Raw genomic sequence first — 138,609 nt, forward strand, 5'->3', positions numbered from 1 at the left:
CCATGGCAAGTTCTAATTCATAGCTGACAGTCCCCTGGACTGAGCAATTACAGCTCCTTCCAGGGGAAGGGGTTCCATGTTGGCTCCACTTCACTGCCAGGGATACAACCACCAGCCCAGCCTTGTGGGAGCTGCCAGGTGCTCATCTAGTGACACTGCAGCCTTTCTGAGTGCTGGTGACACCATCTCGTGTTCCCTCTGAGGAGAGCAGTCCTGTGAAGTACATGGGCCTGGCAGCTTCTGGGCTGAGGTCCTGGAGATTTCCTACCTGTTTCTTGTTATTCACACTGACCCAAAAGGAAAGGCATGGTGGCTGTCAGCTGCAAAGCACCTGGCAAAATTAGTGGTTTGGATTTTGGTGGGGGCTTTTTTTGGTTTAGTTGGTTTTTTTTTTTATTTGGGCTGGGTTTTTTTGAGTGAAGTTTTCTGCTTGTTTTTTTATTCTTTGGAATGGAACAGCTGTGTGTTGTGCTCCCATCTCTGCTCTCCAGGATGGGCATCAGTGAGTGCAGGGGCTGCTCACTGTCTGCTGCTGCTGAGCACCCTCTCACCAGAGACATCATCCAGCTTTTTGAGTTGCTACTTAGCACCATGAAAGCCCTTATCAGGAAATGAGTGTTTTCTTCAGGCTAAGACTGTAGTCTTGCAAAACAGATGTTTGGGGATTTTGTTTGTTTGTTTGTTTGTTGCTTGGGGATTTGCCTGGTAGCATTCCCTGTGCATGAGGAGTTGTTTTCATGGGAGCATTGGGGGGCCCTGCTGCAGCCCTGCCCTGCCCTGCAGCAGCCCCTCACCCCAGTGCCTAGAGGCCATGGATGTGACTTCCTTTCAGTCTCCTGCTCCTGCAGGCATCCTGCTTGCTCTGGCCATCCTGAAATTGTTCCTACCACCCACAGACACACATCCTCTGCATGCCTGCCCTGTGTCCATGCCTATGTGCAGCAGCTCTTGTCAGGCATCAGAAGCCAAGTAGAGGTACCCCCTTTTTCCCTGTCACAGAATGAGGTGGGCAGGCACTGTGTGCCACTGCAGAACCCTTCTGCTCTGCAGTGGAGAAGTTCTCCAGAGCCATCCTGGCATTTTGTGTGTCTCTGTAGTGAGAGGTGCCTGGTGTGGAGACAGAGGTAACTGCTCAGGGGTCACAAGGGCTGCCTGCTGTGGGAGGGACAGAACCACTGGTGTTTTTCAGGTAAAGCCTTCAGCTCACCCATCTCTCTCAAGCTATTTCTTCACATGGAAAATCCCACAAGTCAGCTTCCTGCTGTCTGTGCTGCATCCTGGTGCCTGTGTGGTCCTTCAGCAAGGCTTCACTTTCACTGGAAAAAATAATAATTTTATTATAAACTATAGACAGCTCAGCAGTAGCTTCCTGTTTCTCAGGGAGAAGCACAGCAGCATGTTGTCTTTTGGAGCAGCTTAAAATTTGGAATAGAAATCTTGTCTGAGTTGTCAGGTTCAGCCTTTGTGCCTTTCCAGCCCCAGGGTGTGATGTGCAGCCCTTGGCATCAATCAGCCTTGCCCCCACAGAGCTGGTGATGTCCTGGGTGGAGCTGCCTCTTCTGGCTAACAGGGAGTGCTGTCAAATGCTCCATCCATGCTTGCACTTCCTTATGCCTAATTAGCCCCTGCTGGAAATCCAGGAGCTTCTGCAGTGAGTGCTTGTCCTCCAAGGGTGAGCCCTAGCTCTGAGCTTTCATTTTCTTTTCATGTCCTTTGCACTTTGTTTTATTTCTTAAGCAAAAGGTTATTCATCTTACAGCGGTGAGCATCTCTGTGTTCAATGACTCCCAAGTTCTCAGCAGTATTAATCTACAACAGATTTTCTCATGTTTAATTTCTCATCCTAGTTACTGTCCAATGGAAACAGCAATTTTGTCTCTACAGACCTCAAGCAAAATACAGTGAGTGGCAGACAGTGATGCTCTTGTGCAAAATTTGTGAGGTACCCTGGACAGAAAGGATGGGGCAGGACAGAAATGCTAGCATCAAGGGGGAAAGCTGAGCTGTGTAAAGGGAAAGGGCTCCAAATGCAAGAGGAATGAATTAGAAGAACTCTTGTTTGGATCACAGCCCGTTAGACTTGCCACCTTTAATCTCTGATCTTCATATTCCACTCTTAAAAACTGAGATAATGCCTCCCAAATCCCACAAGTGTACAGGGCTCTCATTATCGCATTATTTATGAAGCACTATAAGAGCTCTAAATAGGATGTGATGTAGAAGTGTTGGGAAGAAGAGGAAGGAAACCTGTCTGACAGCACAATGGCTGCGAGCGAGGTTGTCTTAAGTCCTCGATGAAATCTCTCTTGATAAAGCTCCAGCCAGTCCCAGGGCAGCCACACTAAATTCCCTCTTCTTGAAAAGAATCTAAAGCTTGCTGTGCCAAAACACAAAACATTTCCTTTTGCAGGGTGGCAATAAGGTTGCTTTTGTAGCAATGTAGAAGCACATTTTAAAATGACTTTTAAAAAACTCATGTGGCACTGCTTGGGTGGGGGGCAACACCAAAACATGAGCTCAATCTTTAGTGCTGCAGGATCAGCAAGGTCACACAAAATGGAAGTTACCGTGGATGGGAGGCAGGCTCCTGTTTAGACAGCTGTGGATGTAACACCATAACACTGCAGATTGAGATAAATGCAACATAATTGCCAGTTGCTCAATCAGTGTATTGCAACATGCTGAAGCAACCATGGGCAGTGCTGTGGCATGGGAAGCTGCTTCCTCCCCATGGCCAGCCAGCCTGCGTGTGCCCACCTGGAACAGCAGGACGAGGTAAAAACCTTCCCCTTAGTACAATTCCCAATGGCTCTGCTCGGTTCACAGCAAGGAGGGATGGGAAAGGAGGTGCCACGTTGGGTGAGGAATGCCAAGAGAGAGCTCCTGTGCCACCTGCAGTGCACGAGGGGGTGTTTGAGCCTTTGCACCAGAGTGTGGGGTGCTTTCCTGTGACACCCCTGTGCTGCCCCTTGTGCTCCTCAGATCAACTGAGGCTTCTCAGGCAGGACTGACAGGGGCCAAACCCACTCATGGACTCCCCAGGAGGCAGTTTCAGCCACTGGATCACTGCAGGCAGCTCTTGTTCCTGCCTGACAGTGCATCCATGCAAATTGTGATACCCATCCATTAGAACCCAGGGGGTATAGTACTTCTAGACTGTAGTGGTTAAATAAAACAACCAAAGATGTGGAAATAATTTTCAGCATGTTCTGGATGTGTGAAGCTGTCACAGGTATCCACAGTGTAAAAATAGAAATTCAAGTCCTAGGATCTGTACTGTAGCATCCCTTGAAAATGTCATCAAAAACAAATCAAAAGAAGGCAGCTTTGTCTAGACGCTTGTTTCCTAACACCAAATGCCAGGAGTTACTGCGCCTGTACCTTTCTGGAGACTTTCTGGCTGGGGAATGTTCTCTTTGCAGAGGAAATCCTTTTAACTTTCAGCAGTTCAAGACTCTAATTGGGTGAAATAATAGCTTGGCACTCCCCCAAGCAATATGATTTTTATCTTTTTTTGTTGTCTGCAAAAGCCTGACTTGTCCAATCCTATGAGTCACGGAGGGAATGTGGATGTCAGACTGCCCTTGTATGCAGGGATGGGCAGCTGGTGAGGCTGGCATGGGGTCCTGGGTCAGTGACCAGTGGGGATCTGAAACATCTACAGAACTGCCCCCCTCTGGCCTCACCTGGGCTGAGGATGTGGTGTTGATGATGTGCACGTTTCTAGGCATCTTCATTCTCATTGAGTTATTCAGAGGGGGTTTTTTGTTGGCTACTGCTCTGGTTTCTCCAGGTGACTCACAATAATTATGGATTCATGCTTTTTCTTTGCCAAACACTAACTATTCATTAGCTTCAGCTAGCATGTTTAGATGTTTTCAGCTGAGACTTAGATTTTGATGGTTTATTTAGCCCAGAAATAAGCCTGATAGAATAAACACTGGAGCTTTGAACCTCTCAGGCTTTTGTTTCTGTGGATTAAACAAACTGAGGTACTTAGCACAAGTCTCTTCGTTGTTCTGGAAAAAGAAATGACCTTGAGCCTCGGGGCACAAAGCAGCAGCTGTGGCTTTCACTGCAAGTACCCTGCCATTCCCTGGGGTCCCTGAGGCTGTGCAACTGCCCACGGTGCCCTGGCACAGCTCTGGACCCTCTGGCCCAGTCCTGTTGCTCCTGTGCTCCAGGTCCAGTGCGTGCCAGGAACCACAGCTCAGCCACTTGTGAGGACAAGGTGCTGGTTGAACTTGGAGATGCATCAAGCCAAAAAGCGCAGCAGGAAGCTGTGAGGATTATCTTGGGCCTTATCTTGGGCCTTATCTTAGGTCTTGTCTCGGGTCTTGTCTGGCTCACAGAGTTTATCACCAGTCAGTTGAATTCCAACAGGACTGAGCCGGTCCCAAGCCCACAGCTCCTCCCTGTGCTCCCAGCAGGGCTCCTGTGGGGCTGCAGGTGCTGGTTTTAGCCTCCACACTGCAGAGAACCAAAACCACATGTTGTGCAGTGCCGTTTCCCACCTCAACATGTAAAACTCAGCTGCCCCTGTCCTCCCTGCCCTCACACCATCCTCACTGTCCAGCTGGAGATTCCATCCTCCTGTTGTTGTGGACAGGAGCAATGGAGAAAGGGCCATAAGATGGCAAACCAGGAAATTATGCCTGAATAAAATACCTGTGGGACAGCTGGATGCAAAAGGCTGGGCTGCACAGGACTAGCTTGAGCTAAACTGCAACTAGGATTTCCCCTTGAATCCTTGCCTTGCTTAAAGCAAGATGTTCAAGCAGTAAAACCTTCATGTATAAGAAGAGGTGGGCCTCCATGGCCCCTCTGTGAAGGTCCATGTTCTCTTTGTACATCCACAGGACAGACTGAATGCAGGGGCTCACCTGTGGATGCAATAGGAGGAATCTGGAAAAACAGCCAGGCATCCCAAGCAAGCAAACATGACATGAATGCCTGAGTGCTGTGCTTGGTTTGTGAGCAGCAGGGGCTGCTGGGCTGGCTCTGCTGTTCTCGCTCACCTGTCACCTCTGCTGTGGGAGCAGCATTTGATCATCCTCCTCCAAACTGTGCCAACAAATGCTCCTGCTGCCACTGAAATACTTACCAGGTGAGTAGCCCCACAACTTGTCTCCTAGGTAGCTTTTGTCACTGTGAGAAAGCAGCCCCTGCTGCAGGTGCCCTCACAGCCAGTGTCCCAGCTGCTGGTTCAGGACAGTTTGCAGGCAACATGGGGTGTGGGTGGACTGTACCACCTCCTGCCAAGGTCCCTGGCACCCTGCCCCAGCACTGGCTGCAATGGGAGGTGCAAAACACAAAAATGAGTGGGGTGAGGGGGATTCTTACTGCAGGACACGATTTGTGCTGTGCAAGTTTGTCTCAGTCTTACTGTGCCCTTCACTTTGTCTCCTGCCGTGCTGCTTCCCTTGGGGCATTTTTTTCCTTCTCCTTTTGCCATCTTTAGAGCTTGTTTTCCTTCCTGCATCTGCAAGGCTGCCTGTAACAAAGGTCTGGCAGACAATCTTATCTTGAAGCACAAGCAGTCCTGCTCCTTTCACTAGGGTAAGTGCCTGCTCAAGCACTTGGCTGGAACCCCACAGGCAGCCCTGCCTCGGGCACTGCCAGCTCTGGCCCCTGGCAGGGGCATGGACAGGCAGAGAGCAGGAGAGGGGCAGCTGCAGGAGCTGGGCCCGAACAGGCACTCACAGGGTGGCTCTGCAAGTGCTGTTTCTGAAGTGGAATGCTATTAATTAGGTGGGTAGGAGAAATGACTGAGTCTGTTTTTTCCACCTTGGCTCATTCACTTGATTTGAAAGGCCTTTTATTTTTTGTATTTATTTTTGTTTCCTCCCCTGAGTTTGCGGGTTTAATATTTTGGTGATCAAAATAGATCTGCTCTGGAGCATCTGTGGGAAAGTGCCTCACACTTATTTTGGGAGAGAAGGCAGAGGAAGGCAGAATTGAGAAGTGTCATTGCTCATGCCTTAAAGCAGGTATTCCTGATAACTAGTGCACCTGAAACTATGAAAGAAAGTGCAGATACAAATAGCAACAAAATTAATTAAAGAAAAGGAGCCGTTCCTTTTGCCTGACCTCACCTTGCAAACCAGGAAATCCTTCCTCTTATATAGAAACAGGAAGACTGTGTTGTCCTGGCCAGGGGAGTCTGCAAGTCTCAGGTAATTTGTTTTGTTCATGTTGTTGGGGCAGGATGGTGAAGTCAATGGAGCTACAAGTGAAAGTCTTCATTCTCCAAAGGTTTGTAAAAGCTTATTATCTCTTGAAACATCAGGAGAAAACTGAGTTGCTGGGTGCAGCATTTCATCTGGATCCAACTCTTACTGTGGCCAGTGGTGACCTTTCTGTTTGCTTTCAAAGGCACTGGTAAATGGCCTCAGTCTCACAGGCAAATGCTCAAGACACTTGTTCTGGAGTGAGGGTCAGAGCCTTTTTCAGGAACCAGGCATCTGTTCTATCAGACTGTTCACCTTTTGTTTCCAAAGTCCAACTGATGTGCATCATTTTGCCAATAAAAGAGGCTGAGAAGACCACTTTTATCAAATGCTGTGCCTAAAGCACGACTTGTAAATATTCCTTTATACTAAATATCTTCCGATATGCTTTGCTGAGATTTATTTTTCCCCTGTTGCTGCCTCCAGCCCTTTCTGAGTGGCATTTCCAGGAGACTCCTGGTGACTTCCAGCCACAGGCAGTGAGAGCAGGCACATCTCCTGCCGATCCTGGTGCAGGTTTTGCACAAGGCTTGATTGGATGCCAGTGGTGGTGGATGATCCTCCAACGCCCCGTGGTGCTGCCCTGAGTCACAAGTGCAGGTGCTGTGGGCCCTGGAGCCTGTGACAAAGTAACAACACAGCCCAAGTGTACCTGTGCCATCTGAAAGTACAATCTAAAAGTAACTCCAGGCATTAAGAAACAAGACTTGTTGTGTCCCACACTGTACCATCAACTAAAAAAAAAAAGACAGGGGTTTTTCAGGTAGCAGCCTCTGGGGTTTGGCTGACTCCTGGTGTACACATTTGTAGGGCCAGTTTATTTTCCTTTGTTTTAGCAGAATGTGTAGAAACTTAGGTTGATAATAGCTGAAATGCTGATTTATTCACATGAGTCTCCAAGCTGTCAGAAATCCCAGCTAGCATGAGAGTTGAGTAAATCACTGGAGCCCACAACTCTGACAGCTGAACAACTGCCTTTTGCTGAGGTCAAAGAAGCAAAAAAGAGCTTCAAGTGCATTTTTAACCTAAAAAAAAAAAAGGTCTGGATGTAGAATAACAGAATCTGTGCTTTCTCTGATTTCTCAATCAAATTTGCTCAACATGCAACTTAAACATCTGGGCTTCCTTCGGCTGTCAGCTGTTGATTGCCATCCCCTCATGTGTGCATTTTTAACCTAAAAAAAAAAAAAAAAGTCTGGATGTAGAATAACAGAATCTGTGCTTTCTCTGATTTCTCAGTCAAATTTGCTCAACATGCAACTTAAACATCTGGGCTTCCTTCGGCTGTCAGCTGTTGATTGCCATCCCCTCATGCTGCTCTGACCTTCAGAAATTGCTGCAATGAACTGTTCTGCCTATCCATAGTCAAGTTTCATGCCTGCAAAAGATGCAGGCCTTTCTTCTCTATTTTTAATTCACATCTCTTGTTTCTGGTCCCTGTGCTGTCACCTCAATGGCAGAAACCACAGGAAATGCTGCCCTGTGAGGGTAAGTCCCTTGAAACAGCAAGTCCTGCCCTCATCTTCCCCTAATTAATGAATTCAGATGGAGAGAGACAGGGGCCCACAGTGACCCTTGTGGGAGCCTTTATCAGCCACCCCTGCTCTCTGCTAGGGAAGGGTTTGGGCCAGCTTCATACAAGTTTTTGGTTAGACTGTCCTGCCAAGCAAAAAAATGTGTCCTTACTGTGAAAAGTAGTGCTCTGGTGTTGGATCTGACACAGCTGTGCTGTTGCATCATACAGACACATCATCAGTGCCCTTCAGCTGGGCTCTGTGAATCATCACAAGATGATGCCTACAGGAAAGAGAAGCCAGCTTGGTGATGTCTTCTTCTGGCAGCTACTTCTCTAAATGGACCACAAAGTCTGTGTGCTCTCTCAGGTGCCATTTGTACAGGGAGGACACTTTTGCTTGTCTCTCAAAGACCACAGTTAAAAATGGTTTTATGCTTTATGCAAAGGTGGATTTTTCCCATGAACATTCTTATGAAAGCAAACAAAAAATCCAACATTCTTCCTGGGAGCAACCCCCTTTTCCTAAGCCACTCTCCTGATGTGAGGGGGACAACCACGAGGCAAGCCCTGCTGTGCCCACAGGGCCACGTGTGCCACTGTCCCTATGAAGGCACCCAAGGAAGAGGGTGGCAGAGACTTGAAGGCTGCTCCTGTGTGGAGGGACACGCTTCCCATGCACCTGTGGGCTGGAGGAGACTGTCTGGCTCTGCATCTACCCACTGCACACACTGCCCATCTTTGGTCTTTTTCCACTTACTTGGGGATTAGTCATGCCAGGGCTTCGATGTTGCAACTTTGATGGTGTAATCCTGCCATGTCTTTGGTAACTCAGTGTCTTCTTGAACAAGATGGCAAAGTTTAATGTCTGATATGAAAAGCAAAAACATCTATAAAGGTGAGTATTAAAGTCCTTTATAATGAATTAATATATCATAAAAAATGAGAATAGAAATAGTGCAGAGGGGATTTTCTTTTTTGATCTGTCATTGCAGACCACTTTCAACTGTGAATTTCTTCATAAACATTTAATATTCATTACACAATTCCATTTTGACATGAAATCTTCAGGGATGCATACTTCAAATGCAGCAAAACCCGCATTTCTAAAAGAAAGTTAAACTCTTCCTGGTCCTTGTACTTACTTTAGTCTTTCCAGATTTGTGTGATCTTTTCACAGCAGTTGAGATGCTGCAGAGACCCTGGTTTGCTTTGGCTGGTGATCCAGCAGAACTGGGATGTCACACTGGCAGTGGCCCACTGAAGTCCCAGGGGATGGGATGCTGGACGGAGCCTGTGGGGACTGTGGTCCTTGCAATTTGTGACAAACATCACAGGCAATGAGCTGCCCCTGTCCTACCCCCCATTGTAGTCACCCCATGAGAAAAGCACGTCGGGGTGAGGAGCGGGTGTCTGGCTCCAAGCACACTGCAAGGGCTCCTGCAAACCTGTGCTCAGGCCCATCCCCATCAAACAAGGTGCAGTTCCGCTTCTGAGGTGGCTCAGTTTGGCCTCTTTAGATTCATGCATAAAAAGCACAGCTAAAACTAAACATCACCTTTACTCAAGCTGCACAGGCTACAAAAAATACAGAATGCCTGCTCTGGTTTGTTTTGTGTGGATCACATCCTCCTCTCAGTGAGTTTCTGTCAAACATATCAAACACAGTTTGGGGGATTTCCCTTCAGTCTTCACAGCATCCTTCTTTTCTCACCCTCTGGGGTCATCCTGCTGCTGTTGCACTATGGAAACATAAGAGTTTTGACCAAGTATTTGTGAAATTCCCTGCACCACAACAAACCTTGAGCTTTGGCAGAGCCTGGACTGATGCTCTGGGCAGGGGAGACCCGAGGGGTATGCAGGAGCACCAAGCCAGCCCAAGGCCTGCTGGGAGGAAGGCGAGAGTCCTGCCAAGCTGAGAGATGCTTTTGAAGGCTGCAGCTTCATCTGATATGATTTCATAAAGCTAACATTTAAGGGTCAGATAATGAGATATGCTGCTTCAGACATTGCATACACAAGCCCAGCCCACTGCTGAGACAAAAGTGGCTTTAAGCCCCATCTATCCGTCTATCTGATCTGTTTGCCTTTTGCCAGCTGGCATGAAATGTTCTTTTATCTAAAACTATTTCCAGCTATTTCTTCTCTCAAAATCTCCAAAGTGTTTGCATGATTTGAAAGAACTATTTCCAGGTTTTTTGGCTGCACAGCATTCAAGCTTCAGATTTTACGGCAGGTATTTGAGCACATTCCCTTGCTTTTGTAAGGGCTTTTACAGCAGGTCACCTGTCATGGGAAGGGTGTGTCTCCTGCTCCAAATATTCACTTTCTCGTGTTATTTTTGATACCTCCTTAGCAATTGCAGGTTGGCAGCATATTACTCCTGGTAAGCCAAGTCCAAAGAATGAGCAGGGCAGTTTCATGTGTGTGATGATCTCCATCTGGAATGGGGAGAGGTTCTGGGAGGTGAGAGGTGTCTTATTGTGGCTCCATCTCTTTGGGACTTACTGGGCTCTGGGATTTGCAGATGCCCCATTTGAAACTACACAGAGTCCTCCAGGTGTGAAACCCAGAGCTGCTGCTGAGTACTGCTCAGGGAATGGGATAGGGAGAATCCTTTTGCTGCACTTGTGAGCCTGCCACTGAGACATCAGTATTTTTTTTCCCAGATCAGCTATTTTTAAAAGACATTTTTATTGCTGTTCAGCACATGGTGGGCAGTGATGATTGCTACGTTTCCTTATGGCAGTACCCAGGCTACTGTGTGTTCAGCTTTTCAGGAGTAGCTTTGATAGGTCCAAGTGGGAGGAACTGTGATGTGGATTGTACCTGACTTGTTTCAGGGAGCTTGAATAACATGTACTTGTCTTCATACCAAACAGCTCCCTAGGTAGCAGCCACATAAGGGAGCAAATCCTGAAGATTGGCCTGTCCCTCACGGTGATGCTGGATGGCAGGATAAAGCAAAGGATTTCAGCTACCTGCTGGAGAAGTGTTTGATGGCAGTCAAAGCTATTGCCTGCTATGTATTTCCAGGCAGCATAAAAAGGAAATATTTGTTTTGTTGTGCCTTTTTTGTTTGTTTGGTTTTGGGTTTTTTTTTTTGTTTTTTTTTTTTTTTTTTTTTTTTTTTTGGTTTTTTTTTTTTTTTTTTTTTCCTAACACCATCAACTGTGGCCAAATCACAGGGTCTCGAGGGAGCATTCTTGGATGAAAAAATTACTTCAGGATTTGGCCTAACATAACTTTAAGATAAAAACTTTTATGTAATCGCTAATTCACAGTCGCAGTTGCTTTGGCTTCTCTCATTATCATTCCTAAGTTATTCTTTTCATGCTGGGAGTTGGATTTTCCTGGCACTGCGTCTGTTTTCAGCAATGTATACACCACAATTGCTGACAACTAGGAGTTGGATCCCATGTTCCTCGACCCTGGCTGTAGCTTGTTTTTTCTGGCACCACTTTAAAGTCTCCCATCTGCACTTGTCTCCTGATGACCAGTGGCGGTCCTTCAGCTGTGTGAGAAGTGCCTGATGTTATCCTGTTGTTCTCGCACTCCTCCAGACCCGATTCTCGGCTGGGCTGTGAGCACAGCCCTGGCCTGTTCCTAGATAGAGCCTTATCAGGCCAGCCATGGCAGTGCTCCCATCCCCTTCCAGCCCTCCCCTGTATTACTGGAAGGTCTGTTAGCTCCGTGCATTTTAGCGCAGCAGAAATGCTGCTCTGCTGCTTCTCTGGTTTTCCAGCCCTCTTTGCTTCTCTGTAGAAATGTCGCCCTGCCTCTATTGAATCTAGACTCTGTAGGAGATCACCTCTGCACCCTTCAGTTGCTGAGAGCCAGAAGGAGAGCTGTGTACTGGGGTCTCTACTTGCCTCTCATCTCCACTGGGCTGTTTTTGTTCAAGCCTGGTGCTGGTTGCTCTGGATCCAGCTTACTCATGAGATGCCGCTGCTCCTCTTAGCAGTATTTTGAATGAGTACAGCTGTTCTATGCTTGAATTCCTCCTCCCCTGGCTTCCCAGGAGTATGACTTTTTAAGGGATGTGTGCTGTTTGGTAACAAGCAGGTGCCCTTGCTCAGCTAGGAGGCTTACTTCTCTGGGCTTACTCTGTAGTTTGATGTGGGCACGGTGTACTTGACAGATTAACAGTGTGTTCATTCCTCCTCCACTGCTTGTCTGGGTTTGTTTATTTCTGTTATTCCTGTTATATTCAGTTTCATTTGTTATTTTTGGCTTTGTTTTCCAGGCCTCTCTCCTTTACTTACGTTCGCTCAGGTTAAAGGAATTCTTTTTTGTGCTTTCTTAGTATTTTGAGGGAAAACTGATGTGTGTTTCGTGCTTTTTAATCGTGCCTCAGCAGACAGGGCAGGCAGGAGCTTGCACATACTTGTTCCTTCCCTGTCCTCATTCAGATGTCAACTGACTTTGATCTTCCTCTACCTCCCAGCATGTGTTGCAGCTTTACTAGGCACTCAGGGTTTCCATTACCTCCACCCCACAGCTGACATGATGTAGCAGTTTTCAGCCATCCCTCTTTTTGCTGTCATCCACTGGCCACCGCCAGGAAAGCGTTACCCCAGGCTGGGAAATGACTGGGAATGACTGTGTGCTGGAGCCCAGCTCCCACCGGCAGCAGCGCTGGTGGTTAGGCACGTAGGCCTCCCTCAGTCAGGAGGGCAGCAGTGTCCCAGCCTGGCTGCATTTCATGGAAAGCCATTTTTCAGCTGATTTCCTTTCCTGCCTGCCAGTGCCCCACTGGTTTCCATGGTATTCGTGGTTGTGTAGGGGTGGCAATTTCAGTATCCTGGCAGTCTTCCAGGCTGCCTCTCCATAAAACCCTGTATGGTTTCAAACGTGTATGTATATATATAAGGTTTTTTCTTATTTTCCCTTCATCCCACAGAGCTGCTGTGTGCTTTTAAGCAGTTAATCTATTCCATCCTTCGCTTATCTCACAGGCACAGTGTGAGGTTGTGCCCGTTCTTGCTGGCAAGTTGCTTTGAGGTTCCTCTGATGAAAGGTTTGCTGTAAAGGCAAAAAGTGATCAGAGCCATGTTATCGCTCTCACTTCCAGGGGCTCATACAGAACATCCTACTGAAAGAATAACATAGTCCCAATGACCACGAGCTGATTCTTGGAGCTGAACTTAAATGGGCTGGCATCGCCATCACTTCCATCCTGTCACATAAAGGCTCCCTCCACGTCTTCACCCACTTCTGAGAGCTGCTGTGGGTGTGAGCTCCCAGCTCAGCCAACACCTGCAACAGCAGTGCAGAAAAAAATCATAAAATCTTCCTTGTTACAGAGGAGATTCTGTCAATCCTGTTTTGTTTAAAAAACAAAACCAAAACAATCCAGGGCTTTGCTCTAAGCAATATTTGGAGTGAGCACACATCTGGTCTCAGCTTCACGCAGGCTTTCATAATGGTCTCTAGCCATAATAGTCTCATTTTTTGGAAGCGAGTCATTGCTGCTCTTCGGGTTGAATGAACTCTGATCAGGCGTGGACCTCAATGCGTCAGGGTGAAAAAACACCTCATGTCTGGGCTGTGGGAGGCTGGAGGGGTTGGAGAGAGGGGGTGCCGTGCTTGGATACGCACAGAATGGCCTCTGTTACACATAACTTGGAAGAGTGATTAAATGGAGACCTTCTTGGCTAAAGATGGCAGGGCTGTGATTTGTGATTTTGGCTGCTGTGGGCTCCGTTTCATCCGATAGGATACATCTGGCAAAACAGGGGAGTACCAGATTGAAGGCCCTCTTTGTTGAGATAGGCTTAATGGCCCTGAGTTGAAGGAAGATGGTCCTTGGTCTGCTGAAGGGAAAGGAGCTGTAAACTGCAACATGTATTAACTATTTCTATCTGTAGAAACCACAGGAAGAGATAATCCAGTAGTAACAGCTGCCCCTGGAATTATTTGTGCACATGTTTGGCTCCAAAGCTTTTTACCCAGCTGGCTGGAGGTCACAGTGAGTACAGATAAGTATTTGCCAAACGCTAAGGAGAAGACAGGACAAGGTCAGAAGCTCTTCTGGTAGCAAGGCAGAGTATGTTTAGCAAATGCTGCTATCTCCTGAATTGGGGTGAGAGATTTCATCAACAAAATACGCAGGGGAGCTCTGAATACGAGTGGAGGGCAGGAAGAATATGCTTTACAGCTTTTGGTTAAGCCAAGAGAAACTTGAGACTTGTTGTTTCCTTCTGAGTCGAGGACTATCTGCCAGCCAGTCCCAGGGACCTACTCCTGCAGATGAGCACTGTGAAACTTCCAAGCTAGTGTCCCTGTCAGTGTGGCTCATAGTAGAGATCTGAGTTCTGTTAAATCAAAATGCATTTTCATTTAAATCTGTATGCAAACATAAACTCTCTCCTGTAACATTTTCTCTCCTCCTTTCACTCTTCAGATCCTCTCCCTCCTGCCTACAACTTCCTCCCTCTTTCTGGTCAACATTTAGTTCAGGGTCCATGCTTCTCTTTGCCCTCATTTCACACCCCTTCCACCCTTCTGTGGCTGGGAATGTGAGAGCTTCAGCACTCAGGAGAGCAGAGCTATAGGGGTGGTAGTTTTTCCTTTTGCTGAATGCAGCTTCTCCAGAGTTGAGGGGATGGTTGAAATTAAATAAATACAAAAGTGAAACTGGAAAAAATGCTAGAGAGGGGAAATCCTGCTGAGACATTGATTTTACTCACAGGGGTAGGAAGTAACTGTGCCCTCGATGTTACCTGCAGGCCCCAGCAAACAGACTGATGCTGGTGGCTGGAGTTGGTGTCCTGGCCTGTATCACTTCAAGGAAAGGGTTCCTGATGGATGCTTTGGTGAAGCAGTTACTTGGGTTCGTGTTTCCAAATCAATCCATGAGAAGCAAGTAGGGTGTGCAGAGGTACTGACTCATTTCTTGATCTGAAGGAACAATCTTCTCAGATAAAAATGTCTCAGAATTGTCAGGCAACAGATGTCATGCTACAGGCAGAAGCAGAAGGGATAGAAATCTCCTGTTTGGTTTAGTAAAAGGTAATACTTTAATTTCTATCTTCCTCCCGGTGATGTTCCCAGAGCTGGCTGCATGCAGGGGAGGAATGCTGGGCAGGCACACTCAGCAGCACCTTTCTCTGGAAGCTATGGATCTGAGAGTGGTAAGCCCTCTGACATTGTTCTCCTTACAGTGGCAACAAAATCTGAGTTAAAAGGGGCTTCAATTCAACTCTGTTTTAACTCTTTTTCGCATTTGCAAGAGAAGACAAAACCTGAAGAAGCTCTGGTGTTGGGCTCATAGTTGATGCCTCCTTTCTCATTGCAAAGGGCAACAGTTCCAAGAAGTCTGAGCAAAAACGATGCCCTCCACACTGTCATTTAAAATAACAGGAACAAATGCATGTTGTAGACACCACTTCTATTCCTTTAGATGAATGCCTGGCACTTGTCAAGCTGATGTCAAGTTCAAGCATGGCCAGCAATGAGCACAAACAGAGGCTTCCTCTGGACCTCCACCATGGAAAACTGAGTGCAGGTCTATCAGAAACTTTCATTTTGTTCTCAGAGGGCATTTTTATTAGCTTCCTGATAGGAGAAATATTTTTATGTCAAATCCTAATTGTCTGCAAGAAATTAAAGACCAAAAAGGAAAAGGTGGCTTTTGAAAACCACTTGACTTGCACTGCTAACTATCTTGTGTAGTGAGTAATTAAAAAAACACCATCAACAACTGAGAATAGAAGAATCCCAACAACCCAGAACCAGAGGGCAAAAGGAAGGTAACAGTAGCAGGAGAGAGTTTGGAGATTCCTTGAGCTCTGTTCCCAGCTGTCTGTCGTGAGTCTGGGAAGGCTCAGGTAGCTCTCAGGAATGAAACCCTGCAGGTCTGTGGTGATGACATACCCATCTGCTGCAGACCAGAAGATGATTCTGACACAGCTCATTACGTTTCTATTTCTGACTACGTCCATTGTTGGATTTAATGAATAAGTGATGTTTTGAACTGATAAAAACCCTGCAGCAAATTTCCCATTTTATGTTGTGATGAACAAGCCAAGAGATTCAGACAAGCTGTAAAAGGCCTTTAACATATGATTTCAGACTTAATTCAAAGTGGGAGGTGCTTCTCAGAGCTAACTTGAAAGTTTCTCTCACCTCCACCCCCAAAGTGGAGATAAGATTTCCACAGACTAAGCAGTGTTATCTCTAAAACAAGGCAGCATCTGCTACCAACACTGTTGATAGTTCATTATCACAGGGAAATGTAATGTATTATGAAATGTAAAAATGGTGATTAACTATTTCACTGCTAATCCCTTTAGAGACAAAATACTCCTTTTGTTTATCCCACAGTGTGCATCTTCCTCCTCCTTCTCCTTGCATACCCAAGGCCGACCTGTCCCACACCCACCTCTTATGTTTCCAGGCTTGATCCTCACACCTTTGATCATGCAATTATGGGCTCCCCATAGGAAACCACTTGCTACACCAAAATCAGGGAATGTGAGACCAGCACAAAAAAAAGAAGCAAAACATGAAAATACATCTTTCTGGGGACTGCCACAAGAGTGGTGCAATTCATTTTTGCATTAAATTTATTAAGAGTCTGTTATTGAAAGGTAAACAAAGCTGCCACAAAACTTCTCTTCTGATTTAGGATGTTGGTGTCAAAGACTGTCATGACTTCATTGCACAGTGTGGTTCACCTTGTAGTAGATTACACAACAGCCTGGTATAGTTAGAAAAACTCAGGTCTGAAAACACTCACTAGTTCATACTCATAAATGTTTTGGGTTTTTTTTTTTTTTTCAAAAGCTCAACAGTAGGTGCTCTTTTCTTTGTCTCAGAGACAAAGAAAAATGAAGTCATAACGGCCTAAAGACAGATTTTTATGAGTCTAAAGGCCAAAAGTAATGTCTGGCACAGATTATTTAACTGGACTAAAGGGGAAATTAATTCCCTCTGAGGCATGGAATTTGATTTACCATTTCCTTAAGGCTTTTGGTAGAACTGGGAGCAAGAAAGCCTTGTCTGGTATGTGATGCCACTGGAGCTTTTGTCACTCTCACATCTTGGCAGGACAGGCTGACCATTGTGAACAGGGCTTTTACTGCCTGTCAGAAAGAACAGAAAGAAACATACTTTACCCCCTAAAGGACTTCTCTGGGATTTCGGTCAAGGCTTGGTGTCCCTCTCTCCCTCCTTTGCAGAATCTGTTTTCCCAAGATAACACCAAGCTCCGGAAAAGGAGCAAAGCCCAACAACAATTCAGACAAGATGAAAGTGCTGCTGGTAGTTTGTAAAAAGGCTCTCAAGGAGAGGGTGCCTTTCCCTATTCCCAAGGAAACATGTCCATGACTGAGGAAGGTACTTCTGTGTTCAGATTACTTCTGAAGTCTCCAGAGGTTTCATAGTTTTTCCTTATGCATATGTGCCTGCTTCCCTGTAAGTGTGGTCTTCCCACAGCCACCTTCCCTGCCCTGACTCCAAGGGGACTTATGAGGGTGTTATTGCCACTCTGCAGCAGCCAGGATTGGACACTGATGGGAGAATCCAAATAAAACAAGGAACCGAACACTTCCAAAGGTAATGATGTCTGTGTGGATTACTTGTTTGGCTGCGCTGGCTGAAGCTGTAGCTGCTCACTCAGCAGACTGTAAGTAGACACTATTGTCTTTTCTGTGAGTTCTGGCTGCAATTCAGGATGTTAATAATATCTAGAGAGCTATAGGAGCCTTGGATCCCATCTATCAGGAACCACCTTTCCTTCCACATACAGTTACAGGAGCAAGACTGGGGCGATGATCTTGCTGACAGTTCCCTAGTTTAGCAATGAGTGGCAGGCATTTGTTGGGGAGATCTGTACCGAGTCCATTATTTATTAAGCTATCACTTAGGATCCAGAACGGGTGTATTTATTTGTAGAGAAGTCTGTAAAAATCTTGATGGCTGTTCTAACATATGTTTATGCATCAGAGTCAATGCTAGGGGGATGCTTTCTTTTTAAATTAGGAACAAAATATCCCCTAAAAGCAAAATATCTGGACTTGTTGTTATATTCTTTCCCCAACACTTACAGCAGCGCTGGGAGAACACCCCAGCCAAGCTGACAGGCAGCCAAATATAATTTATGGCTTGTTTTAAACTGATTTGTTGACTTCATGAAAGGCCCTGTCAAAAAGAACAGTCCCCTGAGTCCTAACGATGATAACAGTTATATTGCATCAGCGCTGAAAAACTCTTGGATAACAGTGAACCTACCCTGAGAAATCTTTTTAAAGTGCCTGAACATTGGATTTTCTGAAAAGAAATGAAACTCAAGCTATTGTTTCATAGTTCATTTCAGTTTTCTTCATTCTTTGTTCATCTTATTTCCCACTGATTGGAATACTCTCTTGATAGCATGAAAATAGCTTCCCTTATTCCAGTTGATTAAAAATAAAGATGTGTGTTGTTTAAAGGAGATGCTGCTAACAAGGACATGTTTAATTTCTCTTATGTGCAGTGTTGAATTTGCCAGTGATATCAACATGTTTGTGTCTGCATGAGTCTGAGCCAGAGTGGGACACTCCTGAGCCTCCTATCAGCTGCATTTCTCCTCTCTGCGTCTCACTGAAGCAAAGGGCAACCCCCACGTGCTGTTTGTGCCTGTGCTGTTCAGACTCCCTCACCCAAGGGCAAGATACACGTCCCCTGCTGCATCTGACCTGCATCCTGGGGAGCTTCCAGCCACCAGACCCTGGCTCCTCCGCCACTCTCCTTGTCCTTGCCCCATGACCATGCCTCTGCCTGGCTGGGAGATCACTGAGCACAGCTGCAAAAGACCATCTGCTTCCTAAGGCCTTTCCTCCTCACATTTTTTAACAGTCTTATCTGCACTAAGTTCAGTTGTGTTGTTTCATTGGTCAGAGTTCTTCCTGATGGAAATACGGTGCTTCAGTCAGAATATTGGCTTTTAAATCTTGGTAAATTTGATGTGTTTTCTTGTGTCTCCCCCCTATCTTTACCTGAACCTGCACCCCTGATTTACTGTCCTGCAGCTCTGCAATTTTTCATTATCCTGACTACTTTTCTGTAGGTCTTACTTGGTGTTGCTGAATAGAACGAAATCCTAGCTTACAGATACAACAATATCACAGGAAGAATTATAAATATGTTCTTGTCCAAGCACATAACAATGAGCGAGCCTGACTGTGACAGTTTGGATCTCTGGTTTCCTCCCACCACCGTGGGAAAAGGAAGCTGTTTCTGTGCTTAGACTGCAGCGATTGCTGTCTCCATCTGTGTGGGGCTCAGCCCCTCCTGGCCCTGCCGGCTCCGGGGACACCGGGGTGCCACAGCTCCTGCTCTGCCTTCACAGCCACACCAGGAGGGACCAGCCCTGCAGGGAACAGCTACAGCGCTCAAGACAGCTTAGGGAAGGAGGGGAAACTCTTGACAGAAACCCCAGCAAAGCAGCTGCACAGCCCCATGCCCTTCAGTAGGGTGTTTTCTTGATCAGGTTTGGGGTTTTGGTGAAACTAAAAGGAAATAACTATATTAAAAGTGACATGTCTTTTCCCTTCATTTTAGAAAAACACAGAACAAAATTCAAATCCATTTTGTGGAGAGAAAAAAGATCTATTTAAAGCCAGAATATATATTTTTGTACAATTTTTTGTGGAGAAGAACTCCTAGTATTAATTAATGAGCCAAAACTAGAACCACTGAAACAAGTGAGACCTCTGTCATTTACTTCAGGCTGAGCAGGTTTTCATGCACGTCATAAACAATTACAGTAATTTTCTTTCACCATCTAAACAGTGGCAGTGCTGTGCAACCCACGTGGCAAGGTTCTTGTTTTCTCTGAACAAAGTAGATCTTGCTTCTTTTATTGGCAGGTACAGCTGGGCAGAAGGTGGGTTGCATAGTTTGGTGTCTGTGGAACCAGAAAAGAACACTGGATTTCGGTGCTGCAGAAAAATATTCAGTGTTGGGGGTTTTTTCCTCTCTTGGAGGTAAAATTGTTCTAGCTGTTGAGGGGGGAGAGTTGGTGTTGGTGTTGCTTCTAAAAGTTGTGTCTTGACATTCACATTTCACAAATAACAGGAAGGATACTGTGGTTAACGTGCGGTTGCAATTCTGGAAAGTGGCAATACAAATTACAATCTGTGATTCTATGTTTTATTGTCTCACCAATGTCCATGTTGGATCTGCATAGATTGGAAGTAAAAATATTGTAGGAAACTTCATAATTATCAGTGTAAATTCACCTTGACCTTAGGAATGTCAAACTATGACCTTGGTGAAAGCATCACAATGCTGAAAATCCTAGTACAATTTATTTACTAATTCTCTTGATGATCAAGGTATCAGATTACATCTATTTCATCCATTATGGCTTGTGAAGAGGAATGGAATTGTACAGGAAACTTTTATTATCGCTAAAATTGTGACTCTGACTGCAACTACATCATTTTATGTAGTAGTATTCAATATTTTGAGGCATAGAATTGGATTTCCGAACTTGTAGTCCACTCTTGAAACTGGTATAGGAATTTTGGCAGAGGGAAGCATTTCCCATAATCAAACCTTTAGTCCTGCCCTGATATGAAGGTGCCTTTGGTGTGCAGGGTGCTCTTAAGAACCCTTTTTCTATGCAACATCCAGTAAAACTTGTCTGAAAGAGCCTTGCTAGGCCAGAACATCAGACACTACGTTCCAGTCACAGCTCTCCCATCAGCTGCTGCATTCAATTTATCTCTTTGGTCCTGTGCAACACAGCAAAGGTTAAAGCATACAAACAGCTGAGTGGGCTTGCTTTATCTTTGTTTTGAAATCATAAAATCTCTTTAGTTTAAGAGGTAGATAATGGTTTTGCTTGAGAGAATCACGTGGCTGAAGCCATACGAGCTGAGTGGATTTCCGATTGGACATTGGGAAGAAATCCTTCAGGGAAAGGGTGATTAGCTACTGGAATGGACTGCTCACGGAGGTGGTGGTCACCATCCCTGGAGGTGTTTAAGGAAAGACTGGATGCAGCACTTCGCTCACAGGGTGGTGGTCGGTCACAGGTTGGATTCGATGATCCCGGAGGTCTTTTCCAACCTAACTGATCAGTGTTTCCGTGCCTTGCCTGGCCTCACCGAGGGAGAGCAGCGGGCGGTAGGGCCAGGGCTGCTAGGGGAGCTCACAGGGACAGAGATAACGGGGGCTTGAACCCGAGGACGAGGCAGAAGCTCCGGGTGTTTGACAGGCAGGCCACCGAGTTCAAGCATGACGCAATCTCGGAGACTGCTACACATTTTTTTCTTGTTGTTACAGGCGTTTTTTGTGAATCCTGAGCTCACGCCTCCCCACAGACAGCCTCTCTCACAGACAGCCTGCATGGGGTGGGGGGGCCGATCGCGGCCTTCCCGGGAAGGTCTAGCGGGGCCTTCCCCTCCTCACGGAGCCGCCCCTGGCCCGCGGCTCCAACCCGCGGCGGTGCCCTCGGCCCGCGCCCCCTCCCTCAGCCAGCGGAGCTCCGCCCGCGGCCCCGCTCTGCCTACCTGGAGCCACCTCTATGGTGCGGGGCGGAGCCGGGCGGCGGGGGCGGTGCGGCGGGACGGGCGCCCGGGCCGGCGGCTGCAGCGACTCCCCTTTGTGTCTGGAGCCGCCCGTGCTGTTGGGGCGGGCGGGCGAGAGGGGGCGCGGGCGGCGGAGCTCCGGCCCTCGCTCGGCTCCCGCCCGCAGCCGGCGGCGGGCAGGGGAAGGAGGCGGAGCGGCCCCTCGCCGGCGAGCCCGGCGCGGGGGGAGGAAGGCGCTGGCAGCGCGGAGAGGCTGAGCGGAGACCGGCGTGAGGAGGCCGGGCTAGGCTGCCCAGCGCTGTGGAAACTCGGGGCGGGAGGCGGAGGAGGGGAAGGGCCTTCGCCCGCGGAGAGCAGCCGGGCGCGCTCGCAGCTGGAGCCGCCGAGGAGGGGCCTCGCCGCCCCGGGCCCCACCTTTGTCGGGGTGGCCGGGGGTGGCGTCGGTGCTGCGGCGGGGGCCGGGGCAGCGCGGAGGAGCCCGCCCGGCGCGGGAGGCAGATGGGCCGGGATGCAGCCGCAGCCCTCGCCGTGAGAACAGCGGGCCTCGCCGCCGCCTTCCCCGGAGCGTGAGGCAGAGGAGGGGCGGCCGGAGGACAGAGACCTTTGCCGGGATGGGACGCGCCGCCGCCGTGAGCCCCTAGCTCGCTCTCCGCGCCCCGGCCGGCCCTCGGGGCCCGCGCTGACTGACACCGCTGTGGGCGCGTCTGGATATGTTCCCTTCCCAACCGGGCGCTTTCTTCGATGTCGTGAAGCTGCGTGGGAAATAGCCCGGTTCCCAGCGGGGTCGGGAGCGTGCCGCCGTCCTCCCCGGCGGGGGAGATGCCGCGGGGCTGGGAGGCAGAGCCAGGCGCTTCCCCCGTGTCCGCTGAGCGCTGCCGGCTCCCGAGGCATGAAGGCAGGCGGCTGTAATGGAGTAAGAGCGAAGACGGCTCCTCTCATCTGCCATTTGCCCTTCCAGACGGGATTGTAAACCGAGAGAGTTCAGGAAGGCTGTGCGAAAGCAGAAGGAATTTCCTCTCTTCGGGGTTTGGCTTTTTTTTTTTTTTTTACCCCCCTTTTATTTTTTCTCCCGCCGGCTCGAACCGTGTCTTGCCCAGGTATGCCTGCCTCACTGCAGCACCTTGTGCTGGTGCTCCTGCTCTCCAGTGCCACCCTGCTGCTCGGCACTGCGGCTGGTGAGTAGCCACCGGGTGTAAGGAACTGGCCATTTTGGCAGCGGGAAGGGGGTGGGGTCCGCTGGTATTTGGGCACATCTGTGCCTTCTTACCAAGTGCTGTGCATCTATTTCGGCGGCGAAGCCTGATAAAAGTTTGGAAATCCCGATACGTTAGGTGTCTCGGGGAATAAAATCTGCTTTATTGTGTAAATGAGCTCGACCTGCACACTCAGTAAGAATGCTTTGCTTAGATCTGCATCTCTTGTCTAATAACTTACTTCAGTTTTGGAAATATATATAATCTTTTTGTTTTGCATACCTCGCCCTTTGTAAGGTAATGCAGGAATTTTTAATATATATTTTAATCGTCAGCAGAGCTGTGCCTGTTTCGCTGTGGGATCTTCGGGCACAGCCATTTTTAATTTTATCAGCATCGGTGCTTCTCGGGGCCTTACACATGTGCTGTAGTTTTGTAACAGAATTACTGTAATGTGTATTTTTTTTCCCCTGGAGAGATCTGAAGCAAATATGGAGCTATTTCTTTTGTCACTTGTGATTACAGAACACAAAAAAACACTATTAAGAAATGCTGAAAGGTCTTGAATGGTACTCATTTTTTATAACAAGAAGTTGGAAGCAGAAATGCTAGGAGCATCCTTACTCATATATTTGGACCCTGTAGTCCTATTTTTAATTGCCTTCGGAAGCTCAGTGTTAGATATGCAGGGTGTTGGAAAGGAGATGTGTGTTGGTCTGGCAACCTTTGCTTTTCTGTCACGGTGACAGATTAACATGTTGGAGCCTTCGAGTGTAACCCAGCTTTGTTAGGCAGGAATACCAATTGTTCTTGCAGTATGCATTTTCCAGCACTTTTGTAAGACTCCTACGACTTTTCTGTCGTTTTACTGATCAGGATCCAATCTGCAGTGCTTGCTTTTCTTTGTGATATTTTGTAATCTTCTGGATATAGTTCATAAGTGATCTTCAGAGGAAAATTGCTGAATCTTGCTAAGATGACCCAACAAGCTGGTGGTGGTTTCCATGTTATATTTCAGTGAGGTCTTAAAATTAATTTGTTAAAGTTGAAGATACTTGGTGCCATTATTAGGAAAATCCTGTAAATGACATGTTTAGGCAATTTCTACATCTATAGTCCCTGATTTTCTTGCTTTTGCTTACTAAGAGGTCTCTTTCAGGAAGATTCATAAATGAAAAGCTTGATGTTCCCTGTATCATCCTGACCTTTGACTGCCATTATTTTAGATGGATGTCTGCAGCGTCTCTCTGTGGTCGTTTCTGAGGAGTGTTTTTGGTTTATTCCCCTCTTTTTTTATCCTGGGAGAAGGGACTTCTGAAGGTCAAAAATCTTGGTATTAAAGTACATAAGAATCAAGAATGCTCAGCATCTCAACTTGTCTTTCAAATGTATTTTTTAAAAAGGTGTAGGCTTTTTTTTGCATTTGTGAAAACTTCAGTGGGTTGGTAATTTCTGTGCCCTGATGAAGAAGGGTTACTGAAGGAGCCAGCACAGATTTGTACCAGGCCAAGGGCTGGGCAGGTGCTGTAAGAAACCATTTGCACGGTTTACCCAATTCAGTTCTGACCTGGCAACAGCATTCCCAGTATTTCAGTTCTGCCTTGTTAAAAGGGTATTAACGATGCCAGCTTGGTCGGTTGGTTTGTGAATAGGAACCTATTTTCCCTTTGTGATTTATTTCTTAATTGTGAAATTTTAACAATTCACATTTTAAAAAAACTTGGTCATAATCCTCTGTAAAAGTAATTACATGGATGATTTGAGCTTTAGTTAAGGAAGCTAATGGCTGATTTTAAGTTTACACTGCATTTCAGAAAAAAATGTCTATACATGGGGAAGCTACACTAATGTGTAATTCTGCCCTTTTATGTTCATGAAAGAGCCAACACTCTTTCTTCTCTTCCCCTCCCCCAAAGTATGAACTGTATGCTCCCATCAGAGTGAAAATGCTGCCTTTGTAGCTTTGAAACCCCTATTAATTCTTTCTTCTGATTAGTGAACAGATACTATATCTCAGCAGTGTATAGAATTGAGTGCCTATAAATGCAAAATCATGACATCACAGGGAAAGTATTTTGATAACAGGTTTTTAAGTTTCTGTCTGAAGGAGAATATCTGGATCTCTCTGGGGAGAGCTCCACAAAGACCTGGGCTTAGTATGGGGAGGAAAGGGAAGATAAAACAATGAAGAAAGGAGATGACACAAAAAATCTTACTGTGGGGTTGTAGATGATAGTTCCACTCATAATCTGGAATATGAATGAAGCAAGAAGGTGGTTCTTCCTTCCCCTTTCTAACTGAAGATATAATGAAGAACTAGCTCTAGATGCAGAAATATTTGCTGATTATTAGGAGGAAAATATTACTGGCTTCCTCCATAAAATACAGATCTTAACAGTTATCTCATAAGTCTGCATTTAAATAATGTATTAGTCTTTGTAAAGAGAAATGCTTTAGTGAGGACATTTTACTGACAGCAGTCTTGGGTAGAGGTTTAAAAAGCAGTATTGGACGAAAATGGTTTGCAATACTTCGTTCTTTATTTTTCAAGTTATTTGAATACATATTTCTAAATCTTTTGTTTAGACCTGTGAGACATATATAAATATGTCTTTATATTGTAGAGGATTCTGGTGTGTTAGTCATGAGGGTTTGTGCCTGAAGAGGTGGTTGGTGAACCTTTGAGCTGTTCCCCAGTATTGCAAAAGAATTTTGTTTGGGTGTTCGTATGGACCAGATATTAAAGATACAATCTTTCCTCATTTCACTTGCTTACGTTCTGTGATATGTAATACTGAACCACTTTTCCTTCTGCATACATGTCCAGGGTAGACAGCATTCCATTGTCTAATGTGTATATTATTTGAAGAAAGTATAAGGTGAAAATTAAAGCAAACAGAATATCCTTTTATCTTTGGGAGTATTTTCATAATTCTGTATCGGTGCGGTTCAATAGGGCTGCAAAAATTAAAGTGTGAAAGGAATTGGATAGAGATTGAAATTTTTTTTAATGATAATTTTTATTATTAATTAAAATGAGTGAGCTGAAGCATCTTTATCTAATTCTGTCTTGTTCATTTAAGTTACTTTAGTATTTCAACATAATTTGTCTGAAATGTGAATTGGCTGAAATGAGGAATAATCTCCTTTGGATATTCAACTTAGTTCTTTTAATTCAGTGTTTCAAATTAGTAACTGACCCTTGTATCTTGCATATTAAACAGTGGGGTTTTTTAAATTTATCTGCACCCTGATTTCTACTTTTTAAAAGAGCTACTCCCACTGTTTATATTTTTTTCAAATGTAACCTAAAAATTCAGTTGATTTTTCTGTTTGTGTTGGGAGCCCTCTCTGAAATCTTAGGCTGGGAAATGGGAGCCAAGCACTGCTGTGCCTGAAGGATAACCACAGCATGAGTGCAGCCTGGACACCGGGCTGTGTGCTCGTGTAAAGAGATTGTGGAGCTGTGCAAGCCCAGGGTTCTGCACAGAGCCCTTCACCCTGCTGGCAAGAGCCTTTTTCCATTAGGTAAATCATTCTGTATGAGCCTCTGTGATATTTTAACTCTGGTGCTTCCAGTTCCCAAGCAAACTTCAGGACTGGGATACTGCACTGTGCAGTGTCGGCACAGCCAGTGAGGAAATGGAAGCTGTGCTCACCTGGTGGCCAAGGAACCCAAAGATCAAGCCCTGAAACATTACACAGATAACCTCAAAGGAACCATGTGTAAAAAGTTCAGTTGCCTCAAAAGGCTCAATTGCCTATCCTTCTCTGACGAAGGCAGGCCAACCTCACTTCACCCTCGATAAAGAGGGAACTGTATTTCTTAAAATTATGCTTACAGTGAAGTTTGTTGAAGTGGTTATTTTGATGGCATCTCCCTAGCACTTATTACAAATTTCTGTAAAGAAATATTTGTTGACTTTTACGTTGTTGCTCCCATTCCTTTTCATATTTCATTAAGTATTTATCAGTAGTTTGTATAGTCAGTGGCATAGTTTCCTTGGTAGATAACCATTTTCCTCTGCCTTTCTCACTGGAGAGTCAAGAAAGTTCTTCAGAAATGTTTTATTCCTAACAACAGAGTGCCTGGTACTGGAGCTGCATTGTGTTTGGACTCAGTCTGGCTGTGCTATGAATATGTGCTGTCATTTTCTGGGCAGAATACAACTTTATAGCCAGGGCTGTGAGCTGAGTGTAAAGTTTCATTTGGAACAAAATGTTTATGCCCTGAATAAAACAGGCTGGATGATGATTTAGGTTGGGTAGGACTGGAATCTGTGCATAGCTTACAGGCAGTAACTATTAATTTTATTGAGATTGTAGACTTAGTGGAGCTACTCACTGCTTGATTTTGAATTTAAGAATAAGTGAAATACAGGAACTGTTCCCCAAAAGACTAACATTTAAGTACACAAACTTATTTTCTGCAGTGTGGATTTTATGGTGGTTTTTTTTTGTTGTTTTTTTGGGTGGGTTTTTTGTGGTTGATTGTTATTTACTTGTTTGTGGTTTTTGGTGGTGTGGTGTTTTTTGGGTTTTTTTCCCCTCATTTTTTTTCCTAAAGCATAAGTTCACAGAAGCATAAGGTTGGAAATTTTCTCTGTTTCCTCTATGGTCTGGTTGTGTAAGTACAGATAATAATGTCTGTCTAACATCTCTAAAATCTCCAGTAAAGAGGGGTTTCACAGCCTGTCTAGGTAGTCTGGCCTGTTACAGTGCTTAACTATCATGTTTTTCATAATGCAGCAGTAATAGTTTTTTTTTTTTGCCTCTTTTATAATGCAAGATTGTTTAAGATATGTCATAATTAATTATCATGTTTTTCATAATGCAACAGTAATAGAGTTTTTTTGGCCTCTTTTATAATGCAAGATTGTTTAAGATATGTCATAATTAATATGTGGCAATCCACCTGAAAATGTAGTGTACATACACAGGCAATTGCCAGGGAATTCCAGTTTAGATAAGTTCTTGTGTTTAAGCTTAGTGTTTTCACCTTGGCTACAGTAATTTGTGCTGAAAACCTTGAGTTGACCATCAGTGTTTTAAAATGCAATTTTGCAGTTTTTAAAGATTTTGAGAACTGTGCTCTTCCCAAAATTTCGATTCCTGATGATGCCTTCCTGACTGGAGATGTCTGTTAATGTGTTAATTGCAGATCTGGGAGCTGGGCTGAGCAGCTGAGAATCTGATAGCAGAGGTCAGTCAGGGGGTGTGGTGAGCAGGAAGCAAGGCTGGGACGGGAGAGGTTTGAAAGGATGAAGGATTGGGTCTGGTTTGCTGTGGGATGAGAACCAAGGCGTCTTAGACGGCCAGACAGAGATAGTGTCTGAGCATTTGTCAGACTTGCTCGGAGAATGAGTGGAATGAACCTTTTGCACTGGGAAGGGAGGGAAGCGTAGTTAGAGGTAGCAGTTTGGAAGATCTCTGTTCTTTCTTGTGAGAATGAATGAGACACACAGTCATTCAGATGATGCCTTTACCCTTCCCTTTTTCCCTCAGTCTTGTAAGTTTCGAAACCACGAGCTTTTGGGTGGTGGTGGCAATTTTGTTTCAAGTCACTGGGATGTGTCACTTTTGTCAGTTGCCTCACTGAGTTTGCATTGAATCGTGTGTTCTGTTTTGAACTGTAAATGTGTCTACCTTTTGCATCTCTCAGTACTGTGTGTTCTCTCTTTGGTTTATTCTGTGAGAGAAAGAAGGAAGGAAGGAAAAATAGGCATTATGGACCCAGAAGACTGACATCTGTGAACCCTTCTGTCTCCACCTCTAACTCCGTAATCTGCTAGCCAATTTCAACCATATGTGAAAGATGAGAAAAGTCTCAAGAGATTAATTTGCTACCATTTTCATGAAAAATTAGGAAATGAATAGAGCAATAGAGGAAAAAGTTCCAAGGTAGAGGTTTTTTCAAGGGAAAAGAGGAGCATAACTCAGCCCAGGATGTAAGTGTTGGTGCATACACTGCTCTGGACTATGCACAGAATATTTTTTTTCCTGCTCACTTGGCATGCTGTATGAGATCTGGGAGAGAGTGAGGGATCCCTTCTGTGGGAGTTGGCTAAGAAGTGTGGGAGAAGAGTCACATTTCTAGGCAATTAGTTTGCTGCTTGTGGAACAACTGGTGTTTCTGAGACAATTTAGTAGCCAATTTTTTTGACTGAACTTGCAAAACAATGCCCAGATCATTTTACTGAATGCTTATCATCCATTTATGAACTTCACAGTGTGTATGAGTAACTTAAATGCTATGCATTGTTTTTCACACTTTCAAAACTGCATTTAGCTGATTGTCCTGTGTATATTCTGTAGTTCAGATATCCACACATCAAGCTTCCTTATGATCTTCTTTTCAACAGTGCTGTAACTCAGGCTTTTCCAGTGGTCCCTTTGAATGTTTTTGTAATGCATATATTTATACTTGCTTCAGTCTGTGAAATTCATGAGAAGTAGTTTTATTATTTCTTTCAGGAGGGGTAATGGGAAGGTATGTACTGTCACCTTCTGGGCTGCAGCAAGTGGCAGACAATGACACTGGCAGTGGTGCAGGGAACCTTGCATTTCCTTGCCCACTCACAAGTCAGTACAGAAGCTCTTACCATTACATCCAGCCAAGAGCTGAGATTTATGCTGCTTCTTCTACTGTATATCCTTTGACTGTTTTGAGTTGTAAGCAGGATGGGTGGAAGAAAAGATGGGTAAGAGGTTTTTTTGGTGGTGGTGAGATGGCTGTAAGTATGATCATAGGTCACTTATGTTAATTGGGCTCCTTAGTTTATACATTGGAGAATGCAGCACCTAATTAATATCAAAGTGTTGGGCGTTGGCAGTGTCATCTCAAGCTCGTCATTCTTGGCATGAAGTGCACTTCCCTCTGCATAAGTCACAAAGGTCAGGTTTACCTGGTGTGAGAAGCTTTAATGTAGTTCAGGGACAAGAACAACTGACTAAACATGATCTGCTGCTCTTGCTTTTCCCTTATGAGATTTCCTCAGTATGGTTTGGTTTCTGTTAAAAAAAAAACCATTTTATTTCTACAATTAAAGCAGCAGATACTTGGTACAAGACTCCTAGACCATCCATGTTAAAGAACCTTAATTAGATTTCCTAAGAATTAAAATTAATCCTCAGTCCTTTGTTAGACTTCACAAACTTATATCAGGAAAAATAGTGGGTTGTGGTACCATTAAAGCTGTTTTCTCTAATAGTGATTATATTAAATAAATGATCTCACAGCAGTATGCTTAGTTATCCACTGTAAAAAACTGCTTGCTTTTGTTAGTGGAGTGATTCTGTTGTAGTCAGATTGTTGCTGAATGTACTTGAAAATTAGCCCTTCCTTTTGATGCTGTCCTTCAGAGAGAAGTCAGTAAAGCTGGTTTCTTTGGAAGGCTTAGTGTTCCTGTACCTTCCAAGCTGCAAAAATCTTGGTGTGGACAAATTTTTTGCAGAAGATAATGTGCTGTATGCTGTGAATTTTTGTCAGTCTTTTTATTTGTTTAAAACCTAAACATTAGAAATAATTTTTCTATATTTATTTGCAGAGAAGGGACTTAGCTGTAAATTAAGATGTTTCAAAATTATTATCAGTTCTTAAATATAAATTTTTATTATATTTACCTGTCTGAGATGTAATGGTATGTAAAACCAGTACAGTAAGGTGAAGAAATCTAAGGTTGTAGTAGGAAAATTGCAGCAGCTGTCTTTTTAGTTAGGCAGTGGCACTGCCGTGTATATGCAAAGCAGGCACTTGGCCCAAGAAGAAGCCTTCTGCATTAAAATAATTTCAGTTGCAATCAGAGAAGGATAAAAGGAACCCTGTAATGAAGTTCGTCTGGATGCCACCACGGTGTTGGTTTCTTATGTTTGCATGCCTGGAGTTCTTTTCCTCATTTCTGGCCGCGCGGGCCGGGCCCGGGAGCCGCGGCCGGAGCAGCTGCCGGGACCGAAATAGGCGGGCGGCTGTACCGGAGCCGGGCCCGGCCCTGCCCTGCCCTGCCCTGCGCTGCTCGCCTCGGGAGCGCAGCGCTCCTCCCAGCCTTCGTGCTATTCCTGCCCGGCTCCGCAGGCTGGGCTGAACGACTCAGTGAATTTAAATGAGTGAAAAAAAAGATGTGGAAACAGTAGGGTAAATCATTCCTCGTGCCCGCCGCGGTGTTGTTTGGATCTCTGAAAACTTTTAGAAAAGATGCAAATTTTCAATTCTAATGTGTGTGACATAGATACAGTGAAGATGAACTGTAAAACATACATGTATATATGGATGTGTGTGTATCCTTGTTCACTCAATATATTACCAGAATTCCAGCCTACCAGTATGTTCCGCTGCTAAAACCGAATGTTTTAATATTAGCAAATTTAGTGTTTGCATGGCGTTCTTAATTTGCAAAAAGTCCTCATAAATGGCTTATTTGGTGGGATGGGTAAACTTTAAACTTATTAATTACATCCAGATTCTATCAGGACCCGTTAAATAATTTCTCTTTTAGTTATGCTAGGATGAATCTGACCTAATTAAATTTTAGTTAAATTTAATCTGTAGTAGTTAATGCTGTTGCAGCAGAACACAATTATTTGGTCACAGGTTTTTTGTCATTGTTTTAGCCAAGAATTTCAAATCTAGTAAATATTTTTCCTGATTTTTTCCATACAGACTTAGAAATATCTAAAGTGGCAAATAGAGAGACTTTGTTGTCTTTTATTGTTTCCTGTCAGAGAAGTAGTACCATTAAAGAAGCTGTCAGCAAGTTTAGCTTCCCTTATTTTAAGACATACTGGAATAGGATATTTGTGTGCAAAACAAATAACCCCCTAATTAGTATTTTACTAATCTGTATGTAGACTATATAGCTACTTAAAACTGAAGATGTGGTCTTTGGGCGCAGGAATACACAGTCTAAATATGACATCACATAGTAAATTAATTTTTAAAATGGGGAGAAGGGAGGTTGTTTAAAGTAAGTGATACAGTAATAATATAAAGTATAGTATAAAGTAGTGATACAGTAACAATATAATAACTCAAACAACTTTGTGGTTTCACTTGGAGAATGTAGGAATATTTTACTCGTAATTTGCAATGTGCAGGGGAAAAAAATCAGTGAGGTCCTAAGACACTTGAATAATAAGTGGTGCCATAATATATAAGACTGGTAAGAATATTGTGAGCAGGAGTCACTTCACTGAGGAAATCTAGGGATATTTAAGAGGGAATGCACTGAAAGGGATGCTGCATTGAGTTCTGTTGAGGAATAGAAGAGTTACATGTGGAAACAACTATTCAGATGTTATGTACTTTGAAGTAGTCATCAAAACAAAGTCTTTCATCTTGAAGAAGTGAAGGTCTGGAAATATTGTGAAGGAAGCAAATATTGTCAAAGTGGTATCATGGCCAGCAACTTGATTTTCTTGACTGGTTTTGGAAGAGTGGGAGAAGGGTTGGCAACAAAAGAGCTGAGCTGAGAACATAATAAGGCATGCAGAAAAATAAAGAATGGGCTTTTAATGTGGTATAAACAAAACTGGGAACAGACTTGGTGATCCAATAAAGAGGGAAGAAGATAGGTGGAAAAAAAGAAAGCTCTGCAGTTAATTAAGGTTCTCATTAAACACCGGGAGACCCACTGTGAGGAGTGAATTGTGTGTAGCACCAGGGCAATGTGCATTGTCCTGTCACTCCTGGATGCCCTGTTTCAGAAGGAAGCTTCACTGGCTAAGTGAGAAAGCATCTGAAATTGCCAGTAAATCCAGAATGTGCCCTTGAGTTCTGTCTGAGCTGCACTGTTCATGATCCAGTGCTTATGATAATAGCAGCAACAGGTTTTTGTTTGACCTGTAAAGAAACAGATGAAAAGCAAAATTTAACTTTTAAAGAACATTTTGATGTGGCATATAATACAAAAATTTACAGAACCTTTTTACAGAGAGCCTGAATAATCCACAGTTGCACTAACTGAAATAAGAATTTGTTAAAATCTCAGCCTTTTTAATGTCTTTGTCTTTTTGATTATGATTGATCTTCCATAAATTTGTTGTTATATATTCGTGAAAACCAGTGCTTAATTTAAGTGATTGAAAGGCTATGGAGTTTTCCAACACTATGTTTTAGTGTTGCTTTACTACAGCAAGGTGAGCTATGGCTTCTCTTTGGTGCTAGTTTAATGTATTTGTTCTGCATACAGTATCTTTTCTGCCGAGTTCAAATCTTAAAAATGTAGTTAAATCCATAGTTTTCAGACATCACAATTCAACGTGCACTTAACGACATTGTGGTATATCACTTCCAGTCTTCCTGCAATATGTTCAGGCATATAACGCAAAAGAAAAACCCAAAGACATCAACAGCCTTTAGACAGGCTTCAAACTGAAGATAAATCAGTATAATTCTACGTACTGAACTTTTTTACTGTATCAACTAACTTGTCTTCTATATCTTTGCCGAGGGGGAAATGAACATTTGTGTGAATGTTCTCTATTTAAATGGAAATTTAATAAGTTACTTTTCCCTTTCTGTGTTGATGTGATGCCAGTTCTGAGCCTCTCACTGTTGCTTTTTCATGTTTTTGTGTTCATGCTGTAAGTTTAAACCCAGAATCACTTTGGGACAATGAAGTCCAGTACAGTTATATTCTATTTCCAGATGCTTATTATACAAGATGCTGGTGTAATCCCACAAGCCTTTTTACTATTCCTGTGTTCTGAGTACTTTATTCATTTGTACACATTTATTGGCAGTTCTTTGAACTTGACGGAGGTTTTGGAGATCAGGCATTTTATTGAGACTGCCAGGAAACACTGACAAGTAAGCCTATTGCAATATCCTGGCTTCCCCAGATAAAACTAGACATCCTGGCTGGATGTTTACCAGTGTTATTACAGAAGAAGGTATTTGTGTCTTGATTCTTTCCTAGATTTGTCCATCCTTCTCCACCCTTGGCTTTGTTATTCTTTTTAGGATGGTTAGAATAAGCATGTCACGAATTTACCTTTATGTTACCGACATGTGCTTTCAACATGTAACTGCAACATGTTTAAATGTTGCGACTAGTTTAAAATGTAGGAATACCACAAACAAACAGTTATTACATTTAGCTGAAATATTTAATAGCACGGGAGGATGACGTATGTGATGGAATCCGATAGTAAATTCCTTTGTGGCAATGACATAAAGCAGTTTGTTTCAGTGCTTCATTGATAACACTGAAGCTTGCTTCACTTCCCTGAGGTGTGGGAATACGAGGTGCAGAGGTAACTGCATTCCATCAAGTCTCAGTCTAGACAGGCACGAGAGCATCATTCATCCTCTAGCAAACAAGGCAGGCTAATCACCTTCTTAAAAGTGACCTTGCAGCTGAAGAATGTGCTGTGGTGGGCGCACAGAAAGGCAACTGGAGAGCTCAGTGCCATCACCAGCAGCACAGCTCCTGGAGCTGAGGGGCTCACCTGATGGGATATGGTTGGAACTGCAGAATGTGGCTCCTCCTTATTTTATAGGGGTGGTGGTTTTTGGCAGAAATGGTTTAATGAATTGCTGTACAGTTAATTATGTTTGATTGAAGGAAAAGCTTATTATCTAGTTAAGGTGGGAGGAAGTTTGAAGTGCACTTTTACAGCAGTATTAGAAAGCACCAGTAGAAACTCAGCTCCCTTTAATTGAAGAGTAACAGAGTGAGCTTTGACTTTTTCAACAGCATTTACAGGAAAAGGGCTTTTTAATTGCATTTTATTTATGAAATTGGATGGTGTCTACTTCTAAGGCACAGCAAAATTAAGAGGTGTGATGCAGCACCAAATGAGCCCTGTTCAAATATTTCTGCTGGATTTGGTAGCCTCATCTCTACATAGACACTACCAGAATTAGTAGGAGAGGATTTAGGAGTGGAAAATTGTGGGAGCTATTGAAGAAAGTGTGGAAAGGTATTTTCAAGTTTTCTTGGTTATGTGAGGACAAACACTTTATAGCAGATGCCCCTATTGCACAGGAGGCACAAAGAGTGAGATGCACTAGGACAGCTTGAGGATAATTAAGAACTCTTAACAAAGAGATGTAAAGGAAGAGGGTGAGTTCAGATGGAAACTAGTTTGCCAACTGCTGTGCTTTGATTGACTCTGTGCATGTCCCTAACCTGTGGTAAGTGTTAAGACAGCTCTTAGAAAGAAGTTGTGAGTATGCAGATGCTGAGTTGCTGTAGGATAAATTAAGTAAATTAGCACTGTAGTTTCATATTTTATGTTATCTGGCTTTGTGGACATCCTTCCTTCTCCCTTGTCAGTTGTTCTGCTGGAGCAGGAGATTGTAATCCTGCAGATTAAGATCCAAGTGGAGCATTTAAAGAAGGGAAGATGCAAATGTTCTTAGCAGAGAATGAGCACAGGTCTGTAGTTTTGTTTTCACTCACAAAATCAAAATTACCTAAAACCAGAGCATTATAAATAAACATGAGATTAGTCGTATAGACCCTTAAACTATCATTTTAGCAACTATTTGACCTTAATTCAGATGCTTTGTGCATAACTATGATGGTTTTTATGAGGTGTTTTTCTCTGCAGGGTATTTGCCTCATTTGGTGATAAAGGGGTAATTTCAAGGCCTTGCAGGGGATAGACTTTCACAGTTGCACACTCTCCTGCTTCTCTCTTTCCCATGGATGTTGTATCCTCCAGGTCAGAGGTGGTTCTTTATGTGTGCTTCTTTCTTGATACTATATCTTCTTAAATTTCACTTACTGCCCTTATTTCAGTTATCGTAGAAAGACATTTTTATTTCCACTTGAACATTGCTGTTTTATGCATTTCTTCTCTTTAATGAAAAGAAACTAGTTGTATCATGTTACTAAAAAGAGATCTTTGATAAGTGCTCAGATCAACTGGGGTGCATAAAGGAAGTGCAAGAGACTGAAGTTTATTCTTCCCTAGAGGAATGCTTAGCTTCTCTGACTCTTCTGGTATGCTTTCAAAAAGTAAGACTCCTTTATTTTTTTACTTTTATTATCTTGCAGAACACAAACTCTGAGACTCTTAATTGATAGATCCACTGTGGATGTATAATTTGTTCTGGGGAAGATGCTGTTGGGGTGAGATTAGAGGCACTGTAGGACAGTCATTGCCTACCTAAACTTGGCTCAGTAAAGCCCACAAAAGGTGGCTCACCTACTAAACTTCTTAAAACATGCATGAGCTTGAGTGAGTAATGAAGGAAGTGATTTCAGATATATATTTAAATAATGCTTTCAGAAGAATCATAAGAAGCTTTGGTTACGATCTGGGGAGAGGAGGCAGTTAAGGTAAAATTGTGTGAAGGGCTGTTTTAGTCTTTGAGGAATATACAGGTTCCATGCCACAGATTTCCAAACTATTTCTCTTAACTAACCATTTTATTAAAAGGTTTCAGGACTTTTGAGAGGCAAGCTGGTAATATAATTTGTCACTGCATAGACAAAACCTAAAATTATTCTCAGCATTGTAAACTCTTGTGTGGCAGAGGAAGGTGGGTGTGAGAGTTCAAAAAGAAAATGATCATGCTCTCTTGGAGATCTGTATCTAGTCATTAGTGTGATAGCGGATACCTTGTAGTTATGCTGGATTTATTTTGAATTTTCATCTTTGTGTTGGAATTGTATTGTGCAAGACTGATGAGATCAGTCTTTGGAAGTCAGCTTAGAGCTGCTTGTAGCCTTTGCTTGCTCTGCCCTTCCTATCCTTCCGGTTTTTATTCACCAAATGTATACAAATGTGAACACAAATACTGTCTCCATCTGAGGACAAAGATAGAGTTCCTTTCTCATGTCCCATACTTGGCATATGGTAGCATTTATCTAGTTCTGTTAGGGACTGCAGAAGACTTGTTTTAGCAGGGCTGTCTGTCTCTACAGGTTCCTGTACTGGAGTTCAATTGTCCCAAGTGCAAATGATCACACCAAGTAGCAGTGCTTGAGCAGTGCAATCAGAATCTGTAGTAGTTTGTGTGAGGTCTGCATCCCCTTTTACACTCACTTATACACCAGCAGCTTAAATCTGGATCCCCTGGCTGGCCTCAGGGCCCTACCTAATTCAGGCTTGCTATTTCTGTGTGGAGCAGAAATAGATACACTCAAAGGTAAAGCTGCCTGCTGCCCTTCAGGGCAGAAGTTGGTTTGGAAGCAGTATCTGGGTTTTGCTTTGAGCCTGTGACAGTATTGAAGACAGTGCATAGTTGCAAGCTGCGAGCCCTGATATTTTGTAAAAACAGCTGAGAGAAAAGGAAGTAGTAGTTACGGCTGCTGTGTAAGATGAAGAAAGGAAATGGGAGCCTCCCTTAAGTGCAGCCACTAAGAAGGATAGTTAAAAATAGCTTCTTTTCCCCTCTAAACAATTGTCTAAGTTGTAATAAATCTTGTTTTTTCTTGGGACGTGGAGACAAGTCCCATTCCCTGGGTGCTCTGTTCTGAAGCACCAGTTGTGTTTTGAGAACTTGCTCTGCGCACATTGATTATTGCAGTACAGATGTTTAAAAGGAAAGAAACAAGCACTGAGGCCCAACTGTGATTGTAATGAGCAAAAGCATGACAGTACTTAAAAATACATACACAGTGGATGGGAGGAGGACCTCAGTGAGATGAAGTATCTTGCTGTTGCTTAGTGTGCCACCCCAAAGATGAACACATAGCTGCTTTGATGCCTTGGAGTGCATTGTCATCCACTTCACTGTCCATTCATTACAATCCCAAACTGATGGATTTTTGGAGATTTATCATGGTAGAAAGCTGCTTGTGACGACTTTGTACTAAGTAAAGCTGCTCTCAGAGAGAAAACTTAAGAAAAGTGGCAGCTTTATTGCAAAACATACAACTATTAGAGATAGCAATTATAAAAGGAAATTTTTATTTTGGAAGGTTTAGAAATTAATTTATTACTGTCTCACCAATGTTAACTGCTCTGTTTAAGTTCCATACAAAAAGTTCAAAAGAGAGAATGGTGTAATTTCAAATATATTTTGGAGTGTTTTACTTTGTGCCTTACTGAATTGCTGTTTGAATTCTGATTAAACAGATTTTTTTTATAATTATTCTTGATCACCACGTTTCTTCAACTTGTTATTCCAAGCAAGCCACAGATTCCAAATATCTGTAGTTTTATATCATCCACTCATGCTCTTTGTCGTTTTGATTGAGCTGCTTCTGAGATGTTTAATAAAACAGCTAAGAAACAGATGACTAAAGAGGTAGTATGTGCAATTGCCCAACTACTTAAATATATTTTAATGACTCAGCAAAAAGTGTTTATTTGGTAGACACATGGTGGATGTTCCTTATTTTAGATGAAAGTGAATTTCTAATCTTAAGCTGCATCTAAATTAGCAGTTCCAAGTCTCTTTACTCTGACATGCTTTCACTGCTTTTCTTAGAAGCAGCAGGAAACTAGAATGTTCCTTGTGTAACTTATTTTCTTCCTTGTCTTTTGAGAGTGAATCTAGTTGGGGTTTTATATTGCGAGAAAAAACACATTGTAGAGACGTGAACACATTGTGAAAATTTTATTACTTTCTTTTTTTTTTTTCATATTTGTGTATTTCTCTTGGTTTTTTCACTTTTGTTTCTCTCTTCTGCCCAGTGTTCTTTAAGTGTCAGTTCTGCCTGTGTAGAAGAGAGAAGAGGTAATTTGAGCCTTAGCATTATCCAGTTATGGTGCTGGAATGCTTTGGTGTCTAATACTAGTACATACGGAATTATTCTGAGTCCTGCTTTCTCTGTAGATACCAAGAAATTCCAAGACCCAAAGGACATTTAAATGAACAGATGAAACCCTAAGAGTGTTTTCATTAACTCTTTCTGAAGCCTATTAATTTTTTGCATCTCAAGTAGTAAGTTTAGCATGAGGGAGTCCAGTGGGCTATTGTCTAAGAATCAATAAAAGCAGATCACATGGATTTACTCAGATATTGCCAACTTCTTAGTGCAGTTTGGTGAATTTTAAGATACACATACTGTGGTGAAACTTTAATTAGTGTTTAATTAGTAGTTGTGGCTATTTTTTTCTTGTAATCATTTGACTTCCAATCCCTTCCTATTTGTAACAGCCCTTATTTTTGCTAATGGTGAGCTTTGTAATTTTTCTTAAGGCTTTCTGTGTGTGAGAGAGAGCAAGCTCAGGATGATTGTGGTCTTAATTAAAATTATTGGCTTTGGAATTAGGAGACAACACTTTAAGTCATCTTTGGACATTTGGAACTCTGAGCATCCAAATTCCAAAATGGACAATGTAGTGTTATTAGATTCTTGAATTAAAATGCTTTAGTTGCCAAACCTTACATTATGGCCACATGAAAGCCATTATGAAAGTGGACATGGACACTGAGTTACAGTTTCTTTACTGTGGGAGAAACATTCTAACTAGGGACAGATTTCAAACTATATTAATGAAAAAGTACAATAGAATGAAAAGTATCACAGTCTTTTGTGGCATACAGATGAATGTGTGGTAGAGTACTGGTTAATAGCTGGAAATATAAGACATCTCTACCAGAAAAGGTTATTTCAATGATTTACTACTTGGAAGCACATGAAAATTTAGTGAGGTGCAAGAATGCTGATAACTTAATTGGAGATGAACTTTTCTCTGTCTTGATTTTCCCCTGTGACTGAATGGCTGAAGCACCAGGTAGGCACTAGGCTAGTGTGAAGAATGAATCCTCTTCATAGGGGCCATGGAATAAATATCTGTTTAAGCATGTGGGGGAAAATCCCATATTTTGAGTTAGTCACCAGAAAAGACTGGACAGAGAGGAATTATTCTTTGCTTAAAGTCTTTGTAGGTTTTTTAGTAAATAAACAAAGGAGTAGATTTTTGATGATGACACATGCACACGGTTTGTGCATAATTATCTGTCTCTGCCATAGTATGAATGTGCTCCTTCTTTCAGGATGGATAATATTCACTTGCAGTATGTAGTCTTGTTGGTACTAAACAGGAATCTGCAGTGAACCAATTAAAAATACATGGTATCTTACAATTTTTATTTGTTGATGTAATTGTCTAAATACTATGGAGTACAAATATGCAGTCTTGCATCCAGAAACCCCAGTGAGAGCTTTCTGCTGTAAGGTTATGGAAGAAATTAATTTAAAAAGAGAAAAAAAAAAAAAAAAAGACAGCCACAAACTCAAAACTTCATATAGTGAAAAGAAGATGTTATTAAAAAGATCTCTTGTATGCTTTGAAGTGAGCAGTTTATTTCTTGCTGTTTGCTACAATAATATTTGTGTCCTCAGCACAACATTGTGATCAGAATCATAGAATAAATGCCAGGGACCTAGAGGGTGAGCAGGGGAAAGGGAAGAACAAAAAGCTGCTTCTACAAAGCAGAGTTGTTCTTTATTGGAGACCACAAGCATTTCCAGTCTTTCTTTTCTCTGTTGCAGCTGCATCTTCTCCCTGGCTTTTGGCCTTTTCCTTTGGTGTTGACCTCCTTTGCTTTTGTCTGTTTTTCTGCACAGTGGCACCACTGCTGCTTTTTCCGCTGACCCGTGTTCTGCCTTTTCACTGGTTTGCACGTACCAGCTTTCTTCATATTTTTTGGGTTTTTTTCTATTTTGTGTGTTTCCCTGGGAAAAGCAAGATTAGAAGACAGGGTCATGCTTTTAGTTCCATCTTTACCAGAGTAGGTGCTTGGCTGCTGGATGAGGAGCTAAAGTTCACCTCAGCTTATTTGAAAAGGTTTTTCCAGATTTTTCCCTGCCTACGGAAGCAGCGTGTGCAGCAGTCCCACGTCCTAGAGAGACTGTAGAGCACGTCCAGTGCTGCTGGTCTGTGAAAAATTGAGTTTCCAAACTAACAACCCCTTCTGAAGTTTTTCAGAGGCCTATAATTTTGGTACTTTGTCAAGAAAATGAGCAATCCTCTCTCTGTTCCCCTTCCACTTCCCCACAAGAAAAAAAAAAAGCTCGCCGCAAACCAACCAGGAGCCACACCCTTGGTATGAGGCAGCCCGTCTGCCACAGCTTAAATTCAGCTTCTTCCACTTTTAGAATTCGTCAACAGAATGCTTTAAAAAGGTATTCTAATATGGACTTCACAACCTATTTTTTCTGGTCTTACTGCAGTTATGACAACATCATTTTAACAGAGTCTTGTTTTTAACTTCTAAGTAGAAAAGTTATGCAGTATGAAATCTGTGACCTCACTGATAGTTTGGCGAATATCTTAAGCTACTGAAAATGGAGTTCTTCTAAGATGTGTCAGATCCTTAATTATAGGCAGAATTCCAGGCTGGCTTATAATAAATGTAATTACTCCCTTCCCTCTCAATTTAAATTAAAAGTAAGTAAATATAAATAATGTCAATCCAACTGTCCCTCAATGCTGTCCTCAATTGGCTAACATTGGAAAGGTGGCTAACAGTGCAATTAGTTTTTAGAAGAGGTCCTAAAACTTGAATTTCAGGTTATGTATAGGAACATAGTGAGATGAAATAATGGGAAGATAAACAAGAACAGGAGTACTTGTTGTGGTGGTCAGTTTAACAAAACTGAATCCTGATAAAAAGCCAATGACAAAACAGACCTACTGTGTTAATGTATGTGTTTTATGTGTGTGATTTGTAACCCATTTGACCTGAATTACCACTGTCTTCCACTGTTTTGCATTTTGATGAAAACTTTCCTTCTGCTTGAATTTGTCTTGTAACATTATTAACAAATTCTAAAAAATATCATTCAGTACTCAGTAATTTCATGGAGAAATGAAATCTGCATGGAGAAATCTGTAACTGCTAGCAAAATCTTTTGAAGACGGGAGAGCACTCCATTATCTAATGATGGACATCACTGCTATTCTGCAGCTTGTCCCCGCTCCTGGTGCTTCTCAAACAAGCTACCATCTATGGAGGACAGTATTCTAGTGACTGCTCAAGCTTGTTTTCTGCTTTATAAGCAGAAGTATGTGTATTCAGGTGAGTGTTTTTAATGGACCTATCGACATGAGCATAGAACTCCTCAGAGCTGCACATGCTCCAATTTTTACAATCAGGCTCTCAAAAAAACCTTGTGGAGAGAAATTTATGTGTTCTGTCTCTTGGACAGTCCCAGTGGCATAAACTCTGTGTCTGACAAGAAGTTTTATGTACGAAAGATTGTTTTAAATGCCTTTACAGGAGAAGTAAATGTTTGTTGTGGTCCCTCTAGTGAAGACAGTGTTGTAATGGCTGTGCAGGTGCAGCTGGCTGGTGTGGATGAGGTACCTTATCACACCCTCCATAGTTTGGAGAGCCTGCATGAGTCAGTATAATATTCTCATGGGGCCAGCAAGAGGTTTGACGTGTCTTAATTGACTCAAGACTTTCTTTTGTGGCCATGAGATGTGTTGAATCTCAAAAGGAATATGAGGGACTGGCTGAAATGTATAGGGGGAAATCAGTGTAGAGTACCCCCTCCTTTTGTGTACACCAGCTGAAGCTTACAGTGGCTGTGTTGAAGTAGTTCCCCTTCTTGGGGGGTATTTTTCATCCCTATCTTGATGAAACACATTTGGTGGCTCCCACAGCAAGGAGAGACCTGCTCCAGGTCTGCCAGGCATTGCAGATGATAGGGCACTGGCTGTTGAGGGATTCTGGTAAGTGCATGCTTTGACACTCATGTTTCCAATTCCCCAGTGCTGCAGTTCCAGTCACTGCTTATGATGAAATCATGTAACCAGTAAATTATTTACAGAGGCAGGGTTGCACTGGTAGAGGTGCCCTCATTGTGAAGTGAAAGCTCCCTAAAGCAATGAAGCAATGCAAGTAGAATTGGAGCAGAATTTAAAGGAAGTGAAGATTTTGTGGCAGCCAGTCAGAAGGTCAGATCGGGTTTTCTGAAGTACTGGCTGGGTTTGTCTCTGTAATCTGGTGCTGCAGCCCTGGAAGTTTGTAGTTTTGTTTATAAGGTGACTAAAATGTGTGTTTGGCATAGCATCTTCTGATCAGCTACTGTGGCTTTCCTTATCAAGAATCTGTAAGGGATTCACAGATCCTCAGGTATTGCTAGCAAGGCTGGGTGAGCAAGGTCACTTCAGTTCCAGCTTGTTGAGAAGAACATGCCGACCACTCTTGGTATGGCAGAAATAGCATATTTAAAACAACAGCAACGAAACTGCACTTTTTTCTCTCTGCCTCCAAACTTACTGCTACCCTCACATCCCAGGCAAAAACCTGACTGTGAACAGACTTGTTAGGAGATGGTAAACTCCTGGTGTGACCATCCAGCATGGACTGCACAGGCCTCCCAGGTCCATAGCCCCGTCTGAGCAGAGCGTGGCACAGAGGCAGCTGGCTGTCTTGGATGGACATCAGGGAGCAATTCAGCAGAAATAAACAATTGGATTTTAAGGGAAATTTCAGAACATCTTATATTTCAGTGTCGCGTGGATTCTTGCTGCTTTCAAATATTGTTACTGCAAACTTGAATTTGTTATCTAGTACTATTGTTACAGGCTTCAGGTTATGCCAGCACATCTTTAAAAGCAGTCTGTGGGAGTTAACTTCAATATCAAATATTAACCAACATTACAATATTTACTACTATAACTTAATTGCCTAATTTTACAGGGTTTTCAGTGATTATGGATATGATACATTTTCAAAAGTTGTGTGGAACTGAGAAAAATGAGTTTGAAGGTAGATTCCCTCCATACACACCCCCAATGGTCACTGAAGCTAGAGGACAAATTCTCTGAACGTTTCTAAATATTGTTCATAAATAGTAATAATGTCTCATTTGTTTTTCTGATTCTTAACTATTCCCTGTGATTTATTATTTCATTAGAAGCAAGCAATTATCCCATAGGAAACCATTATAGAGCTAGTATATACCACTGTAAGAAACAAATTTTTTGATTTTTCATGGTTCCTGTTTAAGGTAGCGCTAGATAGTAAATTTTGAAGAGTTCTGAGTAATTTACTCTTATGAATGGAATGAATTATCTATTGTTCTTACCAGCTGCAATTGACCATGCTAGATAGTAAATTTTTGAAGAGTTCTGAGTAATTTACTCTTTTATGAATGGAATGAATTATCTATTGTTCTTACCAGCTGCAATTACCAGTGTTCATTGAATATACACAAAAGTAATGCACCATAGCTAGAAGATACTTCAGATCCTTTCAGCTGCAGACAGTCATATGGTGGGATGTACTCTGCTTTTCAGTGGTTTGGAGATGTAACCCGTGTTACGGGTGGTCTTGGAGCAGGTAGGACAAAGTGGAAACTTCAGGACCAGTATGTAAGCTAGGCAGCTGGAAGCAAAGGGTGATAATCACTTGTCATTAATTTGATGCAGAATGGAGCTTTCCAGGGTCAGGGCATTGAAATTTGCAAATGGTGCTACAGTGTCACCATTCATACAATCTTTGGTTTAGTGGGCAGTTTGTTACCTTGAAAATAGGTAACCCATGAGATAAGAAGTTATTTTGCTCTTAATTCTTCAAAATTCTAGCTGCACTTCTTTTATGTACATAGTTTTACCAATAAATACATTTCTCTCTGCCTTATCCCTTCCCCTGCCACCCTTCTCTCCTTTTTCATTTCAGGGCAAACGGAAGTAATTTCTCTGTGGGGATGATCTTTAATATGTTCTTAAAGATGATGTATAAATTTGTAACTGTGAATACCAAATTTGGGGTTTGCATGCCATCGCTTTTGAAGAAGTGTTTGCAAATAACAATAGTTGAAGTTTGATGAGTGAGTGCCCTTTGAGGCAGGGAGAGGCAGAGGGGTACTTGGAGTTCTTTGCTTATTTGTGTCCCATTTGCCTCATTCTGGCAAGAGCCTTCAGGAATTAGGCAGGAGACTGAGGCTTCTGGAGCTGATGATTTAGTCATCCTTCTACGGCAGCAATCCATTACAAATCTCTCCCAGCTTCTCTCCTGCTCCTAGCAATGTAGTCCTTCCTCTCCCTTGTACTCATCTGGAACCCCTCATTAAGCAGCTTTAAGTCTCTAACTGGCAGAAATTTAAGCAGTGTTTTTGTGGGGCTACTGACCTAGTTTTCTGCCAGACTGGTGAGTTACTGCAGCTCGTGGGGCTCCTGCTGTGGGTCAGCTCCAACACTTGTTAAATAGTAAGAGTGTGCAGTACTTTTGTATCCTGCTTTGAAATTTTCAATGTTTTTGGCAATTATTCTGAGAAAGAAATTTAGCTCTGCCTGCTCACTATTTATTCAGGAATTTTGGGCTGTTGGATGGTGAAATACAATCTGTGTATGTACTTAGATTCTGTGAGTGTCTGGGTTTCTTAATAACCCACATCTATATCCTATTGTGAATCTAAATTTGAAGAGCCTGTGGCACTTCCCTCTGGTGCAGAATGGTCTGTATTTCTTTTTTTATGTTATTGGAGCAAGGTTTCATAGCTAGCTATCTAAACTTAGCCTTTAAACATGTATCAGACTGATAACATAATTCATGTCTGTTGGTGAAGAAGGACTCTTCTGCAGAGGAGATGAATGTTTGTAACAATATGAAATATTATAATGTCACAACAACTCTTTACAGAATTTTACAGCAAATTTTACTTTTAGAAAAATACAGTATTTATGTGCTGTACAAAATGGTTTACAAGGTGTAAGCAATTAATGGAAATGCTTAGCAGAAATGCTTCATTATGAAAGATTTGGGTGATTAACTAGCAAAGTTCATAAGATACAAATTTTTAAGACTCTGTTGCTGTGGATTTTTCTTCTAACAGGAAATCTTTGAACTTTTTCTCCCTGCAGATAGATTCACCTGCCTTCCAAGCTGAAAGGCTTGGAAGCTATTTGCCTGCTTTTCTTTCCTTGTTTTAGTAACCATTGACATTAAGGAGATTGAAAGGATATTCTGAATAATCAAACACTTTTTGTCTGCCATTATTATCAAAGTTCATTCTCATAAAACTGATTTAAGGTCATTTTGGTTGTGATACAGTGCAGTTGCCTTGAGTGGTTAACCTGCCTTTATACATCATCCCTCTGTGAAACACTCCCTCTTGCCAGTGCCTTTGCCTTATCCTAGAGGAAGACTTGAGATGTTTGCATTGGACAAGTAGTCTTGAATTTCATGAATACTTGTGTGTAAGGAAAGGCAAGTCTGATTATTTGCAACACTTGAAATTCCAAAGTCCACTGGTGTTTGTCCAGGAGTGGAGTTACTCAGGGTCAGCACAAAGAAGGAAGTAACAGATTTACTGTTCAGAGATGGTTTGGAAATGTCCGTGTGGAGTCATTATTCACAGGAAGCTGTATGGGAATAGGAAGTCTGAAAAGGACAAAATTGATGAGTTATAAAATTTGGGGAGAATCCAGGCACCTGTGACTTGCAGGCTATGCTGATTTTGCTCTTCAACTTGAGTGATGGTTGCCCAACAATCTGCTTTTGATTTTGGGTATTTCAATGTGGATTTGTTTATTTTTATTTTAAAAACCCCTGCTTTTAAATATATAATTGTGGTAAGTTTTTTGCTTGGCTTCTAGAGGTTTCTAGAGGCTTGTTAGAGCTGAGTATAAAATGGTTTTCAGGAAGGAAATCACATTATTAGTAAATAATCAAATTAAATTTTAATGCAGAGAATGTAAGGGTGTCTGATTTCTCTGGGACAGAGAAATCGGTCATTCGTAGTTACTGAAATAGTGAATATTTTCTCTATAGTTTATTTAAAGGGATGTTCAGAGAACCTCTTTGCATATTATATCAAAATATATGGAAATTGACTACCCAGAAATCCATTCACAGAGCTATCAAAAATGTATGAAAGCACTTCAAAAAAATTGAACCAAGTGATCCTGAAGTGTTATCAGTAACATAGCAGATTGTTTGCATTTCTCATTTCTTTACCAAGAAATTTGAAATTTCTTCATCAACTGGTAGATACTTGGTAATAGGTTGCTGTGAAATTGATGGTGTTACATTTTAGCTCCACAGAGGTCAAAGAATGCAGTGCAGTGGCATTTAGTGCTCAAAGGTTTAGTATTTTACTGTTCTTTGTACAATTCTGTACTCTTAAATTACTCAGTGCAGGATGAGATTGCAGCTTAAATTTCTGTAAAATTCCCATGAAGGCACAGCGACAAGTCAATGATTTTAAAAATAATTTATCTGTGAAAAAGTTCTTGGTCTTAATTTGGATGTTTGGAAGGAATCACACAGTGGAATACTGAAACAATCAGACAACAGCAGCAGTTTTGTAATGTGCCTTCAGACAGCAGTGAATTTGTATTTCAGTGATGTGACCACTGGCTCAAAAATAGTGGTTTCTTTGCATTTGTAGAAATGTTAGATGTTTGGTGAAGGAAGCAGTGAAGCCCGGGGTGCAGTTCTGTGGTGACTGAAGTTGGTCTGGACCTAGACCTGGCAGGGACTATCTTTGTGGGCTTCCACCCACCTGCAGTATGCACTGGTGGCCTTGCCTCCTGTTCCCTGCCAGCCCCAGGGCTTCAGTGAGACCTTCTGAGGGCAGGCTTCTCAGTCCTGACATCCCCCTGCTCCCAGCTTGTTCTCTCCCCAGAGCGTCTCCAAACTGGTTTGCAGTTCCATGAGTAGCAGCTCTATCTCGAGAGAAACAGCAAGCAGTCGAGGGGAAGAGGCAAAATGGTGCTAATCCTACTTCAGTTTGGGTTGAGAGGCAGTGTAATGGCCCCAGGAGAGAAAGAGAGAATTATTCCTGGATTACTGAATAACAGGGTTGTCTAGAGTTATTGAGCAGCCGATTAGGAGAAAAACCTGTCTCACCACAATTGGTCTGTGGAGCACAAGAGACCCAGTAGTTCACTACTGCTGTGTAAAAAAACACATAAAACAATTTAAAACTGCATTGTCTCAATGAAAATCTTGGCTTAAGTGTTGATGTTTTGGGAACTTCTTGCCTGAGGAGAGATTTCTTTTTTTTTTCTTCTGCTATTCCCTTTGATAGTTTACTTGATTTATAGGAGATGGAGGCCTGTTTTGGGGCTTGACTATATTGTGTTTTTTAGTGATCTGTGGAACAGACCTTTGCTGCAAGGAAAAAGGAACTGAATAACTTTGAGCTGGTTGTGTGTGATACACCGACTTTTGTTACCGTCTTTTGAATTTCTGCAGTGATTTTTTTTAACCTCCGTTTCTGTCACTGGGTAAATAGTAAGCGGTGTGAAAGCTTAAGTGTTGGGGCTTTCCCTTTTTTTTTTCCCCTTTTGTTTTGTTTTAGAGCACCCATTTCTACTTGAGAAGCATTTCTTTGTGGTACTTCCCAGCCCTTATCTTTTGTTTCATGAGGGCCTCCCTAGAATGCTTAACTATGCTAATCCCTGGCAGGAGGGTAAAGGCTTTATAAACTTTTCGGGTTTGTGAGCCTTTGGTTATTTAAGATAATGAGAAAATGTAAATAATAAAGATATGTAAATGATGTGGATGTTTTTGTCTAAAAAATATACTGTAGATAGAGATGATTTTGAGAGACTTCTGTAGTGGGAGAGATAGTAAGAGGTGAGAGACATGGAAACAGAAAACTTGCAGAGCTCTGAGGAGCTACTAGCTCTGCTACTGTATTTTAATATAATAATTTAACAGTTATTTTGTATTATTTAATGTCATTTGAAAAGACATCAAATGTGATAATTATCGCTGTTCTGAAAAGCTGCTTGTTTAAATAATCAGTACAATTTTGCATAAGCTTATACTTAACCTATTTATAATTTAAATATTTCATACTGAAGAGTTGATTATGACTGGGGTCTTTTTTTTCTTCTCCCATTTAATCTTGCTCTGTTTTGGATTATTTGGTGAAGTGATAGCTGCTTTATGGACACAAGCTCTTACTATGGGGTTCTGCATTATGTTTGGATAAGCTGTAAGCACAACATGCAGAAGAATGTGCAATGTGTATATTGCTTGAGATTTTTACAAAATAATGTTCATTTTTTAAGAAAACGCAGGACGGATACTTGATCTTAGATAGGTCTGTGATTTTCAGAGATACTAGCATGAGCAAGAAAAGAAGGATATGAAGACTTGATTTTACCACTGTATTTATAATCTATTGCAAACTTGCTAAATACCAGCTACAAAATCATAATTTATTGTGGCACATAGAACAGAAAAGTAGCAAATCTTTGATGATAAACACAAAGTTAAGGATACATTTATGTTCTGCTGAATACTGGTCTCGAATGATAAGCCAAACAAAGGCATTTATCTTCTGGTCATAATAAAAAGCTTGAGTTTGCATAAAGTCAAATATTTTTCTTGGTGCTTAATTGCTCTTTTACAAAGTAATACTTTATAATGGACTTTTACACAATTGGATAATTTGGTTTTTTATGTGACCTGGTAAACAAATGGATTTGGTAGTCAGTTTGGGCATTTTAAATGTCATCTTACATGTTCTAAGGCTCTAATTGTCTATTCCAACTCTAGAGAAAGATGTAAATCTTACCAAGATTGAAGGAGGTCATTGCTAGCAAAATGTTTTGTTGCTGTTTTTAATGCAAGCTGTTTCATGTCATTACCTTCCTGAAAAGAATATTGATTAATGACGTTAAAGGGTATTGAATTGCATTTAAGATTTTGAATTGCTTAACATCCATATTTACATTTTAGTTGGGTAAAGCCCATTGTTGCTTTTCTATGGAAGTTGTGATTTCATACAGTTGGTTTCTTTCTAAAGACTGTTGGTAGATGTACAGGACCAAACAGGATGATGAAAAGGAGAAATACTCATTTCATACATGTAGAAGAAAAAATTCCAGAGGTGTTTTTTTTTTCTTTTTTTTAACACAGAATGCTATAATCTCTGATTTAGAGAGCCCTAAAGTGCTGCTGCTTAGAAACCAGAAAAGTGTACTGGAAAATATTGTATGTTTGTGTGTCTGACATCTGAAACTGGTCAGAATTGGAAATCATCCAAAAAACATAGGCAGTGTAAGTGTTGGATTTCAAAAGTACTGTACTCTGTTACTGGCACCAAGTGAATAGCTGGAGGGACACTAATGTAACACCCTAAAACCTTTTCACACCCTGAACAGTGAACTTGCTGAAATGCCTTTTAACCAGCAGGATAATCCTTGAAAATAATGTGCATTTGGTCATTGGGAAAAACCCTTTCTCTCATACTGAAAATAAAGGTCTTCTGATAATTTTGCCCATACATTAAGAATGGTGAAAGGCCAATCTTGTTCATTTTCCCATAGTACAAATAAATCAGAAGTGTGCTTTTCCAAAGCACATAAGTGCCTCCTGAAGGAGCGTGTGGAAGGTGAATGGCCTTAATCTGAAGCTTCGTCCTTACTGTGGTGTGTGTGCTTTGTCACCGTGTTGTCACGTAGGCACTGGTGCCATCCTGCCTGCCGTGGGGGAGGTCCAGTGTCCTCTCAGCTCCTTCCCTCTGCTGCTGCTGATCCTGCTGCTTTTCTGCTTCATTACCCTGATGTGGGCATTGTTGATGCCTTTTCATTCTGTCCCTCTGTCTGATTCAAAGGCTACTTTAGTGTATCTAAAGGAAAAGGTCTTTCACCTCCTCCTCTCTCAAAATATAGCCTACTTAGCAAATACTCCGTGGTGTGACTATGGAACCATGTTCAGCTGCACTGTTAAAAAGATTTAAATGGAATCCAGACTGAAATTTTCATCCAGTTTGGAGAGAAAATGATAAATGGAATAACAGGTTTTTCATGATAGCAGCTTGCTAAATTACAGGTTGCTGAATATTGTTAAGAGGAGCAAACATTTCCATCTCTTCCGTCCTGTTAATTATGCAGAATTAGTGTCTCTTCTCAAATATCCTTACATATAAATTCTTATTTTTGCATTTCACGGGCATTCATTTGTATGTATTTCATAACCTGAATTAACAAAGTGAGAGGATGATGTTAGTTGCAACCCTTTCCTTCAATACCATATAATGGATTGCTAATTAATTTTCAAATTAAGTGATAACTAATATTTAAATCATTATTTAAGCATAAAAATGGTTTTGCGTTTCAGCTGGGTTGTGACCAGTGGATATATAATTTGTGATGAATGTAGGAATGGATTGTCGTGGCAATGGTAACCCAGCCAGTGCATTGTCCCTCTTGGGCAGACGGACTTACCTGCTGTCTTCTGGAATCTTTTCTCTTGTACCCTTAATCTTCCTTATCTGTGCTTTTTGTTTGCTGTTTGTATTTCCCACACCCTGTGTGTGCTGTTACTACTGTATTTAATTAAATAGTTCTTAGCAGAATTACCCAAGTGCAGTGCTTTACTGAGCAGTGCTAGGAAACGCCTGGCCTGTCTCATTGCCAAGTGTCATCTGGAGAGACCTGCACCCCCTTCTTCCTCCCAGCAGTGGGGAGGCATTGGGTTTTATCTGTAGCATTTATTACAACTTCACTTTGTGCTCTTTAAAGCTCATCCAGGTATTTATCGGGTGCAGTCTCTTGCTGCTCTCAATTCCTTGTTCAGTGATACACGATCAAGCAGTAACCTTCTCCCTTACCTTTGGGAAAAGCTTCTTCCATTCTGACAAGGCTGGCACGGGTGGAGAGAGCTGGTGCTGGTCCTAACTTAGGATTTACTTGGTGTGTTCATGAGACACTACAAGCAGAATGCCTATGATGTAAGATTTGCAGAGTAAATGCCTTTGCTGAATAGTGTGTATGTAATTTTTATGTTTGAAACAAAAGGCTAGGGCTGAGAACTCCTTTCAGCACAAGAGGGTAATGGGAGTAAACTTCCTTGTGTCTTTTTTTTGAGCTTGGGCAGTGCTGGCATTGAGCCTGAGGAGATGGGATTCTTTGTTGGTTCACTGCTGGTAATTTCCAAAAGTTACACCCTTTTCAGATGGAACTTGGCTGCCAGTAGGATTTGAATGTGTGGTTTCTTGCAGGGTGTCCCTCCTGTGCCCAAGTGATCTTTTTGAAAGGATGTGTTTTGGGCCTTGTTAGCAAGGATTTGGATTATACCCTGTAATATGATAGTCAGTCAAACTCAAATTACAGTTTTAATCAAGTTTGCAAATTATTGTAGAGAAAAGTGACATTTCTTTTCAAGTAAATAAACCCCTAAGCCAAACAAGAAAATCCTACTCCCATAAATGGGTAACAGACAGCACTTTGTGTGCAAAACTCATTGTATTGTGGCTAACTTTGTTTTTTAACTTGAAACGTAATGTAGATCTCCTGGGAAGCAGAGAAACCACTCTCTATTGTAAAGTTAGGTTGTATTGTAATATTTTTTGTTTTAAACCAAGTTTGTAGTCAGTCACAAAAGGAGATAATCTAAAATATGGATATGAAGCATCAAAATTACTGTCATTTAAAAAATGTGGAAGTATGAGTGAGCATTACATTCTGGAGCAAATTGAGTTAGTGGTGACACTAATGTGTTACTGAGGTGTTTCCTTAGTTGATACTTGTTTAAAGAATGAATCCCCTTCTGCTTTGTAGAACTTGGTTCCTCTTGTAGATATTTACCCTATCAGTGATGCTTAGAAAAGAAGTCAGAACTTCTCTACTAATTATTTGGGGTTTTTTTTCCCCTCAAATACTGAATACATAACTGAGTTTCTAGCAATTGAAATGAGAAGAGCTAAGGGTTTCTTTTGCATCCAATGTTAGGTGACTTGAACAGCACTATATGTAAACTTTGTGAATTGTTATAAGGTATTAGCGCCCGCTTTTCCCGGAGGAGAGCTGAAGTGGCATCGGATTAGCTCAGATCAAGTCCGGGCTGTGCGATATTCCAGAATGCCTGTTTGTCTCTTTATTTGGGAAGAAAAGCCCTGCTGTCAGGCGTCGCTGCGTGTTTGATGGGGGCAGTTTGGGAGGCGTCTGCGGTGCCCGGGAGCTGCCCGGGCCTCATGAGGGCCGCTTGGAGCCGCGCCAGGCATTCGGGGCAGGGAGCCCCAGCGCTTTCTCTCCCGGCGAGGAGAGGCAGCTCAGGAAGGGAGGGGGAGAAAGAAAAGACTGCTTCACCCATCAACTGCTGCGTTTTATTGTGCTGAAGGGGTTAGCTGAGTTCTTGGAAATAAACTCCGGGCCGTAACTTTTGCTGGCTCTTGTAAATGTTGAATGTGGCCCCTCCTGTCCCTGGCCTTTTTCCTTGGCGTTAGTGAGAGACAATAGCTGTAACAGGACATTCAAAGGTTTTCCCTGCTCTTGGTACTGCTCTTGTTCTATACTCGAAATCAAATGGAAATAGTGTGTTAAAGACATAAACATCGCCACCTTAGAAAAATACAGTCTTGTTTTCACATGTTCCATTCTTTGCAATCTGTAAATTATTAAAAAAAAATTATTAAAATCCATTTTCTTAAACTGTGAATGATTTACATAATACTTTTCTATAAGGCATACAACTATTTTTTGGCTAATACTAATAGTATATTCTCTATATCAGTTATGGTGAAAGCTTCAGGTAATTTGTAACTTTTCTGAAATACTCAGTAACCAAGGGAACTGTTGTAAGAGGTCAAGAAAGAAATCATTCTGAGAAGTTCTGCCTAATGGAAGGATTTTCAACTGTGATGCAACGTTTTTCCTTCTGTATTGAACCTATGATTTTGATGTGGATAAGACATAAGATGTTCTAAAAAACACAGTAGCTCTTAGCAGCACCAATATAAAAAGCTTTTCATTTAAGTGGTCCCCTGCTGAATGTTTTGAACAACTGGGATGAAAAACTGTGCCCTGAGATGTCTGTGCAAAGACAATCCAGAATAATTTAGTGTAGCTGAGCCATTGTAATGTGGATTGCTTTTAACAGTGGATTGGATTTGTGTAACATGGATGTGTCTGGATCTCTCTTCTGTCTTTCTCTTTTACCCAGAAGTGCCCAAAAAGATTGCAGGGGGAGCAGGGGGAAGCATGAAAATGAGTTACAACCTGCTGCCAGCCAGGGATGTCAGCTGTGAGAGGGACTGTTTGCTCGTGTTAGCTAACTTGTTTTGCAAATTTAAAAAAACAACTCTTTCCAGACTTTTTTTTTAGAAATTACAGTCCTCTCATCAGTTTAATAGTTTATTTAGGAAGATGATGGCATTCTTAGCGCAGCTGGGGAAAGCTCCTCTACCTGAAGAAATAAATGGTGGCTTTTGTTGATGGCTGTGCTGGCAAAGCTTATACAGTGCTGTTTTCTGTTTTGAGAACGGAACCTGATAATGAGTCAGAATATTCATAAAACTAACACATGGCCCCTCAGACTCCCCAGGACTTGTGATTGCAGCAAAACCCCTTTGTGGAGATGCAGTAGACAGACTGTCATGCAATTTACTGTTTGGGACCTGTATGTATAATTTTGTAGACTAGGGAGTATGTCTTGAAGGTATTTGTTACTGTTTTTCAGACATTGGACTTAAGCTTTAGGAAGTGCTATTGAATGAGATAAATTGTAGTAAAGGAGACTGTAAGCTGGTGAAACACTGCTGTTTGTACAGCTGCAGGTCAGTTAATAGAGACATAAAGAAGCAGTCCAGCATGGGGATCTGAATAGTCCTGTATTGTCTGAAAACTTAGCAGGGTTGATTCTGAGGGAGGGAAGCAGCCTGTCCATACGGTGGTGTTAATGATTTTCTGGGAGCAGGGCAGTGCTGCTGAGTGGTTACAGTCAGCTTTAAACCAACATTTGTTTTACAATGCAGATAAGTTGTCTGAAAGAAAGTGTACCTTTTTTTGTTTGCTTTTTCACAGGGATTTAGAATGACTGTAAGGATGGTGTTAACACACAAACTGGTGTTAAGTCAGTGTAGTGGTTGTCTTTTGCTAGTAAATCTTAGGTGTGTAGAGAGGAGTGATCACTGAGTTGATACACAAGTATTGACATTTAGTTGCTACTTGAGCCTCAGGGGAGTTGATTTAAAGTTTCTCATAAAATACTGATTTAATGTTTAGGGGATGTAGCATCAGAGAGGAGGACCCACCAATGGCTATTACTTTCCATAGACTTCTTTTTCAAGAAATGGCAGTTCTGCAAGTATTTAAAACAACACTGTCAAAAGCTAACTCAGATTTACACCCCCCCAGATGGAAAAGAGAAGTTGAACATTTACTATGTTAATAGTACACAGCTATTGATAACAATGTGTAGGAAAAGTGCAACTTACCACTGCAGTTTATTTGTTTAGTAATGCTAGAATGGGTGCAGAACAAATGTAAAAATCCTCACAGAGGCATTTGCTGTTAACTTTTTTCCCCCCTAAGCTTGACAATGAGATATTTTGAGACAGGCGTAAAAGATGTATCTATTTGCCAGTTTAGAAGTTGTAGCTTCCCTTGACATGGTCTAAGTAATGCTGCCGTATTTTGAGACATGGGAGCTCTACAGCCAGAGATCCTGCATGCCATCTTTGTGCTTAAAAGTAGCTGAGAGAGTCAGAAGGAAATAATTTCATTGAAGTTTTACCTTTTTCCCCCACAAAATATGCACAAGTGAGAGGTGATCTTCTTGAACTTGTTTAGCTCACCAAAAAAAAAAAGTTTTAAAGATTCTGAATAATTATGAGCAAAACCATTTCTTGTTAAAGTTAAGCAGACAAGTATATGTGGTGTTTTTCTGTGCCTTGATAGTGTGCCAGAAATGTGTAATCAAATTTGCATGTCTGGGTTTGCATTTAGTACCTAAAGCTTCGTGTATGTAATTTAGAAAATATTTTTTGGTTAGGTAGTTGGTTTAAGAATTTAGAGAACCATTTAAGAAATGTTTTCAGTTGTTATTGCTGTTGATGGTAGCTTCTCATCATTGCTTGCAGGTTAGATACTGGTAGTACCTGAACTTTTTCTCAGGCCTCAACTCTATACATAAGAGATCCATCAGAAATTGTAGATGCTCCCTCGTTTATGATTTTAAAAATGAAAAATTATTGAAGAAAAAGAATTTAAGTTATTACTTAGACATTTTTCAAATGACAGTGGTAACTTAAACCTTTTTATTGTACTTCCCCCACTAGTGACTGTCAGATTCCTCACTGCAATAGATGGATTTTGTAGGGACTCCAGTTAATTGGCAGCTGAGGTTGTCTTGAGTGTTATGCCCAGGGCTCTAGAAGGGAAGTATAGATACATGCTCGTCTACTATTTTTGAAATATGGCCTGCACAATATTAATGAATTTCATGACCTGTATATTCCTTTCCATTATTTATTCTCCTTTCAGAACGGGAATTCATACTGTCCCTATTTTCCTGCTCTCGAATTCTTTGAGAGGTGTGCCAAGGAAGCACAAATATTTGATGTCTGCTAAGAAATGTTTTTTCTTCCACTCAGAAGAACCGAGCCATCTGTCAGCTATAGCAGAGACTTGCAATAAGAACCATAGGCAGTATTCTTTGGTGTGTTAACACTTGTTTTCATTTATGTGAACTGGAGGACACAGGGCTCAATCTCCAGGGCATAAGGATGTTGCCCAGTGCATGTTGCCATTTGAAATGGTGGCCTGCGAGCGCCCTGTAGATGCTGCATCTGTGCCTGCCGTTAGCAGCGGTGAGTTTTTTGTCTTTCCCAGCACCACAGTCCTGCCCAGGGCCCTCATTTGGCACAGAAGGTACAGTAAATATCACAAGTTCACCTTGCAACTGAGGGGTGAATTCCAAAAAATTCATTGGACCAGAGCCTGGCAAATGTCTTGGTAATTATTTTTTATACTAGAAGCCAAACCAGAGAATCTATCAGAATTTTTATTAATTTCACATGATTTTGGCGACAGGAATACAGTGGAGGACGAATGCATTCTGATGGTGTTCTGATTTTTACTTAAATATTATAATGGCAGTTATAGTTTGTGCTGACACCTGAAAGGATCTTTTGGTTTTTCTTGCTTCCATTACATTGAATTTTATGCAGAACAGTGGAACCAATGAACAAAATACACAATTGTCTGTTTTTCACCCCTGGATGGCTGCATAAAAAAGACAACCCAATGGTGCCTTTACTCCAGTCTTCTGTCTTTCCTAGAGATGAAACAACCCTGGATCTGCTCACAGTCTCCATAGTACTTTTTAAAAAAATTACTATTGCTGTTAGTTTTTTCTCAGATTTTGATTGAAGGATACACAGCCTTTTCTGCAAATTGCATCCAGGTAGTTAGGCAGAATTGGTTTGCAGCAGATGTGATGAAATGTCACAAAATACCCTGGATGCAGCATGGTGAGTCAAAGAGCTGGGCTACCAGAGAAATCTCCCGTAAATGTGGAATTCTGGCTCTGCTGAACTATGTGGCAAAACTGCCTCTGACTTTAATGAGGTCAACCCTTGGGTTGTAAAGGGACTCAAATAAATGCCTTGCATAACTCTTTTCTTGTTCTAGTGGCATTTCCTGCAGGCATTTGGGTACAGATATTGATTGCTTTATTTTTTTCAGAACTGTGAAAATAGGTGAATTTATCTTAAGTCTGTGTGATTTTTGCAAGAACAACTTCTGCAGCAGATGTCCATGCTAGTCTTTGGAGGCTTTGTAGGAAAGAGAGGCTCCTTAGGAAAGCAAGATAGACATGGCATTTTGTTCCATCTGGAATCTGAGTGTGTTGCATGAAGGAAGTTTCAAGAGCTGCAGTTGCTATAGTGATGCTTTCAGTGATGTTTTTCAATACTTTTCTTTGAAACATATAAAAAGTAAAGCTTAAGAAAATAAGAAATTGTCAGCCTCAGATTCATTTAACTTTAAATGGTGTCTGGAGTGGAATCTTTTAAATCAATTTATGCATGTCAAGAAAACTGTATGAAATTAAAAGAATGTCTGCTCTGTTCATCCTACTGCCAAGCGTAAGTTTTGGGTTTTAACAGACAAAACTCTTGATTCTTTTAAGGTGCTGCTTGTGCCAGTGTAGGATTAATGTTAGTGTGTGCTTCAGCAGAAGGTGATGGGGGCTGTGTGTGTAGATCCCTTAGGATTCAGTTGCTTTGATGCTTTAAGAAGGGACACTGCTGTGAGCAGCGGATGGCTGAGCTTGGGTTAAAGCACAGCATGACACTGCATGTGGCTCTCCTTCCACTTCCTCCCTGTTCCATGGCAGGGAAGCTGTTTGCTCTGCTGAGAAGGAGCAGAGACACCTCTGCAGTGCTTCTCAGCTTCCACCCTGACATGGTATTTGCCTCTAACGCTGCCATTTGGCATTTGAGCGGAACTTCAGTACCATTTAAGTGAAGTGTAAATGGTTACATGGCTATGCTAAAAAAGGTATGGATGTGAGAAATGTGCGTTAGATCTGATGATGGGAAAAGTTCTGGCCAAATTGGGAGCGCTGTGTTTGCCAGAGGTCCTGTGCTGGGATTAAGTAGGGGACACTTTTGAGTAATCTTTCCTTCAGCTGTAAAATCTCTTGTGCCTCCTTTTCTTTCCATTGGAGTGGTGCTGGTGCCACTGCCACTCATCTCTTTGAACTCTGCAGAAACAAGTATCCACGAGATCTTTACTTTTCTGTCAAATTTGATTGGAAATTGCAATTGAGCAATGTTTTATGATGGGCAGGAGAGGAGATAGTCTGTAAAAAAGAACTTCTCTTGTCTTAGCATCTGGTGTCGCTAGGTTATGGAGCAGACACAGGGTTAAGAAAGGGACTCCTTTTAGTGTGGGTAGAAACAAACCAGTGGGGGAAATCTCTGCTGTCATTCTTACTGCATTCTTACATCCACCATCTACTGGTGGATGTATATCAGCCAGTGTGAGCTCCTGCAGGTCAGTTTGTGGGTTTGGCTTGCAGGCTCACCTGGGGTCACCTGGAAGAGCATCTTCCACAGCAGGTACTTGTGCCAGTCAATTTACCAGGGCCACAGGGGTCTCTGGAATGTCCTCACCTTGCCTCCCTCAGATTCTGGAGTTACATATGTTATCTCATAAAATGAGAGAACAAATTGCTTCTCCTGAATAGGGACTTTGATAAGAACTTTGTGGTAACAGGCAACATGATAGTAACCAGGATGGATTTTATCTTTCTTATTTTAACATTTTTGATATTTATTTGGATGAAAGCCCGAGTTGGATCCTGTCTCAGTTTATTAATAATCAGAATAAAGAGAGTGAAATGACTCAGGGCAAAAAATACTGAAGTGTGGAGGCCAGGTCACAGGCTGAAGAATGCCAAAGACAGTCACAATGGAGCCATGTGTCATGTCAACTTAATGCATCTGTTAGTGTAGTGATTTTGCTGCTGATACTTTTTTAATGGTTTAAAAAAGAGGAACTAATTTCTTCATTGTGGACTTACATTGTAGTAGGAATTAATATCTGCACAAGCTTGGATAAAATTAGGTGAGAGTGATGGTGACTTGGCAGCTGTTCACAGGAACTGTGCTGTATGTACAGAGTGACCTAGAAAAGGTGTAGTGGTGCTTAGGAGGGAAACTGGCAGCTGCTATCAAATGCATCAGGGGAGGAGCAGGCATGGAAATGATAAGCAGATTGAAAAAAAAATCAGTAGGGACTGAATGTGGTGGGACTTTGAAAGGTAAAGTATAACGAGGTTAAGCATCGAGGGGAGGGAGGAATAGCAAGAGAGAAACCTTAGTGCAGCAGGGAGGTGGAAAGGTGCATAATAATGACTTCTGTGGTGGTATAAAACCTGCCTGGAACTTTAAAGGTCATGGGACAGATTCTGCACTCACTGTTTCATTAGCTTTTAAAGTCCAAATACTACTACTACAATGACACTATTTTATGAGTTGTCTACTCTTGTGTTCAGAGATTGCTGAAATTCATTGTACGTATCTTGCCTGTGTTTTCAGATACAGGTTGCTATTCTTGCAAAGCTTGAGAATTCTTGTGTCCTGTTAATGTTTTTCTGTAGTGTTGAAAATATCCTGAAACTTGACTTTTACGTACAGAAAAAAACAATTATTTTTGTTTAGAACTTTATTTACATTTGTCTTTTCCTTCCTCGTTTGTATTTGTATTGAACCAAGAGAGCTTCAGCTGAAAGTAATGATGTCTTTCTGCTTATTAGGTAGAGCAAGCTCAAAAATAACTGAATTAATCCCTCTTTTTTTGATCCATGGAATGCTCCTTTTCTTCCGTAACTGGTGGTCACTGGTTTATTGTCAGATGGTAACAGTTGCACGTTTTCTTTGTGGGACTTTCTTCACTTTCATTTGCTGTTACTCTACAAAGATTGACCTGGCCTGGATTTTTGTGATCGTTTTCTGTTCTCCTCTTCACAAAAAAGAGACTTATTTATCTGTCAACATTTTCATTATTTTAATTTCAGTTTAGTGTTGATACCTGTGTCATGCATCCTTATGGTCCAGTGTTCTCAGACAGCACTTACAACGTACTAATTAGATTCAGGGGGAAAGGATTAATGAAGCTGAGCATGAGTTCCTTTTATATTTCCTCTGAGATCCAGCTGATTCTGTTGTTGGGATCTTCTTCACTTTAATTTCTGTTAGTGTTTTCTGGTCCCTGAATAATACAGTGACTGGGTAACATTAAACCCCACATCAATCAAATATTTCCTGTTCTCTCATCCTCATTGTCCTCAATGATGTGCAACTGTGATTTAGGAAGAAAAGGTGTAATGGAAAATACAGCTTTTAAAAATAAGTAAGACAAAGGCAGCATGGATGAACTTGTGTTTAGACCGTCTTAGACATCTTAACTTGGATGAGGTGGATTTTTTTACTTGGTAGGGAGGTGGATTTCAAGAGATTTTATGCGAGAGTGAAAAAAGCTTGCAAACCTGAGAGATTTACCTTTTAGTATTATGGAATAGAAACAGCAAGCAAGATCTTGTAAACAAAGAAGCTGAGGATAAAACTATGATAAGCTGCTTTTCTTTAACTACTCTGCCGGGATAGAGACAGCAAGCAAGATCTGGAGAGTAACCATGTTGTAAACAAAGAAGCTGAGGATAAAACTATGATAAGCTGCTTTTCTTTAACTACTCTGCCTTGTTCAGACAGAGCATTTAAAAACTGTGAATAGCTGTTGTTTTATCTCATCTCCGACACAGGATGTTCAAAGACCTTTAAATCCCCAGAAGGTGAGGGAGAAAAGGCAAACTAGACAAGAAACAAGTAGGAAAGAATAATCTGTTTAATCTAAAAGCTTTCTGGAAAGCTGTGCTTTGAATAACTGGTGCATATTTATACTTCTGTAGTTCCCCCTAGGCAGTCTGTCCTCTTTTGACTGGCTGTGAAATTCTGACTTTGGCTTCCTCTTCTGAGATATAGAAGCAATATCAATAGCTAGATACTGTGATCAAGATGATCCTGTTTTTCTCCCTGTACAGGAATCCTAGGATTTAAAATTTAATTTCAAATTACATAGACTAAAACCCGTGTTAGTCAAAGTAAACAATATGCAGCAAAAAGAATGCCATGTCCATACTTCTGATAGAGATACACAGCTCTACTCTGAAAACATTTTTTTTACCAAGTACCTGAGGGATAAAGTAAATTGGTTACTAGTGTCAGCAGAAAACTAAAAACACTTCCTTTTTTTTGTAAGCAATGCTGTAAACACATCAGTATCTTTTTAAATATGCTGAGTTCTGCTGCTTTCCTGTTTGGTAGTAGCTCAGTCTCCACTAAGAACAATAATTCTTTCTCACAGTCTTAGGGAGGGAAAAGTATTTGGACATAACAAACTTAGAGGACTACTTAATAGCAAGGAGCAAGGACTTTTTTTTTATTGGGGGCCCTTGGAGGTTTCTATTTCACAATTTTTTCTACACATGAACTGAAAAGATACTTGAAAATGTTTTGAAGATAAGCCTGTAACTGCCAAATTGTTCCGTTTTTTCTCTTTCCATGATTTTATTCTACCGTGTATAAGGTAATAAAGTCTCATGAAAAGATGAATTTTGGCATTGGTTTAGGTTTTTAGTGAGACTGGCTGAAAAGTCAAACCTTTACTGCATGGCATCCTTAGCTCTGAATGGCAGTGTTTAATAAGCCTCCAGTTCTTCATTTTGCCAGGTTTTACTGTAAATGAAATTTACAACGAGATTTTCAGAAACCTTGTGCAATTCCTATTACATACATTCACTTTTTATGTATCATAATAAAATAACGAGTTATTATCACATTATCCTTCTGCACCCTTCTCTCTGGCAACAATGGAGTATTCCTGAAAGCACTTTCCAAGTAAGCTAGCTGTCTACAGTCTATGATAATCAGCTGTAATGGCACATAGGCAGCTGGTTTGCTAATCCTTTGATTGCAGTATTAGTTTGTCTCAGAGATTCTGAAAACCTGTCTGATCCTGTAAATGTGTTTAGTGAATATTTTAGAATAAATTATATCTTGCCTTAAGACTCTAAAACACATATTCACATTATGAGTTGTGTATTTTCTGGGCTTTTCCCTTTTGTGATACCCCTGTTTATGTTTAAAGGGGAAAAAAAAAAGACATGTCTGTCATAAAATTGCTTAGCAAAATATTGAACTTAAATTCATTTAACACTGGTAGGATTTGTATTTTAATCACCAGAAATTGTCCTTATCTGGCTTATCACCCTGTCAAGTAATTCAGGCTCAGATCTCTTTATTTACAGAGATTGCAAGTAAGTTTTCCTTTATACAAATCTGTTAAAAAGAATAGAAAACCTACTTTGTAGGTACATACTGATTACATAAAATATGTCGTAATCTGTGCAACCATGTTTTTTTTGTAAAAAAAAAAGTGTGTGCAAACATGAGTATTTTTTAATGTTGCACTTTAATTTTCATAAATTAGAGCCAGTTTGCCAGGAAATAAGTACATGAGTTAATAAACCTGATCTGAATTTATTTCAAACTGCTATTTAAATGTTTGTTGCAAGTTACATTGCTTTCTAATGTTTCTAGTTCAAAATAAAGAGAAAAAATTATCAGTTCATAGAATCATAGGATGGTTACTGTTGGAAAAGGCCTCTAAGATTAACGAGTCTAACCATTAACCCAGCACCTTCGTGTTCACCACTAAAATATGTGTCCAGTCATAGGTGAAAATGTCCTCAGTAGAGGCTAACAAAGTGTTTGGCCACAGTTTTGTTTCAAAAGACACCAAATCAACTAAGTAATATTTTTTCAGTGTCCCTGTAATAAATGTATATAACATTTTGTGGTTTTGTTGAAAACCTAAAGTCCTTAAAAAAAAAAAGTGAAAAGAGAGGAAACCACCTCTTTACTGGTAAATTCTGCCATTGTAAAGCCTTTATGCTGTTGCAGTTTTTTGGTTGTCATAATGAGATTTGGTGTTGTTCCTTTCTTACTAGTCCCAAATGCCAATTTGCTTATTTCCTGCCTTTTAAGTAGGTCCGAATCAGAAAAAGTTCAAACTCTCCTGGACTGAAATGCTGATCTTGTCTGTGGTACAGAAATGCAGTGTGCAGGGGAGCCCCCACAGTCTGGCTCTGCGCTCACTCTTGCAGCAGCTGGCTGATGGATTGGGCTGGCTTGGGACCTGAAGAACCTGATGTTTTCTGCTCACACTTGTGCTGTGTCTTGAGAGATGTTTTAACTTGGGCTACCTGAGGTATATGTGCAGGGTGAGGAGTTCAGATGGTCTTCTGAGCATGGCTCTAGCCGTCATCCTCAGGTGTGTAATGCAAAATGTTGAGCAAGTTGATCACAGTCCTTTCCTTGAGTGTCTATTTTGGGAGTGCCCTTTTCCATGTTTCCTGTCATTAGCATCAACAGAGATGATTAAAAACAATCTTCTTCTGTTTAAATTTTTTTTTGTTTCCTTGTCCCCAGAAGATTGTTTCCTTGCTGTGACGCGCTGTACTTCAGTACGTGAAAGGCAGTCCTTGAAACAAATGTGTTCAGTAACCTGGGCTTGTCTGCATGTACCAACCGTGCCCTTTTCAACTGCATACGTTTAGAAATCAGAAGTTAATGAAGAGCTTGTCTTGACTAGACACTGATTTTTTTTTTTCCTGACTATACAAAGTCTGCAAAGGTTTGCCTATATATCACCTTCTTAGTCAGTGAAGTTGGTTTTGGTACAACAAGGATTTAAATGGAAAAAGAATAAATGCATAAAGAGAGTTGGTTTTAAATAGTGCAGTGCTGTGCCCATAAATTTCTAACAATTTAAGCTCTGTAACATCAAGAAATACATAAACAGTGACCTCTGTTCAATGGGCTGATAACCTTGAAGTCTAACAGAAGTAAAAGTCAATATTTTCTGGTTTTGACCAGTTCAACAACCACCATAAATACCTTTAGCTGACAATTCTTTCCATTCCTGCTCTCAGTTCAGGAACACAGAGTAGGAGTGTTTGAAGTAAGCCCCAAGTTGCTGTAGCAGCCCACAGTCTCTCACAGGTCCTTGGCAGTCTGTCCCCTGCCTTTCACCTTGCGCCGGCCGCCTTACGGTGCCTGGGGAGCTTTCCTGTTGGCCGTGCTCTTGACTCGAGATAACAATGGTTTATGGGGTATTCTGTGGCATACTAATACATGTCTTGAAGTAAAAGCTTTGAGATGTTTTTGAACTTAAACATGTCTTCTGTGAGGAATTCTGGAAAGGGGAGAAGCTTCAAGCCCTCGTGAAGCATGTCTGGGTAGAAGCTAGTTTCTGCCTTTTGCTGCTCTTGTCATTTTCTTCAGGGTTTAAGATTTCAAAGCCAAATAGGTTATGCTTCTGTCTGAGGGCAAAATATGATTGTGATTCTGGAGCTTAATTTCCATGTAGCTTCAGGTCCAAGAATGTTTGCCAGTTTTTGAATGCTTCAGCATATTCACAGTAGCGTATTCACAGCGTCCTGAAAATGTTTATAGGAAACATTTTTGTAATATGCTGTAAGACACAGGCTGCATGGGTTCTATCTTTTCCCAGATTTAAAATACTGAAAAGTTCTCCAGAAAGTGTTTCAGTAATATCTGCAGTAGAAATGACACCCCTGCTAGGTAGAAAAGTGAGTACATTACATGTATTGGGGGATTACCAAGTAGCAGATCTTTTTTAGAGGGAATGTAAAGCAGACTCTGAAATAAGCAATTTTGCTGTGGGAAGTCTGAGTTTGGGGGATAAATATCACATCATTAGTTTGCTTTACTGTTGCTTTTGCTGCAGAGTTTCCTGTGTTGTTCCATGCAAATACTTTACTTTGACAGCCCAGATAAACAAAAGCCAGACGCTCATACCCAGAAAAAAATCCTGAACTCCAGTCTAGGGCAAAGATAAAGAATTCAGGCTTTTTCAGTTCCATGAATAGACACTGTGCACTGGAAAAGATTATGTGTGACTAAGGCTGTGGTGATTTCTATTCTGACATAATTGCTAAACAGTAACATGAACTTATTTTTTCTTTGAATGGAGACAAAGTCATTTAGGAAGTGAAAAATATAGAAAAATAATTGGAAAAATGCTAGACTTGTTTAAATCCTGTAATTTAGTCACTCTTTCAGATTAAATGTAGACTGGGATTTTTTCAGGAGACCTTGAGAAGCTGGATGTCTAAAATCTTGTCAAGTCAGTGAAGGCCAGCTACTCCCTTTCCTGTGCTTTTCCAGAAACCTGGGTTTAAATGAACTTTAGTGCATGTTGGACTAATTATTGAATAAAGTGGAAGGTATACTTAAAGCTGGCTTGCAAAATACTTCGTGTTGAAATTTTTTTGCACTACATTGTGAGTCTGTGAGTAGATTATCTCTGAGGTGATTCAGCTATGTGTAAAGACTTGAATTCCTGTTTGCTCATGGAGTTAAATAAGCAAAAATCATTTCACCTTGAGACAAGAAGACAGTGCAAACCAGTCAGTGTCATTTGCAGCCACAAGGATGCTTTTTGCCATGTGAATCCTCACAGAAAATCACCTTCAACTTTATTAATTTCATAGAAGCTCTAAGATTTTTTTAAAAGAAGCATTTGTAGTTGAAGGTAATTTTTTTATGGTTTGTCCTCCACTAATATGTTTAGATTAGTAGATTAGATTCCCCCTTGAGTGTTATGATTTGACACTTTTATGGTATTTAATAGTTTAATAAGGTTTTATGCTAATTTGCTTCTACTTTCGAGTATTTGAGCTTAACAGCTTTTTTGGGAGACTTTTGAATGTGCTTGGACCCTTGCATTTCCATGTAGAACACACTGACTGGATTTTGCTTTAATACAAAATGAAAAGATTTTGGGAACTATCTCATTTGGAAGTCTGATGACAAAGATGAGTATTTTAAAGCTTAATTAAGTGAATGCTGAAATGCCATGACATTTTACTGTTTTTACACCACCAACAAACCTGCTGCAGTCTCTTGCTCTAAAGCCTTCAACTATTTCTGAAGCACCAAGTTGTGTGATAAAATGTCATCAGTCCTGTGTAATCACTGAACTAAGATACTGTTACAGGGTTTTTTTTTAACATACCAGAGGGGTTTTTTTCAGAGTTAGCAGGTGATATATTTGTGAATTTCACGTTGGTCAGCTTGATAACCTTTTTCCACTACCTTTTTGTTACATGCCTTTTGTTTTAATTCTGTCTTGTTAAAAATTAGTGCAACTTCAGCAGAGGAGAAAAAGATGGAAGGAAGAAACCTGCTGAACTAGACAGACTTACACACTTAGGACATTTGTTTTTATTGTACACTGCCTGAACAGAGCTATACAACATTAAGGAAAATGTTGAGTCACTGTAGAGGTAGATTATTTTTCTTTTTTTATTTATATACATTGTGGAAGAGATATTGCAAGGTGGAGGAAGCTCTGATTAGTGGCCCAGGTAGTTAAAGGTCAACTTGTTATGGCTGTAGTGGAGATTTTAGGACACTTGGGTTTAATTCTACAGTTTGTTCTTCTCTGACCTGGTTGAATCAATATCCTCATTACAAATTCATCTTGAATCTCTTCCCATATCAGCTGAAAAATGCTCATCCTCTTGATGTAAAGCAGTATGAACTGTTCAAATTCACTTGACATTCTTGAATTTTGACCCAAAACACAGGTGTTGCTAGCTTTCTTGCCACCATGTCTTGTTTTCTTACTAGATAGATAAAACTTTGCATCTGTGGTAATGTCTGGTTCTCATGAAGTTTGCACAGCAAGGTGGTCCTCAGAAACATTTAGAAAGTTGTAGAAATAAGGCAGTGACATGGTTTATTGGCAGTAAACTCAGGTATTTTTTCATAAAATTTGGCAGCATTTGGGAACTACATAATTTGTCAGCTGCTAGCAATAAATCTCTGCCATCCTGGTTCTTTGCTGCGTGGCTTCTCTTGCATAAGCTGGGTTCTTCTAAGGCAACACTTCTTTGACAGTAAATTGGGTAAAAGGAGAAGAAGGCCTTCAGTACAGAACTTGAGTTGACAATTTACTTTTTGGCCTCTCCATACATGGCTATTTACATTAATTCCAATTAATGAGATTGCTGGTATGGTGGATGCACCTGGTCAGAGGGATACAATGCTAATGTCAGGCTGCAAAGGGGGCACGTGTTGGGAGCCAGGAGCCAGTGAGGCTGTGCCAGAGTGGTCTGAGACAGCAGTGCCTGACTGGAAAGCCAAGTGAACCTTTTGCACAGCATGACTCAATACATTTGCCACATGATCTGGCTCTGTTGCACTTAGTGTTAGCAGAGCACTGGTTCTTCAGAATGGAGCTGAAACACCAAGATACCCAAGGACTGTTAAAGAAAACTCAACAGGAAAAGGCTCCACTGGTGTCTCCGTTGCTGCTGATGGCCTTGATCAGCCCACAACACTGTGTTAGAAAGTGAGCAAGGAAAGAAAACAGATTTCAAATTTACTTGCTTGCTTGAAGGTTAGATTGAGAAGGAAGGCCCGTGTATATCCACGTACAGAAAAAAGACACTTGAATTTTCTAGTCTGTTTCAAGGGCAAAGGACCTGGTAGTAAACATAAGTTATTTTGTCATCTGCATGTGCAGTCAATCACTTTGAAATGGGTATCAGTACAAGCATTCATTTTAGTTTTGGCACTAGTTCTCAATCAAAGCCTGGCTCTGTGTAATTGCCAGCATTTGAAACTGTGATGTTAGTCAGCAAAAGCAGACAAAACCAAAATAATTTTCATCAGCAAAGGCTAACGACATGCAGTGTACTGTGAAGAGATTATTGCAGATTTTAACACCAAGTATAAACTGTAAAGGGTTTCTTGTCAAAATATATTTTACAGTATATCTTGAGGTATATATTATGTCCTGTAAAATAGTTAATGACTATGGTGGTTTTTATTTCCCCTGTTTTCTTAGGAGGAGAGGAAAATATGTAAATTTACCACAGATGTAAATTTCTGAGTAATTTTTCTTTCCTTTCCTGGCTCCTTCCTAGAAGTTCTGCTGTATTCTCTTGTGCGAATTTCCATTATTTCATCTTTGTCTTTAAAATATTGGTCCAGTGGTTGTGTAAAGCAATAGGCTGTGCAGCCTGCCTGACCAAACATTCCCGGGTTTTGTGTTGCACTGTGCTGCTCCTGACCTCCTGCTCAGAAGGTCTCCAGGCCATTTCAGGTTGGTTTAGATCTTTATGTCCTCATGCCTAATCCTTAGGCAGACAATTTATTTGTTCTGACCAGTCAGTGCAGAGCCCTGCTGTTCAGTTGGTCAAACATGCTAGAAAACAGAATGCTGGAAGTAGAAATATGTGGAAGATTACCAGTAGTTTAGGTTTTTTTCCTCCTACTCTAAGTTGGTATTGAGGGTGGTCTGTCTGGAGAAGCATGACTTCCTTCAAAAGACATCTGCTTATGATATATTTTAATATAAGTGGATACACATTTAGAAATATTTGTAATTAAAGCCTCTGAGGAGAAAAAGATAAAAAAAGCAACAGAATATTTGCTAAGTGATGATTTCTTCAAGATTCTATTTCTCTGTACATCACACAAGTATTCAGCTATCAGTATTTGAAAAGATGTACTCAGAGGAGCTTCCTGGTGTATACCTTCCTTACAACAGCATGTCTTCATAATGCAAGCTATCTCAGAGCCCTGTCTCCAGGGCAATGATGTTTCACCCTATTGTGTAAATAAAAGAGCTCCACGGAAAGCTGACAGAGCCAAAATAAAACAGGTTTGTGTCTATGGCTGTTCTGATGAAAATCTCACTAATTGAAAGGACAAGTTACAGAAAAAAACGTTGATCTTTGAAAATAAATCTGTTGCAGCCTACTGAGATTTCCAGTTGAATGTGTGGTGGCCTGTATTTAAAGAAATTCCATTACAGGCAAACATGCTCAGAAACCTTTTTTTTTCCCTTGCCTTTTTTTTTGTTTTTAAACTCGTCACCTTTATGGACTTAAAGCAGTTGGTGTAATTACCAACAAGGTACCCCTGTGTGTGGTCTGTGATGCTAGCAGGTCTGTTCTTGTAGATTGCGTGCAGGTTTGTCTTCAGACTGTTCTCACAAGCTTTTATTTGTCACTGTTGAGTCACAAAATCTTTTGCCTGGCGTTAATCATAAAGTGGCAAGTGTTTTATTTATCTTTAATCCCAATGATTAGACCATGAAGTAGCATTCGAGTAACATTTGAGTCTTTTTTTTTTGTTGTTCCTTTCCCCCCGCTTCGCACTTGATGTGCATTCTGTGTACTGCATTGAGTAGATGCAAGGTCAGGAAGCATCAGTTAAGTACTAATGGAAGTGACTTCCGATGCTATTAGTGAAAATATGACTCATGTTCTAAGGATTTGCAGTTGGATTGCTGTAACTTCGGTATTTCTCTTTCATTGTTTTCAGTAGTTGTTTTCCTAGAACATGCCGTGATCGTGGAAGAATTACTATATTAAAAACAACAGCAACCTATTCATTTGTTTAAACTCCTCCTAGTATGGATGAGTTGTGTGTTAGTCGTGTACAGCATTTCTGTCATAGTAGATGCACTTGGAATTTTTTTCTGATCTTTACTGTTCAGAAATATCTTTAGTGGGGAAAAAAGGCAAATACTCAGTAAACATCTCAGGGTGTTTTTATAGTGAACAGACAGAATTCACTTATGAATGTGAATCAGTTCTCTGTTTCTGAGCAGCTGTAAATAACATCATGATTACAGGGAAAAAATACTGAAAAAAACTATATAGCATTTTTCCTGTGATAACGTTCAGATTTTTTTTTTGTTGACGGTAGAACTGACTAATTCTAAGATGGTAAATCACATAAAAACCTGAGCTATATGTCAGAAGGAAATTCCTGAAGCCCTGGTCCTCTTTTTTGAGGCTGTATAGTGATACGGGGGTGAACTGTACATCCCCAGACCACTGCGACAGTAAGTGTGAGCCACAGGATGGACTTAGGAAACAATGGGCAATTCCCAGTTCCTTTGTGATTCCAGGAAAGTAATTTATTGTAGTCTGTTTACCCATTCTTGGAAAACAACAGTGAGTTTTCACAGTCTGATTCAAGTGAAGTCTGTTACATGTGCGTGTGGTGATCAGACTCAGCAGCAGTGGCAGCCAGGCAGGAAAGCTGAGAACTTTGACTGTTTCTTAGATGACTGCTTGGAGCACCCGTCTTCAATTTGCATGCCACTCATGTTTGATTCCGAAACTGTATGTAAAGGTGTATTTTTGTGTACATAGAGGTGTAAAATGGTCTGGAGAGCAGCAAAACTCATTTTTAGGTTTGGGGTTTTTTTCTGGTTTATGATAGAGAGTTGAAGAGCTTGCTGTGCTCTTGTTGGTTTTTGCCTTGGTGTAACTTCTGGGAATAGGGCCTCCCCTTCTCGTCTTTGTTAGAAATCTCTGCAGGATGACAGAACAGAAGCTTCAGTTAATTTTATTATTTCTATTGAATTATTTTGACATAGTTTGTCTGGTATGCAAATACCAGAGGAATGGATATGGAAATACCAGAGGAATGGAAAATTGACATTTCATTATAAATCCTTCATAATTTGTTGTTTAGGTTTTACTTTTTGTCCTCTTCAGTGTCATCCTCTCTGTCGCTTCTACAGTTTCTCCAGTAGCAAATTTTTCAGTGGTGTATGACATGTAGGCATTCAGTTGCCATTTATTTATTTCAAAACCTCTCATGAAATTTCATTAAAGGGTTAATTAGAAAAGATTGGAATGTGTAATGAGTTCAACGTGATGAACAACAGAGTTTACTATGAAATTACCTTATAAAGGTAAATTTGGGGTTTTAAAGATGGCTTCAGCCATGCAGAAGATGTCCTGTGAAACCTGTGCTGCCACTTTGGAGCTAGGTCTTGGTTGTGTTTGTGTGCTGGGACATTTCATGTCTGCATAGCTTGATCTGTTAATGTTTTCTGCATTTTTGTTAATGTTCTTCTGCTGATTTGAGGATATCCTGCTGGTGCATCTTGGGTTTGCAAAATCTGTAAGGAAAAGGGCACTGTACAGTGAACTGCTTGTGGCTCCCTAATATCTGGTGAGCACACATGTCTGCAGGGACTTTGCTTCATGTTTCTGACAGGTAGCAAATGAACTGGATGTATCAAATAGAGCCTCAGTCTTCATAGGCTAAGTTATTTATTTTAATTGCTCATGTTGTTTAATGAAGATCTTAACATTAAGGTATTTCCTTGGGTCTATTTGGATGTATTTGAACTGAAGACAAACAAGAGAATCCAGTAGTTCTAGTCTTACCCTACCATCTTGCCTGCCTTGGAGACAAAAAAGAGCAAGTAGCCCAGCTAAGAAATAGTTTTTGTGTCTTGTTTGATGCATGTTGGAGACATGCAAGGATTGCAGAGTGGTTGAGGTTGAGAGGAACCTCTGAAGGTCATCTGGTCCAATTCCTTGCTGAGACAGAGTCACCTAGAGCCAGCTGCCTGGGCCCATATCTAGACAGTTTTCAGGTACCTGCTACAGAGTGTGTTAGTGGCTGCCCTCAAGCCTTGCAGGTGCACAGCTCCCGAGGGACAGGGAGGTGTGTTTCAGCTCTGAATGTACCCTCCATACCTGCTGGCTTCCATGATGACTGAAAACTTACAAACAACGTCATCCCTGTGGAACATGTGGAAATCCAGATGAGCAATGGTATTTTACCTTGAAGAGTAAGATTTCTGTTGAAATAGGTCAGCTTTTAAAGAGGCACTCCAGCACTTTTGTGTGCTTTTTGTAATACTATTTTGTAGTATTTCTTTTGGGCAAGGTTTAAGGCATACAAGCATACTCACCCAGGCTAGAGGCTGCTTTCAAAACCTCACCTAGAAGTATTCCAGTACTAAAAGTTTTTAAATCTGACTGGTTTCCACTGCCTGGAAGAAAGAAATCCCAGAGCAGGAATGTACTGAAATCAGGAGCAGTAACTGAAGCAGTTCATCTAGTCTGTTGTTCTGCAAGATGGTTTCTGTACATCTGAATGCCCTACCCAATTTTCTTCGGCATTACAACTTCAACAATGAACATACAGAGGCCACAGAGAAAAATAAAGTAGCTTTTGTTCCATGTCCCCTGTTCTCCAGATGTTCCATGCCATCAGGGAAGGGGCAGGGGTCAGCAGAGTATTGCAGTGGGTACTGCTCCCACAGGGGCTGTGCTTCTCCGAGTTATAATCGAAGCAGGAATGTGCAGTGATCAGCATGAAAACTCTAGTTGTTGGATGAGTAACCTTTATTTTTTTGTTGGAAAAGTTTCCCACTGAGATCATCTGACATTAAATTGTGTCAAGTTCACTAGTATTTTTATTGCTTTGCAAGAAAATTGATAGACACTCAGGTTGTATTTTCTCATGCTTGCCCCATTCTCCCCTCTGCAGGTAATCTTATCGGGCAATGCAGTCTTTTTAAATCAGAAAAGCCTTTGGTAGTTACTTTTTTTTTCTGTAGTACATGTATGGTTGAACAGCATCTAGCATGACTCTTAGCAGCTTCTCTTTTTTTGATTATCTTCTCATATTCTTACCTCTCAACCTTGATCGTAGGAGTTTTATAGAAAGATTAAGAGACCTGAAAAGTAAGCAATTAAAGCTGTCTCAGTCGGTGGTGCACAGACATTATGCATGCCATTATTTTTTGTCTGAGTCCAAGGCAAACTCAAAAGGTTTTGGTTTGTTTTGGTCTTTTTTCTGCTCCTGTTAGTTCATGGGTTCAAAGATTTTTTTAAAAAACATATTGAGGTATTATTAAAGTGGACTTCCTGGAATTACTTTTCTTTTAAAATAAGGAAACCAGATTTGTGTGGTTCTTTTAAATCAATTTTTCACAAAGGCAAGTTATGAAAGGACTTATCTTGCAGCAATTTGAGTGTTTTGTAAACAACCAGATCTTGGATGGCCTTAGCCCCACTCAGCTATCCTATGCAAGGGGTTTTAAAACCTTCCTACTGTCCCTCAGAGCACATGTGTCCTGTTTCACAAGGCTGTATACTTTTGTCCCACTGTGTCTTGAAAATTGTAATTCTGTGATAGTTTTTTCTTCTTTGACTTCTCAAAAAGTGAGTCAGATGCAATTCCCTTATGGCAGTGGGGTGCTGTCCTTTCATATGTTGTTTCTTGGCCAGTCCCATGTCAAGGAGCAGAGAATGCAGGACAGATGCTTCACGCCTGGCATACTCAGCTGTTCTGAGAATAAAACCACAGCGCGCAACTGGCAAGTTCTGCTGGAGGCAGCATGTGCTGGCTGCTCGTGTGTGACCTTTTTGTACTCAGTAACTTGACTAACTCTGCTCAGAGTGGTTTTTTAAAAATCGGATATGAAATTTAGGCGACTGACTTTCTGACCAGAGTTCAGAGAGGTGGGCGAGCAGCATGGACTGCCTGCCGGGTTCTTGGAGTGTGGGGAGCTGCAAGTGATTGAATTACACTGGCTTAAGAGGTTTCTGTCTCCTCAGCTGAGAGTTTTGCCCCCACTGAGCTGACACGCAGCTCAACTGATCACATGTGATCTACCAGAGCAGTAGAAAAATCAGCTAAGTTGTGCTATTTTAATTACTGCTGCCACACAATAAACTGGGAAACACTGACAGAATGCTGGCCTGAATAGTGCAGCAATCTGTAGTTGTCTCAGCATAAAATAATTACAAATTTTGACTCCTGATGAATAGTAACAGCCTTGCAAGTGAGACACATGTATCCAAGTCCCTTGGCTTTTCTACCCCAATCACCCCAGCTGCTGACAGTGAGTCTGCCTTGCTGAAACATGGCTTCTTTGGGGCCAGTGCTGAAGAATGATCAAAGAAATAAACCATCTGTGAGGAGATATTTTATACAGTACCTTTAATAATTTACAATTACATGTGCTATAATTTTACTTTAAGTTCAAAATCTGTTTTACCCAAAAGACCAATCTGCTTCATCTTGCACCTTTTTGCTGCCAATGCTTTGATGGGAGTTAAAGAACTGAAGGAAATCTATTTGTTGAAAAATGTACTACAAATTCTTACTGTGATTGGATGTTAGCTGAGCTGTACTTCTGAATAGTATCTAAGTGCCTTGTAGTTATACATCTAGTTTTTTTAAAATGTATCTTTTCAGAAGACCTTAATCATCTCTTTATTAAAGGTAATCTTTTATGCATGGAATCACTGACAAAAATTATTTTTCTTTCTTTGGCTAAAGCTACACAGAATGAAGAGCGGCTGTGTGCATTTAAAGACCCATATCAGCAGGACCATGGCATCAGTGAGAGCCGCATCTCCCAGGAGAATGGCACCATTTTGTGCATGAAAGGTAGTACCTGCTATGGACTTTGGGAAAAAACACGAGAAGGAGACATACATCTTGTAAAACAAGGTATGTTACAGTTCAGTTTTAGTGCAGTAGTTTTTTTACTTATTTTACTTCTTTGTGATCTAGCCAGCTCATACAAAGCTGCACAGCTGCAAAACTAGACTTCTTGCACATTGTCAAAATGCATCATTTAAAACTTGCCATTTACCTATTTTAAATGTGAACAGAATATTTGTTTGAAATTAATAACTTCTAAAAGAGACCAAATACATTAATGTACAGTTGAAAGAAGAAGCATTCAAATTTCTTGTTACATAGGATGTCCAGAAGAAGATGGCTTTCTTGAATTTCAATATGTGTATTGATGTAATGATAAATTTAACAGTAAGTGTCTTATTAAGTAAAAAGTGTGTATTCATATTGATTGGATGTTTGTTTACAAAGGAAATTGCAGCTGTAGTTCAGGTATCAGTCCTGTAATTCAATTCTGTGGGGAGAATGATGGTAGGAGGGCCTTGCAGTCTCTGGAGACATGTTTTGATTATGATCCTCGGGATTCTGCTCTTTTTTACTTGGATGCGAGTTAATGTAGAATAATGCTGAATGAAGATGCAGCTGCTATTCACAAATAGCCTGTGGAGTTGTAGTCCATGATTCCTGTTTGATCTGGCAATCTGCTGAAGGGAGCAGCTTGACTGCCCACCTTTGCCCCACTGCTGCCTCTTTCCCTTCCAGTTATTTGTGGATAAATGACATTTAACTGCTGTTGACCATACTTGGGAAGAAGCAGTTGCTGCAGGGACAAAGGACCTGGTATGAACCAGGCAGTAAGTTGTGGTCCTGTAGAAAAGTCCAGTCATGTTGACAATGAGGAAGGGCAGAATTTTGAAAATTATGCAAGAAGCGCCAAGCTGTAGATGCAGTCTTGTGGCCTAAGGAAGAGATTAGGTCACAATTCATTTATTCTGTGGACCAGAAAATGGTGATATGGTCTGTGGTATCAGAGAGATGAGGAATAGCATATTTCTGCTTAGAAGGCTCAGAATTTCAGGTTTTATCATAGTAAGTCAACAGCTGGACGTTGGCCTTCATCCCTGCTCATGTTTTCTTCTCCTTGGTTATGGGGAGTTCTAAAAGAAATTCTTCAGGTTTTGGTTTAAAAGGTGATAGTAAAGTCAGACAAGCAAATTATAACTGTTTTCACCCCACTCTGTAATGTTTAATCAAGTAATGCATGGATTTCTGTAGGCGTGTTTATCCAGACAGTTGAATTAATTTTATGCTTACTTGGAAAAAAAAAAAAAGTAATTTGCTTCTTTTTTGCAGGTTGCTGGTCTCATATAGGAGACCCACAGGAGTGTCACTTTGAAGAGTGCATAGTTACAACCACCCCGTCCTTGATTCAGAATGGAACATACCGCTTCTGCTGCTGTAGTACGGACTTGTGTAATGTCAACTTCACAGAAAACTTCCCACCTCCTGACCCTACTGATACAACACCTTACAGTAAGTCAGATGTCTGTGCTTCTGTCTTTTCATGGTATAAAGATTTTAGGGAAAGAGCCTTCTTTTTGTGCTGCTGTTAAATGTGGAACCTGTGACCTTTCTGTGTCACAGAGATGGCAGACAGAGCAGATCTTTCCCTTAGGAAGTTTGTCACACTCATATTCCACATTGCTCCACAAAGAACAAGCGAAGTCCTTACAAGAGGATTGTTTGTATTGGCACCTGCTGAATACAAGTTATATTTTTCAAAATGGTCTCTAATCTTGTGTGGTTTGATATTTGGATGCTCAACCTCATAAGCCTGTGGAGGTATTCAGAAGATTCATGACTTCTGTTGAGAGGAGGCCAGTGGTTTCATTAACACTATGGTACCTTTGGAAAGTTTGGCCTGTCTGTTCAGTCATAAATCACAGATAGTTTTGAGAGGTAGAACCAGTCTTGTATCAGAAGTTCTCTCCAACAGTCTCTGAAATCTGATTTCTTTCTTTTGCATATCTCTGGTAACGGCTAACTTTGACATAATGTTCAAAGAGTACTGCTAATATTACTAGTTTGAGCAATATAATTTTCTTTTCAGTTGTTTATTATCAAATCAGCCTAACATATAGATCCAAATTGAGGGATCAGACCCTTTAACCTGGTATTACAGAAGTAAGATCATAATTAGCAGGTACACTGCTACGCTGTGTTCCAAGTTAAGAACATGTAAAGAAGCTGAGTTAGTGGCCTAATCTAAACATTTGGATAGCCTTTTCTAAATAAGCATTATGGAAGGGAAGTTGAATACAATTGGGCATGTAAATGGGGGCACAACTGTTCTGTATGTCAAGAGTTCTTTATCAGTGGAAAGTATTTTGTGAAATGAAGGTGTACAATTGGATAGCATTTACAGCTGTAAAATGCAAAATAAATAGTTTGTGTTTAGGAATGGTAGTATTTGAATTAACTTCAGTGTGAAAATGCTGATACTTATCACTGGTGCTTTCAAAAATGGCTGTAGGGTCTTGTATTTGTAAGGAAGTTGGATCAAAATGAGGGTTTGGTTTGGCATGCTAAAAACCAGTGGTCTTTAACTTGGAAAGTGTGTACAGTGTGAATGGGTAAAGAAAGTTGGTAAAACATGCTGCCTTTTGATTGACAGTACTGTTTGTAGAACAGTAAACAATCACCATTTGGAATCACTGTCACTGTGTAGTGCAGAACAGACTCTGCTTGACTTTGGTAAGAGTCATCAGATTGGGCTCCCCAAATGTACCTGGAGTTAGTGTTGTGCAGGGAAATTAGACAGGAAGAAAAACAGCTGTAAAGATAATTCCTTGTCCCTTTCTGTCCCCCCAAAACAGGAAGGCCAGGCTCTTACAAAAATACTTGTGCTTGTTCTTCTCAAAAGGATAAAAATTGCAAGCTGAATTAATTCAGTTGTTGAGAGATAAGATCTTAAAATAATTTTAAATGAAATTTTTGATATGGAAAGATCTATCTTGACTTGCAAAGTGGAGGGGAGATGGATTAAATCTGTAACACAGTCCTTAATTCACCCAGCTGTAATTGAGTGCTGCAGCGTGCATTTCTAGTGACTCAAACTGTTTTGTGTTATTGTGTCACCTTCCATTTTCATAATAGGCAAATTTGGCTTTAGGCATAAGCACAAGCAAAGTAGGTTGCTTCAGAGCACAGTTGTCTGTCTGCTTTGACTGGCTTAAGAGATGGAGATGGGCCACTCCAGCAGCAAGGATGGCCTCGTTTGCCACTCTGGTGTTTTATTTGTGAAGCTCTACCATTGCTGCATCTGACAGAGATGGGGCTGCTCCTGGCTGTTCATCTGCAGCCCTCTGGTAGCACTCTGGAGGTACAGGATACTTGAGAAAGCTGCAGGGGTGAAAAAGCAGGGAGGCTGCAGCACAGAGACCCCTGTAATGTTACTGACCCACATTCCGAGTGGTGGAGTGTTCATGGTCTCTCAGCTCCTTCCAGAACCCATTTTGGTGCTGTAAGATTATATTTTGGCATGTTAAGTACAGAATTCTTGCTTTGGCAAGGTTGAGATTTTATAGAATTGTTGGGAAGCTTTGTATTAGTTACTGGATACCTTTCCTTGGGCACTCTTCCAGCCTTTCTGTTACAGTTGACAGAATGCTGTAAGGACATTAGCAAGGTTAGCTGCACAGGCTGTGGCAATCTGTGTTTCCATACCCTTTAGATTATTAAATTTAACAGGTCACAGTCATATGGGAAATCTTCTGCAGAAGGTTATTTCACTATAGCCTGTGAACTGTAAGAGCATTATTTTTCATCTGTGTTTTTGATAAATAAAGTTCTTGAATGGCCCAAAGTATGGTATGAGACCTCCTAGAACTGTACTTATGATCCTGGAAATTTCGAAGTGGAGGTGACTGGTGTACAATTATGTGCAGCCTGATGAATTCAGCCAACAGGTAACTAAGTATTGGTAAATGGTTTTTTTCTCATTTCCAGTAAAACCATACAGAATAAAAAGTTCTTGGAATGACAGGCAGAAATTCAGCTGTAGTTTAAAAACTAATGGAACCTGAAGACCTTGCTAATGACCCTAATCAATTTAAAGTTTAATTTTTACGGAAAATTGCAATTGTTCTTTTAAAGATGATTTCTTGCAGCTATATGAAGGAGATGTGGAAACAGCAGAAGACTGCTAGGCCCTTGAGCTAAGTCCACCCAGAAAAATCATCGAATAAAACAATTACTTTATACAATCTTTTGGTTGCCATTTTTCTATCATACTTAACAGTGGTGTGTTGAAAGATACAGCTAGACTATAAATGATTCAAGAAGACAAAATTAAGATACATGTTAGATATATCAAATTATCATTGTCGTAACATATAGCAATTAGAAAAATTAAATTTAACATTTAAGAAAATGTCAATGTTGTTTTTAGGATGTCAAAACATTTATTTTGCAACTGTATCTGTGTAGAGCAGAACAGCTTGCCTTTTTTTTTTTAATTTATGTTTGATGAGGGTATAAATACATGGAATCCAACCTGTCCTGTAACAAAATTTTCATAAAATTGAAATATAAGATTGAGAACAAACAGGTTCTTGAAGCCTGAAATTTAATCCTTACTGCTTCCTAATATGCAGCTGGTAATTTAAAACAATCATACATCTGAGTAGTCATAATATTCATCTCTTCTATCTTAAAGATAATCCAGGCAGATTTGAATAGCTGTTGGTTGCTAATCCCTCCAGCTAGAATTTTGCAAATACTGTAGGATGGGTGATAGCGTAGAACCCACAGTCTGGAGGTATTAAAAAGGCAGAGATTAAGATAGTTGTTTCCAGGAGAAGCAGTGGTTGGAGAATGGTGTCTGTTTCTGATTTCAAGATTTGCCTGTGGAGTTTGGAATTACTCAAATGCAGACATTCAGAAAAAAAAAAAAAACCTTTAACTTGCACTTTTGCAAGAAAAGGGAAAGATGTATTTTCTTCTTCTGTGATAAATCTCTCATGGATAGATTCACTTTTCTTCCATCTTGTATTTTCAGCCAGTATACTCATATATCCCTTAACCCTATCTAAAAGGGGCCAACTGTGGCCTCCTGGGTCAGTGTTTTGAGATGTGTTTACTTTGTTGGCCTTGTCAGATATTTAGTTTGACATGCTAAATAGCTGCCTGTTATGACTACTGAATGCTTCCTAAATTCTGAGACTGTTTTGAAGACAAATTTATTAGTTCCTCAATCATTCATAATAGCCAGTTAAATAGAAATTAAGTAGCTAAAGACTTAAATGATCTCTCTTGTTGGTCATAGATATATTGCTGTAATGAAACATTCACATTAAAATAACATCAAGATGAAAGAGCAATTTTTAATTATTTTTTTCCCCTCAAGGCTGCTTCCAGGTGCTGCTAATAAATGAACGTAGCAGCAACTGAGTGTTAAGAATGTATTTTTCTATGACAGGTGATGTATTTGTGTGATGTGTGGAAAAAATCCCTGGCAGCAGCAGTTGAGCAGTTACTGATATGTGTGGTTGAATATTATATAGGATTTTCATCTCATGACAGCAAATGGTGGCTGCAATTTTTAGAGGATTTAGGAAACCACTGTTAAATAAGAGCACTGACTTGTGGATAGAAAGAGACCACCTCACACAGTCAAGGAAGTTATTCTTCACTCTGAAACACTGATAACAGGCTTATCTTTCCAGTGTAACATTCTTGCCTCTCTTTGACAGCCTTCTTGCTCTGTATATGAACTAGGTATGTAAAAGTCTGTCTTGAAGTGCTCATGGAATTGTGTGGAAACTTTGACAAAAGCTACCATTAAAAAAAAGAAGTAATTACTAATGTATGTGGCTGGGACAGGTTAATTATGGTAGTAATGAGACAGTTTTCATTTAACTATTGTTTTTGAGAGGCAGCAGTTAGACTCATGTAGCTGTGGGCACGTGGCCCAATCTAACTCCCACTGAAGCTGAATTAGATCATGTCAGGCTAATTTTGGAAAGTTGTAACCCTGCTCACTCTCAGTTGTCTTGAACTGCTTTTTCTGGAGAACAGCATCTGATATTAATTTATAATTGAAATGCATTTACTTCAGCTGGGTTGCAGCACCTGATCAGCTAAGTTGTAGCTGATGTTTAAGCAGGTCTTTATCTTCTGATCTGCCTAATCTAAAAAGCCACTCTGTAAATAAGCTTTTTCCTTCATGTGCATTACTCTTTTTGTTTTCAGGTGATTTAGATGTAAAGAGGAAATGACAAACCTTTGCAAGGTGGCACGTCTCAGGTTTAAAAGATGAAGGTGGGAGTGATCTACACAAGGATTAAAACTTGTACCCTTGAAATGATAGGCAGTTGGTCAGGCACCTCTTCCTTCAGTGAGGAGACGAGGCATTCTGTGCCATTAATGCACCTTCACTATGTTATAAGGCAGGGGAGGTTATATTAACACAGTAATTAAGGGCCTTAATATCTCCTAAAAAAGGAAATTTACTTTGAGACACTTAAGCATTTGATGCAAGAGGGTGGTACTGTGCCTCTGGGGAAGTTGCTTTAGGGTGCTGAAGCAAATGAAGCTGCTGAAGGAGACAGAGGTGAATGTGCACGGAGATTTCTTAGTATGTGTCTCTCTTAAGAGATTGTAGGTGGAGCAGCTGATAGAGGGGGAAAATGAAATGTAGGGCTTTTTTTTAAACAATTTCTTAAGATACTGCCTTCATTATGAACTATTTGGATTTTTAGCCCGCTGTTAACAAATGTGTATTCTCCTGAACCTTCAGTTGCCTTTCTCTCTAAAATTTAGTGCTTGGTGGGGCGTTTTTTGCTGTTTATTTGGTTACAGGAAATTAATTAACTGTGGAGGGGGCTGTGACACTGGGTACACATTGCTACAAATGCTTAGTGATAAGATTTCAGAAACCTGGGCTAATTAAGGCTATGTCTTGTGTCATTGCAGCTGAGGGAAAAGTGATGATGTTGTGGGTTAGGGTAGGGGAGAAAGAGTAGAAGTGAAAGTTTTTGCAGGAAGCACAGTATTAAAGCAATTGCTGTAGAAGGTTATTTAGAAATTCAAGTGAAAGCTTTACTTCTGTAGAACCAGTGCAATGTTTTGCAAGTCTCTCAAGATAACTGGTAATGCTTGTCGAGTAGCTTCAGTTTCCCATTAAAACTGAATCTATCAAAAGCAGAATCTCTTAAAGATTGTTGGTAGCAGCACTTAACTGTTCTAACTTCTAAGACATCATATTCTCCTGAGATTAAATTTGAATCTTTACTGAATTTAAAAGTAAAGCTTTGATGTGAAATTGGAGTCTTGCATATGAAATGTTAGCTGTGAAGGCAAAACATACTTAGGCAGAAAACTGTATGTGTAAATTTTTTCTCTTACAGAAACATTTAATCAGGAAGATGAAACTGAAGTGCTTTACTTGCACTGACATTGAAATGTTTTTAAATTTCTGCTATGCACCAAACCCACAAAATGCTGAAAACCATGTTAAAAGAGCAAACATGTTTGTTTGATAAAGCAGAAACATTTCAAATATTATTTTTACAAAAACACCAATAACCCAAAACCCAAACACTATTTTTTTTTCCTTTTACAAGTATGTTCCTTACTGCTTTGTCAGACTCCTGTAGGAGCACACTTGATGGAAAGGTGACTGCAGGAATTAGTAGTGTGTTGTGACCTGGAGGGCCAAGAGCAAGGATCTTCAGCAAAGTTCTCTTAAAAATATGCTGGAATCTAAAAAGGGCTTTTTTTGGATGCAAGGTGGGATTTTTTCTATATCTTGACATTGCCATATAGTGTGTTTGTGAAGTGCTAGAGCTGTATTTGTGCTTTGTTTCAGAGGGCTAAACATATTTTTCTTGAGTCCTTAGAGATTTCAATTCCTCAAGTATGTGTGAGCAGAACTTCTAGCTTATTCGTTTGATACAATTGTCTGATGTGCATCTTTGTCATCCTTGGAGTAGCCTGCTTGTTTCTAGTACTCCACTGCAAATATTTTATTCACATTTAAGATCTAAAATTAAGAAAGGAAATGCAAATTTTTTGTAATGTAATGACTGGTTTTGCCATCTTCAGTAATAGTGAAAACGTGCATTTTAAGTTAACCAATATCTGTAAATAAGTGATTCACAGTCTGGTGTCATGTGCAGTTCCTGAGGCACTCATTTGCATCTCAGCTGGAAGTTACTTGCTTATGTTTTATGCACTTCTAAGAGTTTAAAGATCTGCAAATATCTTTGGGTAATACAAATATAGTAAAGATACTGTTTCCATTTACTGGGAATGCTGTGTACTGTCAGACTTTCATGTTCTTGTATAATACATTCAATGTCATCATTAGCTGACAGCTTTTGTGACAGTGTGTGTTGGGCCTTTACTGTGAATGCCTTACAGACACAAGGTAAAAGTAGATAAGGCTCCTAAGAATGATACTCTTTCAGAATGCACCAGTGGAAGGCTGGACTGTAAATAATAAAGGTAGCAGATAAGGAATTGTTTCACCTCATCTCAAAGTGGAGAGTAGACAAGGGTGCTATACTTTTTATGTCTTTATTCACATGCTGCAATATGCAGTGCAATACATGCATGCCATATCATCATTATTCTAAACAAACCCCACACTGCTACTTAACAGAAATAATTTGAGAAATAGGTCGAGCTCTCTGGAAGGCAGATTGATGTATCAGTGCACTTTTGGATGACATAGATCGACAGGCTTTCCAAAGGTGATAGGCTTCAGTAACTATTCTTCAAATATTTTAAAGCTGGGTGCTGTAAATTTTAATATTTCAGTGGGAGTTAAGACTGCACCTCTGTGGAAGCATTTCTCCTTTAAAGACTTGTGAATTTTGTTTAGGTAACTGTTCTCAACAAAGCATACTCACTGAATTAGCCAAGATAGTGTACATTGAAGTCATTGCCAAACAAAATGGAAACACTGTTTATGTTTTGTGGATGTTCTGCTTGTCTGTGTCCCTGTGCTTTTTCAAATGTTTATTTTCACGTTGGCTGTGTTGATCTCCTGCTTTCCCTGCCTTGTCATGCTCAAGGCTCCTTGCACTGAGCTGGAATGGCAGAAGTGGCTGTGCACAGGCTGCTCCAGCTCCTGACAGAGGGCATTAGCTTCAAAGTACTGCAGCTGTATCTCCCTGGCAGCCTGGAGCTGCTGGCCTTGCTGTGAACACTGCTTCTCATAACCCCTTTGTCCTGCCATCTTACCCACAGAGCATTCCTCAGGATTTTTAGCATGGCTCTGCTCTGGTTTTCTTGAACAATTTTGCAGTGAATGGAGTTAAGATTAAAAGGCACAAGAGCTCTGTGAAGTTTGGTTATAAAGCACTGCTAGGTGTTGCCAGCTACTACTAATAAATTCCTACCCTATGCCCAGCACAGTAATAGTCTTTGTCCTCAGACTACTGGCATAGTAAGAGGCAGACTTGGCACTGGAGCTGTTAAGTGCAAAACAGAAGATCACTTATAAATATTGGGTTATTTGCTGTTCAGAGCTATTAGGCTCACTCATCTGTGCAGAACAGTGTTTAGATCATGGAAAGCCTTTCATGTTTTTTCTTGCTCCTTAATTAGACGTTTTCAGTAAGCCTCGCTTGTTTCTATCCTATGTGCTAGTTTGCTGACAAAAATCTGATTCTCTGTCATGGTTTTGAAATGGATACAGTTTATAAAGAAAGCTTTAGGTTCTTGGCATTTGACTTGCTCTTAGAATAACCTCTTAGCCCAGCTGCTTTTCACTTTTACCTGAGTTGCAAGTATAGCTCAGCACAATACCTCAGAGGAGACTGAAAGTCCAGACAGACACTTAAAATATGTTGTCCCTTCAGAGCTGGTCATTAATCACGTTTCCTCATTGAGCTGTTTTTGATATTTTTTTTTCTTAATCTGAAAAATAATGGGGTCCAGAAAATCCAATACATTACTTAATATTGATTTCTGGCTTCTTTCCTTATGATATAGCACTCAGTGTATCTTCAGAGAGAGTGCTGTCTGGAGGTAAAATGCCTTTCCATCTGGCATAATCCTAGGAGCCCTAGGTAAATAAAGCATTTGGTTTTTAACAGTGTGATGTTGTTTCTAAGGACACTTGAATTACTTTTCTATAAAAGATCCTGAGTTATGTAGCTTAGCTGCCAGGTGGCTCCTGTGGAGCAGGGGCTGGTGCAGAGCAGGCTGTGGGTGGAGATGGCAGCATGGCCCCCAAAGCAGGGAGCAGAGGCTGCAGGCAGCCCTGGGCTGGGCTGGGTCTGGCTTGCAGGTGCTGCAGCCAGAGCCTGAACTTGAGACTGTGCTTATCTTTGTACATATGCACTAAGAGACTCTTTTTTGTGTGATTTGACTTCTTTCACAACTGTGCTGGTGGACCATCTTCTGTCAGGAGTATAAAAAGGGTTGGGAGCTCTACTTGATGGAAGCTATGGATTGTCTCTCTCCCTTCATCCTTTCCTCATATCAGACAGTATCTGTGCGTGTAGATGGATATTGGGGATCAGTGTTTTAAATTAGGTTTCCTTACAAGGAAAGGCTCATGTCCTTCTTATTAAAAGAGTGAATGGCAAATCAGCTAAGTGTCTCAAGTGTTTGGATTGTGAACGTGTGACTAACTCTGGAATTCTGAATGTGAAGTTTCATAACTGGGCATCTAGCTCCTGACATATGTCGATCCTGGCTATAGATATTTCCATTATTTCTGAAGAACTGAAATGTCAGGGATGTTTTGAAGTTGCCTGAGGTGATCTGTTGCTTTCTGGCTAACAGAACACAGAGTTCACAGAGCATCCAGGTGAGCCAGTACAACCCAGGAAGCATCTCATCAGTGTGCTCCTGGTCGTGTTACCCCTGATTATACACCAATTGCAGGCTTTTCAAAGCTGTAATTTCCAGGATGGAATAACTCCTATTGTTGCTGTCCCTATGGAAGATGGCAGTATATTCACTAAATCCTTGGTGAGGAGTCCTGTGGCTGTAATTTTATTTAAACAGGGATTGAAGTTGATACCCAAGTCTGTTTACATTTGTGTTGGTTGTATAATGAAGAAAGCTTGCTGTGGCTGATAGGTCAGACTAGGGTGTGGTGAGTTCCTGAAAAAGTTATAAGGCAACCTAAATGAAGTTATAAAGAATAGAGTTCCTCAATCAATAACTACTTTTTTATATCCAAACTCAGTATTTCTTTGTGTCTTTTTATTTTATCTTGGTATTTTGTGGTGTTACTTTTCTTAGTCATGCTGTAGGTTTTTTTCCTTTCTGTGATAGGTTTGGGAATGTTCCTTCTTATATATTGAATTAGCTGTTGTTGATGTATACCATTCACTACTATTTTTGCTGGTTTGTATTTAATATACAAAATGAATGGTGAGTTGTTGCTATGGACACTAATACATAAGCATTAGAGCTGGGACACCAAGTGTTGTGTCTATTTTTGTGTGTGCCAGAGACCTTTTTTCCCTTGTTGCAATTCTCATTACTACTGAATTTTGTGGTAGGAGATCTGATTTTTCATGTCAGCTGTTAGAGGTCTGCAGATTTTTTTTGTTGTATTTTAGCTTCCATGTTTTCAATATCAGAATAGGTATTGATCTTTCAAAAACCAAACACCAGATTTATTTAGACAGTCCATACATTTCTTTCTCAGTAGTCCTGGTTTGTTTATCGGTGTTTTATTTTTGGGATACTAAGATGTTTTGTTCTGTAGCACATTTCTTAATTTGAAATAAATCAATATATTAATTAGCCTTAAAATAAAACTTACTGAGTTTCACCCTGTTTCAGTTTGTATAGTATGCTTCCATGTAGAATCAATTAATGGAAAAACATTTCCTGTATAGTTATGTCTGGGGAGGGAGTTAGGAATTCAACATTTAAGGGCAAGGAATGTTGGAAGAGGGAAGTGTGAAGATTTTCCTTTACCTTAGTTTTTTTGGGGGTTTTTTTTGTGCTTTAGCTTTTTCCTCTTATTCTGAAGTAGAAAGATTTGTAATTTCCTGAGAGATGTGATGAAGGATTTATTTTTCTAAGACATTAATATCAAGTTGCAGTGAGATAGGAGTTTGTGGTCCAGTTCTTTTAAATTCCTTTGAGATTCCAGTGAGGTGGACTCAAATGTTTAATCACTACAGTTTTATGCATTTATTTGAAAGGTTGAGCCTACAAAATACTGCATATATGTTTCTTGGCATTATTATTTCCTAAAAGCTTCTGGAGTACCTGTGAATGATATTAGACAGCTTTTGACCTTAGCCTGGATTTTTGCCTTCCCTCGGCCTGGTGGCATGAGGCTTATTTAGAATCTGCTTGCAGGCCTGTAAGTATTTTCTGAGACTGGCAAAAAATTCCTCGTTTCAGACATTTGTATTGACTTAAAGCTATATATAGTTGGAGCAGGGGTGTAAGGTATCCTTGCATCCTGTGTGAAAACACTTCTCACTTTCATAATGCTACAACAGGAAATACAAGTGTTGGAGCTGTAGCAGTGAAAGTGGTTTTTTTCCCCTATGCCAAATAAAAATACTTATTTTTCTTTTATTTATTTTTATCTTTGAGTTGTAGTTCAGTGCCCTGTCTGTCGATTTGTTCACAAGCTGATGTGTCTGTCTGAAGGAATGCACTGCTGGTACGTGCTCTAAACAGCTGAACCAACTGTATGGAGCCACTGTGATCATTTTTGCTTGGCTGGAGCTCTGTTTCTTCTATTAAAGCATTAACCTGCTCTAAAAGTAGTGATGCATGTAGAAATAGAGCTTTAAACCCCAATAAATTAGTACTAGTGTAATAAAAAAGCAGCACAGTTTTTATGTATTTATTCCTTTGACCTGCGGGGTTTTTTCTTTAAGAAAACTAAAACCAATATAATACACACATAAAAACTTCAAAAAGAAGCAAAACCCAAATCTACCTCCTGCTCCCCAATAGAAAACCAGATGAAATAACCCCCAAGCATGGAGAAAATACCCACATTCACACCAGCATGAACAACTGACACGTAGACATTCAAACTGCAGCAAATACAAATTGGTTATATTCAAACTGGGGTTCTGTTTTTCTCTGTTTCTGTTCTCTGAGGATATAATTGCAGTGACTAAGGCAAAACGGATGATGCTGAGCCACAATGAATTGCACTGAGCAGTGTTCTTCCTTTGGATGCAGGTCCAGACACCGGTGTTTCACAGCACTATGGGAAAGCAGAGAGAACTTGGTGAAAACTTACTGCAAATTAAGGCATGGAAAGCCAGAGAAATCAGTGACAGATGAATATTTAGAAAATATGTTAACTGGTTTTTTGAGAAGTTTTTTCAATGAGTCTGAAGTGTTTGTGTGCCTGTACCAGCACGGTCAGCAGACCCATCCTGCCCCTGTTACCTGCAGGTGAGGCTGGGCTGTGCCCCCAGGGTGGGTTTGGTGAGCAGAGCCCTGCCCACCCCTCTGTGAGACACCCCCAGCTGCAGAGCCATTCATAGCATCTCTGGGGCAAACTGCAGCTGTGTGTGGGTGAAGTAAGTACAGACTGCAGCCCAGAGCATTACCCACCCCTGAGCGCTGTGCCAGGCACTCTGGGGGGCTGTCCCCAGGGGGGGACAGCCCTGCTCGGCTGGCACAGGGAGACAGAGCCCAGGGAGGTGTAGGCTGTCCCTGGCCAGCTCTGGAGGGTTCAATAGGAGACTTCCAGCTGGCACAAAGAGAATAGTTAGTAAGAGCAGTGGGAGGGAGTGCATCAAGGAAAAGGTTTGAAACTAATTTGTGTCTGGCACAAAGAGAATAGTTAGTGAATAAGAGCAGTGGGAGGGAGTGCATCAAGGAAAAGGTTTGAAACTAATTTGAGCTTTCAGTGTATAGCTCAGGTGTGCTAACATTACTTTTCCTTTTTTTTCCCTGGAGTTAAATGTTATTTTCAGGAAGGTTAGATGGTTTGGGGTTTTTTGGGGAGGGGGCTTATTTTTGTTTGTTTGGTGTGGTTTTGTTTTTATTATTTCAATTAAAACTGAAGGCCAGCAAGCTCTTTGGTGAGAGGAAAATTTTCATAATAGTCTTGAAATGTTAGATACCTGTGATGAAGACAATAATAATTAAATATTGCTAATGGAGAGGAAATTCATAAATTTTGAATCCTTTATTTCACTAGATATCCTAGAATAGACCAAGTGAAATAAGGTACTAAAAGTATCAGTCTGAGCAGGTTCTCCGAACTCTGCTCAGCTTGATCCTACGCTGAGCTGGTGTGTAATGTTATAGTCCGTAGTAGACTACTCAGAGCAGGGAGTGGAGGTGGGCACAGTCCTACATTTAAGAAGACTCTGGCTGCGTGGTCACAGTGGAGCAGAAGTTTCCTGTTGTATAAGGGGACACAGCCCTAAGTATTTGATTAGCTAAGATCATGTGTCGCCTAAATGTTCATCAAGGACATGTTCATTTTATGCCTGCACACATACATGTGAGTTGCTAGGTGGACATAAGCATGTAAATTTAGAGTTTTTCCTAGTTTTTTCTACCCATATAAGAATTGAAATTACCACTTTTTAAGCATTTATAGTGCTTAAGCCAAACCTGATGAGTAGCCTAGCGCATCTGATGCCAGAAGCATGACATGAATTTCTTGCACTGTCTTTGTAATCATTGTAATGGGTTATGTCTTATTTCCAAAAGTGCTATTGGCACAATGCCGGCCCGTGTTATGATAGAGCCCTGGAAATGAGACTGGAAGGCAGGCTTTTCCATTCTTTCTAGATGGTTATGGAATGAAACAGTTACCAGGTGGGTGCAGCTTTTTCTGAGAAGCAAATATGTTCTTGCAAATGCCATGGGCTTCCATCTGTAATGGAACTATGTTTTGATTGTTTGGTGGAAAAGTGGTCAAGTACTTGACAACTTCATATATTTTTGCAGTGAACAGGGCTCCTGACAGACCTTTCCAGGTGTTGAAACCTTTCAGGAAATGGCAGTTTAGAAAGAAAAATAGAAAGTATGTTGTGTAAGCATATGGAACTCACGGAACACTTGGATTTCCTTTTTTAAAGGATTAATTGGGAACAGAACTCTTGTCTAAAACAATAATAAGACATTATCTTCTCAGAGGCATGACTGCTGTGATTACCTGTGATTTGTTAGAAGGAATAAGCAAGGAAAAAAAGGGAAAAAAACCCCAACTACGAAACCATAGTTAAGGCTGAAAGCATGAAGTTGATTTGCAATCATAAATCCTCATTTTTGTGTTATTGTTATATATTTTCACTTTGAGAAGGCTTATAGAGCTGTATATTCCTACTTCTAGACTAGTGATTGAGGGGTCTTAAATTTCAAGTGACCAAAAGGATGTATTAAAAGTGTCTTCAGTGAAGTGTGGAAATGCTTTGATAGTGACCAGTTGGGAAGCAGAAGAACCATTTGAAAACCTTGCCTGTGACTGCATATATTTTGTGATGTGTTAAAGCAGGAACACCTGTCAGAAAGGAGTCTGCCTGAAGTTTAATTTTGGTTCTTTTGTTTTGCAAAGAAAGATTTTTACTTGCTTAATGGGACTTGAGGTTTTTGCCTTTCATTTAATAGGATTTCATGGTACGGTCAGGATTTGAGTAAATTAGATTGACAGAAGGCTTCTTTATGTTCATTTTTTAAAAGGCTCCTTTTTCCATTCCAATTTCTACAGGATCTGTGTAAATAAGTGTCTTTTGAATGTACCTGTTTCAGACTTACAGTTTAATTGTACAGCATCATTAAAACAGCTGAAACCAATACTCAGGGCTGTGACCAGTTCAGGGATTCATTTAAGAATGTTTTTCTTACATGAAAAATATGTTTAAAGTAGAAGAGTTGCAGAAACCATATCATTCAATATGTTTTATTCAGTCTGTGAAGTTCATCTAGCAATCATGCAGATTCTAACATCGTTTGCAAGTCATTTCCATAGGATTATGAAATGTCTCCTCATGACCTATTCAGATTTGTGTTGAAATATTAATTCCTGGTTTGAAACAAGTTTGTTACTGTAGGGCAGACAGAACATGTTATACAAGTGAAGTCAGCTGTAACACAAATTGATAGCTTTGATGCCAGCCTTTGTACTTGATGGATGTATATTTATTTTGGCAGGGATGCTGCCTTAGATATGGTCCTTGTTCCCTCCCATGGTCTCCCCACTGGTGCTGTAGGCTCTCCCAGCTCAGCAGAGCCGTGGTTGTCAGCGCAGCTGTCGGGCACTGCTGGCTGCAGCAGCACCTGGGAGTAGGAGGCAGGGGATGCCTGAGCTGGCACTTGTGCTGCAAGAGCTGAACATCAAACGATGTCTGTATTTCATCTGAAATCAAGTACTTAGATCTGTAGAGGGATTTTGCATAAGTGCAAACTAAGGATTGCTATTTATCATTATTGCCTTTTTCATCTTCATGCTATTTTAAAGTAATCAGAATAACCTTTGAAGTTAGGGGAGGTGCTGTTTTTCCCATTATATAACTAGCTAATCTAAAGCACTAAGAAAAAAAGTAACCTACCTAAGATCAGGCCGTTCTGTGTCAGAGCCAGAAACACAATCTAAGTTTCTCTTTGTTTTATATTTCAGGTTCTGGAAATTTTTTCTTTCCTTTAGGAAAAGCAAATGCATTTACACATATCTAAGGTGCACTTGTGTGCCCTCATACAAGATGCAGTTTTCTGTTTGAAGAAGGTCACTGGTGCCTTGGAAACAGAAGCTGTGTGGCAGAGGAGACTATTGATTTTGCTGGGGTGCTCGGGAGGTTAAAGCCTTTCTCCTCTCTGGGCCTCTCGCTGTGGCAGCTCCTGCCCTGCCACTGCCTCCTGCTCACGGGCTTGTCAGGTTCCCACAGCCTTTTCTGTCCTTTATTTCCTTCTGCTTGAGGATGTCCCCAAATAGCTGCCTCTCATATCTGTGAAGTATCTTTGAGAGAGAGGTTCTTCCTGGCCGGAAACCGTCTGAATCTCCATTCAAGTAAGGACAGTAAAGGGAAATAGCCCTTGCTAAGGCCTCTCAGCTGGGAAGGAGAGGTGGCTTTCAGCAAGAACCAGGAGAGGTTCAGCTGCTCTGCCACCCTTCTCTGCTGCTGGCATGGATACAAGGGAGAACAGTGTCCTCAGGGATGGCCTGTGCTGGATGGGACCAAGTGAGGATCAGGACTGAGACTCTGAGACACTGATGCAGACTGAGCGAGGCTGCCAAAGGTCCTGGGCAGGAGAAGGGGAGATGCTGTTCACAGTGTTCTGCAGGCACCCTAGAGTGAGAAAGGAAGGGAAATTCTGTCTGCTCCCACCTTTCTGCTTCATCACTCAGTTCCTTCTAATAACCATTTCATCTGGGACATACCTGGTAAGACCAACCAGTACAACATTATAGCATAGAGAAGTGTAATGATTACTTCCATCTTAAAATTATGGAAGATTTCTAAAATATTTTTGAAGTCCTAGAAAAAGCATTTGCTAAAGTTAGAAATTATATGGCCGTGTAGAGAAGATGATTGGGGAAAATAAGTGAGTAGGTAGGTAGGATTAATAGGAAAATGGGACATGTAGATTCATGTTACATTCTCCTTCTAAACCATGATAGCAAGAGCTAAAGCAGATGTGTACCTTTTGGCAAAATACAGGCATTGTCTGAATTTATATTAGCCAGACAAACACAATCTTTTACTAACTGTGAATGTTTCTAAAATACCAGACAGGTTTAACTCACAACTCTGTAGTGTAGGCCTTTAAATTTAAATTCACAGAACCTGTTATGTACAAGAATGCACGCTCTACAGAGTTGTACTCGAAGTATAGAAATATGTTCTTGAATTAAAGAGAGTAGAAGTTAAGTTTTAGTACTAGAATACTTGCTACACTTGAGGATTACGCTTGCGGATTACAATATTAAGCTGATTTAGGGTATTACATCTGGAATACTAGGACATAAACCAAACATACAAGGAAAGATTTTGTCAGAACTCATTCTTACCCTGTTTGTATTGATCTTGTGCTTCTACTTGAAACAGGTTGAGAATTGAACAGGTTGCTAGAATTCAGATTTCATGGCACACTTAGAGAAATGTTTTGGAATAAACACCCTGTACAATCATGTCTTTTAAATCAGTTCATTCTTCATTGCCTCTTGCTAAGGCTGACAAGAAAAACGAACTATTGCTGAAAGTCAGTGAGAGGTGCGCAGCTGTGCTGACAGGACACGAGCGCTCTGTGCTCCTGCCCACGCGGGAGCAGCACCCCATCCATCCCTGTGCCGTGGCTGGGAGCAGAGGCACTGCCACTCCTTCAGGTGTGCCCAGCAGGAACGTGCTGGGACAGGCCCCAGCATCCATCCCACGCTGCCAGCGCTTGGCTCGCCTTCCCACCCAGGAGAGGCTGCATGGCAAGGGGGCTGGGTTTCTGTAGGGGGAGCGTGACTGACTGGCAGACAGCATTCCTGGGCTCCAGCACTCTTGAAGACATGAAAAATGCAGCACAAGGGATCTCAGCTGCCTTTTCTGAAGGATCTGAGGGGTTGGTTGTTAGCTCATCTGTATAAAAACAGGCGTTTCAGTGTTTTGATGTAATGTTTTGGGCTCTATTTTTAGTGTCTGGGAACATTACAGACATGGAATATGTGGCTATTGAGCCTGCTGGAATTAAAATAACTTCAAATATCTTTAAAGAGGCTTTCTGAAGCACTCATTTTTTTCCATTGCAGCACATGTAGTTTTTGATCCAGTGCATTACAGAGGCTGGAATTGTGCCATTTGTTAAAGCTGGTATTACCATTTGGTTTGATAAGCAGGAAGTTCTGTTGGTCCAAGATGAATATAAGGGGATAAGGTAAATGTTGTTTTCAGCCTTCTTATTAAAAAACATTTTTCTGACTTTTGTTTCAATGTGGAAGATGTCCCCAGTGTGTTGTTGAAGACGTCCCCAGTATGATGTTAATTGCTCAAATTAGCTTTCCATTTAGCTTGAAGGTTAGGTTGAGGTGTACTCAAAAACTGTTTGACTATAGAAGCAAGGTACTTCTTTTATCTCTCTAGTAATCAAATATTTATTGGTATATAGAGACTTTCAGAAAGAATAACCGAAATTTAGTTTTGTTTTAGGATTCGTATTTATTTTACATACATCATGATTATAAGGTTCTATTCAGTAGTGTTAGAAATTATACTGAGGATGCCTGAACTCCCAGAAGAAAAGGCAGAAAGAGAAGTTTTATTGGGTTTTGATGAACTCATTAATTTCTTCTGCACACATGTGACAAGTTGCTAATTCACCTCTCTGTATCTAGTCATCAAAGAAAGAGCTCTTAGGGATTTCATAACCCACTCTCCTGCCAAAGACATTACCATCTTGCTTCATTTTTGAGTTTGATGTATCATGGCAATCTTCAGCATTCAAAATGAACAAAAAAGACCAATCTGAACACCCCAGGCTGGCTCCAGATTGGATGCTTGGTGGCAGCCAGTACACCAGAGAAGAACAGAGGAGGGGAGTTCTGTTGAAGTCTCTGGAACTGCCTGGCTCAACGGATGGTGAGAGAGTCCTTTTAGAGACAAAGCTTACATCCAAATTGCATTTTCCAGCAGCAGATTTCTGAAGTCTCTGGAACTGCCTGGCTCAAGGGATGGTGAGAGAGTCCTCCTTTTAGAGACAAAGCTTACATCCAAATTGCATTTTCCAGCAGCAGATTTTTGAAAAGAGATCTGCACACTGAAACTCTGCCACCACGGATGACTGACTTCCAGCTATAGCAGGACTCCTCTGGAGCACATTATGGGAAATAAATTTTACAGCCCAAGCTGTATGATGTTCTGAGACATTCACTGAGGAGGCAGATGGATCTGTGATGCATGAGTGCCAGGTTTTGATGTTACTGCAAGTCTCATGAGAGACTGGTGCTTTCTGACATCCAGGTTCCACACAGTGATGTGATTATGTGAAAAGTGCATTAAACCTTAGCTCCCCCGATGTGGAGTAAAATATGAAAAGATGTGTCATAAAGGGCACCTTATGACAACAAGTGTATACAATTTTATATAAAAAGTTAAAATCAGTCAAATATGATGATGCTGAGTGAAAAGTGGAAACATATTTGTGACCGTTTAAATCTTTTCTTCAAACAGTGTAATGATTGGAAGCAAGTGCAAATTATCTGTTTCATCTAAGCCAATAGACTAGAAACAGAGACTTGCTGTTAAGTCCAGGGAAAACATCCATTTTCAGTTATGAAAGAAAACTGCCTTAGGGTTATGGATTGGCAGAATTATTCTGTTAAAGAATGTTGCACCATCTCCCACAAAAAATACAGTTCCCATTGTGTTTTCCATCAGCGTGTGCACTGTGCTCTGTCCTCTTCCATAAAAGTTATCTTGCTAACTTCATTGTGCCTTCAAGTGCCTCCAAAAATTTTATGTGAAAGAGTGGTTCCACACCTTAACTTTGGTTCAAGCATTGAAAGTGGTCATGTTGATAACATTTTGTAGTCCTGCTACAAAATTTGGACATGGATCTGAATTTTATTAATAATTTGTCAAATGCTTACAGAGAGATGCAACCTTACCTTTTATACATGGTTCATAAACCAGAATTTGGGTAATAGTTGTTGAAAACATGCACCTGTAAAAGCTTAGGTCTATAGCAGAAGTTGTTAGGAAATGCTATTTTTTCCTTTCATCATTCTCAGCTGTACATAGATTTAATATAAAATTGGGAACAGCTCCTGCTGGAGTTTACTGTAAATGTTTGTAGACCATATTTTAAAGGTATTCCAACCTTGTAACTCCAACTTAACTAAAAATATTGGTTTAAGTGCTTTTAATTAAATCGGCATAGATGGGACTCTTGTTTTCATTATATGATAATCTGACCTATGTCCCTGGTATCTAAAAGGCTACTAACATATTTTTTGGTTAAAATTCTGTAATTTTTTCCCTTACATGTTTTGTTCCCTACAGTGAGTGAATTTAGGATTTACATAAAATAGTTTGGTTTGTTCTGGCCTGGTGTTTATATTGGAGACTTTCTTGTCATTTACTCTAATGTGATGAAGGGTGCACACTCTCTTGCTGCAGGAGAGTGGATCAGGAATGAAGCAGTGGTGGCTTGGTCAGAAAGAAATGCTGATTACTGTCCAGAAAGGAGGAGAGGAAAAAAGACCTTATGAGGTGTTTTGGTTCGGTTGGAATGTGCTGCTAAAATGCAATAAGGGGTGTATATTTTACTAGTTGTGGAGAATTCCCAGGACATGTTTGATACAAGCTTTGTGTAGACAAAACAGATAAACAGATTATGATTGAGGTCTGTGGGCCCTTGGAAAAGATTGCTAATTGTATGTTTTTTCAAAGGATCAAGATCTTATCGATGTCATGAAAATTGTGCAGGGCTACTGTGAAAAGAAATGTGACTTTAAAAGCAAGTTGAATTAAATACACTTGAAAGGCCTCTTTCTGATCTGCAGAGCACATTTGCAGTTATCTGCAGCTGAAGGCCACATTGCCCCCACGCTGCAGCCTTCCATCCCGCGCTGCGCTGGTGACAGAGCCAAAAGCTTTCCCTCTTCTTCTGATCTCATCCTTGGTATCACTGAGATTCCTTAATGAAGGACAACTTCTGCACCAGCTTGGCTATGAACATATTGAATCTATCACATCAAAGAAATAGTTGTAGGATGGCGTGAAGACTCTGCTTCTTTTTAAAGCGAGCTGTATGGGCAGATCTTTTGAATCGCTGTGTAATTTTACTGGCTTTGATCAGAGTCCATACAGCTGTAGTTGTTTTGAACAATCAGATGTTACTGTTGTGCTGTGAAGGTTAAAGGATGGTGTTTTCCTTATTTGTTAAGACTAATGTTGCTACTTACGTGTGATATGGCAAATTAAATAAATGTTGATATTTTGGTACCGATCGGCTTTAAAATCACTTCGCTTTTGATACATAGCTACCAGAAAGTCTGTGGGAACATAGGTAATTGCTTTTAAAACCGGTTTTGATTATATAGAATAATTGTATGTTTGTCTAAAATGTTTTTATACAATGCTTCTCTAAACTTAAATACACACATGTATTTTCTAGAATTATTTACTACTGTGTGGCAGATACACAGCTGTGAGTCATTTACATGAAGAGCAGGCAGATTTCTGAAAATTGAATGAAAAGCTCTAATAGCAATAGAGAGATCTGGTGGAAATTTGTGTGCAAATGTCCTTTATTATATGATCACCACCATGTAAATATATAGCATTGAAACAACATTCCAAAGCCCAAGGTTTCATATTCAGATATTAAAAGGAAACAATGTCATTGCTTGTACGGTTTCAAGGCCATATCCTTTTGTGTGTTTGTGTTGGGATACAGACTTTAATTACACAATCAAATTTTCCCCCTTGGGGAAACCTAGTTTTTCAACTTGGTTAACACTTAGTGTCTCTTCTCATGGCTGTCTTCAGATGTCTCATCATAACAGTGACCTCTCTGGTCACTGGGAGCTCTCTGGCCATTGCAGTGTAGCACCTTTGGTGTAGGATTAGAGAAGGTTTTTGGACAGCTTTCAGCTGCCACAGGGAAGAGACTATCCTTCCTTCTCTTCATTTCCCATTCCATTTGCTTCATACCCTCTCATTTCAGACATAGTATTGGGGAAACAATGTGTTGAATAGTGAAGTAGGAAATATGAGAACTCTTCCTGGGTTCCTCACAGTTCATCATCCAGGCTGGAATATTTCACCTCCAGGAGCACAGATGTGGGTCTTGCTTGACCTGATGCCGTGGCTTTGGCAGTGGTGGGTTAGTTGGTGCTTTTTCCAGAGCAGCCTCCTGTCTGCTGGTCTCACAGTATTTGCTGAAGGGGAAGAAGGTAGAAGAATGGTGCATCCCTTTTCTGGCTCCCAGGAAGGAGTTCTTTATGTTTACAGACTCATTTGCCATTGGCTCTTGTTACCTGGCTTTGTTTCAGTTTTCTCTCCTTTCTCACAACTTTCTTTGGTCATAGGATAAATGCTAATTTTAAGTTATGGAAACAGGAAGCCTACAAAAGATGCTTTAATTGTTGAAAGTTAAATTAGAGAGAAATAAAAAGTTTTTTCAAGCATAGGCACAGATTGGAATACTTTTGCATTAATTAATATTACAAGCTTATATGTATAATGGAAAAGTTACTTTGAAGAAAAAACATTGCTCTTCCTAATGCCATTAGCACTGGCAGTATTCTCCATTGTATGTCATTCCTGGGAAAGGTTAGGAAGGCAGCAGTTTGACAACTTCCATGTGTGGCAGTATGGAAGCTTAATCCAAAAACCTCAATTCATCAAAGATACTGTATAAGTGCTTGGAAACTGTTATGGTAATAATGTCTGAGAAAAGGGAGAGAAATGCTTAATGTGGTAAAAGTGCCTGCAGGGAGTGTCCCAAGTGCAGGGCTGGGTTCAGCCAGATGACTCACTTCTGACTGAATACTGGAAGCATTCCTCTTCATGGTTCACTCTGAAATACATTCCCAGTTATTTGTGTGTACCTTCTCCATACACAGGAGCTGTTGTACTCGGGTTTTTGGAACCTGAAAATAAGCCCTTTATTGATGATGAGGTCAGGACACTTCTGGGAATGGTGGCTTGTTGGTTACCAGCTGCTCCCCAGCCAGAAGGAGGTTGTCCTTCTGTTTTAATAAGTTGTGCTTTGTTTCTTTTTCTTACTTAAAAAAAAAAAATTACACTGTCTGCTGTGATATTTCTTTGTGATGGAATTGGTAGACTTGGTAGACTATAAGAATTACTGGCAAAATGTTTCAAGACAGAAGTGTGTACATGCTGGGTGTCTTCCACACGGAATCTTTGCACTGCTGCTTGTAGAGTGTGTAGATCTGTGAGCAGTGCTCCCCTTCCATTCAAGTGGGATAAGAAATTGGCTTTTTAGGTTGTTTGGGCCTTACAGCAGTTCCCATTGGTTTCAGTTTTTTGTTGCGGCACATTTGGTGTAGATCAGGGAGCCTAAGTTGAAGCTGGAAATAAAAGCCTCACAAATAGCAGTGAAACAAGCACCTTCATTAGCCTTCCTTTCAGTTACAGTAACATTAATAGGAGAAAGCTCTGACAAGATCTTCTGTGTACAGCTGTAGGTAGAATTTAACTCAGCAGCCAACTCCTTAATCACTGGATTTTCTAGAGTCTGCAGCCAATTCTGCTCTATATGGTATTGCTTTTTTTTTGCAATACATTGGTTTGGGAATAATACTGAGATACCAGCACTCCCAGTCTCAGATTTGAAAACTGTTCTTAAATCAGTTGATATTTGTCACTATGTACCATTACTATTGGTAATGATTACAAAAATTCAAATGAGATTACTGAGTGGTTATTAGACATGTTTAAAGTCAGTTTGTACATGATGAAGAAATAATGACATGAATGACATGATAAAGAAATAATGAAGGTGTAGGGCACGTGTCTGGTCCTGCAAATAAACTTGAAAAGCAGAGTCCACTGATACGAGGGAGAGGTTGTCAACAGCTGAAGAACAACCCAGTGTTAGTTCAGAAAAAATGTAATATCAAATCATGGCTTTCATAATGAATGTCCTAATCACAATGAGTCACGGTTGTTTTCACCCAGACCATAAGTTCATGGACAAAAGCATGAAAAGAAACTTCTATACATGTGCATTTTACATCCTTATTTTAAAAGTGCCTTGCTTAAAGGTTAGTGGTTTATTGACCTACACTGATGTGTCTTTTGGTGAGTTAGTTAAAACATATCTCCAAATAATACCAAGAAAAATATTACTCTTATGCATATGTGCATAAAAAACTTGTATTAATTACTTAGAAGTATATAAAAGAGCAAATGTGAACCTCTGCATATGCTTTGAGAGGTCCTATGTGGTTCTCAGCTAGGCGTTTAAAGGTGAGTATGGTGTAAAAGACTAAAGATGAAATATATCCAGAGAAGGATTAATAAAATCAGTGAGTTAATAAGAGTTCTGTTAAGTTTTGCGAGGGTTTGAAACTGGGTTGATAAGTGACATGTCCTTTTTGTTCTGTTTAAGAAAGATTGATAATCTGACAACATCTAAAGTAATTGTTTTACAAAACAGATAGAGGGTTGATAGAAATAACACTTTTCGGGGGGAGATAGGGATTGGAGCTGTCTGGGCCTTTTGTCATTGCGGGGTTTTTGTGCTTTCCTTTTAGTCTAGATTTGCAAGCAAAAGATAGTAAAGTTGTCCTTGTTGGGAAATGCCTGGCTGTCACACACAGCATTTTACTCACTCCTGCTGTTTTGAGCTGTATGTTGTCATTCTGTTGAGATGCTCACTTACCCTTACTAAGAAATTTTTATTTATTCTTAAATTTATTAATATTGCTCATCACTCTGACAGTAGTAAATTGCATTGTAGGACTGATTTGGCTGGTGGAATGTTGATAGTTTTATTTTAAAATATTTGTAGGAATTTAAAATTAGTTCAAGATATGCCAATCTAAAATTCTTATGAAACAACTCTGCTTAAAAAAAATTAAAACATTCTTTCCTCTGGAAGGTCAGGGAGGTCTGTGAGGTTACCTGGTGGCTGCACAGCTAACCACTAAACAGAAAAAGGCTGCAGAAGGGATGGTCCATCAAGGAAGGACAGAGAAAATATCCTTTTTCTCTGTGTGTTTTTCAGCTGCTGATGGGAGCAAAATGCTATCTTGAGATTTTCTGGTATCTCTTCAGCCTGCAGAATGTCAACATTCACAGGTTTCTAAGGGGAGTGTGCCAAGGCAGCCAGAGCTGTGGAAGAACGTGTTGCTCAGGATGCCCTTGAACAGCAAAATCCCATTCCAGGGTAGAGGAGGGCCCTCCTGATGGAGGCATGTTGTTGAGCCTTTGATTATACAGAAAACTAAAGAAGAGCAATCAAACTCAGGCATCAGATATCATTTGGCAAACCGTGGGGGAAATGATTGCTGGTTATTTGGCAATGGGAAGGTAGCAAATGGCTGTGCTCTAGTTGTGCAGTCAAGGAAAATACAGCTGGGATTATAACCAAAGGGTCAGTCTCTCAAAACCTGCTACTCCTTACTACGTGCTAGGCACTGTCTTGAATTTAATATATATTAATATATATTTTAAAAGATAACCCAATAAAATGTAAATTCCATTCATAAAAATATGAAAATCAAAACTACCATTTCCCTGCCAGCAGTTACTCAACTGCTTGCACTTGTGTCATGTTTCATATAGCTTTGTATAATGCAACAGTTTCCTTTATGATGTTGTGGCTTTCAATATATATGTATGTCTGTGATTTGAATACATAATTTAGATGACAATTGTAATGTGTATCTTTTAATCTCCTCATTACGGAAGTCACAGCTCTTATTCCATATCAGTGTTCTACGGCAATAACTTATTTTCATAGCAAACTTTATTTTACCAAAACCAGTAGTGATGGTATTTCTTTTGACAGAACAAATTTAAATTTGATGATATTGTGATTTATCACAAGCTCTGTTTTATTTAAGGGGAATATCAGATATGAGCTGCGTGGTGGTTTTGATAGGTGATTTTTCACATACTTCTGTCACAGCTGAAATTCTCTCTGGCATTCTATTTTACCAGCTTGTCATTATTTCCCCTTACCATTATGGTTATGTAAAATGGACAGTTGTTGCCTTTTAAATTTGCTTTTCCTTCTTATATGGTTTCCTTGTGTATGTCCATATATGGAATATGAAGTAGTGAATCACGTTGAATTTCTTTTAAATGCAATTCAAGAAAAGTGAATTTCTCAGTTTATTCAGCTAGTATAGATTGGGACAAATTGTATTTCTGTCTCACCTAAAAGTTTATTCAATGTTTAAGTCTTGTGTGCATTTTATATTTTGTGGTTTTAGCATAGTTAGGTCTCATTACAGTCTTTTAAGGAGTACTTTTTGCAGTATGTAAGACATGTTTAAACATAGTTCCCAAACTTGGTTTTGAAGCCAAAGTAAATGAGGTCTTGTAGCGCCACATTCCAGTCATTCTGACACCAGAAGAGTATCTGCACTAATAATTTTTTGTATTAAAGTGGCTGGATTTTCATATGCCTGCAAGAAGCAAGACTGGACTCTCACATGGAGGAACATTTCAAGGCACTAACAAATGTTTTCAGGAAATCTTTTTTCCTCTCTGGGAAAATAAAAAACCAACCAAGAAAACCTGAAAAAGCAAGATACTCATTTTGCAAAAAGTCAAATGATATTTTACAACAGACTCACTAAAACTAGTTATATTTAATTTTGTTTACTGTTTCATGTTTGTTTCAGGTTTCCTGCTTCAGTCTGTAGAAATACTTCTGTAAGAATTATGCCAAAAATTATCTGAGCACTTTCACAAATCAAAACCCCAAAGTATTTTGAAATATTTGCTTAAGTGGACTTACGTATGTTTTAGGTATTTGAGTGAATGTGAAACATTCAATTTTCATCATATTTGCAGCCCAGCTTGCAAACTCATGAGATTTTTGTCCTGGGAAAAACAACGAAAGAACCTTGTAAAGGTGACAAACCTGATTCATACCAGGAAACTGAATTAAGGCACAGATAAGAGACAAGGCTGAATCAGCTTGGCCTTGTATGGCTGTGCTGAATTTGCCAGATAGAAAGAAGAATCACTTTCTGCTGTCAGTGCCTCTCCTGCAGGGCAAGGGAAGCCGGGGAAAAGCTGCTGATGAGTGTGTGCCCTGCTAGTTTTGAGATGATCAGCTCTTTTGCCATCCCTAGATTTTGAGGGGAAAAGGATGTGGGATGTTTGACAATCCAGAGTACATTTTTCTTCTCCTTGTTGTAATAACAATTACATGTTTTATAGTGTTGATTCTTTTAAATTTACAATTAAAGAGTCCTCATCTTGTTTTCTTTCAGATTCTTCTCATTCTTTTCATCGAGATGAGACCATTGTTATTGCCCTGGCATCTGTGTCTGTACTGGCTGTTCTGATAGCTGCTCTGTTCTTTGGATACAGGATGCTTGCAGGTAGGGATTGACAATATTTTTGGCTTTGCTTTTTTCCATTGTTTATTTGGCTATTGCTCAAAGTTATACTTAAGTCTTCTGTTCTCCCCAGTCCCTGTTATATGCTTGTACATAATGCTGCTCCCCTTTCTCCTCTCTGACATTTTGTGGTGATATCCCATTTATAGCAGTTTGGAGAGAGTTATGACTTCTCTAAGCTGGCATTTTGGAACCTATTTTTTTTCTACAAATCCTCTGCTCAGCACAGTTTAAGTGAGGAGGTGAGCATGCTTTGTAGTTATTGCCAGTGACTTTGAACTATCAAAATAGTTGTGTAGCAGATATCTGTAGTTTGTAGCTTATCAGCACCTTCACTGCTCATTTTGCTGACTTTGAGAAGATTTCACAGGACTCCTTTTTACTTATTTCATCCTTGCTACAATATGTAATTCTGCCAGGTCCCAGGTAAGTTGCATTTTTTTTCACTTGGAGCATGTCCAGAAAGGAAAGTGGCTGATTTCCTCCTCACCCTCTTCCCCAGGAGACCGTAAACAAGGTTTGCACAGTATGAACATGATGGAGGCAGCAGCATCAGAGCCCTCACTGGATCTGGATAATCTAAAGTTGTTAGAGGTAAATATTCAACTCAGTTATTAATCTTCATTTGTATTCAATGTAATGCCTGTGGTCATATCCCAGGCATAGTTACAGAAATGAATGTATCAGTGCTCCTGTAATATTTTCTTCTAAATCACAGTTTCAAGAAGAAATTAAAATTAAAAAGGGGTTACTGCAGGTACATTTTGTCTAATTTTGTTAATAATATTGTTAGTATTAGCTAGAATATGTTTTACCTTGAGAATAAAAAAAAGAAACACTGAGTGGTAGTGGGGAAAATTAGAAGGTGCTATATTTCAGCATTGCATCAAAAGATCCATCTGTTTTGCTTGACACTGCTTGCTTTTAGTACAGTGTCCTACTGTAGGAATTTGAAATTCTTTAGTAACACTCTTGGAAAACAGAATATACTGCAGATAGGGCAATATATTTCAGTAGTGGTATATTTCTGTGTAGTCATTCTTCCGTGTGGGGCACTATCTAGCTCCATGGCAACTAGAGGCCAACCAGAATTTTCTGCTCAGCTTGGTGTTAGATGTATCATCACAAAACTGCAAAATGTTATGCTTCCAGTTGGTGTGCTTGATGGAACATATGGAATTTTTAAAACCTTTAAGCCATGAAAAAAATTAGTAGAACGACTGAGATGCGGAGTGGTGCTTTTCTGCTTTTTCCCAGTAGAAACCCCACCTAGAGATGCAGACTGCAGACATGCAGTGTGAATTGCTGTAATGGTGCCAGCACTGATCAGCAAAGAGCCTTGGGTGTCTTCAGACACCAAAAGAGTACTTTAGGCAGAGTTTAGGAGAGTCTGACTATTGAGGTTTGCTGTTACTTGTCTCTGCCCCAATACGGGAAAGGTGGTTCTGGGCAGGCCATGCTTCAACAGATGAGTCTGGACTCTTGAGTTTTCAGTCTTCAATTGTGTTTATTATTTCTTATCTACAAAGTTCTCTGTCTGTCCAGCCGAGGTCTGATCAGCAAGGCAGCCCAAAGCACTCTGCCCCGCCCACGGGGCGGCTGTGTCTTTTATAGTGAAAATTACGTATAAGATATTTACCTTTTATTTCCGATACTTTTCACCCTTGTTAACAAGTGCACCTTCACCATGAACCAATCCACAAGTGCCAACATCATCCTGAACATGGATGCCAAGGAGAAGAAAGAAGAAGGCCAGGGCACGCCCAAATCCATCTTGGGACTCCTGACCCCCATGTAGAGGATTCCAAACCCCCCTGTACAAGATTCAAAACCCCCCTGTACAGTGCTCCAAAATCTATGTTTCACCCTGTGAATATAATCCCTGCACCATTCAAACCTGAAGATTTCTCATTTCCTCATACACAGATGACACATCCCTAGAAGGGTCAAAGTCAAGCCACCAGACACTTTTGACAACGTTCCAAGACCTCTGAGCCCCGCAAGGGTTCTCTCGGTAGCTCTGGACATCCGGAGCGATGTGCTGAGTTCCCACATCTAACTATACTGTGTATTGTAGAAGTGTGCAAAGCCCCAGATGAAAGCACTTGTACTGACAATGCAGTCTTGGAGAAAGCACTGACTTGGTAGAGAGAAATGCTGTGGTGTCTTCTGTCCTGCTTCTTGTATCCTAAGGAGCTGACCCCTTACCTCCAGTCACAGGGTGTTGTAGGACAAATGTTTTAACCTGTGCTTGCCTTTGGACATCTCTGTGGGTAGATTACATTCCACATTCATACCTTGAACTGACTTGTTGCTGCTTTGCAACTCAGTGATATAAAAGGACTGAGAAACAGAAAGTCTCTTCATTATTTAATAATGATACTTTATTTTTGAAAACTTCCCTGTAAGACTATTTTATAATCTTTAGAAACATTACTTTTGATATCCCTTTTGATACTTTTGATATTTTGATTTTGTTTTCTCTTCCTCCTATATTTGTAAGTATTTCAAAAGTTTAAAAAATGGCTCATGAAGTCCTTACAGTTTCATGTATGGGTCTTTCTGAAAATTATTTTCAATAGGTGCTTAAATTCTTACGTAGCTGGAATTTTTTGAGCTTTAGGAATTAGGGCTCTTCCTGAGGGTGCTCCTGCATTTTGGTTTCGAGTAGAGATCGCTTCTTTCTTCTGCAGTTGCTATGGAGATGTGAAAGGCCATTCTTGAAGACTGTCTAACATAGTGGGGGCTAGAATAAATATTCACAGGTAGTCAGGAATTAATTACTTCCTTCTGTTAAAATCTGTTCACCTCTTTTGGCATCTATTTTGCACCACAAATGCATATTTTGTTACTACTAATCTGAAAGGTACAGCTTATAAACTATCCTAAACCTAAAATGTTTCCTTTAAAGTCTGTGATTTCTGGAGTGAAATGAAATTGATCACATAAAAGCTATAGATCCTTAGTAGGCAAAAGTTGTAAGAGAATTAGCAGCACAAAACACATGTGTTTTATTGATTCTGTATATAAAAGTACTGAATAGATTACTTACAATATATGTACTGGATATTCAGACTATAAATCAATTTAGTAAGTCATATGTTGGCTTGTGCTGAGGTTTCTAACTCCAAAATAGCCTCTATGAAACCATTCTAATTCTGGTTTTCATTACAAAATACTCGCTGCTATCATTGTTCTTGTACTATAAGTCAGGATAAAAGTTGGCATACAATTCTTGTGAGTGCAAACTTGGGTTTTGTCTTCATCTCTTATTTTGTGAACGAATTATTTCTATTTTTTGCAGTTGATTGGCCGGGGGCGATATGGAGCAGTGTACAAAGGTTCCCTAGATGAACGTCCAGTTGCTGTGAAAGTATTTTCTTTTGCCAATCGTCAGAACTTTGTCAATGAGAGGAACATTTACAGGATTCCACTGATGGAACACGAGAACATCGCCCGCTTCATTGTGGGGGATGAGAGATTCACTGCAGACGGCCGGATGGAGTATTTATTGGTGATGGAATATTACCCCAATGTAAGTGCTTCAAAGAAATCGGTTGGGTTGGTTAAGAATCCTAAGAATAGCCACGTGAAAAGGATGTACTTTAGGTTTTGGTGGTGCTTCTTGGACAGTAATGTAAAAATAATCCATATCAATGACAGTTTTAATGGATCTTATTGTGGGTTACTGTAATACCTTTTTACATTTCCTGGTTAGTGCTACCAAATGTAGTCTTACAAATTCCAGCTCTGGAGTATTTGCTCTTGGTTTTGGTGCAAGGTTTTTTTAGTCAATTCTGTCCCTATTCAATGACAGAATTTGAGGAGTTGTTTCTACTTTAAAATAATCTAATACATTTAAAACTTCTTAATATTAAGACATTATCTCTGTCTTATGATCTCACTCAATAGCTGTAAGTAGTGGGGTTTTTTACAGTGAAATGTAATAGATACAAGATTGTTGTCAAAGTAGTTTATGGTACTATAAATCATGCTGCCTTTTTTTATTCTGTTATCTTCTTTAAAGCTTTCTGTGGCATATACTGATGATGTAGAACATTTCTTAAGAAGGCAGCCTTACTTTCCAGAACCTTATCTTCAAATCTCCTTAGCTAACTGAAGGCCTGTATTTCTCAAATTCATAGATTAGGGTACTTCATGTTCTGTGTGTGTACACACAAATACAGAAAAAGAAACATTTAGAATGTGAATAGCTTTGCTGAAAAATCATACGTGGGGGTTATATATATGAAAAGGCAAAAAATGGTGTCACTATTTATCTTTGGGGTTTTTTTGCCTGTTTATGCAAAAGGACCTTAGTTTTTCAATTAAATAATTTTCTCTAACAAGCTTTTTAGTCTCAAGTAAGCAAACTTGTATTTCCTGCGGAGTGTGAAGGGGATGGCTGAAGCCTAATCTTTTATGGAGGCAGTAGGACAACAGCTGCTTATTTGAATAGCAAAAAGGAGCAGAACAGTGCTATGTAGCAGTAATGATGGCTTGTCTTAGGGTTTTTTAGGCTCTGTGAATATGCTTGTATTGCAAGTTAAATGCACCCATGTAAATACATACCTTAAACATAGGTATGTATTTACACACATATACGCTATATACAAACTTAAGGCAGCAAAGCACAAATATAAAAAGTGTCTTAACTGAAAGTTTTAAGTGAGAACACACTCAATCATGTCAGCTTGTAAGACAGGCATCTGAGATTGCAGAAACTGGAAGCGACCATGAAAAAGGTCAGTTGTGCCCATACCAGATGGACAGTGGCAAAGCATTTGATTCTGACAAAACTGATATATTTTCATGTAATAGAATGAAAGTTGAGTAAAATCAAGTGAGTATTCTGCTCCTAAGATGCACAGCATAACTGTCTTCACAGATGATCTGTGCTGTTTTCTTGAATGAAAGGATTTTCAGTTGGAACGTAATTTGATTGAAAATTGTGTCTTGTTGCTTTTGTAAACAGGCTCTGTTAATGACCTGATTAAATCTACAGATGAAGCTTATGACTTCATATTATCAGATTCCTTCCTAATGTGGTATTAAGAACAGCAAGATTAGGCTGAAATCAATCCACTGGTTGTTTGGAAGTCATTGGAAAAAGTGCACAGCAGGTGTAATTAATGCACAGTGTGATCTGTATTTCAGTGAGCAGATGTTCTGTTATATGTGGAGTTAACAGCAGAAAAGGAAGCCTGCTGTGGCAGCCCTACTAGAAGGGAATTCCAGTGTTCAAACTGGAGCCATAAATCTGATTTCAATAAGGACTAACCAATACAAGATGTGCAGATGAAATATTCCCCATCCAAAACGTCGTTCTCCCTCATAATACTTTCCTTCCTGAAAATAAGAACACACAAGCCAGGGCATTTTTACACAGAAAATTGTTCTTGGTGTTACCTTGGTGAAAGCAAGACAGATAGGTTTAACCCAGGTTGTGTTTTTATCCAAACATGCCTTCAGAATGAAGGAAGTAGACAAGTAAAAGGAATGGCATGTGCATTTATCAATCAACATGCTGTTCTGATGGGACTCTGAGGTGGAGTAGGTCAGTAAGGGATCAGCTGGGAGGCATGGCATAGTAGGAAATACATAATAGCCACAGAATTATCACCCCAGTAGTCAGACACTCTTGTCTCTTTAAACAACAGAAAAATTGTTCTAAAACACAAATAGAATCTCTGCTTGTTAAAAAATATCACTTTTATCAAAAGTTATAGTCAGAACAAATATCCCCACTTTAACGTGTAACCCATAACTCTGACAAGATAGTCTTAATACAAATATATCTCTCTCTAAATATTGACTAAAACTTTTCCTGGTTATCATTTTAACTTCACTAAAAGCATAAAATCACAGCCTTCAGCTAGCTTAAAAAACAGGTGATGGGCAGGCTTTGCAGCAGAAAGATCTTGAAGCTGGTTTAATACAGTGAATATTTCCCAGTTGCCTCATGACAACAGTCCTGTGGCCTCCATTAGAATGGGTTGGAATCTCAACCCACTAAGCCAAGAAAAAAAACCAAGCTGATGACATTTGGAAGCTAATAAGAAGGCTCATATTCCTTAAAAAGTTGTAAAAAACAAGGAAAAATGTGAAATTCCTGTTAGGAAGCAGATTACTTGTACTTTACGCTGGAGGATTTAGTTTGTTTGAAATAAATATATTGTCATTGGGGACTGTGCATCGAAGGTGTCACAGTTTGCAGTGTCTGGCTTTGTTTTGGATAGCAGTCTCAGTTTCTGGAATATCTCAGTATCATAGTGGGCACACTTCCTTCTGGTTTTCTTAGAGATTTCATGACAAATCATTAGAAGATCCCCCATTTTACACATCTAACTTCACTTTCAAGAAAAGGGGAACATGCCATTATTTTTTTCCATGTTTTTTCAGTGCATGTGAACTCACTCCTGTTTGGAATTGCCTTTGGGGTGTTTTTGTTTTGACACATAAATAGATTATAGCAAGATCTGTGAGACATGTTGAGTATTCTGTAGGTGATAATGGTCTAAAGCCCACATTTTAGAAACCTGGGCTGTTATGTCTGCAGTTACCTTTATTCTGTTCTACAACAACACTTTAATATAATTTTTTTCTAGAGGCAGTCCCTATTATTCTGTGATAAAATTCCTATTCCACTTTAGAGAAACGGCAGCTCTGGAATTGAATGAAACTTCAGTCAAATATTGTGTTTTAAAACATGTGGGCAAACACATAAGCATTACAGGTTATAAGCAGTGGATAAAACTGAGTCTCCAAAAGATTTTGAGTTATTCTACTGGACAATGATTTTAATCCATGTTTTTTGTTTTGTCTTTTTTTTTTGGTTCTTTTTAGGGTTCTTTGTGCAAATATTTGAGTCTCCACACAAGTGACTGGGTGAGCTCCTGTCGTTTGGCTCACTCCATAACTCGGGGCTTGGCGTACCTGCACACGGAGCTGCCTCGAGGAGGTAAGGCCAGGAAGGGATGCAAAGATCTCAGTATATTCTTATTTCTGTCAGGTAGTACATTCCAGCCTTTATTTATCCTACAGTGAGTAGGAATTGATGAATGCGAATAGAGATTGCTCTGTTCCCTGCTTTGGAACGAGGCTGTGCTGTGGGCTCTGTGGCCCTTGTGTGACAGCGCTGAGTCCGGGGTGGGAGAGGCAGGAGGAGGCAGAGCTGTGCAGTGCTGCTGTATCATGGCAACAGATTTCTGAAGAGCTCGAGCACTGCCTGCCTCTCTGGCACAGGGTAAACAGATGAGGTGTTGTGTCTGTTTTTGCAGTTCAGAAACAAATCACCAAAGCAATTTTAGTTTGTGTGTGAACTGCATGCTATCAAATTAAATCTTCTAACCCCACTGTAGTTTTATTTATCATGTCTCTGGATTTTTGTTGGAGAGTTTGGGCCTAGTACAAACAATGCTGCTGGACTTCTGGTACTTTATATTAGAGTACTGGCTGTGACAATGTACTGATTGGGATCTTTCTATCTCTGTGTGCATGCTTCACCCAGTATTTCAGCAGCTGAAGTATCATAATTATAAAGTAGATATTCTGAGATCTCTGTAATATCAGGCTGCAGAATATGGCCTGGCACTGAAATGTTAGGGTTTTGGCAGTAAATAAAAGGCTGGTTTCATTACATCTGCATTAAGGTGCTAATGTTTGGATTAAAATTCCAAACTATATATCTCAAATGTTAAGCATGAGCATTAGCAAAGAATGACAACTAAAGCTGCTAATAAAAGTGCTGAAAATACCCAAATCAGTATTCCTATGTGCCATTGAAACTGCAGCTATCATCTTAACTTCATCTTTTTGAGATGTGCAGACAGGTGTGTCCATTAGCAACCAGAAAATGTGTAAGCTTTCCATCATAAAAGAGAGACAGCCAGAGTCTGTGAATGCTAGGAAGGAACACATGGAGTAGAATAAATTCTGCACTAAAATGAGCTCTGTACTGCTGGCTGCTTTACTAACAAAATAAATAAAAACTAGGAACAGCTGAGATTATTCTTTGGAAAAGGTTAGATCCCTTGCAAGATGAACATGTTCAGACTCTCTGGAATAATATTGTCTGCATATCTTCTGAATAAGTGCCAATGCTATTTCCAATTGTAATGTAAATAACTGGTACTGAATTTGATGCAGGAGTGTGGAAGTGGCAGAGAGTGTTTGGGATGGCTGTTAGGGCTGTGGCAGTGTACAATGTCTCCACTGCCAAAGTCGTGCTGAAATATCCCTTGGGAAGAAGACTGTTGGTGAACATTAGAACTGTATATGACAGCAGCCTAATATATCGTATAGATACAGTGAAACTCTGCATGCCAGTCAGTTTTCTCTAGATAGCTTCCTCTGGAGCTCATTTTAAAGAAGCAAAAATGTTAGCTTTCTAAAAAATAAGTTGATTCTCTTTTCATAATAGCTGAGCAGACATAACGAGGTTCTCTCATTTTGCCAAACAGCAGGATTGTTCAAATAGTAACAAGCACTTCTGTGTGTCCAAACAGACCATTACAAACCTGCAATATCCCATCGTGACTTGAACAGCCGCAATGTGCTGGTGAAGAATGATGGAACGTGTGTCATCAGTGATTTTGGGCTCTCCATGAAGTTAACTGGCAACAGACTGGTACGACCCGGTGAGGAAGACAACGCTGCCATTAGTGAGGTGAGCACAAATGGTTGGATGAATGTTCAGGTGGTTCTAGGAAATGACTGCAGTATGGGTGAGAAGTGGCTGAAGCCTCCACAGGAAGAAACTGGTTTTTTTTCTCAAAGTACTCATCACAAACCTGCCATTTTGAAAGGTGATAGATTGGAAGACTGAAGTGTCTGTGTGAGATATGAGAAGACACAAGGTAGGTTTGGTTGCCATGTTCTCTGTGATTCTGTGGTACAGGTCCCTTCGGTTTTGTACTGCAAATGCTAACTGAAGACCAAACAGTCTTTGTTTTTAATTTTTGATTTTGGTGTTAGTTTTTCTGAAATGGTGACATACCACATTCTGCATCTCTGCTTGACATCTAATAAAGGCTACTGAAATACAGTGAGACTGTTTTAAATAGTGCCTAAAGAGTGCCTAATAGTTCAGTGTAGTTGTTATCTGTGCTTTTACAGAAGAAGTTTATATGTCATTCAAAAAACACGCTACACAGTGATAATCACCCTCCCTTAGAAAGCAAGTGCTAAATTGAAAATACCTAGTGCAGAAGAGCTCCATCTCCATCTTCCCATACTGAACAAAGAAACAGGGAAACTGCTGGTTAAAATGCAGGGATGTGGAGCAATCCTTTGACAAAATACTGTCCTAGAAGTACTGATGAGTAAGTGCTCTTATCTAACAGATGCTAGTGAAAATTAATAGGTATCTTCCAAGACTTAATAACCTTTGACTATGGAGGTTGTAGGGTGGAGCCTTGCTGACAGTCCAGAAATAGAGAATAAGTTTCCTGTTCAGCAGAATCCTCTTCCATTATGATACATACCTTGGTATTTAACAGAGCAACTTGGAAAAAGAAACACTTCAGCTATATCATGTTTCATTTGAGAACATTAAGTAAGGGACAAAATCATTTTGTTTTGGTACATACAAAGCAGTGACAGAGTAGGGGAAGGGTTTTGTTATGACTAGACTGGTAAGAATCTAGAAACTGAGGACATTGATTAGGAATGATCTGTGTTTTCCTTAACTGTAGAGAATACGAAGCAGAATAGGGCACAAAAAAACTCAGTTGAATTTGGAGATGACTTCCTGACGTGAAGTGTTGATGTGATGTTTTCCCAGGTCGGTACGATCCGCTACATGGCCCCAGAAGTGCTTGAAGGAGCAGTGAACTTGAGGGACTGTGAATCTGCTTTGAAACAAGTAGATATGTATGCGCTGGGCCTGATCTACTGGGAGATCTTCATGAGATGCACAGACCTCTTCCCAGGTAAGGAGAGAACTGCAGGAAACCGTAACAGTAGGAAATGGCACCAGCAACCAAAGCTGCTCCAGAGCCGAGCTTTTGGAAGTGGAGAAGGGAAGCAGTTGCTCGGTTGCTTCTGCCATTGAGTCGGTGCCATCTAGTGTTCGAGGCGGTGCTGGTCAGGACGGTGCAGCTGGGCGAGCTGTGCTTCCTGCCCAAAGGCTCACACGACCTGTTCAGGTGGTTTGCAGGCCTCATGCTCAGTGCATTTGAGCATTATCATTGTTGTTTTTATTATTGTCCAGAGGTTAAAAACACTGAGAGTTAGGCTGATGGCAAAGGCGTGTGTATCGGTTCTGAGAACTGATAGAAGTGCTTAAAATGTCTTTCAGACTTTTCACCATGAAAAAATGCTATGACTTAATGTAGCCTTTAGTTAGTTGTACTTTTATTTATGATAGGACTTGGAAAATTCAGGGAAATCCTCCCTACCTGTAACATGAACAAAAAGGAAATAGACGTAAAATTTACATGTGAGATTGCGCCACATCCACCATCTTCTGCCCAAGCTACAGCATACAGAATGAATGTAAAATTCAGCATACTCTCTGCAGTCAAACAGCTGTACTTTGTGTGCAGATGCTTGTAATCTTGCTGGGCTTCCTCCTGAATGAAGTGCATGAACATCATCAGTCAGTGGCATTTCACAGAAAGTAGGTCTTGTCTTCAGGCTCCAAGGCATTCCAAATGTGCCACTGAACCAGGAAAGTCTCAGGATGCTATGCTTTGAAAGGTTGCTGAGCAGCCCTTAATTCATTTGCAGTTAATTCAGCTTTTTTTGGAAGTTAGACTTTGGGGAAAGTGGGGAACATCTCGATAGACAGCAACTTTGATAATGCCTTTCATCAACTGAAAGCCTTTGCTCTGCCTTTTAATCTGTGATTGATTTTTTTTTCCCTTTCTTTCTTTTGCTAACAGGGGAATCTGTGCCAGAGTACCAGATGGCTTTCCAGACTGAAGTCGGAAACCATCCCACTTTTGAAGATATGCAAGTCTTGGTGTCTAGAGAGAAGCAAAGACCAAAATTCCCTGAAGCATGGAAGGAGAACAGCCTGGTGAGAGAGAATATTTTCAAAGAAACAGTGTATTAACCAGCTTTAGGGTGTACTCATTTCTTAAAAGCAATTTCTTTCTCTTTGTTAGTATTTAAGGATTGAGGGATGTTTCTGCATGGACTCCTTAAATACTGAATTCAATTTTTAAAAGTTATTGACATGAAAGCCAGATTTCTTTTAAGGAAAAATACTATTATTGTTGTTGTTGTTGCATTCTGCAGTATGATATACCAAAGATAACTGTTACATTAACTTTAGACATTGTCTGTGCATGAAGTGCCCATGTGTTCTCTGTGTGCTGAATGAGAAACACGAAACCATTCTTGGCCTTTTGGCATCTTATAAACTAATAAAACTGAACTAGGATACCAGCTAAAATAGCTGGCAAAAAATCAATATGCTCTTCCAAAACTAAAATTGGTAAACATTGTAATAAACTTTTTTGAACTTATATAGACCTCAGGATTTGCAGGGGCTAAAGCTTCTAGAAATAATTTCATTTTAACTACATAAAAGATTTTATATGGCTTCATTTGATCTGCAATTTTTTTTCAGGACTATAAACATTATAATATTGTTTGTTGTTTTGAGTGAGTGTAGCTATGGCTTAGAACCCTGCTGCTGTGGGCCAACAAGTTAGAGCAAGTCAGCTGAACTCTGGTGAGAGTCTGTGCTTGCTTTCATCTGCAGCAAAGTTCAGGCAGTGTGAATCCCCTTGGCTTAGAGGGGGCTGTTTCTCTTTTATTACAAGCAGAGTGCAATGCAAGCAGTGACTGGGTTCCACCTGATACAAGGTAATGCAGCTTAATTGCACGGCTGAATGGCGTGTTTAGGTGTTATTTAGAAAGATACTTCTTGTTATTCCCGTATTGAAATGATGCCCTTCAATCTTCAGAGACTTTGGTGGTTGACAAGTTTGCAGCTACTGTGCAGACAAGGAGGAGCCCAAGGCCTCACCTGGTGCTGGTCCTGTAAATGTGTAGGAACCTGCTTTCAGTGGTGCTCTGCAGTAAAACATGTTGTAACGGAGCTGAGGGCTTCCAAGAGAGGTGTATTATTACACGCTTTTGGCCACCCAGTCTCGGGGGCAAAGGGAGAAGAGGAAAAAAGAGAAATCAGTGCCCAAAGTATATAGGAAATCAAACAACAGCTGTTTTAACTATGGCCATGTTGGCAAATGCAGTGTTGGAAGAACCAAGCTTGACAGCTGTTTCTGAAGACAGTTAAAAGCAAAACAATTCAAGGTTTGTTTTGTTTTGCAGACTGCCATTTTAAATGTTAATTATGTTCTAGCAAGCTGATAGACTGCAGCATTATTAGATGATCCCCATATTTGAAATGCCTAGCACATTCTTTGTGGTGTTACTATTTTTTTTTTCTGCATAATCAAAATGGTGATGGTAACTCCAGCTCTAAGAATTTATCAACACCATTGCTTTAAGAGAAAAGAAGAATAATCACAGGTGTCAAACAATTTCCTCCACCTTATGCCAGTCTAGGATAATATCTGAATGAGAACTCTAGAGCAGATAGTGTAGAAAATTACGCTCCAGATAACCTCACTCTGGACCCACATCCTAACCTCCTGCATCTAATGCATGGGATAAAAGAATTTTTTTCCATTATTTAAAAACTCTGCTGTTATGTTGTGTTATAACAGCATTTATGAAACAAATGCATTTGTCTTTTTCATCTATGAAACAAATGCATTTGTCCTTTTCATTTGAGAAATACAAATGTGATTACCTATGCAGTCTTAATCTGCTTCTGGAAGCATCTATGTTATGTTACAGATCTTGATTAGCAGTATTGTTTTTCGTAGTATAAAGCAACAGCCTGAGCACAGGATGTACATAAAATAATTAAAAGGCTTTAAACTGTGTTGAGATGTTGGTACATTCTTGTCTCACTTGCCAAAGTGGGGCCACGCTTGACTTCAGAGGTCAGCACTGAAGGGATATTAACAGAATAATAGAATAATGCAGATTTCTGGTCCCTTCTATCTTTTTGATGAGTGCTAGTACTTGTAAATAGTTCATTTTAGCATAGTTGTCTTTCAGCCTGAAATTAATAGAAAGCACATAATTGTGGTAAATGTGATGCTGAAGAACTCCAGTGTTGATAACTGTCTGTACAGCCACTGCTGTGTCCTTTAATGATCCTTAACACATCAAAAGGAAAGGACCTGCTACAGGACAGACAGTATTAAATTAAACACTGGTTTAATTTGCTGCTGATGAAACCTGTAGAGAGAGTCTTGCAAAGAGGAAAGGCAGGAGATTAGGGTGTCCACTGACGTAGTCTAAATGGTGACAAAATCAAGTCCTAAAAGCTGAATGAAGGTGTTTTATGGAGAGAGAATGGATCCAGTGCCCTATCTTGTCGTTGTCTCTGAGAGTGTTTTTAGACTCATGTCCCTCAGCTAAGGGGATGGTATTGGATTATCCCCTGTGATCTCTGTGGGAAGGGAGATGAAAGGTTTGCTTGTGGGGGAGCTCATCCCCACCTGTGCAGCCAGAGCTGCATCACCCAGCAGCAGTGATTGCCAGGTGCAGGCAGTGCCAGGAGCTCACTCCGTGGGCGAGGAGCTCTTGGCTTGTACTCAGAGCTGGTCCTGGCTTCCACTGCCAGAAGGGCACAAGGCAGCTCTGGCACAGAGACAGTCAGCAGGACTCCCTGAATGCCTTAGTGCCCAGCTGGGATTCTGCACAGTCCTCAATCTGGAGAGGTTAAAGCTGGGCTGTAGATGTGAGCTGTGCTGGCAAACCAGATCCTCTCCGTGGCCATAGGCTGGCAGCAGGGGCCCATAAATGTCTGCCTGGCTTTTGTGCTCCAGATAGAGTGGAAACAGAAGCATTCAGTGCTCGTAATTTCAGTTGTTTCCTCTCCAGTTCCCTGAACATATGCCAGCATGTTTTGGAGGTCTTGAGCTCTAATCCTGACTGTACAGTTCATCCCACAGCATGTTGCCAGGAACACGTGTGTGTTTCTGTTTCTCCACCTGTAAAACAAGTGCAACAAAAATCTCTTCCCATGATGCAGACAAATTCATTGGTACTTACGAGACATTTGGATGTCACTGTGGTACCCAGGAAGACAAGGATGATGAAGTGAGCATGGCTGATATTTGCATACAGTGCAGGGGAGCAAGGCAGTGACCATTAGCAGAACTGTGAGAATAACCGTGGCAGCATTTCCAGAATATCAGCAATCCTTAGTACACAGCTCTCACAAGGCAAGGAGAGTGAGCAGAGCATGCATCCATCAGAGGGCTGGCTGAAAGTTGTATGGACATTGGTAAATGTAGCTTTTCCTAAGTGTCTTCCCAGTGGCTGTGTGTATGTGGGGTGATATTAGCAATACTAGCATATTGCTAGTATTAGGTTAAATTAGCTTTGAATCAAATTGTGTATCTTCTGTTTCTCTCTTTCACCAGCTTGTGACTGTTTTCAGGCATGCAGAATGCTGCCATAAAACAGTGACTTACAAGCACAGTATAAAGGCAAAATAACTAAAAGGGGTTTTATCTTCTGGCAGGCTGTGAGGTCACTTAAAGAAACAATTGAAGACTGTTGGGATCAAGATGCAGAAGCTCGACTAACAGCACAGTGTGCTGAGGAGAGAATGGCAGAGCTCATGATGATCTGGGAGAGGAATAAATCAGTTAGCCCAACAGTCAATCCTATGTCAACTGCCATGCAAAATGAGAGGTAAGAAGAGAACACCTTTGGGTTTAGTCAGCAGGAAATGCCCAGTGCAGCGCTCAGCTCCCTCCAGGACAGAAGCTACAGCTTGCTGCACCCATGAAGTGATGTGTGTTACATGACCTGGTCTGCGTATGGGTATTGCATGGCATAATCCCAATTGCTTGTGTTCTTAAGATCTCCTGTGTGTCCCCAGAATTCAGGCACCTTTTATATATAAAAACTGTATTTCTCACAGAGGGGCCTTTTAAACTGAGCTTAGGCAAACTGTCTCAGCAGGCTCGCCATGATGTGAAGTGACAAGGTGAATTGTCTTTTAAGTACACTTGCTAAATGATGCATCAAACTTCTGTTTAAAGTGTTCTGCTAAAACCTGTGAATTTGCAGTCAGTATGAGTTCAGGAAATTGCTGAGTCTCAAAACTTAGTTTTTCAGTTAACAAACTGCATGGCCATTGTTTAAGTCGTTGTTACTCTGACCGCAGCAAGAGAAGTGCTGCATGTTCTCTGCTTATATATGATCCAGAGGGAATGAGAATTTGCAGAACTGACTTCAGTGCTTAATAGTATACTCTGGAAATCCAGATTTGAGAGCAGAATAATGTTGCTGCATATGATACTGTTCATTGTCATAAAAAAATATTATGTTCAAATAATAAAATACCTAAATTGTCAAAATAGTAGAGTTTTCATGGGTTAGGACCTTGTGACATTTTCCCAGAATCACTTTCTTGATTTAGTCTGTTGCATTTTTGTTGACCTTCTTCAGCATCACTTCTCTGCATCTAGAGCAGAACCTTAGCAGTACTTTGCCAACTGGACAAACAGCATATTGGACAAATAAAATATTACTGTTCTCCTAGGAAATAACATCCATCATTTTGCCCTAGTAAAACCTATTTTCTTATCCCCAGCACTTTTCAAGTAAGTTGCTTAAATACCTCAGTTTGTATCTATCTTCAGTTTATGCATTAAAAGGAACAGAAGACACTCAGCTCTCTTAAATGAGAGGCATTATAGTATGAGGTGATTTTTACATATATGATCTTAATATCACTTATTTTTTTTAAAGGAATCTGTCGCATCATAGACGTGTATCAAAGATAAGGCCATATCCAGATTATTCTTCCTCTTCCTACATTGAAGATTCAATCCACCACACTGACAGCATAGTAAAGAACATTTCTTCTGAACATTCAATGTCCACTACACCATTGACTTCAGGGGAGAAGAATAGAAACTCCATTAACTATGAGCGGCAGCAAGCACAAGCTCGCATCCCTAGTCCCGAGACAAGTGTCACCAGTTTGTCCACCACCAATACAACTGGCCTCACTCCCAGCACTGGCATGACCACCATATCCGAAATGCCTTACTCGGATGAGACAAACTTACACACTACAAATGTCATGCAGCCGGGTGGGCCCACCCCCGTTTGTCTGCAGCTAACAGAGGAGGACTTGGAGACAAATAAACTGGATCCAAAAGAAGTGGATAAGAACCTGAAAGAAAGCTCTGATGAGAATCTGATGGAACATTCACTTAAGCAGTTTAGTGGGCCAGATCCACTGAGCAGCACTAGTTCCAGCTTGCTTTATCCACTGATAAAACTTGCAGTAGAGGTGACAGGGCAGCAGGACTTCACACAAGCTACCAACGGTCAGGCGTGTTTGATTCCGGATGTCCCATCTGCTCAGGTCTATCCTCTACCCAAGCAACAGAACCTTCCGAAGAGGCCTACCAGCCTCCCTCTAAACACCAAAAATTCAGCAAAGGAGCCACGGTTAAAATTTGGTGGCAAGCACAAATCAAACTTGAAGCAGGTGGAAACGGGCGTTGCCAAGATGAACACTATCAATGCTGCAGAGCCTCACGTGGTGACGGTCACCATGAATGGAGTGGCCGGGAGGAGCCACGGCATAAACTCTCACGCTGGCACAACGCAGTATGCCAATGGCACGGTGCCCTCTGGCCAGACCAGCAGCTCGGTAGCGCAGAGGGCCCAGGAAATGCTTCAGAACCAGTTCAGTGGGGAGGACAGTCGGCTGAACATCAACTCCAGTCCCGACGAGCACGAGCCCTTGCTGAGGCGGGAGCAGCAGGTTGGCCACGACGAAGGTGTTCTGGACCGCCTGGTGGACAGGAGGGAGCGACCGCTGGACAACGGCCGGACGAACGCCAACAACAACAACAGCAATCCGTGTGCAGACACGGCTGCAGCCAGTGTCCAGAGTGTAGTGAGGAATCCCGGCCAGACCCAGACCAGAAGAGCACAGAGGCCCAATTCGCTGGATCTGTCAGCCACAAGTAGTTTGGATAGCAGTAGTATGCAGTGTAAGTGCCTGCAGGGCTCAACATTTCCCTGACACCTTTCTACCTAATAACTGCATATATCTGCTTGAATAGAAATTTCCATCTCCTGTTTCTCCTCAAAGCATACTTATTAAATCTCATATAAATGTAATTTCCCTCAGCACAATTTCAGTCTTTTTGATAAAGTCCTGTCTCTATCATTTCCAGTATATTAGATCACTATCATCCTTCCACATACATAGAATAAATTTGTCTTTTCTATTCCATCCACTCTAGGTTAACTTTCATTATTCCTTGCAAGGCTCCTACCTTTGGTAGCCGCAAAGCATATTGGAAAAGTGTGCTTTTTTTTTTTCTGCAGGGGCATCTTACATCTTTTTTTTGTTACTTTTCCTCATTCTTCTAAGAGTAGCTGTCTCTTAAGATGCATTGATAAAAATAATTTGTTATAGTAACTACTTATATGCTTCATGATTTTAAAGCAACTGATTTTACTGTATTAGCCCAGCCTAAATGGAGGGTCAGGCATTTTCTATTTTGCTGTCCTAGCTCCAACAATTAGAACAATTCTTCATCAGGTTGCCATGTACATAAAAATTAATCTGAGTAATTAGAGATGGAATTTATTTTAATAGTTTCTTTCAGAATAACTTCCTTGAGAGTTTTATGGCCAGAGGTCTAAGAGGTTACAATGGGGCTCTCCTTTTTACAGTAAGAATGTAATCATGTAGTTATAGTTCAATTAGGTACATCCTCTGGATCTGAGCTTTTTTGAGCTATTGGAAAGACCTCCTAAGACCTTTCCTTTTAAAGAAAATGTATTACCAGAAGTCATTGTAGTCTTGGCAGGTGCTTGTAAATCTCATGACTGTGTTTAGGAAGATGCTGTGATATTAGTGGAGTAAACTGGGATGCCAGGCATCTTTGGAAAGAAAAGGTTTAAAACCAAACAAGAACATACCTTTCAAGAAATGCAGTTGAATATTCAGCAATTGAATGTTTAAGCCTTCCTTTTTAGTAAGAAACCTTAATTTTTGTCTTAATGTGTTGGTGTGAGTTGAAATCTTACCAAGACGAAGAAAAAGTATTATTGCAGTGACTTTCTTTAATTGAAGGTTAAGTTAAAAGAAGGGGTTATGTAAAGTTTTTTTAACAATCAGATTTTGACTGCTGAAGTTTTATCATAGCTAAAAGTTGGTTTTGCCAGTTTTAAAGCCCAGCATTCCAAATTCTGACTTAATGTCTTAACAGAGAATGGACTATTTTGTTTTCAGGTGAAGTGCTTTGCCAGGTGGAGTAGGATTAGTGGACCTAACATTGCCTTTGCTGTAGTAGCAATGTTCTTTTGTACCTCCCGTTACAGGTAACATAAGATACTATGATTGCAAAAGCCCCATAAATGTCAAATGCTGATTCTCCTCTTTGATGCCAATATGCATTCAGGTAACACAAATTACTTCACTGAAGTAATTTCTGACAGAGAGCAGAATCTAACCCCTTGTTTTAGTGGCAGCTTTTGTAGTTGATGCACCTGTCATGCCTCTGCCACACAGTTGCTTCTGCGTTTATAGATTTTGTTCTTTTTTTCTGTTTCACATAAGTAACAGCCCTGGATTCCAGTCTAATCTTACCTTCATAATCATAATACGATTTTCTGTTCTGTTTTTGGTTTGGTTTTTTTCACCTTCAGTAGGTGACTCCTCACAGGATGGCAAATCAGGCTCAGGAGAGAAGATCAAGAAACGTGTGAAGACGCCGTACTCGCTGAAGCGGTGGCGTCCGTCCACGTGGGTCATCTCCACGGAGCCGCTGCACTGCGAGGTCAACAACAACGGCAGCGAGCAGGCAGTGCCCCCCAAATCCAGCACTGCTGTGTACCTTGCAGAGGGGGGCACTGCCACCACCATGGTCTCTAAGGACGCAGGGGTGAACTGCCTGTGAAACGCTTCAAAAGCCAACCTTTGTTTTGCATTATTTGAAACAAACATGCAGAAGACATTTTAAAAAACTGCTTTCTCCTCCTGTCAGCAACCCCTACCAAGGACTCGCTTTAAATAGATTTCAGCTATGCAGAAAATTTTTAGCTTATGCTTCCATATTTTTTTATTTTGTTTTATTTTTTGAACGTTTTTGCACTTTTATTTAGTATCGCTAAAGTTAAGTCTGTCTGTTTTGACCACGGAATATATATATGTGTATCAAAGATGTGGTCTCAAAATATTTTTTTAAAAAAAGTAACAAAAAAAAGTATTGCTGATAATCAGTTTGGACCAGTTTCTTAAGGTCACTAAGAACATAAGCAGACTATAAGACAGGTTTGACTGCAGTGGTGTCTTGTAACCATGTTTTGATTTCTGTGCATAAGCTAGTCTGTATATTTCTATGTTACAAAGTGTATTCTCTTTTGAACCCCTTATTTTCCTTGTGTCATGTTGAAATGTGCAATAGTCTATAGTTCACAGTAGGCTTTATTGAAAAGTGTGTTTCTAAAACTACCACATGTTCCCATTTTTGTATTTGTTAATTTTTCCTTGACAGTTGAGCAGTCAGCCAGTCATGACAGTGAACTTTGCACATCGTAGCCAGCTTGAAGCAGCTGCCAATATCACATTGTGCTCGGAGGTGACAGTGCATGAATTTTCCCCAACTTGAAAGGGCTTTAAAAAAGGAACAAAAAAAAAGAATCTGAGCTCTGTACCTTTCTTTTGATCCTCCCTAATCAAAATGTGTTTCCTTTATAGTAGTAGATGCCAGCCTGTGAAGCTGAGTAACAAAATGTTGAACAAATGTAAGGAGACAGTGTCAGCCATTTTTTCCATTTTATTTTGAGTGCAGTTTCACTCCCTGTATTTATATAAAACCTTATTTAGATCACTAATGATGTACATTGAAAAATACATTTTATTCAGAAATATTAATAATTGTCATACTTAAAAGCTTGAGTGAAGATAGGTTGTGAACGTATTTTGTTTACACAGAGAAAAAAAAAAATCGATCTTACTTGGCACAAAACAGTTTTGTGATGAGTCACAAGTCTTTTCTGATTTACCTCCTTACAGACAGTATGGGGTAAAAGTGAGCCTGATTACTTATGCAGGTAGATGCATCCTAATTGATCGTTGTTGCCAAGTTGAGCTGAAACTCATCCTCCCTTCAGAGTTCTTAGAGGCCCTCATTCATCTTGTTAAAGTTTATTGCATGCTTTTAAAAATCATGGGTGTTTGTGGGGGAGGGTTGGGGATTTTTCTTCCCTTCTGCTTAGTCCCTTCTTTCAGTTTGTATGCACATTGATTTTAGCAGTCAGTGAATGTGAATGTAATATGTATTGAGATAAATCGTTTATTCACTATCTCAAGTAAACCCTTCCTTTTTCTGGAATCATTGGTTTTACTGTCTACTGAAAGAAAATAATTTTCTTATTAGTTAGAACCTCCTTCCACCTAAGAAATAGCCTTCCACCTGAGAAGCATTCTTTCCAGTTGAAAACACTTCAGTAAAAATTATTTGGATATATAACACATCCGTCTTTGGTAACAAGCTAAGATTTATCACGTCATCTGAAAACTGGTGATGTTCAAAGAAAGAAAATCAATTCAGTCAGCCTGCCAGACTCCTGTGGCAGGATACTGGCAGCAAACAATTGCCTCCCCCAGCCTGTCTCCTTTCAGCTGACTGAAGCAGATGCTCTGCTTTTAAGCTCATTTGTTTCCTTGCCTTCGTTTTACCATTTTTTCCCCTGAGGTAAACTTTGCCAACGCTGTTCTTCTCTGTCTGTTGATACAGCTAATCTAATACATGCCTTGCTTACATCTGATTCTTGCTGTTCCCCAAAATTCCTTGCTTGTTCTTGATTGCTATGATTTTCTCTTGTAGCGCTTCTTAACATTTTTTCTTAGATCCTCCTAGATATCTCCGAGAGATAGCACTATAAATGCAGACTTTGGTTAAGTGTAGTTGTAGGAATATAAGCCACAAGGCACATTTTGAGCTCCCTATGTTCTTTAAGCACCAGTTCAAATAGTACCTCTTGTCTCTGAGGCATAATTATGCTTTCCCCCTGTATAATACAGTTATATCACCCCTTTTTAAAAACACAGCCTTCTTCTGGTTTGACTTTTAATTCACTCTCTGGCTTCCCATCTGCTGCAGTCTCACGTCCCAGATGTTGAAAACCTGCCAGTTGCTCAGCTGGGTTTCAAGACCTGAATCAGAGTTTCTGGCATTCTATTCATATTGCTCACTGGGCTCTCTTCTCCTGTGGCCCCCGTGAGGCTCCTTTGGAGTGTGTGGTGGTGCTTTTTGGTGAGCACTGGTTGTGGTGTTGAGGACTCTATTCTTCACTCCTATCCCAATGACTTTTCTTTGCCTTGCATGTATCATCCATCAGCATTTCAGAATGTGGGCTGAAAACAATATTTAGGACTCTTACTAAGTCAGACTGCTCTGGGGAGAGAAAAATTGCTTCTCTGACTGCTGCTTCTTTCTGCTGAGACAGAATTGCACCAGTCTTTTAGCCTTTCTTTGCAGGCCATGCCTTTGTAAAAATCCAACTTTTTTGTGATCAATGCAATCAAAATAACTTTAATACCAGATGAAGATGTTGTTCTGCAGTTTTCCTTCTACATTCTTAAACAATACTTCTTTGCTTTGCTTTGTCTATTTCTGTTACTTGCTGGAGGGCCTTTGGAATTAATTATTTTTCTTCTACATTCTTAAACAATACTTTTTGCTTTGCTTTGTCTACTTCTGTTACTTGCTGGAGGGCCTTTGGAATTAATTATAATTAGTAGCAAGATTGGCTGTGCAATCTACCACGGATAACTATAATTTGTAACGTGATAGAAAAATGTACTTTATCAGGAATTACCTATAGATTAAACAGATAAAATCTATTCTTTTTTAAAGGTCAGTCAAAGCAAACTCTAAAGTAGGTACCAAAGTACTGTAATTCTGCACAGCTAGGTGAAATCAGATTAGCAGTTTGTTTTAATGTTTAATTTAGTAATGCCTTTTTTTTCCTCACAGCACATAATCCAGTGTCCATCGAATACTATCTCTGTAAGTTAAATTATATTGAATTTTCTTGCTGCAGGGAATCATCCTTAACCAAACAAAATACATGTAGGAGAAAGAATTCTACAAATCAAACACAGGGATAATTGATATTGTACAATAAACAAGGAAAGCAAATGTGATTTATTTCCTTGTGAGATATGATTTTGCTTATTTGATTTTCAAAAAAAGGAAAATTATGGAAGTTGATAATTTCCTATCAATTTCTCATGTATATTGCAGACAAGATAAATATAGCAAAATTAAAATAGAATGGTAGTGTAAATACCTATTAATTGTGCCACTGTCAAATAGGCAATAGTAGAATATTTGTTATGCTAATTTATAATGGAGAATTCAAGTAAAATGATAGAGCAAACAGTTTTGCTGTTTGTCTGTATAAGACAAAATCCAAAATCTTGCTGGGTATAGAAAATGGCTTAGCAGTAGAAGGCAGGAGAGTTGTTTATGTTAATGCATTGTCTTGTTCTGTTTCCTGAAATAGAGATACCAACATAAAATGGTTTTTGACTGTGAATTCTAATCCTTTGAACAGACGTGCCTCATAGTCTTCTAAAATGGAAATTTACAGGTCAGATTATCTGCAGCACTTCCCTGAATTTGCTTGTAATGCTTTACAGCTTGATATGCTAGCCAGTTAGCATTACCAAGGCCTTTCTTGAAACTCCAAGATGCACTTATGCTGCACAGCTGATTTAAAAGAAAACCTTCTGATAGTGTCATAATTAGAATATTTTCAGAAACAACATTTCTGTTCTTGTTTTGCTTTCTTAGTGTCACTTGTTTGTCTCTAGTTTTCATATTGAAAATTACCTAATTTTCAAAGGTAACACGTTTTGATTTTTTTCAGTGCACTGGGCACAAAACAATGCAAGATAGATGCTGTTTTCAGGAAACAAGCAACAAAAAACTCCCATCCCATAAATATGTCAGAAAGTTCACATCCTCCTACCTGTCAGCTTTCTCTAAAAGAAATCTGGAATCCTACCTGCCTCAGAGAGAAGAATAAGGAAGTTCTTTAATTGTATGGAGTAAATTATTGGCCCCAAACTTAATAGTAAGGAATACTTACTTAAAAATATATATGTATACATTGTATATGCCCTAGTTCCAGTGTTTCATGCATTTTGCTCTAATGATATTCTATTTTTAAATGTTAAAAAATATCCACTAATATAACATTACTCTGTCGAACTTCAGGTTAGCATTTTCTTTAATGAAAAATACAAAAGTTCATAACCATTCTGCCATTGAAATGTTACTGTGGACATTTCTTGCCTAATTAGGGAGAATTTTTAAATTGACATATTTAGTCTATACATTAGAAATTAATTATGCTGTAATTTTTACTTGTATAAAATGATGGCTGGTCCCATTGCTGAAATAGGCTGGGTTTAAGCCATAAAAATAATAATTGCCAAGCACAGTAGCATATAAATGACCTGATGTCTAATTGGAAGGTTTGTAGCAGCTCATCAAAGTAAATTGAAATTGGATTGATCAGTCTTTGAAAGATCATAGACTGGACAACTTAATATTTTGCATAAATTGGGATTATTTTAACTTCTTTGTCTGGTCTCCCAGTACCCATTTTAACCTTATTTCTAAAACGTGCTTACTAATTTTTGTTCAACCTCAAGCCTTTCTTCAGTGAAAAAACTATACATATTGCAGTGAAGCCAGATATATATATATATTTTTATGTAAACTCTGTGTGTATTTAGATGCATATGTATGTTGTGTGTAAGTTCCAGGATTAAATTCTGTGAGTTACAGCATCAGATGGTAGCACTGGTAGAAAGTGTAATGTGGGGGTTTTTTTTATATGCCATTTTAAAATGGTCTGTAGTGCATCACAGTAAAGCTGGGATCAGGCTGTGACACACAGTCCAGTAGTTCAAGATCTCCCGTGACAGACTTGTCACTGATTGTTTGGGTGGAATGGATTTATGAGAGAGAGAAACCTGGGAATGCACATGACAAGCTTTATCTGAAGCTGAGTAATTTAAGATACCTCTCTCAAAGATCAAAAAATAACCCAAAACACTTTAAACATGATAATTTTACAAGGCTTTTTTATGTAGTAGCTATAGTTATATGTGTGGTTGCCATTTAAACATAGTATTTTAGTCCATTAAATCCTAAAATTACATTTTAGGCTTCTATATTGTCATATGAAACTGTAGCTATAGAAATGCATCCCTTTTTCATCTCACCCATTCCCCAAGTAGGTTCAGTTTTGACGTGAAAGAGTAACAAATCAGATTTCTCATTTGGGGTTTCTTCTGTACGAAGTGAAATTGGAGGCAGAACTTCCATTTCTGCGAGAACAGATTTGTGCTCCTACAAATCCAAATGGATGTTATGTTGAGCACCTGTGTTTCTGAGGGAACGGGCACCTCCAGGGCTCACAGCCCAGTGCCCTTGGAATCCAGCAGGAGGCTGCCTTTGATTGTGAGCAGAGGAGGGGTGGGTTCTGCTGGCTGTGCTGTTAATCGTTTCTGGGGAGGATCAGCCCTAGGAAAGCTGATGGGGAATGTGGGACTGCAGGGGCAGCCCTGGCTCCTGAGCCGTGCTGGATGTTGCTGATGGGGATTCAGGCTGTGGAGCTGGGTCGGCACAGGGCAGCTGTGGCTTTGTCGAGAAGCAGAACTGCACTGGGGGAGTGGGAGTGGAAGGGTTCAAGATAAATCCTCATTTACACCAAGGCCCTTTAATGTTCATCTGGGCTCCATGCAGGTCTGTGTTAGCAGTGCATTATTAATACAAGTTACTTCTTATGGCCATTTCTGTTTATTTCACTGTGGTTTAATATACACGTGTGCATAATAAGCAGGAACTAGTTGGAGTTATGCTAATTCATAGCGTAATCATCAGCTATTTTTCAAAGCCTATTGCTGTTATCATCAGCAATTGTATGAATTTGCAAGTCATCCAGTTGGTTAACTTCAATGTATACACCATGCTTCCACAGCACAGGAAGGAAGGATTTCTTCCCAGTCCTTACAGGCTTCTGTAGATGTATCACTGGACTGTGTCCATCGGGACACAGCATCTCACCTGGTAACTATTTTAAAGCAGAAATAATTAGCCTTTGTAACCTTCTAGTTCCAAGGTCTCCCAAACCTCCACTTTTGCAGCCCATTCACTTGTTTTTAAGACAGCAAATGTGTGAGGTTTATTTCTAGAGCACTTGATTCACTTTCTTTTTTGTGCTTCAGAACTGTATCATGAAGTATCACACTTCAGTCTTGTTTATTCAGAAAATAGTTAATGTTTCTGGTCTTTGTAGTTTGTAAGAAGTCACAAGAACAAACAGGCAAGTCCAAGTTACAGCTGACTCATTTGTCATCTTTGAATTTCCTGATTGGTGACTCTTCTCTCTCTTTCACGCTGTTGAAACGTATTTAAAACGGTTTGTATGTATATGTTTCTTGTCTGCTTTTTGTCTCTAGAGGAAAGCGTGCTCTATTCACATTTATATAAGCTGGAATCATGTTTTACAATCGCTGTTGATTATTTTCCCCCCCCAAATGCAGTATAAGAGGAAAGTAAACATGGCAAGAATGAATTTCTAGGGTTTGGTCTTCTGTAAAGGCTGAAGTAAGAAGATGTGAAACTGCCATTTTCCTTATGAAAGACTGTAAAGGGAGCACTACTTTCTGAGCGAGCTTTTCTGGGGGAAGAGGGGGAGAAATCCTAGAATATGGAGTCTCATCAGAACCCTTTTGTTAACGGGTATTTTTGGTTTTCCTCTCAAATGGCTGAGGAAATATCATGTATGAATTTATAAATAATTGCTTTCAGTTATTTCTTTTGTATAAGCTGCGCAATACCCTTGCTATGCTGTATAAGTTGTGTTTCATGGAACAGTGTGAGTATGAAATAAAAAGCTAATTTTTGGTTTTTAATCATCTGTGGATGCCACTATGAAAGCTGACATTGTTAAAGCCACTACAGAGTTTTCTATGAATACTTGTAAGAATTGCTTTGTTATATATAAACCTAAATAAAGAGATTGTATTGATACAGAGACATTGGATAAGAACATTTAAAAGGCTATTCTTTAGGCCTGAGAGAAAAGGCTTGCTGTAAAAATGGTGCATTATTCCATTTATTAAAGATCATATTAATGACAAAAACCATGGTCTTTTCTTGGTGGTTCATATCGTTACTGGCCATGAGTATTAACATGCTCCAGGAATGAGAGAAAGAGGAAACCCCCCCCGTGCAGCTTTGTGGGTTGGTTGCTTGGAGGATAAGGAATTCCTTGATTACTAAGGGCTGAATAGGACTTCAGACAACTTTGGCATGAGCAGGTTCCACCCTCCTTGTTCCCAGGTGGTGCTGAGCACTGGGAATCTGGGGCATGCCCTTGCTGGGGTAGTGCAGTGCCTCTGCTCCCTTCTGCCTCCTTTCTCACTGGCCAGCCAGGTCAGGTGCTTGTGTTGGAGCTGAACGCAGTTCTGCAGACATTTCAGAGCAGCAGGCCTTGCATGACCTCTTGTCACACTTTGCTTGCTGAGTGTAAATGCAGAAAAAACAGAAAAAGAAAACAGGAGAAAAAGGTTTTAACTAAATGCTTTTCTCCTTCTGTTTTGGTTGGCACTTGGGGAGAGCACAGGATTGATGGCAACCAGGCATGTGGAGGAACACAGCAAGGAACAAGCTCTGCAGCTGGGACAGGAATTAAAAGAGCAACCCCTTATCCTTCCGACACCAACTATTGCACTTTCCCCTCCCCATGAAGAGACAATATCCTGGCATTCTTACAAGCAGAAGCTTTCCCAGCCCAGAGCTGCTGTCCTATTCAACAGAACTGAAAAAGATGGGTTAAGTTGTAGTAGAAGGATGCTGCACCTTTCCACTGACTGACACTTTTCCACTGTACACAGATTGGTGGCATCTGTCCTGCAGCTTGAATGTTTTATCTCTCCTCCTCAATTATTGTTAATTTATTTTTCTCTATCCACAGTGATGATTTTTGCAAGCAAATAAGTGGTGCGAGTCTCTGGCCAAAGAACTAACTCAAAAATTCAAAGAAAGAAGGGAGAAAGAATGAGGAGCTTCATTTCTTGCTGTCATAAATAAGGAGGAAGCAACAAACTGAGGCAAGTAGTGTATGGCTGAGTATCTGCCTGTATGGCAAATCATCTGAGCCCCACAAGTGAACCTAGAAACCTTTGGCTACAGGAAGGGACTATGGCAGGCCCTGCTTTCCCTGGAAGCAGGAAACACATTGGGAATGGAGGCCAGCGTGACAAAAGTAGCTGTGTTCCCAAAAGCAGTTCACACTTTTGGCTTGGCTGACAGTAAGAGCAGCCAAGTCCTGCCCTACCCCAGCAGGTGTGGCTGAGCCTTATCCTCAGGGCATCTGAGAAGCCTGACTCAGCCCTGCAGGAACAGAGCGTGAATGGTGAATTTTACTGATAGCTTTTTCTTGGGTGCTTGAACTACACGGACTTAAGAAAGTCTCCTCATGATTTCCCTGATCTCATACACTCACCTCTTCCAGCTTTCCCCTGCAGAAATAACCACTTTTACTTGCTTTTGCTTGCTAATGGGAATTGAAAGTAAAAGAACAATAATTATATTCCCCTTTGTTCCAGAGCAGTGATGCAGCTGCAGAACGTACTTGGTGGAACACAGCCATGTCAGTCTTCCATTTGTTTCCATTCAGGGTTTTTTTCCCTATTTATTTCTTGCTAATTCTGATGTTATGGAAATTCTCCACGTGCAGGAGATTATACACATCTGCTCACTGCCATGACCCAAAACACACTCTATTGGAGAAGAAGGTTAATTTTCCACAGGCAGGAAAACTCAACTATACCAAAAATATTTGTATAAATTCAGCTTTTCCCATTAACCTGAAGCATTGTCAGTCTCCATCCAGGGAAGAGTTGAAATGTTTTGATTCCTGGAATTTAAATGGCACACTTGGGTATTCTGTTTTTATGTCAGGGGATCTTCTTTCAGCTCTCAGTACCATGGGGAAAGTCTGTGAGAAATCCACAAATGGTGATCTGAGCTGAATTCATGCTTTGGGGATCACTGATGCCTCCTTTACAAAGACAACAAATGAGGCTGCCTGAGGACAGCTGGCCTGTGGGAGGTGATTAAGGAAAGCAAGTCTGTATTTACTATGCAGTGTCTGGGCAAATGGCATTTCTAGACAGGGCTCACATGAGCACTGGAAAAATGTTAAGGATGCAGATATTGAGAAATGTTGGAAACAACTGATCCAGGTGCATTTCAATTCACAGGACAGGAGCTTTCCAGCACCCTCTATCACGGTCCATCAAGTTCCTTTTGAGAATAGGGACATGCAGTCAGTAGAGAGCAGGCAGGTGCCTTGGGCAGATAATGGACAAAAGCCAGTGGGCAGCACCTCAAGTACGTGACGTGGCTTTGAGGAAGGAGAAAGCATGAAGGGAGGCTAGGGAGACTTGTTTCAGGCATCAGCAGCACTGTAGAACTCAGCATTTGTCTTTGGCCCAATTTCTTTGTTGTTGCTGCCAAGTGCTAACAGGAAAGGATAGTGTAGGGCATTGTGATAAAGAGGGTACAGAGGTTGTACAGCTCGTTTTACCCGTGCCACTTAGTGTAACAGGCCTGCAAGCAGCTCCTAGGAAAGGTACAGGGCTGTTTGCTTTCCCCTGTCACCTACTGCAGCCTTTGTTTGGGAGAAGTTCATGCCACAAGCTATCAGATTTCCTAATCAGAATGACTAGAAATGCAGTTTTCTTAAGGTACTTTTGTGCACAAGGGACTGTGTGCATGAGGAGCGAGATTGTGCTCTGTTCCTGGATTTGTTCCTGACAGTCTGTTCCTGACTGGTATTTTGCCAGTCTGCTGTAATATTGAAATTACACCTGTTTTCTCCATCTCCATCCCTTTCATTCCCTTTCTCCCCCTCCCTCTTTCCTCTTATTGGAAAGGTAATAATTGATCTCTGCAGATATGTTATAAAGAGTAACTTCTAGCCCCTCCAGGTCTCTGGACTGGTTAAAAAATCAGATCTGGCACAACTCACTGTAGCAGGTTATAGGTCTGACTAGCCCAGGAGGAAAGCATTGCTGATGCACACATCAGCTGTACTGGTGCAGCCAACGTGTGTGTGAGTGACCAGAGGATCAATCCTCCTGCAGGACTGATCTCTGCTGAGGTGGAAACACTTTATTAGGAACCCCTATTTTTTTTGCCATTCCAAGAATTTTCTTGCAGAATCAGTAACAATTCTGAATCAGGCCTCAGAAGTAGCTGGTTTAAAATCACTATTAAGTAGTGATTACTATAATTAAAATCACTTTATTTATTGTTTGCTTCTGAAAAACCAGAATGCAACTAAATCATGTGTTTGAACTTCACCCTGTCGTCATGAGGGAAATGTGCTTTTAAGGCACAGACAAGCAGAAGTTCCCACCTATTTACATAAACTGTGAACTGAGACTGAGAGTGACACAAAAAAGTATTTGCAGCCAGGCAGAAGCAAGCAGCAGTGTCAAGACTTGATCTGGGCACTGTGTTAAGCCCAGCTCAGCAGCCAGCCACAGGAAGGGCTCACAGGTTCTGTGGCAAACCAACACCCTTGGGAATCTTTCTCCTGTCCTGGCTTGAGGTGCAGGAGGCAGGCAGAGGAACTGGACTCTGCTGGGGAAGCAGGGCAGGGAAGCAGGAGGAAGGGCAGAGTTGTTTGAGGATGAACCCCTGGCGGGATGCCAGCTGGAAGAGCTGAGGCTCCGTGCTGGCGTATGGCAGAGCTGAGAACAGCTCTTGCAGGCTGAGCTCTTGCTGGGCGTGCAGCCATGAGGCAGGTGCCCCTGCTCGGGGGAGGTGGGACAGCCCAGCACAGCTCGGGCTGGGCCTAAGGAGAAGAGACACCCTGCAGGCTCACCATGATGAAGCAGCAGCTTGGCCATGCCAGCCACAACTGCTGGAGATGTCTGCCTGCTCCAGCCTGACACTTTGTCTGAGCACTTGGCCGTGAACAGCAGCAGAGTGGGGGCTTTGCCCACCTGTGCTTTCTTCCTCTCCAAGATGACATCCCCTCTCTCAGTGATGGCTCTCTGGCTCTCCTGGAGGCACTCAGGCTGGATGGGAGATGCAGTGCATGAGGACAGGATGGTACCACAGAGACAAATTGATGTCTGGTTCAGATGTGACCAAACAAGTTAAAAGCTCCCCTGCTGCCCATGGCTGAGTGCAAGGGAAGATTCAGGGCTCTGCTTGATCCATTCTTTCCCAGTAAGTGTTTTCCCAAATTGAAGAATCACATGCTCATGCTTCATCACACACTCTGCTCAAGTTAATTAGTTAACTAGAGCTAGTGGTATATGTCTGTGGAGAGAGAAGAAAAATAATTTTGTCACTGCCTCTCAGTGCATGAATAAACCATGCTAACATGCTTTCCACCAACTCTTTACCTTTTCTAAATGTTATATGAACAAGTAGAAGCAAAAGAAGATTTTAGGCCTGAATCAGAAAGAGTGAACTCTCTTCTCTGCTCTTTTAAGTCTCTGTAGTTACATGTCTATTCATCACTTACACAGGATGTTTATCATCCTACAGCATGGTCATAAAACCTACAGTATTGAAATATTGTCACTTACCAAATTAATTTATAGTGTCAACATTTGAAACAAATATCTTATAGTGTGTAATTCCATTGTCCTCACAGTACAGAAATTGTGCTACTGCCTTGCCAGAGCAATCAGTGTTTAATGTTTGTAAATGAAGAATTTCCTTCTGTAATTTGCACATGTTCTTCTAACATGAGATTAAAAATACAGAAATGCATTACATGTGTAAACACAACACAAATATAGACAAATCTATTATATTTGCAAGCTCTGTAAATATGAGCTAAAAATGCTAACTTTTTGAAAGATTAAAAAAAAATTCCTTGCTTCCTAAAAGGTAGGAAAGCTTTATTATTGAATGGGAGGAATCATGTGCAAATTATCATTCAGCATCTTGTAGGATACCTGGGGGAGATTATACTGTCTCTTGTTTAAGTGAACTAGGCCACTTCTCTCAGTGTTACTGAAAAAAAGATGCTGGGATGTGGTGGACAACATGCATTTGCTGGTGCTCATTCTCTTCCCTCATCCCCATCTGAGAACAGTTTCAGGTCCCATCTCTGAAGAAAGTGAGACTCCAGTTGCTCCTTCAGCAGCTGGACACTCACCACTGGGTTATTGCTTAGTGCTGCTGCTGCCTTTTAACACATGCTCAGAAAACAGATCTGTATGCATGGAAAAACATGTCACATGTAGGTGAGCTTGGCACTGGCTTCTAAAGAAATTAACCTCATGCTTCTCCCAGGTAATTATGTGTGCCAGGAATGTGCAGTGGGAGAATCTCCCAAGCCTGCGTGTAAGTGCTGCATTGAGAACTGAGTTTCTTTCTCAAAAATGTGTTATCTTAATGCCAGTGAGGCACTGAAGCCTCTGAATGTTATTTCTGTGACAACTTTTCTTAAAGATTGTACCTTATAAAATGTGACAGAAGTGCATTTTGCATTTTTCTTATTGCAGGGAGTTTGATTTATGTCCAAGGTCCCATCTGTTGTTTTTTATTGTTTTAATCGTAATACCTTATTTCAATCTGTTTGCCTTCTCAAATCCCCACAGATATTCTGGAATATTAACTAGACTCTTACAGGTTTTGTGTGAAGCAAATTCTATTATATTTGTCCTATTTTTAAAATGTCTTTTTTTCCAGTTGATGTTCAACACCCACATAAACAAGCAAAACAAACTCACTCTGCAGGAGAGAGATGAGAAATACGATGAAATATCCTGAGGCATAATCCAATGTTTAGATTAGACTCCCAGAATCTTTAGTCTTTCAACCTTCAATATTGCTTACATTAACTGTAGGTTAAAAAAAAACAATTTCAGGTAGTAGATTGTACCTCTACTGTGCTGCTTTGCATTTATTTAATTCATCTCCCAAGCCTGCATGTAAGAGAACTGCATTGAGAACTGAGTTTCTTTCTCAAAAATGTGTTATCTTAATGCCAGTGAGGCACTGAAGCCTCTGAATGTTATTTCTGTGACAACTTTTCTTAAAGATTGTACCTTATAAAATGTGACAGAAGTGCATTTTGCATTTTTCTTATTGCAGGGAGTTTGATTTATGTCCAAGGTCCCATCTGTTGTTTTTTATTGTTTTAATCGTAATACCTTATTTCAATCTGTTTGCCTTCTCAAATCCCCACAGATATTCTGGAATATTAACTAGACTCTTACAGGTTTTGTGTGAAGCAAATTCTATTATATTTGTCCTATTTTTAAAATGTCTTTTTTTCCAGTTGATGTTCAACACCCACATAAACAAGCAAAACAAACTCACTCTGCAGGAGAGAGATGAGAAATACGATGAAATATCCTGAGGCATAATCCAATGTTTAGATTAGACTCCCAGAATCTTTAGTCTTTCAACCTTCAATATTGCTTACATTAACTGTAGGTTAAAAAAAAACAATTTCAGGTAGTAGATTGTACCTCTACTGTGCTGCTTTGCATTTATTTAATTTTGGAATAAGACAATAGCATATTTGAGGCTGCTAAAAGCACAGTCATTTTCTGTAAGGTTTACTGTTATTACTATTATTTTAACAGAACATTTTTCATATATATTATTGTGAGCAGTACTGCTCACACATTTTCAGTCTGTAGTACCAGAAAACTCCCTAAGTATTATCTGTTTTATTAGCTGTACAGTGGGATTTGGGCCTCTCAGCTTAGTTAAACCTCTTTGACCCTTGTTTCTCTGCTTTTCATTTGGTGTTAGCAGTTGAACAGTTCCCTGACTTGTTTACATCCCTGCTTTCAGCAGGTTCCAGATTTGTTCGTGCAGCTCTGTTTGATCAGTCTGCCCTTGAGGGCATTCAATATGCTTCAGCCTTTGGATTGATGCTTCAGCCTTTGGATTGATTTGTTTGTATCTGCAGCATTTACCACAGGCCATATTTTAAGAAAGAGCCAGCAGTTTGCGCATAAGGGGCTGGCTGCCCTACCTGGGCTCCATCTCCCAGCACTGCCTACAGAGCAGCACATTTTGGCAGGACTCTGGGTGGGTGCCAAGGGCCTCCAACCAGGGGGATGTGGGAGTGCTTGCCACCTCCTGGGGTGGCACTGCAGCCTGGTGTGTGAGCACAGCAGTATCTGCTGAGCTCCCAGGGCCGGTGCGTTGATAAAGATTCCAGGCAGGGAGGAGCTGGAGACAGGGAGATGGGCCCTGTGCACGTGGGGTCACATATGAGTCCAGGGCTTTTGGAGTCACCGAAGTGACTGTGGTCACTAAAAGGTCGATGCACACGCTGCTGGTAGAAGGCTCACAGCCTCTGTGGTGATGGAGTTTCATTCCTGCTTTTTGGATCACTGTTGGCACCACTACATTAGGTGTTATGGTTAGAGTGTCATGGATTTGAAGAAATCTCAGCCAGAGGTTCCACCTGAAACCATATGAAATGTGGTGCTCAGAGGTGGCCTGGACAGCATTTGGCAAAGCATGCAGGCAGAAAGGAAGGTGACAGCTGAAAAAAACCCAGAGCCTGAGAGGTGTGAATTGCAAGGAGAGTCTGGGGGATCTGAATCCAAGTTATTTGGGGCTGGGGTTTTGTTTTGAGGGTTTGGGTTATTTTGTAATTGAAAACGAGTTTCAACACTATTTTCAAGTTCATAATCCTGCTTTAGCTCTTTCCATTATTTCCATAAGGTGTAGGAGTAAGATCCTGTTGTAACACATTTGTTACAGTTTAAACAAATGAACGTAAGAAGTACACGGTGTTTGAGTAGGTCTGAGTACATGACTTTACATGTCGAGCTCTCACGTCTGCTGCGTGCGAAGCAGCACAACTGATGATGAGCAGTGCACATGAATGCTTTGCTTTATATTCTCACAGCTGCTCTGTGGAGCAGTGTCATCTCTGCAGTGTGACAATAATGTGGGAAGTACTCGCTATAATTGTAACAGGTATCTTCTGCAATCAAAGTCGTGACTTGGCTCCATAGCACGCAGCGTGAAAATAAATATGAATCAGTACCTGTCATTGTTTGCCTCTTCGAAACAGTAACAGGAATAAGAATGCATGCAGAATATTTTGTGCCTTAGAAGTATCTTTATGGCACACTGCTTACAAAATGCTTCCCAGTATTTCTGATGAGTGTAAGCTGGGATGAAAGTCTGCTGCACAACTGCACAGGTGCTGTCACAGCAGGAAGAACTGCGTCTTCTGCTCTTGACTGAAATTTGCAGCAAAGAAGTGAAACAAATGCTGCATAAATTAACCTTCTTTAGGATAACTGCACTGTTCTGGGCTGCTGTTGTGGTTTAACCTGTCAGGCAGCTGCCAAGTTAACCCCACACAGCTGCTCTCTCACTCGCTCTTTCCCAGTGAGTGGGGGAAGTGTACTGGGGAGGGGGGAAAGTAAAATTTGTGGGTTGGGATACAGTTCAATAGGGCGTATGATGATGATAATAGATATTAATATAACATGGTAGATATTACATATATAGATATAATGTAGATAACAATAATAGAGGAATACAGAAAGCAAGTGATGCAGGCTGCTGTTGCCCAGCCAGTCCCTGAGCAGCAGCCCCCAGCCAGCTTTCCCCCTCGTTCACACGCTGAGCTTGCTGCTGTGTGCTGCAGAACGTTCCTTTGGCCCTCTGGGGTCAGCTGTGCTGCCTGTGTCCCCCCAGCTTCTTGTGCCCCCTGCCTCCTTGCTGGTGGGACTGGGTGAGAAGCTGAAAAGTCAACATTTCCCTTTCCATTTCAACATTTCTGCCAGCAGCTCCAGGTAGGGCTGCTCTCTAGCTGTGGTGTTTTACTAGCTGGTGAAAACATAGCTGTTATTTGTTGATTACATCCCTTGGGTTCTGACGATGTCACCTTGCCATTTAGTTCCTAAAAACTTCTTCTCCTTGTCTCTTGACCTTGCTTTGTGTAATGGCAAAACTGCTTTCAGAAGAACTTGGACTATTTTCTTCCCCTTCTCAAAAATTTCTTTTGCTGTGTTGCCCCACAGATGAGTCACAGAAACTACTGAAGGACAAAGCAGCAGACAGGTTCCATTTATTTCTCCAGACATGCTGGGTGCTGGCTTTCTACCTCCTGGGTGTTTACCTGTGGAGAGCTCTAAAGCTGAGGCTCTCTTTTTCAATATATACACGGAGTCACTGAGGGAATTACAAGATCCTTCATCCCCAATGACAGCAGCACACAGTTTATTCTGTTCTCAGCCTCTCAGCCATTCCCAGTGAGGAGAACACTGTCTCCAGATATTTCATTAATTATGGCTAACCTGGGATTTTGACGCTTTGCCACATTGTACCAGCAGTGCTGGTGATGGCTACAGGAAAATGACTGGGAAGTGTCCCTGTGTGTAATTTACAAGGTAACAAGTAAATTGCACAGCTGAAGAAGGGATACAATAGGGCTGATGGTATCTGCCAGGCTTCTGGGGCCTTCACTTGGCAGCCACTTTCAGGGGTAGCACAGGGTAATTCTTGAGACTGCACAGCCTCTTGCAGAAGGTTTTCATTGACCCATGCAGCTCTCCTTCAGGGCATATTTCTGCCATTTACAGTACCTGTGAGAGAGCATAATGCCTTTCAAAATAAATGTAATTAATCCCGGATGCAGGAGCATTCACAACAGCCTCATCCCTACATCTGTCCTGTTGCTTTTGCCAGCCTGATTCCTCACAAACAGCTCTTGACCCTGACAAGAGCTTTACTCTTCAAGGCTTTAGGTAGGCCAGTGTCCAGGCATCCTTAAGAAGGCCTGTGCACATGGTCCTGCTTTTCAGGTTTGTTTAACTTGTCAGCCACAGGGATGGAGCTCTCCAAAGGGGAATTAGGGATTTTTGAGCGAAGTGGGCTTCAATCAGAAACAGCAAAGGAGAGAGGAAAAAAAGAAACCCAAGCACAACCAAGATGAATAGAGACCAGTATGTAAATTGTTGTCACACCATTTGTATCATAGCAATTGCAATTTTCAATTGCAACATGCAACTTGTAGAGCAGTATTGAAAAGAATTTGTGTAAGTACTGATAGCTCAGAAGGCATTTGCAATAAAAACAGAAAAAAGATTTATGGATTCCTTCTCGTGTTGAGGGTACTAACGTGTTTACTTTGCATCTAAATAACCAAACACATGAACTAAGGCCTGTTCCATGCACTCATTCACTGCTCTGATGTATAAATTTGGTTAAGAGGATACCAGCAGTTGACAAATATTATTAAAAGATTACAATGAAGAGGCAACTAATCTGACCTAACGGAGGAGAGTAAACACAGCAGATAAGGGAAAAGAGGGTCAAGTCTGCCTGGATATTGCCCACGTCTCTGGTGCCATCATCGGTAACACCGAGCTGGTGGCAAAGCGATTGGATAAACCGCTGTGCAGCCCCGTCCCCTCCTGGAGAGCACCCCGGGCTAGCAGTGATGGAGTAGGGATAATGCTCCCTGAGAACAGGACCGAGGGGCGGGGGAGCCGCCGCCGCTCGCAGCTCTGCCCGTGGCTGTGGCCGGCGTGAGGGAGGCGTGAGGGGGGTCGGGAGCGCGCGCCGTTCCCGCCGGGGCTGCCCGGCCGCACGCGCGGGGCGCAGTGC

At 40.7% G+C, this 138,609-nt stretch overlaps 1 protein-coding gene across 1 annotated transcript; it reads left to right on the forward strand.

Moving 5' to 3' along the window:
* Window positions 1–22,197: 22,197 nt before the first annotated feature.
* BMPR2 (bone morphogenetic protein receptor type 2) lies at window positions 22,198–121,692 on the forward strand. The gene is made up of 13 exons (XM_039705182.1): window positions 22,198–22,441; window positions 73,777–73,950; window positions 75,214–75,393; window positions 101,738–101,848; window positions 102,369–102,460; window positions 105,171–105,401; window positions 108,713–108,827; window positions 110,374–110,534; window positions 111,651–111,798; window positions 112,753–112,889; window positions 116,427–116,599; window positions 117,665–118,926; window positions 120,596–121,692. Exons 1-13 carry the CDS (start codon window positions 22,366–22,368, stop codon window positions 120,844–120,846), a joined length of 3,111 nt encoding a protein of 1,036 aa, XP_039561116.1. The 5' UTR covers window positions 22,198–22,365; the 3' UTR covers window positions 120,847–121,692.
* The last annotated feature ends 16,917 nt before the right edge of the window (window positions 121,693–138,609 follow it).

This window comes from Passer montanus, unplaced genomic scaffold (genome assembly GCF_014805655.1).
Source record: "Passer montanus isolate IOZ18808 unplaced genomic scaffold, ASM1480565v1 scaffold1, whole genome shotgun sequence".
NCBI classification, from domain to species: Eukaryota; Metazoa; Chordata; class Aves; order Passeriformes; family Passeridae; genus Passer; species Passer montanus.

What these genes read in the sequence shown, in the direction of transcription:
- BMPR2 (XM_039705182.1), top strand. Translation starts at nt 22,366, where the DNA reads ATGCCTGCCTCACTGCAGCACCTTGTGCTGGTGCTCCTGCTCTCCAGT. An exon ending in TGGATACAGGATGCTTGCAG is followed by an intron (nt 101,849 to 102,368) that starts GTAGGGATTGAC and finishes CCTCTTCCCCAG; the next exon opens with GAGACCGTAAACAAGGTTTG. An exon ending in ATGCACAGACCTCTTCCCAG is followed by an intron (nt 111,799 to 112,752) that starts GTAAGGAGAGAA and finishes TTTTGCTAACAG; the next exon opens with GGGAATCTGTGCCAGAGTAC.